General features: G+C 45.9%; 3 protein-coding genes across 5 annotated transcripts; 2 read left to right on the top strand and 1 right to left on the bottom strand.

The window, feature by feature from the left end:
• Window positions 1-36290: 36290 nt before the first annotated feature.
• On the bottom strand, window positions 36291-51957 carry RPL9 (ribosomal protein L9). Its single transcript, XM_068251556.1, has 7 exons — window positions 51850-51957; window positions 51650-51765; window positions 49947-50042; window positions 46818-46950; window positions 40899-40979; window positions 38062-38171; window positions 36291-36350 (listed from the first exon to the last, which is right to left on the bottom strand). Exons 1-6 carry the CDS (start codon window positions 51893-51895, stop codon window positions 38065-38067), a joined length of 579 nt encoding a protein of 192 aa, XP_068107657.1. The 5' UTR covers window positions 51896-51957; the 3' UTR covers window positions 36291-36350; window positions 38062-38064.
• An 18209-nt stretch (window positions 51958-70166) lies between these two features.
• Window positions 70167-117612, top strand: RBM5 (RNA binding motif protein 5). 3 transcript variants are annotated; one of them, XM_068252936.1, is made up of 25 exons: window positions 70167-70273; window positions 86383-86449; window positions 86613-86778; window positions 87733-87897; window positions 88691-88760; window positions 89347-89420; window positions 91973-92056; window positions 92155-92215; window positions 92562-92627; window positions 93282-93442; window positions 93526-93623; window positions 93769-93856; window positions 94604-94669; window positions 100199-100253; window positions 100487-100566; window positions 100686-100779; window positions 104982-105073; window positions 105167-105346; window positions 105426-105572; window positions 105662-105739; window positions 105839-106021; window positions 106845-106919; window positions 115221-115318; window positions 116995-117124; window positions 117208-117612. In XM_068252936.1, the coding sequence occupies exons 2-25, from the start codon at window positions 86433-86435 to the stop codon at window positions 117331-117333; spliced, it is 2454 nt and encodes an 817-aa protein (XP_068109037.1). In that variant the 5' UTR covers window positions 70167-70273; window positions 86383-86432; the 3' UTR covers window positions 117334-117612. The 3 variants fall into 3 exon arrangements, with proteins under 3 accessions (XP_068109037.1, XP_068109036.1, XP_068109038.1); XM_068252935.1 differs by having other exon boundaries at window positions 93264-93442; XM_068252937.1 differs by lacking the exons at window positions 70167-70273; window positions 86383-86449; window positions 86613-86778; window positions 87733-87897; window positions 88691-88760 and having other exon boundaries at window positions 88827-89420; window positions 93264-93442.
• Window positions 117613-135736: 18124 nt separating this feature from the next.
• INKA1 (inka box actin regulator 1) lies at window positions 135737-142212 on the top strand. Its single transcript, XM_068251554.1, has 2 exons — window positions 135737-135867; window positions 141237-142212. The coding sequence occupies exon 2, from the start codon at window positions 141240-141242 to the stop codon at window positions 142107-142109; it is 870 nt and encodes a 289-aa protein (XP_068107655.1). The 5' UTR covers window positions 135737-135867; window positions 141237-141239; the 3' UTR covers window positions 142110-142212.
• The last annotated feature ends 1967 nt before the right edge of the window (window positions 142213-144179 follow it).

Raw genomic sequence — 144179 nt, 5'->3', positions numbered from 1 at the left:
ACAGGGGTGCTCAAAATTTAGCACCCCGCCCACTTGCCAGGACAGTTAACAAACCCCACAAATGACCCCATTTTGGAAAGAATACACGCTAAGGTATTCCATGAGGGCCATGGTGAGTTCATAGAAAATTTTATTTTTTGTCACAAGTTAGCGGAAAATGACATTTTGTGAAAAAAAACAAAAACACAAAACCACAATTTCTGCTAACTTGTGACAAAAAATAAAACATTCTATGAACTCACCATGCACCTCACGGAATACTTTGGGGTGTCCTCTTTCCAAAATGGCATCATTCGTGGGGTCTGTCCTGGCATTTTAGGGTCTCTGCAATCATTACATGTATGGCCAGTATTAGGAGTTTCTGCTATACTCCTTATATTGGGCATAAGGGTAATGCACTGTGGGCTGAAAGGAAAAATGAACGTCAAACAATCAATCAATGTGGATGCCAAAAAATTTTGAAAAAAAAAAAAGAGGAGGAAGGCGTCTGCCAGGACATAGGAGCTGCCCATATGCCTCGGCAAACATATCTTTTTGACTGCGGAGGAGAAATCTCGTCCTGCAGCGCTACATGCACCGACTTGTGTGTAAGCTGACAGACGCGCAATGTTCTGTCAGGATGCACCATCAGTGCTGCAGCTGATTGGTCGGTCTGGATAGAAAAAAAGACAAAACAATACAAAAAGGAGGGGAAGGCGTCTGCCAGGACATAGGAGCTGCCGCCCCAAAAATCCAAACCAACCAGCTCGTATGCCCTGGCAAACCTGATTTATCCATTCACACCGATCGATGTGGATGAACAAATCATTGCCAGAGTTCTTTTTTGATACAAAGTGTTTGCCAAAGCATATGAATCCCCAACACCACTCCTCGGCCCATATGCCTCGGCAAACGTATCTTTTTGACTGCGGAGGAGAAATCTCGTCCTGCAGCGCTGCATGCACCGACTTGTGTGTAAGCTGACAGACGCGCAACGTTCTGTCAGGATGCACCATCAGTACTGCAGCTGGTTAGTCGTTCGCTCGGTCCACCTGGAAGGTTATTGGATGGAAAAAGAGAAAAAAAACCCCCAAAAAACAAGCAAGCAGCAAAGCAATTACTTCATTAACATTAATAACCTTTGAACTTTTTTAATAAAAAACTTAACATTGCAAACCAAACATTAACTTCTTTGCTTACCTGTTTTTTGTTTTTTTTTAACTTACCTCCCGAGGACAAACCTCTCCTCCCCCATGGAACAATGTGCGAAGTGCAAATCGCACAGAGTTGTGGCGAAATACATTACGCAATTTGTCCCAAGTGAAAGGAGAGGTTTCTGGCAGCCCTGTGTATTAGGGTCTCTGGAAACCCGATGTTTGGTTTCACACTGCATATTGACATATCCGGTGGGTCGAGCCCGCCGCACCGTATCGTCCAAAACAGACCTTCAGGCAATACCACAAGAGTAGCATTCGGCCTAGTAATGAACTGCGTCGCCATAGACTAACATGACTTCCGCGCCGATCGATATTGCCACAGAAGCCACGCAGTAACGTAGGCATGCACTAGCGTTAAGTCAAGCACTTCCGGCGTAGGGGGGGACCGCAAAGTGTGACTTTTGCTAGGCATTTTGCCCTAACGCATCGCAGCAGTGTGAAATAGCACTGAGAGACCCTTGTGTGCCTACCGCTGTGTGTGGAGTTCCCTACTCTCTAATAGTGTACCTGCTCGTGGTACCTCTCAAAACACTCCCCTAGGCATAGGCCAGGCTGGTCAGGACAGGTGGGACAATAAACAGTGGTGTCATGCCTTATTCCAGCCCTGCTGCAGACACGACAGCGTTTTCTTCGGATTAGTTGACCTGGGGTAGTCGGAATTGGATAGGCGTAATGCCTTCCATGCAGCCGGCTAGTTGCATCTTGGGGTTGGGCCACGGCACCTCCTGGATACAGGAGTTCCATCACGATCTGTTTATTAAATTGAATAAACGAGCCAGTTCTCCCAGCCTTACTGTAGAGAACAAAGCTGTTGTAAATTGCCAATTGAATGAGGTAAAAAGACACATTTTTATACCAGCGTCTTGTTTTTCGGGCAACTAAATAGGGCGCTAACCTCTGGTCATTGAAGTCCACCCCTCCCATGTTAGTATTATACTCGTGGACGACAAGGGGTTTTTCAATGACCTTAGTTCGCCGTTGAATTTCAACTGTCGTGTCTGCGTGAATGGTGGACAGGAAGTAAACCTCCCTCTTGTCCTTCCATTTCACCGCGAGCAGGTCGTCAGCACACAAGGCGGCCCTCTGCCCCCGTTGAAGTCTGGTGGTAATGAGCCGTTGGGGGAAGCCCCGGCGACTAGGCCGCATGGTGCCACAGCATCTGATTTTTTCTATTTTTAAGTGCTGAAAGAGGGCCACACTTGTGTAATAATTGTCCACAAAAAGATGGTACCCCTTCTGGAACAAGGGTGACACCAAGTCCCACACAACCTTTCCACTGCTCCCCAGGTAGTCAGGGCATCCGACCGGCTCCAATTTTGAGTCTTTTCCCTCATAGACCCTAAAATAAGATGTATAGCCTGTGGCCCTTTCACAGAGCTTATACAGTTTCACCCCATACCGGGCGCGCTTGTTTGGGATGTACTGTTTGATGCGAAGGCGCCCGGTAAAGCGTATGAGGGACTCGTCTACGCAGATGTCCTGGTCAGGGGTATAAGCATCTGCAAATCTGGATGACAGGTGGTCTATGAGGGGTCGAATTTTGTGGAGTCGGTCAAAAGCAGGGTGGTCACTTCGATGACAGGTTTCGTTGTCATTGAAGTGCAGGAAGCGCAGGATGTTCTCAAATCGTGTCCTGGACATGGCAGCAGAGTACAGGGGAACATGATGTGCTGGGTCCGTAGACCAATAAGACCGCAACACATTCTGCTTTACTAGTCCCGTGTGAAGGAGAAGGCCCAAAAAAATTTTCATTTCGGAAACTTGGACTGGTTTCCACCGAAAAGGCTGGGCAAGGAACTTTTCCGGATTGGCGGTTATATATTGTGTGGCCTTACGGTTGGTCTCTGCCACAATTAAGTCCAAGAGATCCTGGGTGAAGAACAGATAGAAAAAGTCTAGGGCCGATCCTGGATTATCTGTCTCCACCTGGACTCCAGACTGGGCGGTGAAAGGGGGAAGTACGGGTGCGGCGGAATCAGGGGATTGCCAATTTGGGTTTGCCAGCACCTCTGGTAAATTAGGGGTAGTACGGGCCCGTCTTCTTGGTGGCTGCGACTGGGATCTTACTGCACGTGCCACCGAACCAGTTTCAACTTCCATGCTGGTGCTCGCCACTTCACCAGGGTTTACGGAAGTACTGGTGCTAGGTCCAGGAGATGTTGTGCTGCTGGTGCCTGCCCCACCATGAAATCTCAGACCAGCACGAACACCACTCTGCTGCCCTTGAGGCTGATCCTGCGCCACCTGCGGTCCAACAACATGGGGTGTGGTACGCCTGGCTTTAGCCAGGACCTCAACCTCGTCATCACTATCGGTCAGTGAGCCACTGCTCAATTCAGGTTCAAACTCTGACCCGGAAGATTCGTCGAATGAGGCGTCCCAATCGTCCTCATCCGACTGGGCCATGTACCTGAGAACCTCATCATCGGAATACCCCTTTCTTGCCATGGTGGGCTGCTAAATTTAGGGAGTATTTGAGAGGTAGAAAGCTGTGGTCACTGAGTTTTGATAAAAAAAATAAATCAAAACTGAGGTTTACAGTGCCACAGCTATTGTACAGTGTTTTTTGCAGTGATCAGAAAAAAAATTCTGTCACTGCGGTGGGGCGGGCTGAACGCAAGTGCAGGCGAGCGATCAGGCCTGATCGGGCAAACACTGCGTTTTTTTGTGTGGATCCTAGTGACCCTAATAGATCTGACTGCGATCAATAATGATCACTTACAGATACTATATAGTACCAATGTTGATTAGCGACAGTGATGACGCTAATTAGTGACTGTGGTGCAGTGGGCTGAGCACTAACTGACACTTACAAAGGGGCCTAGCTAACTGGCCTAACTGCTAACACTAGTGATACTAAAAAAGTGACAGTTTTCACTGATCACTGTTTTTAGATCACTAGTATAGTGACAGGGGTGTGGTGGTGAGTGGGGAATCAGAGGCAATCAGAAACAATCACAGGACAATCAAAGGCAATCGCAGGCCAATCACAGGGCACTCAATTCACGGGACAATCAAAGCCAATCACGGGACAATCAAAGCCAATCACAGGCCAATCAAACCAATCACGGCACAATCAAAGCCAATCGCGGGACAAAGCCGATCACGGGACAATCAAAGCCAATCACGAGACAATCAAAGCCAATCACAGGCCAATCAAAGGCCAATCAAAGCCAATCACAGGCCAATCAAAGCCAATCACGGGACAATCAAATACAATGTCAGCACAATGAAATTGAATGTCAGCACAATCAAATGCAATTACCGCACAATTAATTACAATGCACTGGGAAGGTGATTGGGGGGGGGAGGGCGGGGGGGGGGGGGGCTGAGGGCGATCAGAGGGTGTGGGGGGTTGACTAGGTGTCCGCACGGGGCAGACTGGGTCCTGATCTGGGGGTGACGATAGATCAGTGAGGGATTACAGGGGAGAATAGATGTAAACAATGCACTGGGGAGGTTATCAGCAGGGGGGGGCTGAGGGCAATCTGAGGGTCTGGGTGGGTGATCAGGTGCCCCCAAGGGACAGTTTAGGGTCTGCTCTGATGGGTGGTGGTGACAAGGGGTGATAAGCAGGTGATAGACAGGTGATCAGTGGGTAAGGCAGCTGTATACAAACGTATACAGTATACTGGGGGGTGGTCTGGGGGGGATCTGAGGGTAGCGAGGGTGATCAGGGTACCCTAGGGGGCAGTTAGGGACCTACCCTAGGGGATAGCGTCCCTAGATAGTGACAGGGAGTGATTGATGGGTTTTTAGGTGGGTGGTGGGGTGCTAGCAGTGGTGTGCTGGGGTGGTCAGGGGGGGTTCTGAGGGCTGGGGTGGGCGATCGGGGGGTCTGGGTGGGCTAAAGTGTGTGTTGCTGTGCTTACTGTCAGGGCTGCCGTCCTCTCTGATGGTCGCACGACGAGTGACCATCAGCGGAGGAGGCAGCCAGTATAATACACTTTGTTACAATAACAAAGTGTATTATACACTCTGATTGGCCAGATCGCGCAAGTTTGAAACCCGCCGGCGCTGCTGATTGGCCGGCGGGTTTCCAAGTAGGGTGGGCGGAGCCTATTGCCGCTGATGCCGCCCCCGGCGATGGGCGTATTGCGGTCGTTTGGGCCCGGACTTTGCCGCCGCCCATCGGCTGGGGGCGGTCCTTAAGTGGTTAAGCAGCAATCATTCACTAAAGTTGGGTAAAAAAAAAAACCAACAACAAAGAAAAAAACGGGTTTAATTTAAAGTTAAAGTGACAAGGTCACAATATAGTAAAGTGAGACTTATTTTTTATTCAGAAAAGTTTTAACACCATTTTAACCTCTGTAATAACTATACTTATTAATACACCTTTAATAATTGCTGCCTGTAGCAATTGGTTGTAATTTTCTAGGGTGACAGTTCTGGGATCCAGTGCTCTACAGATGCATTGCTTTGCCATTGCCTAGTGATTTATACAGCACTCAGGCTCCCAAACTGTCACCCTGCAGTTGCATCTGATCCCTACAGAAGCGCAGGATGGGGACAATGGTTCACCATGTCATGTGAAGATTAGGAAGGGTGAAACCTTAATACTGTGCGGGGCAAAGGGGAAAAAAGAATTGAACTTACCTGGGGCTTCTAATGTTCCCCCGCAGACATCCTGTGCCCGCGTAGCCTCTCACCGATGCTCCGGTACCCACCGCCGGTTACGTCCGGAAATTGCGACTTTAAAGTCGCAAAACCACTGTGTCTTACTGCGCCCTTCTCTTCACTCCCGCTGACGTCCCCGGGAGAGTAATGCACAGGTGCATGCCGCACTGCGCCTGCTCAGCACGCTCCCGTGACATCAGCGGGAGCGAGGAGAATGCCGCGCAGGCGCAGTGGCAAATTTTGCAAGTGAGCCGGCGGCGGAGAGTGGAGCATCGACGAGTGGCTGCGCGGGCACAGGACGTCTGCGGGGTACCATTGGAAGCCCCATGCAAGGGCCCCCTACAGTACTGCCTTAAAGTGGACCCAAATTAAAAATACAAGATTTCAGAAATAAAATCTATTTTCTAAATTATAATAAATAGCAGCCTTTTTTCAGCTGCATGATGACAAATATAAAATATTTTACATTTATTGGAGGAACCCCTCCCTTCCTTTCAAATTGCCGGAATTTTTCCGGCAAACTGGTGGAGTAGATGGTGTCTGGCAATGGAGGAATTGCTAATGGCTGCCACCTGTATAACCCTAGCTATGAAAAGAGAAGGGTGAAAAGCATGCACTGAAATGCTCATAGGCTTGAAGGAGTGTTTATTTATCTTTGTATGTGTCAAAGTGGTGCAACTAAATATTTTTAATTAAAAAAATGTTTGGTTTGGGTCCGCTTTAATTCACCTTTTCCAGTATGGCAGAGTGGAGGCCTCAGTGACCACCCTTTTGGTTAAAATGGATTTACAAGTCATGAAATAAGTGTTTCTACAGAATAGGTCCCTTCCTTAGGCGCAAATTTACCATCCTGAAAAGTAGCAAACAGACAAGATTTTGGCTAGTCTGGTAACGGACCTTCAAGAACAAAAGGCAAGATAGTATTTCCTAGAATTGAGCAATTGTGGAATAATCCCAGGACATCTTGCACGTTGGTCATTCTCCCAAGTCGGAAACCTGGATCTTCTGCAATCTTTTCAGAGAAAGTTATGTCTGATGTATAAAGTATAATTGAATGAGGTTATTGTTTACTGAGAGAGATACGTTTTAATGAGAAGATAGCAACTTGATGAGCTTATGATAAAGAATTTTTAAAGCAGAGACCTGATTATTGGAATTCAACCTGGCATTTATTGCGGATACCAGCAATAGTTCTTACCAAGCTTCTCCTTTTCCTTACCTTCTCAGTTTGGCTCCTCCTCATATGATTATGCCTACAGGATGGTGCCTAATGAGGTGCATGGTGGGATATTTACATCAGCAGAGGCTGCAGTTAGCCCCGTTTCTCTCCCTCTTTGTAGCACTGCAGTAGAAGATGCTGGCTAAGCACTTTGATAGTGCCCTTCAGTCAATACAGAAGAATGCCTTCATAAACTACATTGCTATGGTTATGACTTATGATAGAAACCTGATATACTCAAAACTCTGTTACTTAGTTGGGCCTTAGATTTGTCAAAACTGGTTCCATTTTGAAGCTTTGGTTGAGACAGTTTCAATTTATATGAATTTAATATATTGACGGCATGCTCATGTGACCTAAGGGAGGTGTATTTCAGACTAGTTGGGTGTGAGCAGGCTGTCGTCAGTCATGATGATCTACTATTGAGTGCATCAGGTATTTTACACTTCTATTTTGCAAAAAGCTGAAGTTTTCATTTTTTTTATTTTTTTCATGTGATCAATATGGACAAACCAAAACCTGCACTGCAGTGCTGAAAAATGGTGATGCCATCTTCCCAATTACCTAATTCAGCATCCGCTATGTCTTAAAGCGGGATTGTCACTATAAAAATCAAATTTCAACAGCAACTGGTCTGAGTGTATTAACCACTTTACCCCCACGCATACGGATTTCTCCGTCCCTTTTTCCATTTTTTCACCCCCAGGGACGGAGAAATCCGTACTTTCCACGCTCCCGCCGCTGCCCGCGCTCCCGCTCGCTCTAGCGCGCACTCCCGCTGGTAAACACGCCGCCGGCCGCTCGCCCGGAGGTCAATGAACGGGAAAATCCATTCCCTTCTCCGATAAGCAGCGCGATCATTGTGAAAAAAAAAAACTTTCTCAGCCTCCTAGTACTTCCTGCAAGCGTCCGGAAGGACGCTTGCAGGTCGCATTAAACAAAAAGTTACTGTTGCCATCTTGTGGCCAAATAGTAAAACTACACCCTAAAGCATTTTTTACATACAAAATAAATTAGTTTTACACAAAAAATTAACTCCTTACCTCCCACACTCCCCAATTTTTTTTTTTTGTAATTAAATAGTTACCTTAGGGACTGAACTTTTTAAATATTTATGTCAAGAGGGTATAACACTGTTACTTTATAAACTATGGGCTTGTAATTAGGGATGGACGCAAAACTGAAAAAAATGCACCTTTATTTCCAATTAAAATTTTGGCACCAAACATTGTGATAGGGACATAATTTAAACGGTTGTATAACCGGGACAAATGGGCAAATGCATTTCATGGGTTTTAATTACAGTAGCATGCATTATTTAAAAACTATAAAGGCCGAAAACTGAAAAATAAATTTTTTCCCACATTTTCCCAATAAAACACATTTGAAATAAAATAATTCTTGGCATAATGTCCCACCTAAAGAAAGCTTAATTGGTGGTGAAAAAAACAAGATATAGTTTATTTCATTGTGATAAGTAATGATAAAGTTATAGACGAATGAATGGAAGGAGCGCTGAAAGGTGAACATTGCTCAGGTGGTCAAGGGGTAAAACCCCTCAGTTGGGAAGTGGTTAAGTGATAAAGATGCAAATCATGCATTCAAAACTTTTCTGCTGTTATGATTTGGAGTTATCACATACTTAAGGAGCACTGGCCCTTAAGTAGTCAGTGCTAAACAGTTGCATGCTGGGGGTTATTTTTATCTATAATATATTCCTCCTCTTCTATTTATTTCTCTGCCTAGCTGCTTATCTGACACACGATCCCCTGCTCACTTGTGTTTGCAAGCAAGGCTAAGGTGACTGGAGGAGAAAAGAAAAGTAAAGGGCAGAAGTGACATTAGGATTTAGCCTAAACTGTGGGCAAAAGACATGGTCCCCAACAGGAACAGAATTATTTTCATTTAGCATATATAGAATTCACTGAAATCAAAATGTGGAAAGTACAATACATGTGTTATGTAAGTAGATCAAGTGTTTATATATACTTATATATGTGTTTTTTTCCCTGGCATAGTATGGCTACTAATACTGCTTTAATGTGAAACCAAGAGAGTGATATGGAGGCTGACATATTTATTTCCTTTTAAACATTACCAGCTACCTGGCAGCCCTGCTGAACTATTTGGCTGCAGTAGTGTCTGAATCACACCAGAAACAAGAATGAGGCTAATCTTATCAGTTCTGACAATATTGTCAGAAACACCTTATATGCTGCATGCTTGTTCAGGGTCTAGGGCTATAAGTTTTAGAGGCAGAGGATCAGCAAGACAGCCAGGCAACTGGTATTGCTTAACAGAAAATAAACAAGACGGCCTCCATATCATTCTCACCTCAGGGTCAGTTTAAGCTTCTGTTGCTTCTCCCCATGACACCGGCCCATATGCAATTCACTTTTATTCCTGAGTTTTCTACTAGGAGATAAGTTCCCGTCTTCTCTTTAAAATAACTTTTCAGTATGTTGTTGTTGAAAAAAATATCAAAAAGTAGTTTAAAAAGTACTAACAAAACTATTTGGAGTATTTTCATGCTTGCTGGGGGGTTTAAGGGGCATTTTATTGACAAATGTGGAAATAGCACCTAGGAGACAACTTAGGTGAAAAAGTGAATTGCATATGTGCCCATGTTGTGTATCCTGCGCCCTTCCCTATTCTCCGCCTCTCGGCATCCGCCATGATGAGGGTGCTGACATACCCGCTGCATTACATGTTGCTCCGCCCCCACCAACATCTTCTCTCCCCCCTCAGGACATACTATAGTTTCATACTGCTTCCTTGCTCAACTATTTGCCCCTAACTGAAGGCTCCCTAAATAAATGCAGCTCATCGTTAGGGATGATCAATGAGATGCAAATTGCTCCAAAATTATGCAAATTTTTATGCAAATGTATGCAGTTTGAAAATGGACCAATCCATTTAAACTCAGGTTTAAATTGATTGGTTCATTTTCAAGCTGCATACATTTGCATAAAAATGTACATACATTTTCATCAACTCGGAGCAATTTGCATATCTGTGATCATCCCTACTCACCGTCATTTTCACTGGCCACCTCCCACACCCTCCCCAAACGTCACCCCACAGTTATACAGCTCCCCTACCCGCTCACTGGCCTAGTGACACCTCTGCCATGTCCAACACACATTTACTAGTCTCAGGTAATAGAGGCATCATGTATAATGACTAAATATATCATCCTCTTATTAGTAGCTATATTGTAGAAGACATAAACAGGCAGTGAAATGAAGGCAAGTAGTACTTTATTGAAGGTTTTAAATGAAGCAGAGTTTTTGGAGACATGACTGGGGAGGATAAATGATGGTAGTGGACTCAGCACGCAGGAGAGGAAAAACCCCCTGTGGAGGAAACCTCTTAGAGAGAACCATGGCTGAGTCCGGCCTCTCTCGTGGCACTCCCCTTGTAAAAGTACTCTGGCTATAGAAGATGATCCAGCGGTACTCTTCTGCTTCTGTCCTTCAGTCACAGTTAATAGAAGCCTTCAGTGGGGAATGAACCCCAGAATAAGTCTGCCACGGGGCAAGCCAGCCGTGACCATCGGTAAGATGCACAGAGTGCAAAGACAAGTCCAGGTATGTCACATCCGGTAGTTAAAGGGGGACTCAGGCATGCTCGATATGAACGGGTGTTACGCCATCTGCCCTAAACCAGGAAGCGTCATACGTCCTCGCACACCGGTCACGCCCAATAGAAAGTCCGGTAAATATGTCTAATTCGGTAGGAGAATTGGGGACTCAGGTGTGCGCGATGTTAATGGATGTTACACCATCTGCCCTAATCCAGGGAGTGTCCTACATCATCGCACACCGGTCACGCCAATTAGAAAGTCCGGTAAATAGGTCTAATTTGGTAGGAGAATTGGGGACTCAGGTGTGCGAGATATTAATGGATGTTACACCATCTGCCCTTATCCAGGGAGTGTCCCTACATCATCACACACCGGTCACGCCAATTAGAAAGTCCGGTAAAAAAAAGTCTAAAGGTGTCCGTACATCTAGCGATAATGGGCAGATCGACCAAGAGACACATCTCTCTCTGATCGAATCTGATCAGAGAGAGATCATTCGGCTGCCTATACACTGGAGATCCATTCCCGATCGATTTCAGGGTGTAATCTATCGGAAATCGGCCTCATGACGCCGCATCTGCCGCATTACCGACTTCCCCCCAAATGTTAATGTGCCCCCTCTTCTGTTGCTCATTAAAATCTCTCACCTGTCCATTCGACACAAGTGTCCAGACACAAGTGTTCCTTCTTCCCCACTGGCGTCTCACATGGGTGACGCGTGTGTGACCTCAAACGCCAGAGCTATATGTGGCGGCCATGTGGGACGCCAATGGAGGAAGCAGAAACAGCTGGACACTCGTGGTGGCCGGACAGGTGAGAGATATTCATTAACATTTGGGGGGGAACGCCCAGGGGTTCCGTTGCGTTCGATGCTCGTCCCGATATTGCACATTGTTACTGCAGCGCACCTGATTGACCACAACGGCCTGAGATTTTCCAGCTTGCTCGATCGATAGATTTGACTGATTGCGGCCCAAAATCAGTTAAATCGTCGATCGGGTATGCTTGTTGAGGTAACTATTTTTTGCTGTTTTTTATCTAATTCACTAAAATGATCGAATCTGATGGTCGAGAGGACCGCAAAATCGCTAGATGTATAGACACCTTAAGACTATTCTGATGAGGTATTTACATACCTAGTCCAGGGTCCTGCGGCTGGAGCAGGAAAAGAAGCTCCTCACTCTCTCGCAGGCTCTTCTGAATCTGGGGAAAAATACAAACGTTTGAGTCACATAAAGGTACAAATGGCTACAGATGGTCACTGAGATGCAAATCATTTCATGCTGATAGGAATTTTTAAAATTAATTTACACAGCCTGGAATTGGACTGCGGTAGCTGATGATTTTGACTGGTCAGGTTCAAAACTATATGCTTGTGTGTAAAATTATCATAATTTGCATCAGCTTGAAATAAGCATCACCCGACCATCTCTACTAGAGACAGGAAAAACCTGCAGAATAAACGCTTCTAATTCCAGCAGCTCTGATAGTGTAGTAGAAATATATCAGCTGCTAGTGAGGACACAGAGTGCAGGATAATGTGCATATGGAAGGATAAAGTGCACCTGTCTTCATGTAACTCTGTACACATGCTCCACCGCCATTGCCTGAAATGAACGACAATTGATGCTTTCGCTGATAATTGTTTGAAAAAAGTGTCCTAATGACGGCAAGAGATTTTTTTCACAATGCACTGCTATGGAGGAAAAAAACCCCACAATGCACACTGACGCATACCAATGCATCAAGTGTAAAGGGGCCCTTAGGGTTTGCTTGCTAAGCAGTTTTGTTTAATATTAGGCCTTTATAATTACTTTTCGGTGTGTTTGTAAGTCTTGTTTCTCACATTATGCAGATATACTTATTGTCCCTTTTTCAGAGAGACAGTCCCTCTTTAGTAACTAAATCCCTCTGTCCCTCTTTCTTCCTCATTTGTCCCTCTTTCATGACTCATGTAGAGGCCTATGGGTAAATATATGTATTTTTCTACTACAAAATGTGTTTAATAGACTATAAATGTTATTTATATTATTTAAATTGATATATTATTTATTATTAAAATGCAGAATGCATGATGATAGAGAGGACCAGAGTGTTCTGAATGATAAAACTGGGTCTTTTGCTCCCAAATTCTTTGTTATCAGTTACTAGAGGTGTGACTGGAATGTGATTAGGGGGGTGGCAGGGGTGTGTCTTATGGTGACCCTGTAAAGCAGGGGTAGGGAACCTATGGCTCGGGAGCCAGATGTGGCTCTTTTGATGGCTGCACCTGGCTCACAAACAAATCAGTAGGGGTTGATTCACTAAGTTAACACGGCTCAAGCAGCACAGCTTAGTGTGGCAGCGCAAGTAACATTTTCAAAGTAGGCACGCTACTGCTGTAGTATGCACCACTAACTTACTCACACTAACCCAAAACTAACAGCTGCTCCAATTGTCCCACTCTGGACCCTGTCAGGTCCAGTCACTTTGTAGGACGAGATCCCTACACTTTGATTGGCCCAATAGGCTGTCTGTTACTTGACAGGCAGCCTATTGGATCAAAGTGCGGGGATCTCGTCCTACCAAGTGAATAAACCCCCAAGTCAGCTAGCTAATTGTACAAGCTGTTAGTCGGTATTTCTCCTGTCTGGCTCTCTGGGAAATTGCTGATGTTGCTGAAACCCAAGAGAAGCTGAAGAGGATCAACTGTGTACAAATCACAGGGATGTGAGCCCTCTGCTGCGCATGCGCACTGCGCCAGTTTGAAACATATTGTATGGCTCTCACAGAATTACATTTTTAAAATATGTGGCGTTTATGGCTCTCTCGGCCAACAAGGTTCCTGACCCCTGCTCTAAAGTGACCCTGTTTCTTTGTCTCATAAAGTTGGGAGGTATGTACATGAGAAGTATGAGAGGTCATTATTATAAATAGCAATGGAGGAAGTATTGCTGAAAACATACTTACCTGGACCTCAGCGGCGCTCCAGCAGTCGGCGGGGCTGGGATGGACCTAGATAAGGAAAACAGAAATAAATGAATATTGTAAAATGTAACCCAGCAGTTATATTATAAGCACAAGTCACACCGTGTAAGTAAGGAGAATTCATATTCACACACTCTTACCAGCTAACACTAGCAACAAACTACAACAAGCCAGAGCTGCAGGATCCTGTATGTTCCCCAGTGTTCTCTAACCCTGGAGGATCCTAGTGACTATCCCCCATTAAGGTGACCATACATTACACGATGGCCACCAGATCGACCATCAGATCCATCTCTTATCTGATCTCATCAGAGAGGGGTCTGTTGCTTGCCCACACAATGCAGACAGATTTCCAATAGATTTAAGCATGAACTCTATTGGAAATCATCCCAGTGCCACCATCTCCCCCTGCCAGGCCACCACATGCCAGGCTGCCTCCCCCAAGAAATGACTCCCCCTCAGGCCCGTGCGGAGTGGCAGAGTGTTGCAGGCTCACCTGTCACTCCAGTGCAACTCCTGGTCTTCTCCTGTGTCCAGCATCTTTTTGCATTGCCAGAGCGAGCAATAGTGCAGTGTACTGATGTCAGATCATGCGGTGGTGTCACTCATGGTGGCAATTCAAAAAGATGCTGAACACAGGTGGAGGCGAGGAGTTGTGCTGGTGTGATATGTGAGCCTGCAACACTCACCACAGGCCCGGGCGGTACACATACACCTGGGAGACCGGCCGGGCGTCTATCGGGTCCATCGGAAATGGAACGATGTTACCGCAGTGCACAAAATCAAGCCCTTTCGACTGAGATTTTTCCAGCATGCCGGATCGATCAAAACAATTGATCGGGTGGCCATGTCTCTGCCAGATTCGGTTTCACTGCGGTTGGCGCACGCACCCGTTCGGTCTGAAGCAGATCAAAGCCCAGCAGAAGCATAGGACACCCCACTGGTTTCCAAAAATCAATGGGAATCTTCTTGTTGGTTCATGGTGGACCAATGTGAATACTCCCTTTTGCTAGGTAGGTCTCCTGTTGATTTTTTACAATCCAACAGGGAGCCCCATGCAGCAGCAGATGATACAGCGGATGAACGAAGCGGATGGGTGGCGACACGAACGCATTAGATGCAAAATGGCAGGTATGTAAAGTTCATGGTGTGGACACCAGCACCTCCTGAGCGGAGGCGCTTACTGCACCATTTCAGGAATCGTTTGTGTCATTGATTTCTGGCAGATTCGATCAAATGTTTGAATCAAATAGATATTGATGAAAAAAAATAATTGCATTTATGGCCACCTTTATTTCATACATTCACATTTGCTTTAGTATATAGTAAAGGTCAAGGGTGATTCTATTCATTATTATTATGTTTTTGGATTATACTTACTGCTCCTGTGAAGAGAGAAAGGATGTCTCATACATCACCTTCCAGGGCGCGGCAGGTCTGGCTGGAACAGGCCTAGAATAGAAAATAAACATAAATCAGGAATTGCCCCCCTCCCTACAGTGTTCCTATTATTACGTCTTTAGATTGTACTCACTGCTCCTGTGAAGACAAAAAGGAAGTCTCATACATCACCTTCCAACTCATGGTAAGTTTGGCTGGAACAGGCCTAGAAAGGAAAATATAGATAAATTAGGAATTGCTTCCAGATGCCCCCCCCCCCCCCCCTCCCTACAGTGCTGCACCTTATAGTGGCGCCACACCAGTCAAGCTAGAGAGAGATGAGAAGAAATAGTCACAAAACACACTGTAAACTACCTACATGAAGATTACAGGAGGGTTCCTGCACAATGCATGCACATACTTACAGGTCTTCCAAGACATCTCCCCGCTCTTCCCTGATGGTTACAGCAATCACTTACAAGGATATAAAACATGACAAAGAGCTATAGAAACCAACTGCAAAAGTAGAAACATTGTCTTTAACATTAATTTTCAAAATGTTGTAAAAAAAAAAAAAAAAAATCAATAGCGTCTTCAATAAATTCTCGGGTTTGATAACCCTTCTTCAGGCCTTATAAATACAATTTATATCTGAATAATGCAAAAGAACTAGAGCAGCCTTCCTCAGCCAGGGTTCCCTGGAGCCCCGGGGTTCCTTGGCGACTTTGCGGCGGTTTCCTGGCATTTTTCCCCTTCGAGGTGAATTGCCTCAGCTGACAGGTTGAGAAAGTTTCAAAATAACATCCCGAACTTCTCAATGTCCTCTTCACTCATTTCCTGCCCACCCTGAATTCTACCTGCCCTACTTGCTCTTCACTGGTGCAATGGCCTTGACCCAATGACACATTACATTGGTGATGAATAAAATGTGGCATGTGGGATGCCAGAAGTAAGGATGTGTGTGCAGCAGATGAAGAGGAAGGAGAGAAAACCCGGAAACCAGGCAACTGTAATGGGGTGTGCAATAATGGTGGGCATGAAATGGGTGTCCTGGAAATGTGAAACATGGAATGGGGACTATTACAATAATAAAGTGTTTGACCTCACCCACTTTTAGTGACAAATCAAAATTTAAAATACATTGCCTCTCCCTCCAGTAATTCAGGGTTACCCGAGATAAGAAAATGATTTGAAGGGTTCCTCCAGGGTAAAAAGTCTGAGAAAGGCTGAACTAGAGAAATACATCTGGACACAATAAGCCAGGGAAGGCCACCCCTAAAGACGCCAGTACACAGATCCGCTATGAAGCTGAATGGACATTGTGCTTCATAGCGGCGGATCCATGTGCTGGCATCTTTAGGGGTGGCCTTCCCCGGCTTTATTTTGTCCAGATGTATCCTTTAGTTCCCTAATAGTGGCCACTAATGATCCAATATTTTTCATCCAATCTTACCAAATCGATGTAGTAGAAGAGTAAATTGAGTGAATATACTGAATGGATACTTCAGGCAGTTACCTTATATTACATAGAAATGATAAGATTGGATGAAAAAGATTGGATCATTAGTGGCCACCTTAGGCAGCCTTCAGAAGTACCGATGTCCCTGAGTACTTCTGAAGACAAGCGCATCCGTACTGCACATGCACAAGCCCAGCTCGCTGTATGGATGCACCCGTCTTCAGAAGCACTCAGGGATGTAACTGCCCAAGGAGTACTGAAGTCACAGCCGCTCACATAACTTCAACGGATGGCGCTGGAACGACAGGACAGAGTGAGGACTGGGAAGCTCTATGGGCTCCAGAGCCTTCCCTCTACATAGGTATAGATCTAACCTGAAGTGAGTTTCCAGACTTCTCACAGTAACACTGGTCTATAATATCAGGGGCGTAACTAGAAATCACTGGGCCCCCCTGCAAAACTAACACCCCTTCCCTCCGAAATCCCCGACCCCCGCTGTCTGCACAGGTAAACTGAGAACCAATGTTATACAATTTCTAGTGCAGTTTTGAATGTGTTTTTCCAATGTGGCTCTGCAGACTCTTCCAGCATCACTACAGTACAGAGCACTTGGGGAGGGGGGGGGGGCAAAGCGCAGCTGTACACAAGAGCCTGCTGCACACTGAAAAGGGACCGTCTACAAATCTTTCTCAACAAAACTTTGTATGATTTGTTATCACTGGCTGAGCAGATGCAGAACAATTGTGCAGAGAGCAGAAATATTTTTTTCTCTCTGTGCCTTAGCCGTCAGTCTCTCAGGACAGGGATAAGAAACATCTCCCTCCATAGGGCCCCCTGCGGCTTCTGGGCCACCTGCAGCTGCATCCCTTGCAGGGTCTATTGTTACGCCCCTGTTTAATATGTGATTGTCCCGCTTTAATGATGTTGCAGCTCATGCCAGACCTGAATAGATCAGGCCACAATTCTCAATGTATTCTGGTCAATGTAGGATGTTAGAAGTGCTGGTGGAAATGTACATTGGGCTGGTTCACACCAGGATGCTCTTCAGCAGTGTTTCAGAGTTTTGTGGATCGCTGGCAAACAGCTCAGCTGTAACAATCTATCCCTATGGGAACATTCTCACTGCAGCATTTGCCATTGTATAACTCACATGTGCTGCATACAGGATTCTGCAACTGATTACAATGCAATTCACATTCCCCAAACCAAGAATCGTAAAGCGCAATTACAGGAAGAGGGTCCCGGGCAGCAGTGGGGGGTCAAGGACTAACTGGGGAGCCTCTGGAGCACTACTTAGGTGAGTATCTATTCATTTTTACATGTTTTTATGTCACAGGCTTGCTTTATTATCACTGTCCCTTTATAAATAGGCTCCTTAGTGATGATGTCTGTAAGCATCTTCCACGCAGCTTTCCTCTCCCACATCACACCTGGCATAAAGGAAGAGATGGTAATACTCACTGACAGATGAAGGAACTGCAAAGTCGCTGAACAACTGCTTCTGGCTCAGGAATGAACAGTCTGTAAATGGAAAGAAGAATGTTATTATTATGTATTGGATTTATATAGCACCAACATATCACGCAGCACTGGGCAATAAATGAGGTTACAGCCAATGATAATAGGGGTGACAGACTACACAATACAGGTAATGAGCAGTAAGGCACACAATGCCAGATCATGCACTGGAGTATTAGTCCCAATAATACAAGTTCACACTATAGGTTTACAGTGTAATGGTAGAGGGTAGTGACACGATAGAGGGGGCTGCACCCAGAGGCAGAGAGAGGTAGGGCATAGGGGAGGTGGGGTAGGATCTTGAAGAGGTGAGTTTTGAGGGCTTGTTTGAAGGTGGGGGAAAGCCTTTTGGGCAGAGAACTGAAAGGACAACTAAAGTGAGAGGCATATGGAGGCTGCCATGTTTATTTCCTTTTGAGCAGTGCCATTTGCCTGGCAGCCCTGCTGATCCTCTGCCTCTAATACTTTTAGCCATAGACCCTGAACAAGCATGCAGCAGATCAGCTGTTTCTGACATTATTGTCAGGTCTGACAAGATTAGCTGCATGCTTATTTCTGGTGTGATTTGGACACTACTGTAGCCAAATAGACCAACAGGGCTGCCAGGCAACTGGTATTGGTTAAAAGGAAATAAATATGGCAGCTTCCATATTCCTCTCACTTCAGTTCCCTTTTAATTGCCTGAAACTAAAAATTCCTCATCTGGTTTATACGGACATTCCCGAGAGACAGAAATGACATGAGTAGTGATTTGTAGTGACAAAACAAAATAAAAGTTAGTGGCTTTCAAGGGGGCATTTCCAGTAAACTCAGAGGAACACTTCGCTGTGTGTGTGAAAAACAAACAAAAAAACAGCATTTTTTTCTCATGGGAATTTCGCATGTGTAAGCGATTTTTTTTTCAATTTTTGTGTTGCCATTCATTACTATTGACATCCGCACGTGAAAACGTCTAAACCACGTGGATAATTGTTACAAAGGCAGACGTGGTTGTTTTTTTCTGCCTACAGGGGGAAGCAAATTTCCCATGTAATGGAAACAGGCCCATTGAAATACATTCATGTATGCGGATTTGCATACACAATTAACCTCCTTGCCGGTTATCCCGAACTCAGTTCGGGGTAACCTGCGCAAGAGGATTTCTCAGGCCCCGGGCTGGGCCGATTTGCATAATTTTTTTTTTTGTTACAAGCAGCTAGCACTTTGCTAGCTGATTGTAACTTCCAATCCGCCGCGCCGAGTCGCTCCCCCCCGCCCCAGACCCCTGCGCTGCCTGGCCAATCAGTGCCAGGCAGCGTTGAGGGGCGAATCGGGATTCCCTATGACGTCGGTGACATCATCCCACCCCGTCGCCATGGCAACCGGGGAAGCCCTGCAGGAAATCCCGTTCTGAACAGGATTTCCTGCTTACTCTGATCGCCGAAGGCGATCGGAGTGGGTGGGGGGATGCTGCCGCTCAGCGGCTATCATGTAGCTAGCCCTAGGCTCGCTACATGATTTAAAAAAAAAAAAACTCCTGCGCTGCCTCCTTGCCGGAGGAATTGAACCGGCAAGGAGGTTAAAGGAGTTATCAGCCAAAATAGCTCAAATGAACTTTACTCACCTGGGGCTCTCTCCAGCCCCTTGCAGCCGACTGTCCCACGCCAACCGCTCCGATCCCCGCCGCTCGTTATTCAGGCCGACTGCGGGGTCGGCCTTACTGCGGCTGCGCGAAGCACCTCTGTCAATCATGGCCGCATGGGCTGCGGCAAACTCGCGCAGCCGCAGTAACAACGAGCGGCGAGACCGGGACAGCGGCGGGGAGCGGAGTGGTCGGCGTGGGAAAGTCGGCTGCAAGGGGCTGGAGAGAGCACCAGGTGAGTAAAGCTCATTTTAGCTATTTTGGCTGATAACTCAAAAAAAAAGAAAACCCTCTGGGGAACACTCAGGTCAGGGGGGGGGGGGGGGGGGCCTCAGGGTCCCAATAAGGCTTCCCCGACCTCTGAAGCTTAGAGGAATCCAGCGCTGGCTCCCCCGACAAGCTTGAAAATGGTGATATATTTACCTGCAGCGATCCCGCGCAGGCGCACTAGCGGCTCTTCGTTCTGGCTAGGTGTAGATAGCCGAGCCCGATCATATCCACTCTACTGCGCAGGCGCAAAGGACTCGCAGTAGAGCGGATATGATCAGGTTTGGCTATTTTTCCGCCTTACCCGAAGGAAGAGCTGCTAGTGCGCCTGCGCAGAATCGCGGTAGGCAAATATTTACCTTTCCGCACTTTGGGGGGTCCCGGCGCTTGAATGGAGGGATGGAAAAGGATGGGGAATCCTTGTTAGGATCCCCCTCCCGAGGTAAGTATCCCCCAGAGGGGTTTTTCAGTTACAGACTCTCTGTTTGGGGAACAGCGGTATATACATACAGGGGGCCCCACACACAAAGATGGTTGCAAGGCTTGGCCAGAGATAGGTTGAGGCTGGGAGCTTCTGTCAGGTTCTTATTGATATTGGAAGAAATGTCATGTCACTTTGGGAACAGTCACTGATAAGAGAAAGTGGTGAATCTTTGCAGCCGGGACACAGACAAGCAATGTGTCATCTGTGTTACTGGAAGATGACGCGCTGCGCAGCTAGTGGGCAAGGGCCCTTAGGGTATTGTAGTGATTAGATTTACAGTGCAAGCTTCTCTGAGGGACAGATAATGATATCATTTCATCTTTGTACTATGTAAAGCTCTGTGGTAAATGTCTGCAGTCCATAAAATAATAATAATTATAAATATTACCACAACTATTTGCTATAAAACATAAGCTTCACTTCCCAGTACTGCCAGCAGGGGGAGGCAGCTAACCAGAACAGATCCAAGTATACAGCAGCATTACTATACAATAGCCAACCATTAGTATTATTATTACCATTTTGTATTGATGAAGCACTGAAATATTCTGTAGCACTTTATAGAGAATATGATTATGCCAGAAACTGTCCCTCAAAGAAGCTCACAATCAAATCCCTGCCATATTTACAATCATCAGATTTCACTACTAAAAAGTAAAAACGAAACCTGATCAATGTTGTGGGGTGCTGGAGGAACCACACTGGCTGGAGGAAACCCATGCTGCAATAGGCAGAACATACAAACCCCATGCACACTGGCATAATTACAAGGGGCTGCGAGAGGACCCGGCAGCACGGGGGTGGGGGGATCTGGTGGTCAATAGTGGTCCTTGAGGACAGGGTTGGGAGACACTGCTTTAAAGGATACCAAAGGCCAAAAAGTTTGGAGAAATATGGGGAGCAGGCATATACTACCACATGTCCTGATGCCCACCACTCTCCCCCTTCTCCTCTCTACACCTTCATACTGCATTGGGTATGAAGTCATACACTTGCGCAGTACGGGCTACTCCCAACCACACGCTGTACTACGTGGGATGCCTAGCCGGCGCCTGCACAGTAAGTCCCGACCGGAAGAGGATCCCCGGGGTTTAGGTGAGTTAGCGGGGGCAGAGAGAAGGGGGGAGCGGTGGGCATAAGGACAGGTGATATTATATGCCTGCTCCCATTTCTCCAAACTTTTTGGCCTCTGGTATCAGTTTGGTGTTGGAAATAACTGTTAATTCCCTTAAGTCTGTAATATAGATGCAGCCTCTGTGGAACCAGAAGGCTCAGCATGTCCTACATTTCAGGTCATGCTGAGGAGTTTGCAGGTTTATTGCTCACACATACAGCCTGGTCTGAGAGGACATACTGGCCCTTGTGATTCCAGGGGCTTGGTGAATCCATAGCAAGGGTTATTAAAGAAGGAGGAAGATATCTGCAGGGGGGAGCGTGCTGTGCAGACAGACTGAGGTCACGGCTGGGCCGGACTGATAGAAGCTGCCGGCTGGCTGTGCACGAGCCTCCCAGCAGCATCTCCCGGCAGCTTCCCCCTATCTCTGCAGATAATAGCCTATTAACCAGGCGATAATAATCATCAGCCGGTCACTGGCCGCTTCACTCGCCTAGCCTAGCCTATTAGTGTTGTCCGGATCATGAACGATTCGGATCTTTGATCCGAATCTATTTTATGAGTGGATCATCCGAATCATCAAAATGAACGATTCGGATCGCAAAAGGGGCGGGGCAAGGAGCGACACGCCCCCTCTCAGCGGGCAGCGGGGTCCTGGAAGCAGGGATCGCTCTGTTGGATGGGAGGCAGCCTTGCAGGGACAGGTAGATGAGAGAGAGGGGACATGGGTGCCACTGCCAGATATGTGTAGAGCACACATACTGGCTGCAATGTGCTGCTCATTACAGGCTGTCTGTTCCGTAGTGCTGCACAGTGATCACATTGGAAGCTTTTGGCTCAGCACAGCTCAGTAACTTTGCAGGCACTGTGATTGAAAGGCAATATAATCCTCCTGCACTCGGCACAGCTGCACTTATCTTCTGGGAATACTTTCTTTCACTGTGCGACCTTTTCTTTCAAAGTGTACAGATGAACATATAGGTGAAATATATGTAAAGCATATGACTTCAGCATGTGGGTATTACGTGCAAACATTTCTGCTCTCTGCTCGTCCCTCCTCCCTTCTCTGTCCACTCCCTGCCCTCTGTCCATCTTCTCCCCTTCTCTGTGTGCCCACCCCCCTCTCCTTCTCCTGTCCACAGACCTGTCCTGCTGTTCATTTCACCCCCGAATGCTTCCGGTAGTAAAATGATCCGAGATTCGGATCACAGATCCGGATCTCTTCAATGATCCGATTCGAATCATCCGGATCATTGAAAAGATCCGAACTTCCCATCTCTATAGCCTATTGCTGGCTGCTAGTAGCCGCAGCCTGCTACACTTCCGAGTCAGACTGAGGCAGGGGAGGGACGCGGGGCGGGACTCAGCCGGGTCTCAACACTCACATTGGTGTCGGGGAAAAGGGGTGGAGGTGGAGAATCTCGCTCGGCTACACTGCTCTGTATACAAATACACTACATTTGGGAGACACTGCTGTAGGAATGTAGGCGGGGAAACATAGAGGCGGGATCACATACCAGAAACGACCGTCGTCTTCGAGGCTCGGAAGCGAAGTGCCTAGTGGGCGGGGTTAAGTTCTGCACGCGGAGCTGTACAGCGAGCGAGGTAGTAGTGACACCAGACTATAGACTGGGCCATGCGGGAGTTCTGCAGGGGTAGAGCGAGCTGTGCGAACAGACTGAGGTAACGGCTGGGCCGGACTGATAGAAGCTCCCGGCTGGCTGTGCACGAGCCTCCCAGCAGCATCTCCCGGCAGCTCTGCCTCTATCTGCAGATAATAGCCTATTTGCCAGGCGATAGTGATTATCAGCCGGTCACTGGCCGCTTCACTCGCCTAGCCTATTGCTGCTGCTACACTTCAAAGGCAGGGGAGGGACTCAGCCGTAGTGTTGTCCGGATCATGAACGATTCGGATCTTTGATCCGAATCTATTTTATGAGTCGATCATCCGAATCATCAAAATGAGTGATTCGGATCGCAAAAAGGGCGGGGCCAGGAGCGACACGCCCCCTCTCAGCGGGTAGCAGCGGGGTCCTGGAAGCAGAGCAGAGATGGATGCTCTGTTGGAGGGGACTCAGGGGAGGCAGCCTTGCAGGGAGACAGGTAGATGAGAGAGAGGGGACATGGGTGCCACTGCCAGATATGTGTAGAGCACACATACTGGCTATAAGGTGCTGCCCATTATAGGCTGTCTGTTCCGTAGTTGTGCACAGTGATCACATTGGAAACTTTTGGCACAGCTCAGTAACTTTGCAGACAGTGTGATTGAAAGGCAATATAATCCTCCTGCACTCGGCACTAAACAGCTGCACTTATCTTCTGGGAATGCTTTCTTTCACTGTGCGACCTTTTCTTTCAAAGTGTACAGATGAACATATAGGTGAAATATATGTAAAGCATATGATTGCAGCATGTGGGTATTGTGTGCAAACATTTCTGCTCTCTGCTCGTCCCTCCTCCCATCTCTGTCCACTCCCTGCCCTCTGTCCATCTTTTCCCCTTCTCTGTGTGTCCGCCCCCCTCCCCTTCTCCTGTCCACAGACCTGTCCTGCTGTTCATTTCACCCCGAATGCTTCCGGTAGTAAAATGATCCGAGATTCGGATCAAAGATCCGGATCTCTTCAATGATCCGATTCGAATCATCCGGATCATTGAAAAGATCCGAACTTCCCATCTCTACTCAGCCGGGTCTCAACACTCGCATTGGTGTCGGGGGAAAAGGGGCGGGCCTGGAGGTAGAGAGTCTCGCTCGGCTACACTGCTCAGTACAGTTGGGAGACGCACTGCTGTAGAATGTAGGCGGGGAAACATAGAGGCGGGATCACATACCAGAAACGACCGTCGTCTTCGAGGTTCGGAAGCGAAGTGCCTAGTGGGCGGGGTTAAGTCCTGCACGCGGAGCTGTAGAGCGAGATAGTGAGTGTGACGCCAGACTACAGAGTGGGGCACGCTGGGAGTTGTAGTCCTGATCCCGGCAGACAGTGGGCGGGGTTAAGTCTTACACGCGGAGCTGTAGAGCAAGGTAGTGACACCAGACTACAGAGTGGGGCATGCTGGGAGTTGTAATCCAGATCCCGGCAGGCAGTGCTACACGGTGACAGCTGCTTCCACAGGCGCGCTCTGAGGGGCCCCAATACCAGGGGTGAGTGCAGAGGAGGTGGTGTGCGGGGGAAGCATCTGGAAGAGGGCAGGAGAGGCTCTGTGTTGCTAGCAGGTGACCGCTGTGCAGGGACGGATTTAGGGGGGGGCAAGCGGGTCTCTTGCCCCAGGCGCAGTTTGTTGAATTCTTAAAAAGGCGGCAAAACTTGGATGGGGAATGGCAGTTTAGGCACCAAAACCTGACCTTGCCCCAGGCGCAACTTGGGGCAACTTGGTCTAGATCCGTCCCTGCCGCTGTGTTCCCATATGAACCGGTGACCCAATGCTGCAAGATGAGAGTGCCGCCCACCTTTAAAGGTCCCCTAAATTGGTTGTCAACAGCTTCAATCACCTGAGTGGAGAAAGAGCTTGTTTCCACTACAAGAAAGCAAATTTGCATGCAAATGCTAATTTGCATGCATTTGCAGACTTTTTTTTTTTTCATGTGAATCCGAATGTGTAAGTGAATTGTATTATTTTCCTGTCTTAATTAACATACACATGCAAAAACGCATTAAAAGCATGAAAATGAGTAAACCCTGAGTAATTGTTAGGGCCCATTGAAACTACAGCGTTTTGCCAGCGATTTCAGCAAAATGCACAAACGCTAGCGCTTTTAAAAGTGCTCGTGTAATAAAACCCTATGGGCGTTCTTACTTGGGCGATTTGCGCTAATCACCCAAAATCGCAAAACTGAAATGCGTAGCCTACACCATTTTCATGCACTTTCCCAGTGATCGCGTTTCAGTGCTATAGAAGCACTAAAACTGATTGCGGGAAAATCACCGCAGTGTCCACTGATTTTTTCGCGGGAAAATCACTCCCGTAAAACGCTGGCGTTTTGCACTTCTAAGTGTGAATGGGCCCTAAGAGGTGGGTTTTTTTTTTCTGCCTGTGGGGGGAAAGCCAGGTACTTTTCCGTTAGCCAATAGCCGATAGGCTGCATCTAATGTATCCTAAAGGTGCTTGTGGCCAGCAGCCAAAAAGGTGCAGTTCAGCCTCCTACGGAAAAGAGGTCTTTGGGCTTGTTTTCATCTGTGCGATTTTAGCTGCACTTTTGAAAACAGCGCAATGCACACTCGCAGGGACATCAGAAGTACAAACACTGCACTGTCTGATGTCTCCATACATGCGTTTCTATTCACCACGTAATCACCACATAGGGTTGCATGTATTTTGGTGCGTTTGTGCAACTATCCCATTCATTTCAAATGAATGGGATCGCAAGTGCATCTGGGAGAGCCGTGATGCAATGCAGAACTGTGCATCACCACGCCCACCTGCGTTGAGTGAAAATAAGGGCCTAACAGATTGCCAGCCACGCTGTTACTGCAAACTAGAAGAAGTAGCAGTGTATTGACCTTCATAGCGGCCATGCGGTCACCACTGCTCCACGTGCGAAGTAGAGAATACTATTTCATGATCAGATCAGCATAATTACCACATTAAAGTATAATGATCAGAGATTTAGATTGTGGATTTCTGCTGAAACGGGTGATGAAATTAGAAGTCAGACTGATCGGCGGTAAACTTTTTAGCTTGTCGTTCCTTTTATAAACATGGAATTCTGAATAGTGGTGGTGAACAGGCTGACTGCCCCCTTTATAACTAGTCCCCAGCCATGAGAAGAGCTTACAACCTAAAGTCCCTACCAAAGTGGTAAAGCCAGTTAAGGCTCCCTGCACACTGCAAATCCGTTTTGCGATTCCGTTTCCAATTTTCCCTGAATACATTCAACAGAAAAACAGATAAAAAAATGCAGCATGCAATCAAGATTAAAAATCGGAATCGGATGTAAAATCCGATTAAAAAGCGGAATCGGAATCGTGTGTAGGGAGCCTAACCCCTCAGTATGTGTTTGGAATATGGGAGGAAATTGGATTGCTCATTGATTACACGTGCCATCATGGGAAGCTTGTACAAACTCCATGCAGATACTGTCCTTGCTTAAGGCTTCTTTCACACTAAGACGTTGCGTTAGGTGCTACGTTAAGGTCGCATAAGGTACACGTAACACAACGCATGGTGGTTGTGGCAGAGGACGTTAGCAAAGAGCCGCGTTAAGCGGCTCTTTGATGTGTCCGTGATGCGTACTATAGTACGCATGCGCTGGTGGAAACCATATGAGCGGAACACTCCGCATCACGTGGTCCCGCCAGTGACGTCAGCACAGTGCAGTGAATATTAATCAGCAATGTGGCTAATCACTGCGCCTGTGCAAGCAGGCTAACGCGGCAAAGCCGCTCTAACGCCGTAGCATGCTGCACTTTAGATTGACGTGCAGTGTTACAATGTAACACAACATGGGCACTGTGAACAGCCCATTGCAGTTACATTGCTGTGCGTTGGGGAGCGTTACAGGCTGCACTAACGTGCGCCTGTAACGTCCCACTGTGAAAGCAGCCTAAAGCCATATATGTATGTTGTCTCTGTGGGTTTTCTCCCACACCCCAAAAACATACGGATAAGTTAATTGGCTTCCCCCTAAACTGGCCCTAGACCACGATGGACATGTGACACTATGGAGGGGATTAGATTGTGAGCTCGGATGACAGTTTGAGGCCTAATTCTGTGTGTTGCTATGGTGGGGGGGTGCAAAGTACTACATGTGGGCAGGGCCTTGGAGTCGGAATCTGGGAGATGAAGTCAGAGTATTTTTTGGGTACCTAGAGTCTGAAAAAATTCACCAACTCCTAATGAACATAAACTGTAATTACAGGAGAAATTATGATGAAATGTTCTATTTCTCATATAATAAGCATCATAAATAACTTGTGTATATATAGTAATAGCAGTGCTTAGTCCACAAAAATGAAATAAACCAATTAAAATAGTTACTTGTGCTGCTGCAATAAAGTATTCGCTGTATTTTTAAAGTCAGATAAACATATCTGATAGTGACTGTATATCTGATGTGTACACAAGAATCTTTTATGCTGGGAATACACGATGAGACTTTTCAGTCGATTAACTGTCCAATCTTATTTTCGATCGATTTTCTTAGCAATTTCCATTCACTTCTATGAGAAATCTATCAGAAAAAACAACCGAAAATAAGACCAGACGTGTCGGAAATTATCTATCGAACCATCTATCTGCTGAAAAAAACGATGCTTAAGGTCCGTACACACGCCGGACTGGAGGCAACGACGGGTCCGTCGTCACCTCCCGCTGGGTGGGTGTTCCAACGACAGTCCGGCGTGTGTACGCACTGTCGGCGGACTGATACAGCTGCTTCTGAGCGATCCACCTGGCGGATCGCTCAGAAACAGCCGCATTTAAAACTGCCAATTAGGCATTGTTTAAATGCCACGGGCTACCTGAGCATTGTTTCTGACCAAGTCCAGCCCTTCATGACCACCATGTACCCATCCTCTGATGGCTACTTCCAGCAGGATAATGCACCATGTCACGAAGCTCGAATCATTTCAGATTGATTTCAGATATAATGTCCAAACCTGCACCTCTACAATTCGGAGTGCCACAAGGATCAATCCTATCCCCTCTGCTGTTTGCAATCTACATGTTGCCAATCGGTACACTTATCCAACGACATGGCCTGACGTACCACTGCTACGCCGATGACACACAGCTATACCTGTCCTTCAAACCTGGTGGAACAGACCCTACCCCAAAAATAAACTCTTGCTTAGCTGAGCTTCAGGCATGGATGAATGATAACTGGTTGAAACTGAATGCTGACAAAACTGAGGTCCTGTTTGTCCAAAGCCAGTGCTCGCCATCAAAACAGCTCTATCCCAAAGCAACACCAATCAGGATTGGGAATTCAGACATAAACAGCTCCAACCTTGTGCGCAGCCTTGGCGTACTAATCGATGGGGAATTGAGTTTCAGAAACCAAATTTCATCTGTAGTTAAATCTTCCTTCTTTCATCTGAAGAACATTGCAAAGATTAAACATCTGATTCCCCCAGAGGATCTTCAAACCCTAGTCCACGCCTTCATCACATCACGGCTGGACTACTGCAATGCCCTTTATGCTGGCCTCCCCAAAAAGGACCTGCGTCGCCTGCAATTAGTGCAGAATGCTGCTGCCAGATTGCTAACAAACCAGCCTCGCCACTGTCACATTACACCGATCCTTCGCTCACTGCACTGGCTACCAATAGAATGGAGAATACTCTTCAAGATTGGACTGCTGACATTCAAATCCCTGCACAATCTGGGCCCTGGATACATGAAGGACTTGCTGAAGCTGCACCACACCTCTCACAACCTCAGATCAGCAAGTTCTATAAACTTGGTCACTCCCAGAGTGCACCTCAAAAAATCTGGAGACAGAGCCTTCTGTCATGCTGCCCCTACTCTTTGGAACTCCCTAACACACCCAGTAAAGACAGCACCATCCCTGGAGCTATTCAAATCCAGACTGAAAAGCCACCTGTTTAGCCTGGCATTTCCAGATTTATAAAATTCTTCCTCTGTACCACGATGGTCGGAGCCATGCTTATGCGCTTTGAGTCCCACGGGAGAAAAGCGCTTTACAAATGTTATTTGTTGTTGTTGTTGTTGTTGGTTTTTTGAACATGACAATGAGTTCACTGTACTAAAATGGCCTCCACAGTCACCAGATCTCAACCCAATAGAGCATCTTTGGGATATGATGGAACAGGAGCTTCGTGCCCTGGATGTGCATCCCACAGATCTCCATCAACTGCAAGATGCTATCCTATCAATATGGGCCAACATTTCTAAAGAATGCTTTCAGCACCTTGTTGAATCAATGCCACATAGAATTAAGGCAGTTCTGAAGGCGAAAGGGAGTCAAACCCCGTATTAGTATGGTTTTCCTAATAATCCTTTAGGTGAGTGTACAGCAGCATTACTATACAATAGTCAACCATTATTACCATTTTGTATTAATAAAGTACTGAAATATTCTGTAGCACTTTATAGAGAATATGATTATACCAGAAACTGTCCCTCAATGAAGCTCACAATCTAATCCCTGACATATTTACAATCAGATTTCACTACTCAGAAAAAAACCCTGATCAGTGTTGTGGGATGTTGGAGGAACCAGACTGGTTGGAGGAAACTCATGCTACAATAGGCAGAACATACAAACTCCATGCACACTGGCATAATTACGAGGGGCTGCGAGAGGACCCGGCAGCTGGGGTGGGGGGGGAGGGACAATAACGACTAGGGAAGATCAGTGAGATGCAAATAATTCTGAGTTGATGCAGGATTATGCAAATGATGTTTGAAAATGCAGGCAGTTTGTAAATGGACCAACTCTTGAGGGTAGGAACACACTAGGGCAAATTTTGTGAGCATTTAGGGAGGTTTTCAAAATACCAGCAATTTCCTTAAAGAGACTCTGTAACATTAAAAAACGCCCCTGGGGGGTACTCACCTCGGGTGGGGGAAGCCTCGGGATCCTAATGAGGCTTCCCACGCCGTCCTCTGTCCCACGAGGGTCTCGCTGCAGCCCTCCGAACAGCCGGCGACAGACCAGACTGTGACTTCAATATTTACCTTTGCAGGCTCCAGCGGGGGCGCTGTGGGTGCTGTCGGCTCCGAAGTAGACGGAAATACCCAATCTCAGCCGGGTCCGCTCTACTGCGCAGGCGCCGGAGACTTGCGCCTGCGCAGTAGAGCAGACCCGACGGCGATCAGGTATTTCCACCTACTTCGGAGCCGACAGCCGTCAGAGCGCCTGCGCTGGAGCCGGGAAGGTAAATAATGACGTCACCGCTGTACGGAGGGCTGCAGCGAGACCCCCGAGGGACGGAGGACGGCGTGGGAAGCCTCATTAGGATCCTGAGGCTTCCCCAACCCGAGGTGAGTACCCCCAGTGGAAGTTTTCACGTTACAGTTCCTCTTTAAACGCTCAGCTAATGTTAATGGATGGGCCAAATTCCACTGGAGCAATTGCAGTTACCAAAATCACAAACGCAGGACATGCAGCAATTTTAGCGTTTCTGCACCTAAAGTAAAAGGTATATAAACGCTGGCGTAATCGCTTTTCAAAAACTACACATCGATTTTTCTAGTGTTTTTAAATTACTGCACACTGTAAAAAATTGTAAAATGTAAATAAAGTTAATTGAAAGGACCAATCAGAATTAAAAACGCTAATCGCAAATTGCTACACAATCGCTGGCAAACCGCTTACACTTTTTAAAATCGCTCATGAAATCGCTTACAAAATGCTCATTAAAAACACTAGCAATTGCAATCAACGATAGCGCTTTGTAGTGGGTTCCAGGCCTTAGGCTAAGTTCCCACTTGTGCCGGACCAGCGGGAGCAGACAGTGTAATGTCCACTCCGGTGGTCTTGCTGCAGCCCGTGGTAGATGCGTTACCCCCATAGGCTATATGGTGGATGGCGTCCCCCTGCCTGGGATTATCGCGGACTGCAAAGAAGTGCAGCCCGCTTACTGCCACGGATCCCGTGGATCCATTGCAGCGTGACAAGTGTGACCGGCTCCTAATTATAAAATAGGAGCTGTTCACTCGATGAGCTGAGGACAGACAACAAATGTCCGCTCTCCGCTCTAGTGGGAACACAGCCTCGGGGTCAATAAACATTGAGTACTAGGAGCAGATTTGTGTAGGTAAACCCTCACACTACATGGAGGTGGTAAGATTGATCAGCGATTGGCCAATCAAAATTTAAAGTGTTTTACCAGGGTTAAGCATCAAAGCATTTTAAAAAAAGGAAGTAAATAATAAGCCTGGTACACACTCAATTATGATTGGTCAATTACTGACCAATTTTACCACCTCCATGTAGTATGAGGGTCAAAAGATATTGAATACAATGAGCAGATTTTGTAGGTAAGCACTAATACTACACCGAGATGGTAAAATTGGTCAGTGATTGGCCAATCATAATTGAAAGTTTGTACCAGGCTTTAGGGATTGGCATCAGGAAAGTGACATAGCATTCAGGGGAGGATAAGGTTATTTCACATTTGGTGGAATGGTTTGGGATAGATGGCAGAAAGGATTAAAGGTCTGCAGTGTACATTTTGGGTTGTAAGCTAGGGGTTAACATACAGGTGCATAGTTCGGCGCCGCTCAGTTCGGCGAAGGAGGCAGGGAGCCACCAGAGCTGTGCCGAGGGCACAGGACGGCTGCCAGGGGCTGGAGGTAGCCCCAGGTAAGTGAATTTTAATTTTTGCTTGGATGTTTCCTTTAAAGGAACATTTAAGTCACCTCCCAAAAAAATGAGTTTTACTCACCTGGGGCTTCCCTCAGCCCCCCTGCAGCTGTCCGGTGCCCTCGCAGCCTTGCTCCGATCCTCCTGTCCCCGCCGGCGGCTACTTCCGATTTCGGCGACAGGCTGGGAACGCGAGTGATTCTTCGCGTTCTTGGCCACAATAGCACCCTCTATACTGCTATTTCGGCCTTCCGTGCCGCAATTACGATTTATCCAGCTTGTAAAAGATAATAGAGCAGAGAGAAGCTGCCCTAATCTAAATAACACAGGCAGTGTGCATAGAGAGGCCTGGAGGGGGGAGTGCATAGCAGAACCAACACTGAAGAACTTGGCAGCCTTCCAGACACAGGGTGACAAGACCGACAGGAGATATAAGCTGATTTATTACAGAGATGGTGATAGTAGAAAGTGCTGCAGTAAGCCAGAGCACATTAGAATAGGTTTTGAAACTTGTAGTATGATAAAAAAAACAGGATACAATTTTTGTTACAGAGTCTCTTTAACACTCGCATTGGTGTCGGGGAAAAAGGGGCGGGCGTGGAGGTATAGAATCTCGCTCTGCTACACTGCTCTGTATACACTACAGTTGGGAGACACACTGCTGTAGAATGTAGGGGGGGGGGGGGGGGGGGGACACAGAGGCGGGATCACATACCAGAAACGACTGTTGTCTTCGGGGCTCGGAAGCGAAGTGCCTAGTGGGCAGGGTTAAGTCCTGCACGCTGAGCTGTAGAGCGAGGTAGCGACACGAGACTAGAGTGGGGTTGCGGGAGTTGTAGTCCAGATCCCAGCAGACATACAGTGGGCGGGGTTAAGTCCTGGCTGCAAGGCTTGCACGCGGAGCTGTACAGCGAGGTAGTGACACTAGACTACAGAGTGGGGAATGCTGGGAATTGTAGTCCAAATCGCAGCAGGCAGTGCTGCACGGTGACAGCTTCTTCCACAGGCGCGCTGTGGGGGGCCCCAATACCAGGGGTGAGTGCAGAGGAGGTGGTGTGCGGGGGAAGCATCTGGAGAGGCTCTGGTTTGGTCTCCATATGCTGCCGTGTCCTCCATGCTGATTGTATCCTGATAGGGCAGACTGACCATTGGGGCACTCACCGAGAGCCCGTGGTCAGGGGGGCCCACCAAAACACCCTGAGCAGGAGGGGAGGAGCGCAGTGAAAGGGAGCAGTATGTACAGCGGTGGAGAAGGGGGGGGGGTGTTCCCTTCCCTCACCTTGGAGCCCCCCTTCCTGGCTCTCCCCTCCAGTAACTCAGCGGCTGGCAGCGGGCGGAGACTTACCGCCGTTCCTGCCTCCAACCGCAAGGGACGCTCTCCTCTGTGCGCGGCTAGTCTGGTCTTCAGTAGACCAGACTAGCTGCGCACAGAGCAGAGCGTCCCTTGCGGCAGGAACGGCGGTAAGTCTCCGCCCGCTGCCAGCCGCCGAGTTACTGGAGGCCCGGAGGGGAGAGCCAGGAAGGGGGCCCCAAGGTGAGGGAAGGGGGGAGACTTCCCCCCACTGTTCACTTCCTTTCACTGCGCTCCTCCCCTCCTGAGGGAGACACTTGGGACCACCTATACACCTGGCTACTTATACTGGGGACCACCTATACACCTGGCTACTTATACTGGGGACCACCTATACACCTGGCTACTTATACTGGGGACCACCTATACACCTGGCTACTTATACTGGGGACCACCTATACACCTGGCTACTTATACTGGGGACCACCTATACACCTGGCTACTTATACTGGGGACCACCTATACACCTGGCAACTTATACTGGGGAACACCTATACACCTGGCAACTTATACTGGGGAACACCTATACACCGGGCTGCATATACTGGGGACACCTATTCACATTGCTACATATACTGGTAATACCTATAGACCTGGCTACATATGCTGGGAACACCTACAGACCTGGCTACATATGCTGGGAACACCTACAGACCTGGCTACATATGCTGGGAACACCTACAGACCTGGCTACATATGCTGGGAACACCTACAGACCTGGCTATCTATACTGGAGACACCTATATACCTCGATACATATGCTGGGAACACCTATAGACCTGGCTATCAATACTGGGGACACCTATAGACCTGGCTACCTATTCTGGAGACACCTGTAGACCTGGTTATCTATTCTGGGGGACACCTATAGACCTGACTACTTATACTGGGGACACCTATAGACCTGGATACCTGTGCTGGGAACCCCAATACACCTGGCTACTTCCACTGGGGATACCTTTAGACCTGTTACCACCTCTCCCCGCCCATCTCTGTGAAGGCAGATGAGAGGGGCGGGGGAGAGGCAGCGATCAGCAGGGATTGACACGCTTGAGGCAGAGCTTATGGCTGTAGCTCTGCCTCAAGCAGGAAGCACTCCCCGAAGAGGGGATTTGGGGGGTATTAACACCTCATTTTGCCACAGGATAGCGGCGGTTTAGCTGTGCTTATGGGGCTTAAAGTGAACCTCCAGACTAAATCGACTCAGCAGCACTGAAAAGGCCTGGTGTTTCTTTAACAATTTCACAGCATCAGAACTTTGTTTCTCTTATACAAACCTCATTTTTAGCTGCACAGAAGAAAACTGCCCGGGCATTTTTCCCCTGATGCTGTGCAAAGCATGATGGGATTTCTAATGTTGTTCCGGTTCTGCTGTTTTGGTGCAATTTTTTTTTTTTACATTTTGATCAGGACACAGGACAGTTGGAACTGTGTCTCCTGCTCCGTCACCTCCTTTCAACCAAAAAAGATGGCTGCCCCCATGAATCACAAACATTTGTCTGTTCTTTTAAAACAGGGTTGGTAAGAGATTATATTACCTATCTATTCTAATTAACATAACTAATGTAACTTAATGACAGTATGTTTGTTTAGGCTTAAGTTCCCCTTTAACATTAATATAGGTTAAAAAAAGAGAATTGAGACTCGCTTAAGAGTCTTTAAAGGGAAGGTTCAGGGACTAACGAAAAAAAAAAAAAAAAATCCATATCCACTTACCTGGGGCTTCCTCCAGCCCGTGGCAGGCAGGAGGTGCCCTCGGCGCCGCTCCCGGTGGTCTCCAGTGGCCGACACGACCTGGCCAGGCTTCTTCTTCACTCCATTGTGCGTTTCACGCCGGCGCGCTGACATCGGACGTCCTCCGGGCTGTACTGCGCAGGCTCAGTAGTTCTGAGCCTGCGCAGTACAGCCCGGAGGACGTCCGATGAAGTCAGCGCGCCAGCATGAAACGCACAATGGAGCGCAGAAGAAGCCCGACCTGGCCAGGTCGGCCACCAGGAGCCTGCGGAGCGGCACCGAGGGCATCTCCTGTCTGCTACGGGCTGGAGGAAGCCCCAGGTAAGTGGATATGGATTTTTATTTTTTTTCGTTAGTCCCTGAACCTTCCCTTTAAGAAGGAAGTCCTACTTTACTTTTCTTACGGGACTCCCCAGTCTCTTACAATGTACAGTATGTAAAGTCCTTGGCAGGTTCTCCCCCCCCCCCCCCCTTTATTTTGCCCACTCATTTCTTAAAATACTCTCCTTTAGGGCTGGTACACAAGGGCATCTGCCCCGCGTTTACGACTGCGTTTGTACTAGGCTTTTACGGGCGTTAGTGCCAACTTCATATCCCAATTTTCCCTGGCGTTGAAGGCAACCCGCTACATGTAGCGTCCTGGGACGGTTAACTGCTGCGGCTAATGCCCCCTGTGGGGGAGAAAAACTGACTGCAAATGAATGCCACTGAATGCTCAAGCGTAACGCTGCCGCAACGCCTCCAAAAGCCGGGCAGGCGCCCGTGTGAACCAGACTTTAATGGCAGAATGTTTCACCCCGCCTTGTTAGGTTAAGGTAAAGTGGACCTGACCTGACAGAAGGAAAACTCAGAAATGCACCCTGTATATATTTAGTTTAGCTTGTCTAATATCCCCCCTCATCTGTGTAAGCACAAGTTGTAATTAAATACCTCAGTTGTCAGCTGGCTGCCTCAGTAGAGAGCTAATTGGTAAACAGGATGTTAATGTCTGCTTCCATGAAAGCAGGAAGTAGACACTGCAGATGTATTGCAGGATTTGTATCAGCTGTAACAATTTTTTTTATTATGTTGTGTATCTTTTAGAGCAGAGAGGAATTTCTGAGTTCAGGTCCACTTTAGAGTGTATACTCCACCCTTGGTTGATTAGCAGGGAATATGAACACTGAATGTCCAGATAGTTGGGACCGCATACTCTGAGAAGTGGCCCCTTGAAATAGAGAGTCTCATTTCATAGCTTGGCCTTATAGTGTTGGTATAGAGCTACTGGTACTCTAGTTGTGTAAGTGTCATCTACTCTCTGCAGGGGCTGTAACATCTTATATTTCTGCATAATATGCCATTTTGCTATGCATTCTATATTCTTCTCATATGTATGATGCAAATCAATAAAAATGTTATGAAGACAACTCCATATGGCTCCTGTAATCACTCAGTATGCTAATGCTTTATATACTGTGTGCTGTGTAGTTTATAAAAACCTCAACAAAAAGCAAACTACACAAAACAGTTACATAGATAAGTGGACTTTATTGAATGCAGCTCTGGGTTCGGGACTTCCAAATTCAACCTGAAAAAAAAGTGATAAATGTTAGTAAAGGAACAGTCTGACCAAAGGTACAAAACTTGTGTTCTCATGCATTCTACTTACACATCCTACTGACCTACAGATAATCACCACATCACACATACTAACTTATAGCCCAAGGGGTTTAGTTTTATACGTGAAATCATTACAACAAGCTACGGTTTAGGAAATTCTACAGACTGAATACATTTATAATTTCTCAAAATCTGAAGAGTATTTGGAAACCGTTAATACACCTCTGTGTATTAACGGTTTCCAAATACTCTTCAGATTTTGAGTAATACAGCAGAATCCCTTTATAGTGAACGCCAAGGGACCAGGAAAAGTAGTTTATTGTATCAGAATTGGTTATACGTTGTATATTTATATTTGCTGGGACCGGAGGACTGAGTTTACTACATAAAAGTAAGTTTGTACTGAGACGTCAAGGAGGGGCAGCGATCGCGTTAACCCTACAGGGCTGGCTTTTATTAGGAGTACACATGGTGTGGCGATGTCAAAAGACAGTTAACCCACTCGGCATGTAGCAGGTATAGTTGCGTTGGTTACAGGACAACCTAAATGGACTAATCTAAACAAAATATCCATTAAACAGATGTAATTAGAGCAAGTCAACTGAAAAACATACAGAATTTGACCTAAAGTGGACCTGAACTCTTGCACAGGACAGAAAGGTAAAAGAAATGCACCCTGTATGCATTTAGAGATTAGCAGTCTAATTCCACCACCTCAGTGAATAATCACAAATTGTAATTTGATCCCTCAGCAGTGCCTCAGCAGTGCCTCAGCAGAGAGCTAATTGGTTAACACAGGATGTTAATGACTGCCTCCATGAAAGCAGGAAGTAGACAAACTAATTTATTGCAGGATTTGCATCAGCTGGCTCCCTGATACTGCACAGGCATGGCCACACTTAGAGGAGCGCAGCCCCGATCAGATTACAGACAAGCCCTTGTCTAATCTTTGGAGAGACCACAAGCATCAACAGGGACCAAAGGCCTCTACAGAAGGCCCGGACTGCATTGCTGTCTCTCTTCCCTCCCCGCAGAGTGGCAACTCACCTAATCGCAGCTTCTATACAGTGTGCCTCCTGTACATGGCAGCATGCGAGCGAACCCTCTCCGTAATGCCTGCCCCTCCGGGGGGGGGGGGGGGGGGGGGGGCAGGAGGAGAGGAATCCGGACTTCCGCAGCAGGCTGGATTGCCAGCATGTTAGCCTGGTATGGCACGTGTGATTTTGTGCCTGACCTTCAGCTCGAGTATACTTTAAGCGGTTTATTACCACCGTGAGATCAAATATGTTGATAAAGGGCACGATTCCCAAAGTTTATTTCACCTGTTTTTCTCCTTTTCACCTTATCGATATTTCTCCTTTTCACCTTATCGATGTTACTTTAAGCTTCCAAAGAGCAAAATATAATCGTAATAGAAAAGGAATATTGAAATGAAGATAATCAGGAGCAACTTACTTTGAGTGATTATTTTGTTTGTAAATATGCTGAAAGGTTATTTTTATCTATTAGTTGATTAATAAGTCATTGATGAGAAGTTTTGTGAATAGAGCTCAATATATAAAATGCTACTACATACACCCCAGGAATCACTCAGCACAAATGCAGTGCAACTCTATTTAGCCAGAGACAGATGTAAATGGGAGTCATTTTTTTATTCTGAGATGTATTTTTCAGCCAACCTTTTATTCATCAGCTGTCTGGACTGTTCCCTTCTCTGAGACGTAGATACCGTCCAGGAATTTTCTGATATCTTTGTTCTTCACTGTGGTGGCTTGCTGGATCAATGCGGCTAAGATCAAAAGATGGAAATCAGAAAGTTAAATGTGGAACAGAAGACAACGTTCCTGTGCAACGTGATACTAACTAGTGCAGCTTCCTCAGGGGCTTAGGAGGATGCATAGGCCTGGAGAATGAGCCACCTCAAAGCATTGCGAGACCATACCATGCTGGCCTAACTGCCAATAATCACAACTGCATGCAACTGCATGTATCATGGAGAAAAATCAAGTGCAGTAACAAGATTTACTCTTCATACAGCTGATTGAGGTTGACAAAATATTTTCTTTTAAGCAATGCACATTGCCTGGCTGTTCTGCTGATCCACCCTGCATGTAATAGTTTTATCCATAGACCCTGAACAAGCATGCATATCAGATGTTTTACAAAAATCTGACTAGATTAGCTGCATGCTTGTTTTAGGTGTGTGATTCAGACACTACTGTAGCCAAAGAGATGAGCACTGCCAGGCATCTGTTATTTAACCACTTCACCCAAATGTAGTTTTTACCCTTACGGACAAGAGCGATTTTCACCTTTCACTGCTCATCCCTTTCATTTGCCAATAGCTTAATCACTACTAATCACAATGAAATGGTCTATATCTTGTTTTTTCACCACCAATTAAGCTTTTGGGGGTTGATATTTGTTTTCAGTAATTCTTTTCTATGCATTTCAAAGGGAAAATCAAGGGGGGAAAAATGAATACACTTTCTCCAATTTCATCCCCTATAGTTTCAATATAAACACTGCTACTGTACACAAATCCCACACATTTTATCTGCCTATTTGTCCTGGTTATCACAAGATTTTAATTATGTCCCTAGTACAAAGTATGGTGACGATATATTTGGAAATAAAGGTGTATTTTCTCACTAATCTCACGTGCACAATGGCAGCAGCGCTGTGACTTATAAAAACACCGTTAAGAGGCTCTAGCAGGACGTCTTTATAAGTCTTCTTGTAATTAAGTGGTTTAGGGGAAATAAATTGCCGGGGGGGGGGGGGCTTTGGAGTGTCAGGATCTTAAAGAGGCTTTCACCGTCCTATATCAAGCCACTGCAGCACTGGGACCCTTTACAGTGGCCTCACTGCGGCCCTAAGGAGGACAGGAAGGCCTCTTTAAAGGGAATCTGAAGTGAAAGTAAAACTTATATAATTGTATGTGTAGCACAGCTAAAAATAGAACAGTAGTAGCACAGAAATGAGTCCTATTGTTTCCAGCACAGAAAGAGTTAAACTTCAGTTATCTATGTAAAAAAGCTTCTCTGAGCTCTGACTAATTTAGTCGGCTTCAGTGCTGTTTTCTGAAGCACTTATACAAAGAAACGGTGAAAGACAACTTCAGATGAGATTTTACTGCAGGAGTTCAAAGGATCATTCACTCTGTTCTGTTTCATAGTTTAAAATGCTGGTTGTAGTTTGTAAACTGCAAGTATTAGAGAATGACGTAGCGTTATTTAAAAAAAAAAAAAAAAAAAAAAAGCTATATTAGGGCCCATTTCCACTAGTTCTGCATCAGTTTTTCTGCATCCAGATTTCTGGATGTGGCCATTTAGAGCCCGTTTCCACTACATGCGGATTCTGGATGCAGAAAAACTGACTTCAATGAATGCCTATGGGCCGGTTTCCACTAAACGCAGTTTGCAGATTTCACATGCACTGTTTCCCATACAATAAAAAAAAAGATAGTGGAAACAGGCCCATAGGCATTCATATAAGTCAGTTTTTCTGTATCCAGATTACGCGTGTAGTGGAAATAGGCCCTAACTGAAAATAAAAAAAATAAGACTTCTTTGCCGTTAATGTTCTATTAATTATTCATACTACACATACAATTCATTATACTGTAACCATATGAGTGTTTCGCTTCAGTGTCTAATAAAGGTGAACAAATACTAAAACTTTGGAAAAGCACATCTCTTCCTAAAACAATGGCAAATCGATCACACTACCAATCGAATACCAATCGGACATGTCGGATTTAATTGATCAAATTCGATACGATCAAATCACACAAAAAAAATTGTATTGTGTAGATGAGGCTTTAGGGCCGGTACACATGGGCGGCAGGCAGTGTTGGGGCGGCCAGGAAGTCGCGTTGTCCTGTGGCGTCTCGTTCGGTGGCAGCAGTACGGAGATCGTCGCGATCAGCGTTTCTCGCCCCTGCAGGGGGGACATGAATCCGCGCCGGCTAGCCGTCCCTGGATGTCGCATGCGGCTTCTAGGGACGGCCGAAACGACGAGTTAAATTGGGATCAGAACGCCGCATTTATGAAATCGACGGTAACCGCGCAATTCTAAACGTTCCCATTCACTTGGAGGGGGGAGGGGATAGGGTTGAGTATGTATCATGTATGCCACTGGAACATTCTCATTAGGCGATTATTTTAGATTATGACAAGACAGAATGTATATTGCGCTTTTCTCCTGGTGGACTCAATGTGCGTCAGGGCTGCAGCCACTTAGTGCAGGCTCCATGGGCAACCAGGATCAGTAGGGATCCTTGCACAAAGACTCCTTACTGTTTTATGTACTGCTTGAGCCAGGATTCAAACCCGAGTCAACTGCTCAAATCCTACATCAAAGACAACAGGTAAGTACACTATCCTAATAGGTCTTAGTCACTCTGCACAGTTGTCAATGGTCAATTACAGACAACCGCTTACAAGCTTAGACATTTGGTATGGATGCCGACTGCTCCAGATAAAAGCTAATTCAGCAAACATGGGTAACATACCTGAGTTTGAAACCAGCTCAATATCATTGCCTTCAAGAATCAGCTCATCCTTCTGGGCTTGAGACAAGGAACAGACAACACCTGGAAACAAGACAATACAACAGAAACTGATTTAACTGGAATCCACATGAATTGCCTAAATACAGCAAAAGCCACTTCTCATCAACTTCAAGAGACCTGGCCAAGTATTTTACTCTATCGGAGTGTCATACCTTGTAAATTCATAGTCAGGACTGAGTTTACTGTAGTGACATTCTAACGTACTGAGAAGATGAAGTTGGCTGCAGTTTAATAGTAATGTTTCCAAACACAGGTGTTGGCGATTGGCATTCTGTGGTCACCAGGCAGTACAAAACCAACTCATGCCATGTCTGAGTGGAGCAGTGCTCCAATGTGTCCCCATAAGACCGGGGCATCTCCATGGAGAATTACCAGTACCGAGGTGCTTCCCAGTGCCCGGGAATGCCAGGTGGTGCACACACTGCCTGCAGCTGCACATGTGAAACTGGCCTTACTGTTACATTTAAATACAGCACATGGCTGTGTGAAGAAAAAAAAAAAAAAGAAAAAGCCGTTTAACTTACCTGAGGCTTTTTACATTCCACTGCAGTCATCCTGCTCCTGCACTGACTTTCCATGAGCAGCAATGACCCCCTCAGAGCTGGCCAGTCACAGATAACTGCATGCATGGCTCCGAGCCACAAGCACCCTAATCGCACTCCTGCTGCTGGAAGGGCTCTGCACATGTGCAGGAGCGATTTTCCCATACTGCAGATAAAGCTTCCATGCACAGGAATGCGATGAGGCGCATGGTCGGATAGTTTAGAGGAAGTCGCCACTGCTGCCTGATGGTCTTGAAAGGATTGCACGGGCACAAGATGACTGCAGGGGGCTACAAGAAGCCCCAGGTAAGTTGACCTTTTTTAAAGAACAACTGTAGCAAGAGTGGTATGGAGGCTGCCATATTTACTTCCTTTTAAACATTACTGGGTTTCCTGGCAGCCCTACTGATCAATTTGGCTGCAGCAGTGTCTGAATCACACCAGAAACAAGCATGCAGCTAATCGTCAGATCTGACAATGTCAGAAACACCTGATCTGCTGCATGCTTGTTCAGGGTCTATGGTTAAAAGTATTAGAGGTAGAGGATCAGCAGGAAACTGGTATTGCATAAAAACTAACTATGGCAGCCTCCACATCCCCTCATTACAGTTGTCCTTTACAGCATCAATTTTCCTCACAACAAATATGCCAAAATTGGACAAACTGACAAGTATTTACTAGGTAGGGGTGAAAGATGAGTTCAATATAAAATTCTAACTTTAATATGACTGTTGCCCCCTGCCGGGCAGCGATTCTAACTTCCTGGTGCCAACCACGATACATAATTGTTTCAAGGGGGAATGCAAAAGTTTTCTAACCACTCCAACTATTATTAAGGGGAACCTTAATGGAGAGGGATATGGATGTTTCCTTATAAACAATACCAGTTGCCTGGCAGTCCTGCTGATCTCATTGACCAAAGTAGTGGCTGAATCACAGACCTGAAACAAGCATGCAGCTAATCCAGTCTGACTTCAGTCAGAGCACCTGATCTGCATGCTTGTTATGGGGCTGTGGCAAAGGATCAGCAGGAGAGTCAGGCAACTAGTATTTTAAAAGGAAAAATCCATATCCTTCTCAATTTAGGTTCCCTTTAAAATCTAAGGGCAAACCAGGGGGTCGCAAGAAGCAGCATTCACAAGGAGTCTGGAGACTCGCTCCACACATCAGTTTCACCCACCAGTCTGCCTAATAAGCCCCCACAACTAGGGATGAGCTCCGTAGAAATACTGCATTTGGATTACAAATAGAGTTGCAATCCATGGCAGTTACCTTACCCTTCTCACTCCCTATAGCCGATGCGCTCCATCATATTTTATCTCCAATGCTTCCTCCTTAAAACCCAGAAGGTGAAAGTATTGGAGGGACATGGAGCGTTTTGGTTACAGGCGGCGACAAGGGTACGTTAACTGCCCCAGTCATGGCCCAAAACTTTACCGCAATTCAGAATCGGACCACACTAGAGCTCATCCAGACCTACAAAATATTCCAGAGCACCCACCAGCAATAAACTGTGCCATACTACACTGAAGATGAGCACCATGCTAGACGAGTGACAATTCTGAAGGGAGGCGTGTGCAGGAAGTAATGTGTCATCACAAGCACTGAAATGCTGAAGGCATTAATTACCATGTCAATAAGCATATTCACTGCCATGGCAATAGTGGCAATTCCACTGACATTGACCAGAAGCACACCCAGAGACATTCAGCCAGCAGACATGGCCAGGCTCATTTACCACTCAGCCATCAGAACCTCTAGTAATGTTCACAAACATCAGGCAAGGCCCATTTACCATTATGCAGATGAAGGCATTTCCAGTCATGAACCAGCTACCCCCAGGAATATTTCCAGGAGTGTTAACACTATCAAGGACAATAGCCAGTACACCATCCAAGGAAACCATTCAAGTGTTCATGACAGGATTGCCATATACATTTCCTATAAAATGTACTTTCATGTCATGAATAGAAAACCATTACTTGTGCTTTCAATTTCCAGCTTTAAATTTGTATGGTGTTCATCAGAAACTGCAAGCAGAATATATGAGATGAGACACAAACTTAAAGAGAACCCGAGGTGTGTTTAAAGAACGTTATCTGCATACAGAGGCTGGATCTGCCTATACAGCCCAGCCTCTGTTGCTATCCCAAACCCCACTAAGGTCCCCCTGTACTCTGCAATCCCTCAAACAGCAGCCGTGCTGTGAGGCTGTGTTTACATCTGTAGTGTCAGTCTCGGCTGCTCCCCCGCCTCCTGCATAGCTCCGGTCTCTGCCCCCATCCCTTCCCTCCAATCAGCAGGGAGGGAAGGGATGCAGACGGGGACTGGAGTTCTGCAGGAGGCGGGGAGAGCAGCAGACGGACACTATAGAGATAAACACAGCCAGCTCTGACAAGCTGTTTGTCAGCAGCGTGGCTGTGATTTATGAGGGATTGCAGAGTGCAGGGGGACCTTAGGGGGGTTTGGGATAGCAACAGAGGCTGGGCTGTATAGGCAGATCCAGCCTCTGTATGCAGATAATATTCTTCAAACCCACCTCAGGTTCTCTTTAATGAGTGCATTTTTGTTCAATCAGCCTGTGTGGCTGCCGATGCTCTGAGAGGCGCCATAAAAAAAACCAACTGATTTTAGTGTATTTTAGAAGTATATTATTCAATTCATATAAAATAAAAGAACTGACACTATTGAACTTCCAGATATTTGGATATGCCATTCAGACACCCAGAGGGATAAGATCATCCTCAATGCCTCCAATATAAACTTCCATACAAATTTAAAGAGGAACTGAAGACTGCTAATACGCGGGGCCACGTGTATCTTTCTTTGCGTTAACTTGCATTGAAGGTAACATGAAGGATACGAGTGGCCCAGGGTGAGCAGGTGCAGTTGACTTACAAGTCGGCAGTAAACTGCACCGCGGGGGGAGAACGGAGGATCATGCAGGACCGGCGTGGGACAGAACAGGTGCAGGGGGCTTGGTGAAGCCCCAGGTAAGTGAAACAGGTAAGTGAAACTTTTTAAAGCAATCTTCAGTTCTGCTTTAACCTGCTGAGCGGTCTGGACGAGCTCAGCTCGTCCAACACCGCCAGAGGCTGCCGCTCAGGCCCTGCTGGGCCGATTTTCGTCAAATAAAAAGCAGCACACGCAGCCGGCACTTTGCCAGCCGCGTGTGCTGCCTGATCGCCACCGCTCTGCGGCGATCCGCCGCGAGCAGCGGCGAAAGAGGGTCCCCCCAGCCACCTGAGCCCAGCGTAGCCGGAACAAAAAGTTCCGGCCAGTGCTAAGGGCTGGATCGGAGGCGGCTGACGTCAGGACGTCGGCTGACGTCGATGACGTCACTCCGCTCGTCGCTATGGCGACGATGTAAGCAAAACAAGGAAGGCCGCTCATTGCGGCCTTCCTTGTTTATTCTGGGCGCCGGAGGCGATCGGAAGAACGCCTCCGGAGCGCCCTCTAGTGGGCTTTCATGCAGCCAACTTTCAGTTGGCTGCATGAAATAGTTTTTTTTTAATTTAAAAAAACCCTCCCGCAGCCACCCTGGCGATTTAATCAGAACGCCAGGGTGGTTAAAAAAAAACCCAAAACACGTTCTTTAGTTTTTTTTCCGTCAAGAAAACTGAGGATATGACTATGGAAGTGCAGTGAACTGAACTTGTTGTGCCCACTTCTATCATCCAATCATGCACGGGAATAAAAGTGTGACAAAGACTGCTTCATTTCACATTCAGAATGGTATTTTTTTTGCAGAGAAATATGTTAACTTTGGGAGTGCAACACAATATAAGCTTCTGTTCTGTTTGGAAAACAGGTACAACAAAGAACTTCAGGCAAAATTATTTAACCAACAATAGGAACGGAACTGAAATCTATATAGGTTCCAGAGGCAAGTGTACTTTAACCACTTGCCGACTGCTCCACGCCAATTGGCGTGAGCAGTGCGGCAGCCCCAGGACCACTCCACGGCCATTGGCGTGAACTGTCCTCTATGGGGCTAGCAGGAGATCGCGCGCATCCCCGCCCTTCAGTCTCTCGCCGCTCGGGAGACTATTTGCCGTCTAACTGCTTTGTACAGCGCTGCAATCAGCAGCAGCGCTGTACTGGGGACAGCTGTGTGACACGGCTGTCCCCCTGGATGACAAGAGAGTGATCGGCTCTCAGGCAGAAGCCTATGACAGCCGATCGCGTGATTGGCCAGCAGGGGAGAGGAAGGGAGGGAAAGTAAAAAAAAATAAAATATTAAAGTTTATGGAAAAATAAATATGTATTAAAAAAAACCAAACAAACAATGTGGGGACGATCAGACCCCACCAACAGAGAGATCTGTTGGTGGGGAGAAAAGAAGGGGGGAATCACTTGTGAGCTGAGTTGTACGGGCCTGCAGCTTTGCCTTAAAGTTGCAGTGGCCCAATTAAGTAAAAATAGCCTGGTCACTAGGGGGGGGTTAACACCGCAGTCCTCAAGTGGTTAAGCCCCAGGTATGTATATTTTATTGGTAATCCACCATCTCAGGTTCCCTTTAAAGAGTACCAAAAGCAGACAGTGTATAGATTGTAGGACACTGAGGCATGTTCTCTACCCAATGACATGCATCTGTGTCCTTCTGGTGCCGCTGTCAGGCCCTGCTGTCCCCCCTCAAAGCTAGTGACAATCTGATTGTTGTCCTTTTGCCCTTCCAGACATCAACCTGCTTCCCCTGCCTGTCACCTCACTCCCTCGCCTCCTCCAGTCAGCAGCTAAGATGTGACCCAGGAAGTACTTCCAGGGTGCGGTTATCTTGGATTTCTTGTGCCGGTTGCGGAGGATGAACGGGGCCACAGAGAACTGCATGGAGCAGCACAGATTCATCCGGGAGGCGGCGTGGAGCAGTTTTTTTTTACTTTTTCGATGCAGCCTCAGGTTCTCTAAATATTTGTGTGCCAGAGGTTCATCTCAGTTTAAGACAAAAACAACCTGGCATCATCACTGCGGTAATCTGTATACTCCAGAAGCCACTACAAGGGTGATACAGATTATATGGACTTTAAAAAGAATAGGGAAGCTTTACTGCACATCTTTTATAAATCAGTCTTCAAATAGCTGCTACAGCAAAGACACCACATGCAGCTCAGGTAAACAAAAAGGATAACAAAATCTGTACTTTCTGCAATTACGCATGGAAAATCTTGTGCCAAAGACCACCCTACAAAGCTGTGACGAGCACAGGCAGCAGTGCCACCTTTGTCAAGAATTATATTGAGCAGTTTGTATTGCATAGAAGTTAGCAACTGAGCTTTGCTCTGTATAGGTGCATAGCTACAAATGCCACTTTACATACCTGGTCTCATGCGTACCCTGCGGATGTACTTTTCACCCAAGAAGTTTCTGATTTCTACCAGTGACCCAGTTTCCTGAATAACTACATTAATGGGAAAGTGGGCATACACGGATCTCATCTTGTAACGAAAACCCTGGAAAATAAGTCAAAAACAGTTTTACTGAGTGCACCACAGGCTACCAAACACATACAAACAGCCCAGAAAGACTTAGCATAAAGGTGCGTACACACGCCGGACTGGAGGCAACGACTGCTCCGTCGTTACCTCCCGCTGGGTGGGCGTGCCAACGACAGTCCAGCGTGTGTACGCACCTTTAGTCAAGACAGTTTTTTATTTTTTAAAGGCTTTGCAAAAATCATTTAACGTAAACCAGAGATCTGAAAAGAAGATTTGATACTCACCCGTGGCTCTCTCCTGCAGCATAAACACATCAGAGTCCCACGCCGTCCTCCCACAGACTGCCTTTCAGCCCGGTAACTAACTCTGTTGGGTCCAGTGCAAGTCTACTGTGTATGCGCGGGAGGTCCCCGCATGTGCAGAAGACCCAGACTGCACCAGTTACCGGGGCCGCCTGGCAGACCACGGGAGGACGGTGTGGGACTCAGATGTGTTTATGCTGCTGGCGGAAGCCCCAGGTAACTGCAGGCAGGCCGTTCCAATTGCATGATTATTGCACTGCCACACACCATATCAAGCATGTCAGGCTGAGATTTTCCAGCATGTTTGCTATCGAAACATGCAACTCACGATTGGGCATGCTCTTGGCAGCACCAATTTTCATCAGATTGGATGGTCCATCGGCTGCCAAGTCAAATGATGTATGGCTACCTTTACCAACTGTCCCTCAGAAGAGCGCACAAACTCATTTTACAGTCTAATAGCCGTGACTTAGTTTAAAGATCAGTATGACGGTGAGACCACTGATTGTGGTTGGGCCAGAGGTTAACTGCACTGTTTGGTCCATTTCAAGTGAACCAGAGGTAAAAAAAAAAAACAACAACATTGATGACAAACGATTGGATCTGTCCTCTTAAAAATAACTTTTAGATACCCCATAAATTATTTTAACATGTACAAAGTACAGTGAATGTTGTATTCTGCCAGGAAAACTTATGGTGGTAATTTGCCAGTGATGTTTCCTATATTCGACAATACGGAAGCTGTCACTTGCATGCCTGAAAATTAACTTTTTCAAGCAGCAAAATAAATGAAACAGTCTGGCTATTATATATGTTTTGCACTGTACATACACGTTTCTCTCAAGTCGATTTGGGAACACTTTAAGAGCCACGTGTCAGCTGTCCCAGCAGGGACACCTCACTGGAAGGAAGGAGACTGGGGAGGAGTACAGGCATGTCAGGCTGCCTGGCACCTTCCACTTGCTAGGCCCTAAGAGCAGGATCATGCAGGTAATAATATAAACAGCTAAGAGAAATGTTTTTATTTGTATTGAGTACATGTTTTCTAGCAGGAGTTTTATCCCAGTAACAAAGGTATAAGCAGACCATACATGCATCGATTTATTTCCATTTGGCTTTCAGCAGATTCCACGAGCTGCAAAATGGGCTCTATTCACAAAGCTTCTCATACTTGACTTATCACCTAATATAATAAAACTAACCTCTCAGCACATTGACAAGCAAAAGAATCAAAGCAATTTGTTCCCAATTGCCTTCAATTCAATATTACTTTTATTTCCTTAAAGAGGAACTGTAACATAAAAATATCCCCTGGGGGGTACTCACCTCGGGTGGGGGAAGCCTCCGGATCCTAATGAGGCTTCCCACGCCGTCCTCCATCCGTCAGGGGTCTCGCTGCAGCCCTCCGTGGAGTCCGGGCAGCGGTGACGTCATTATTTACCTTCCTGGCTCCTGCGCAGGCGCTCTGACGGCTGTCGGCTCCGAACTACACGGAAATACCCGATCGCCGTCGGGTCCGCTCTACTGCGCAGGCGCAAGTTTCCTGCGCCTGCGCAGTAGAGCGGACCCGAATGAGATCGGGTATTTCCGTGTAGTTCGGAATGGAAAGCCGCCACAGCGCCCCCGCTGGAGCCAGCAAAGGTAAATATTGAAATGACAGTCGGCACAGTCGCCGGCTGTTCGGAGGGCTGCGGAGAGACCCCCGTGGGACAGAGGACGGCGTGGGAAGCCTCATTAGGATCCGGAGGCTTCCCCCACCCGAGGTGAGTACCCCCCAGGGGATGTTTTGAATGTTACAGAGTCTCTTTAAAGAAAACCTGTAACATCAAAAGTTCCCCTGGGGGTACTCCCCTCGGGAGGGGGAAGCCTCAGGGTCCCAATGAGGCTTCCCACTCCGTCCTCCGTCCCTCGGGGGTCTCGCTGCAGCCCTCCGAACAGCGGAGATGTAAATATTTACCTTCTCGGCTCCTGCGCAGGCGCTGTGGCGACTCTCTGCTCCAAAATAGGCAGAAATACCAGATCGCCGTCGGGGCTGCTCTACTGCGCAAGTCTCCGGCACCTGCGCAGTAGAGCGGACCTAACTGAGATCGGGTATTTCCGTCTACTTCGGAGCCAAAAGCCGCAACAGCACCTGTGCAGGAGCCTGGAAAGGTAAATATTGAACAAGCTGTCGAATCTGTCGGGCCGCTGTTCGGAGGGCTGCAGCGAGACCCCCGAGGGACGGAGGACGGCGTGGGAAGCCTCATTGGGACCCTGAAGCTTCTCCCTCCCAAGGAGAGTACCCCCCAAGGGAACTTTTTGATGTTACAGTGTCTCTAATATTTTTGGTCTTTCGGAGCTTAAAAATAGAGCAGGTGAAAGTAGAAACCAGATGAAAAAAGCTTTGTTAATCATGCCCAATATGTCTTGATTTTAGACAAAATATCAAATGATTAGGAGTTCACCAGGAGCAGCAGTACATTGATGGCCCATACATTACACCACCCAAAGCACCCTCTATAGCGTGTGACCAAATTTCCCCTTATAACCAGAATTTGTATGGGCGCCCTCCAGACTTTCGCAGTGTCTACATTTCCTGCTTTACCATCTGAAAAGCCCTTAATTTTTTTGAACCTACATTTAGAAGGCTGGGCTTGTGACAGGAGTACATGCCATTAAAGCTTACTTTGTAAATTAGCTCAATTACATCTTTAACATTGACAAACTTACCATTGTGACTCCCTTGATCATGTTTTGCACATGGCTGCAGATTGTGCGTACTGTGGCCAGCTCTTTTCTGTTGCCCCACCATTTGTCAACTCGGAGCTGCAATACAGACAGAAGACAGCCAATAAGCATCTCAAATATTTCCTCCATAAATCTTTGAAAATGAGGAGAAGCTAAACCAGCAGATATTAACAGGGCTTAAAGACTTGAGCTCAAACCCCTGGATCTGGGTGTTTTGTACAACAAACCCTTGGCCTGTATCCTGTAGAAACCACCTGCTTGAATGGTCGAAGGAAAAAGCATTGTGCCTGCGCAAGTAACAGTAATCCGAAGCAGCTCGGCAGCTCCATTGCTACTGCACAGATGTGTTTGCACGAGAAGAAGAGCGTGGCCCAAATGTTAAGGAAGGTCCCAGTGAGCGGCAAGAAGTGTCAGGAGGGCCTGGGAAGCCTCAACCAGGATCAAGAGGTTTCCCTCTTATACAAGTATGTCTGCTCCTAACCCTTTTTCGCATTATGTTATTTTTAACCTCCCTAGCATTAAGGACGAGCCTGACTAGTCCTAATAAAAAGAAAGAAAAAAAAACAACTAATATTGGTAAGGACGAGTCAGGCTTATCCAGTTGTTACACTTAATCTCGTCCCCCGGCGTGTCCCTCTGATGACGCTGTCTGAGCCCCCTTGCACACCAATTCAGATTCATTTTTTTGTATTGAATCCAATGAATTTCAGTGGAGGGGGGGGGAAGCAGCAAACAAAGCTAAAAAAAAAAAAGTGCATTTTTTTAAATTGTAGGCAATGCTTGCAAGCAGTCTGCAAATATGCTTACAATATAAGGAGAATGAAAAAAAAATGATTTTGGCACAATTTCAGGGAAATCAGGGAATGCCGGGGGAGGTTATTACATGACCAATGACATCACACACCAAAGTCACATTCAGATGCTGCTGGAAGTTTAGGCAGCATGGCTGAGCAGGGAGGAGCGTGTGCCGTTGTGGTACCGCAATGGCAGTGGAGAATAGAGCAGCAACAGAGCCGGAATGGTGAATATACCAGTCGGCCCAGTGCTTTTCAGCGCAGGTAGATTTGGGCGCAGCCGGCGCCACCATAGGCCATAATAGGAATTACAGCTATAGCGGCACTCAGAGTAACGTCAGCACCGTCAGAAGACGGAGCTGAAAGTTGCTTTTAAAACAATAATTTGGCCTCCAGCAATCACTGGAAGCCGAATTATATCATTCCCCACTATCCATGGTGGCCTGGAGGGGGAATAGTAATGAACACAGCCAGGAATTGTGCAGGATCAGCCATATACTGGCTGTATCCTGTGCCGATTTCAAACCAGTAAGCATACCACGTCACTGGCCTAGTCTACAAGCAGACTCAAAAACCCAGCGGCAGCCCTGGGGACACCAGCCTAGTGAGGGAAATAAAAAAAAAAAAGTATTGGAGCTGACTTTTGAAAGGTTTATCCAGGACAGGGGGGGGGGGGGTCGCTGGGAGAGGGTGGAGGCTATTTAGCATGTTTGTGCTCCTTTCGTCAGGTGTTTCCAATGGAGATGGTCCTGCCCATTTCCCTATTGTCCCTTATAATGGCTAGAGAAATAAGGAATTTAAAGCCATTAAAAAAAAAGAGAAAAGAGCATGCTTGTTAAAAGAAAAAAAAAATGAATGCCAGGAAATACTGCCAACAATTGAAACACTCACCCTCTTCTTCTGTCTGCCCAGTAAGCTCAGCTCTACATTGATGTGGTTGAAGTTCTTCCGCAGGGTTCCTCGGGGCCCCTTCACAGTTACTGTGCGGCCCTTCAAGGAAATACTGACTGTTAAGAGAACACAGATAAGTGGTCAGAAGCATTGTCATGGCAAACAATGATAAATACAGTTCCACAATGATAAACACCCACCCTTGGAAGGGATGTCAACAGTCTGGTTGCTGAGAATGGTCTTCATTCTAGGGAAATAAAACAGTTTAATTAGGAAATAAACATTTCCCTGAAGAAGCAATATAGAAGCCCTTAAAATACTGATGCTAGTCTACTTTAGGGGGCCCAGCAGGAAACCTCATAGAGAAACTCCTCTAACCTGATTGGGTGGACAGCACACTCATACTGGTAGATTTCAGATGGGGTGCCCACACTATTCAACCAACCACAGCGCTTTGTGCTGTAATTGGAGAACTGTTCCCTGCTGGGTCCCTAAAGTTCTATACACACCTCTCGACTTATTTCACCTGTCGGGGATTGAGGGACCCGATCTCCTAGGTCAACATTGCTGGCCAGCCCGTACAGACATGTGTCAGCTATATGGCAGAGCGGTGCATGCATGACATCACGCGGAAGGCAGGCAAGCGGCGCAGACAATGCGACTGGCCATCACAATAGGGGAGTTGACACGCCGGGAGGATCGCTAACGGGTTGGGGGCCACTGTATCCACACCTACTGTATCCACACCTGACTATCGGCTGAGGCGGTCATTATCGGCTGCCTTAGTCAGGCATGTGTACGGGCTAGCACAGGCATGGGCAAACTTGGCCCTCCAGCTGTTAAGGAACGACAAGTCCCACAATGCACTGCAGGACTCTGACAGCCATAGTCATGACTCAAAGGCAAATGCATTGTGGGACTTGTAGTTCAGTAACAGCTGGAGGGCCGAGTTTGCCCATGCCTGGGCTAGCACCAGAATACCACCATACTACATAGCCTATGGATGAAGTCGAACTGCAGTAAGCATTGACTAAATCCTAAGCTCAAATCAGAATCTATCCTGGTCAGACCAACAATGTCACCTCTATAGCACTTGTGTTTTGAATTACACATTCTTCCAAGTGACCATTGGCTGTACAGTAAAAACAAACATTTTGCTCTGAAAGAGTTGATATATTTTAATTTAGTAGACAAATTGGTTATTCAGTCACAATTAAACTAGGAAAGACTAATCAGATGGTTACTAAGCACAAGATACAACGCACTTCACAGCACAGTTGCTGAAGATTGATTACGTTCTACGCAAAATATGCCATCAGTCATTAGCAACAGGCAAGCTAACAGATCACAAAATGATAACTGAAGATGACCATATCCTATATACAGAATTGTTTACATTTCCTCTAAACAAGCCTTTCCTTGCATCAGAGCACATCTTTCAACCTGCAAAACCATATCAATACTCCACAACACTAACTTAAGGAAATACCAATAACTTCAGCTAAAGTCTGAATCCACCCAAACTGAGTATCCCGGTATTTCTGATGGTGAAAAACAACCCAATATGGATTTGTGTGTTAAAGGATACCTGTAGTCACCTAATAAAAAAATAAAAATAAAATGATGAGCCTTCCCAGTCCTGTCCTTGCTTCCCCATTCACATTTCTCGCTGATCGTCTCTTCGGGGCTCCTCAGAAAGCTGCGAAAAAATTGGGTCTCCGAGTGCCGTTCGCACAGTACGGAGCCGCTAGTCTTCGAAAGTACTCAGATACCCGAAGCCTTCTTTGACATTAAAATTAGATCAATGCAATTTAGGCCCTGTGTTAGAATTAGGGGAGGCAGAGAGGGACCAGGAAGGCACCTAGGAGATCTAGACCTTTCCCTCCTCTAAGGCAAGTATGCAAGTTTTTTTTTTAGTTGCCTTCAGGTATCATAAGAAAAGAGACCCACAATGCCTGACAACTGTGTATTATTTATTGTATTTATAAAGCGCCAACATATTACACAGCGCTGAACTCTGTGTATTAGACACTATGGGAGGCACAGCGTTTGGCTAAACCTGTTGAGGTCTCTTAGCTTTGTAAGTTCACAAAATGTATATAATATGCCTGGAGAAAATGTATGCAGGTGCATTAACCAAACTTTCCTACAGAGTGTATTAATCCCAGCTTTCAAGTGCACTGTGACAATGGGACATATGTAACAGGAATTCTAAGTCTTTTCTAAAACGACAGCAAGAAGCCAATCCACTGGGAAAGGGCTATAAGTTTGTCTTACAAAGTTACTGCGGACCACCAGCCAGGGTAATATCCAAGAGTTTGGGATAATCTGACAACAAACCAATGGAAAAAGCATCGGACAGCTATTACACGGGGCTGGGCCATCTTTCTTCCATTAGAGTTAGCCCAGGCTGGGCAGAGATTTTACTATCCGGTAACACAGAGTACAGAGACTCCTTCCTTGTCATACACTCCCTATATGCATCCAGACTCCCCACAGACCCGGCCACACTCCTTAGTGGGCTACTGAAGGGCTCCAAACAGCAGGATGAAGCCGGATCGTTCCATCTAACATTCCGTCTGCCGCCATTCCTTACCTCGCCGCTGACAGAGGAAAGGGCCTGCGCGTGACGTCACCACGCTTTTATATCGCCGGCCACGCAACTTGCCTCAGCGATACGCACAGCGCAGCCATGATCAGTCGAAGCCCGATGATAAATACGGAAATAATAACATAGATCATATAGGGAATAGATGCTGTAAATTACGAGATGACTGTACGGATGATACAAAATCTATTTACAAGGATTAAGCGCAGGGTGCAATTATAATTCATATGAACAGTAGAACACTGAACGTGGCTGCTGGGCATTCAGCTATTAGGGCTTAGGGCTACGGTAACCCGAATGTCCCAATCTCATTGACCAGTGACCACTGTGGCTAAATGCTAATGGGCTCTATTCTCAAAGACTTCATGCATGTAAAGTGCATGCTGGAAGTTACCGACCAAAACACCGCCACATTGAAATTCTCAAAAGGTTCCGCATGTTTTTTCCACATGCGGAAAAAGTGTGGTAAAAGTGCGGGATTCATGCGGAAAAATTTCCGCAACAGTCGGTATTTTCCGCAATAAAAGATCAATTCTCAAAAATGTTCAGGCGCATCATTTCGACGTTAATTACCGAATTTTTATCACCTACAAATAGTAGGTGATATATTCCGCATTCCATTGACTTTAATGAAGTGTGGAGGCTTAAGGGCTGTGCTTGCTGGACTTTAACTTTTTTTTTTTTAAACACTTTTTCATGCGACCTTTTTACCGCATGATTCCCGCATGAATAATGGCTGTTTCTGCATCTTTTTCCCCGCATGCGGAAAACATGCGGAAAATATTAGTGAATGTGGAAAAAATGCGGAGTTTACCGCTGGCGGGAATATAGCGGTAACATTTTGCGGGAAATTTGGCTCTTTGAGAATAGAGCCCAATGTGAGGTGTCCCTGTGTCTGGTTAGCAGCCACGATTGGTCGCTTGCCGACTGCCGAGGTCCTGTGATTTTTCAGGTACCTGACGTTCGGTGGTTTGTGAGGTAATGAAGGGCTGAGAAGATGTTATATTTCTGTTGGTTGTACTCACCATATATCACAGTATAATGCAGGGCATGCTCACACCAGCTTATGGTCTACTGTCCTTGTCATAGACATACGTTCACCCATATCCTGTGGTAGAAGTCAGTTCTATTATGATGGTGTGGAATTTGCAGCCTTGGTCATAAGGATGCGTACATATCCAAAATTGATTGGCCAATTTTACCACTTCCATGTAGTTTTAGAGCTTACCTACACAGCCTGTTCATAGTTTTCAGAATCTGTTGTTTCTTATAATTCATGGAGGTGGTAGAATTGGCCAAACAATGGCCAATCAAAATTAGATTTGTGTACCTAAGGGTGATTTTCAGTGTATACAAATCATGTCTGTCAGGTCTCAGCAGGATGGAAGCTGCCATTTAATCTGCATCGTGTCACTGCACTGACATGTATGCTGTGAATTATTTCCATATATATATACATGTTTTTGCCCTTCAAGGGAACTCTGACATTGTCAGAAGTGTGCCAAAACAACAGTCCACTGAGAAGTACATTTCTGTACGAAACATAATAAATGTCTGGTTTCTCAGATGTGTCTTCTGTGTGTGCTCCAGGTTTTCTAGGTTTCTCTGCAGAACCTTAAATGCAATTTCCCACACGCAAATGTTCATATTTTAAATTGTTGCAAACTGAATTCCGATATTGTATCCACATTTTTGTTTAGTTTTAAAAATCTCATTGTGCCTTTAAGATCACCATATCTAATAAGGCACAATTTAAGGTGTTTGCATTTCTGATCCAACGGTTGGACGCTCATAGCATTGCTACGTACAGTCCGCTGTGTACAACTGTATATTGGGTTTCAGCAAAATATCTCCAATATCAGATGACTAGAGATTGTAGGATTAAGAATAATGGTAGGGACAGGCAGTTTTTTGAATTTCCCATACATTCATACGCGCATACATGTAAAAAGTGCACCAGAGAAATTTGGACACCGAATTAAGCTGCTAGTAGAATATAGGCAATACTGCTGATATAATACTAAGGCTTCTACCTACTCCTAATACTAATCCTCCCCCAGCTACTTCAAACACTATCCCTACTGCTCAATTACCCCTAACGCAACTTGTCCCTTCTTTAACGTAACCTTGGGCTTTGGCTATCCCTGGCACCCAAATTATGCACTGGGCGCTGCTGTAGATGAAGTTAACATTTTAGATTACCTGCCTTAATTACCTGCCTTAATTTCAGAGCCCAGAAAATAACATTGAAACCAGATGAGGAGGACATAGTATGTATGTTTCCACAGTGGCCACAGGGACAGACAGCTGGCAGTAAAACTGACAACTATTACTGACACCTCCACCCCTATTGCAGTTTTTGACTTTAATACTGATTATGGAATCTTAAAAAACAACCTGAACACCTTTTATTTTAAAATATTTAAACCGGGTTTAAATGATGTGTGCTTTGTTGGGTGGCAGCATTCAATTAACCTACCTACAGGGCTGCTCCATAGCCCCTACCTCTACAAGGGCATCCATCTTGCAGCTGGCAATAACGCGGTACAAAGTGTCCATATTGTCCTTCTCATCCCCAGTTCCTACTGCATGCCGGGAGATGTAGCATCCCCGGCCATTTCTGCATGCTGGGAGATGAGCATTATCGGCCGCTAGTGCATGCCGGGAGATGACTGTTCTAGGCTGCTAGTGCATGCAGGGAGATGTAGCCTCCCCGGCCGCTAGTGCATGCTGGGAGATGACCCTTCCAGGCCGCTAGTGCATGCAGGGAGAGGACTGTTCTAGGCTGCTAGTGCATGCAGGGAGATGTAGCCTCCCCGGCTGCTAGTGCATGCTAGGAGATGACCCTTCCAGGCCGCTAGTGCATGCAGGGAGATGTAGCCTCCCCGGCCGCTAGTGCATGCTGGGAGATGAGCGTTTCCTGCCGCTAATGCATGACAGGAGATGTAGCATCCCTGGCCGTTAGTGCTTGCTGGCAGATGTAGTGTCTCTGGCCGCTAGTGCATGCCAGGAGACAAGCCTTCCCAGATGCTAATGCATGGTGGGAGATGTAGTGTCCCTGGCTGCTAATGCATGAAGGGAGATGTGGCGTCCATGGCCACTAGTGCATGCCGAGAGATGTAGTGTCCCTGGCCGCTAATGCATAACAGGAGAAGTTGCGCCCCGGCCCTTTTTAAATTTAGTGTGAATCGAGCCAAATGCTGTGCACATGATCAAAAAAAGAACCAATCATTTATTGAATCTACTGGGACTCAAAAAAATTTTTAAAAAATTATATTTGATTCAATGTATGTTTTCATCTTTTCCCAAAACACAAACATAAAATGTTTCAATCACTTTTGATTAAATGACCACACATGTACTTGGGTTTTGTCTGAGGGGCAGTTCAATTACTTTAAGGTCCTTTTTACGTAAACCGCATTACATTGCCGTGCAGTATGCGCCCCTGTTGCAAGGGCAATGAAGGTCTATCGAGACATTCTTATGCAGTGCATTGCACCAGAAGTAGTCAAAACACTACAATCCCATTGCAAAGTCATCCGTGCGATTCCTGCGACGAGGTGATCCCATGGCAGAGTACCATGCCATGGGATCATTGCACAAGTATAAAAGCAGCCTAAAACATACATTGAAAATTGTGAAATCACCATTTCTCTTGTCACCATAAAAGAGGCAACCTACACGAGAGATCTCTGTATCAAGTGGCTGTTGCAGCCTGTAAGTTTAGAAGACTCCTCAGAAACCAGGACTGAAATAGAGTTTTGCCGAATTGCTAGGCCTAGGACTATTTGACCATAGAGCATGGCTGTAGTAAGGTCTATTGAATTTAGGTACCCCTTTAAAGGAAACCTGAGATAAAGGATTTATACTTACCTGGGGTTTCGTCCAGCTCCTGTAGCCCGCCTGCTCTTTTGCCATTCTCCCAATCCCCTCCATTTTCCCGCAGTGCAGTCAGCGATCCAGCCCAGCCGCGCTACAATGCGCGGTTCTGGCCAAGCCCTCGATCACACTTCCGTGGATAGGGGCATTCTGTGCAAGCACAGTTACAGTCTTAGCGAACTGTACATTTGTAGAATGCTCTCTGCCATGGGATTGGCCTGTACATGCGTACAAGCTGCCAAGCCAGCCAGGTTGACGAGTCTTACGGGGCTGACAGCACGCCTGAAGGAAGAAGGAACTGCAGCATGGGACCAGAGAGACTTCTAGGGGCTGGAAGGAGCTCCAGGTAAGTAAAGCTTGGTATGGCTTACTTCACTCCGGATGTCCTTAATTTATTTCCAGTACACACAAAAACAAACAAGTTTAAACAACACTAACAGCATTATCCAAAATATGCAGTAGATGAGACCGCTCGACCCCTAGTACCTGTAGCAAGGTGCTGGAAACCAATGCGGCAGATCAGGATACAAACAGAACGAAATCCGCACACCCGCAGGTAAAGTCCAAGGGTTTTTATTGAGTCCAACTTACAAAGGCAGAAAAATTGGCTGACATGTTTCGGATTACATCCTTACTCATAGCCTAAACATACTGACATCTAGGTGGACCATATATACTTAAACAGCCCCGCCCCCAGAGTGTATTCACCTGGGAGCAAAGGGGATTTAAAGGCGCAGAAATAAAAACCTGCAGAAATGAATATATGGAAAAAAACACCATCATACTAATATTACTATGTATAAAGACACAGAATACAATATTTAAAATGCAGAAATACAAAAATACAAAAATACAGAAATACAAAACTGCACAGTACAAAAATAAGACGATATCAATATATAAAATTAATGTCCCACCTGGCATTTAAACCATGAGGTTCCCTAGTCCCCATCTGCAGAATCCAATATGCCTCCCTCATTCGCAATTTCTTGTATAGGTCACCACGTCTAAAGGAAACAGTCACCCTCTCAATCCCTTGAAATAGAAAACCAGCCATATTCCCATCATGTTTCTCCCTGTAGTGTCTCGCAACATTGCTAATGTTGTCCGTCTTCCAGGAGGCCCCATTAACCCCCCTGGCGGTTTGCAAAAAATCCGCCAGGGGGCAGCAAATCTTTTTTTTTAATTTTTTTTTTTTTTTTTCATGTAGCGAGACAAAGTCTCGCTACATGATAGCCGCTGCTCAGCGGCATCCCCCCAGCCCCTCCGATCGCCTCCGGCGATCGGAGATCAGGAGATCCCGTTCAAAGAACGGGATCTCCTGGAGGGCTTCCCCCGTCGCCATGGCGACGGGCGGGATGACGTCACCGACGTCATCGACGTCGTGACGTCAGAGGGGACTCCGATCTGCCCCATAGCGCTGCCTGGCACTGATTGGCCAGGCAGCGCACGGGGTCTGGGGGGGGGGGGGCGGCCGCGGCGAGAGGAATTGCGGCGGATCGGCGGGTAGCGGCGGCGATCAGATGCTACACGCAGCTAGCAAAGTGCTAGCTGCGTGTAGCAAAAAAAAAATTATGCAAATCGGCCCAGCGGGGCCTGAGCGGTGCCTCCCGGCGGCATAGCCCGTGCTCAGCACGGGCTTACCGCCAGGGAGGTTAAAATGCTCAGAGATCCTTTGCCTCAAGCAGCGCGTGGTGCAGCCCACATACTGAAGGCTGCAAATCGCGCAAGTGACCACATAGACTACGGATTTCGTATTGCAATTAATAAATTGACGTATAGAAAAGGTTTTTTGGTTAGCAATGGAGGAGACGCTGCGTGAGGAGCGGTGGTAAGTGCAATAATTACATGAAGAAAATCCACATTTGTGCGATCCCACAAAGGACAACCATGTAGGACGTCGGGGTGCACTGGTAGACTGATACAAACTGGGAGAGAGGGTAGATGACAGAGAGGGAGCTTTTTTATAAGCAAATCTACACCCAGGCTCAAGCACTTGTAATAGCTTATCATCAGCATACAACACAGGGATATATTTCTTGATTATCGCTGTGACCTGATTATATTGTTGGCTATAGGTAGTTATAAAATTTAAAGGAGCAGCATTAGGATTCTGTACCTGTGCAGTGTCAGAACTATTGCTTAATAATTTACTCCTCTCCCTGGAAATGGCAATTCTCTGAGCCCTATCCAGATCAGAATCAGAATAACCCCTAGACCTAAACCGTGACCTAAGGGCAGCAAATTCTTGTACTGTAAATTCGTCTGTAGAACAGTTCCTCCTGGCTCTAATATACTCTCCAACAGGGACCCCTCTAAGCGTATGCCGTGGGTGACAGCTAGTGGCTTGCAATAAGGAATTCCCAGCGCACGGCTTCCTATAGGTCCTGGTTTCTATCCTGCCGAGTTCCCCAGAGCCAAAAAGGGTAATGTCGAGGAAATCTATTTGCGTATCACTAGAGGTGCACGTAAAAAAAAGGTTAAAGTTGTTCAAATTAAGATACATCAGAAACTGTTGCTGTACTGTGCAGTTTTGTATTTCTGTATTTTTGTATTTTTGTATTTTTGTATTTCTGCATTTTAAATATTGTATTCTGTGTCTTTATACATAGTAATATTAGTATGATGGTGGTTTTTTCCATATATTCATTTCTGCAGGTTTTTATTCCTGCGCCTTTAAATCCCCTTTGCTCCCAGGTGAATACACCCTGGGGGCGGGGCTGTTTAAGTATATATGGTCCACCTAGATGTCAGTATGTTTAGGCTATGAGTAAGGATGTAATCCGAAACATGTCAGCCAATTTTTCTGCCTTTGTAAGTTGGACTCAATAAAAACCCTTGGACTTTACCTGCGGGTGTGCGGATTCGTTCTGTTTGTATCATTATCCAAAATATACAATACAAATGCAATGCTTGGTGAGGATAGACCTGAAGATTATGTGCAGATTCGACAAAGAGACAAATTTATCTCTAATCGAATCTGATTAGAGATATATTTGTCTCTTGTCAAAGTTGCCCGTAAACTACAGGCTGATTCCTGTCCGATTTCAACATGAAATCTTCAGGGAATCGGCTGAGACCGCCGCGTCAGCACCGCCGCTGCACTCCAATGTATAAATGTGCCCCCCCCTCCAGTGTGTGTATTTATACATTACCTGTCTTGTAGCAGCTCGGTGACCGTCCATCTTGCCGTGTTCTAACAGCCGCATACACACTAGCAGCGCACAGCGTCTGAGGTCAGACACTATGCGCCGCTACAGTGTATGCGGAACCTGGCGAGATGGACGAACACCGCGTGGAGGCCGACACCGGACAGGTAATGTATAAATACACACACGAGGAGGCACATTCATACATTGCGGCGGCAGCAGTGGGGGTTCAGTCACTCGTTCAAAAATCAGCTGCCGTACACCAACCTTGGCCCAACATCTTGCAGCATGCGCGACCGAAAATGCGACCAATTTTAGTCCCGAAATTGGTTGCTTTGTCGGTCAGGCATGCACGTGGCGGTATCGATTTTCATCCAATTCGATTATAATAATCGAATTTGATGGTTGATCGTCCGCCAAGTCACCTGATGTATGGGCACCTTAACAGTTATAGGTAAAAGGTAATTGAGAAGAAAAGAAAAGGGTTTCAATCAATAGTACAGTATGTAGGGCTATGTAAATTAGGGCATAGAGAGAACACCCATACTTTAAAGGTATCCGATTGCAGGAAAGGCTTCTTACGCACTGTATCCATTGCGTGGCAATGAACAGTATCATCACAACGCGATGCAAAGATATTCCTATGGGACTATTGCGGTGCTGCGGGTCCCATTGCCAGCAGGCAGTGCATTTACAAGTCAACGTGTGTTTGCAGTGGCAGTGAGGCATATTTTCATTGTACTATATGCCTCACTATAAGGTCATACTATGCAAAGCGACTTTTTGGCTGTTCTGCGAATGCAATGCAATTTGCATGGTGAGCAAAAAGCCAAAAGCATGAAGAAGTACATTGCCAATTGAACAAGGAAGGAAGGAAATAACAGAAATAGAAAGTCAGCAACAAAGGAAAGATAGTGACAGAAATAAGAATGGGGGGGCGGGGGTTTGCGATGTAGGAGAAGCCTTATCACAGGCCACCAAGGAAACACTCAGGGTAGGAACACACTAGGCAGTGCAGGAAAGGTAACGTTTTGCTGCATACGGGTTTGTGTGTTTTTAGTGCGTTTTCTGTGCGTCTGTGTTCCGCACATGCGTTTTTCTTGCGTTTTGCATGCATTTTAATGCCTTTGCAGTTTGGATATATAAAATGCATGCAAAAAAATTTATGCGTTTTATGCAAATCACTAGGAAGTCAACAGGAAGCGGAAATACATCATCAAACTTGTTTTTTTTTATTGTATAAAAAAAACATACAAAAGCACTAAAAAGCAATACCTCTGCATCACCATTGACTTTCATTATGTGCGTTTTAGATGCGCTTTGGAAAAAATATGCAGCAAGACCAGCGTTTTTAAAAACGCACATTGCAGAACGCAAACGTACGCGTTTTTTTCATGCAGCCCATTGACATGCATTATTTGCATTTTTGTTGCATTTTTCGCAATGCTAGCGTTTCTGCCTAGTTCCTACCCTCTGGCTGGGTTCACACTTCTCTAATCACAGAACCAATGTTACTCATTGGGCTAGTTGGCACTTGAATGCGTTTTTCACATGCAGAAAAGCAACTGGAAGCAATGCAGCCCTGCCAGAAAACCCATGAAAAAAACTGAGGTGAATCCAGCCTTATAGTTCTGTTGGATGCAACATGGGTTAGAAAAAAAAGGAAAGCATCATTCTCTGTTATCCTTATTGAGAACCCTAACAGCAGCATTGTATTCCTCTGACTCAAGAAACACCAGCCATTGCATCCAAGTCTATGTACATTGCTTCTCTCTATGTTCCAGTGGATTTACAGTGTTTTGCAATAAGAATACAAGCAGCTTGGATAAGATATTTCATGAGGGAGCGTTTGAATTCTTGATGGTGTTGTGGAGGAGGTATATTTATACATAAATACATACAATGGTACAAACAGAGGCATATCTGGGTAATATGACATTGAAATTGCACCCCCACTCTTTTTTCCCCCGCCCTCCCTGTCTATTGGTTGAAAGGTCACTTAAGGTGAGTAACTTGGCCGCCGATTGACCATCCGACTCAATTATTATTATTAAATTGAATGAAAATTGATGCCGCCAAGTGCATGCCTGGCTGACAATGCGACCAATTTTGGGCCAAGAATGTCGATTGGACATGATGCAAGATGGTTACATAAATTCAGAAGCCATGGTCCCCTAGATCGTATTAGAATTAATTTGCCATGTGCCTCAAATTTAGTCACATGCATCCACATAAGAGAATCAAATAGTTCCATGCCGCCAGATAAAAGAATGAAGTAGTCACATGCCATCAGATAATTCATCAAGTAGTCACATGCCTCCCAATAAAAATAAAGTTGTCACAATCATCCAGATAAAATAATTAAAGAGAACCCGAAGTGTGTTTAAAGAATGTTATCTGCATACAGAGGCTGGATCTGCCTATACAGCCCAGCCTCTGTTGCTATCCCAAACCCCACTAAGGTCCCCCTGCACTCTGCAATCCCTCATAAATCACAGCCGTGCTGTGAGGCTGTGTTTACAACTGTAGTGTCAGTCTCAGCTGCTCCCCCGCCTCCTGCATAGTTCCGGTCCCTGCCCCCATCCCTTCCCTCCAATCAGCAGGGAGGGAAGGGATGCAGGCGGGGACCGGAGTTCTGCAGGAGGCGGGGAGAGCAGCAGACTGACACTATAGAGATAAACACAGCCAGCTTTGACAAGCTGTTTGTCAGCAGCGTGGCTGTGATTTATGAGGGATTGCAGAGTGCAGGGGGACCTTAGGGGGGTTTGGGATAGCAACAGAGGCTGGGCAGTATAGGCAGATCCAGCCTCTGTATGCAGATAATATTCTTCAAATCCACCTCGGGTTCTCTTTAAAGAGACTCCGTAACAAAAATTGCATCCTGTTTTTTATCATCCTACATGTTCCAAAAGCTATTCTAATGTGTTCTGGCTAACTGCAGCACTTTCTACTATGACAGTCTCTGTAATAAATCAATGTATCTTTCCCCTGTCAGACTTGTCGGCCTGTGTCTGGAAGGCTGCCAAGTTCTTCAGTGTTGTGGTTCTGCTATGAACTCACCCTTTCTGGCCCCTCTATGCACACTGCCTGTGTGTTATTTAGATAAGAGAGAAGCTGCTCTAATCACCTGGATAAATCGTCCTCTGAGCTGGCTGGGCTGTCACATACTGAGGAATTACAAACAAGGGCAAAGCTGTTTGCAAGAAGAAAAGAGCAGCCTGAAACTTCAGTGCATGGGGGAAAGAAACACACAAATGATCTCTTGAGATTCAAAAGGAATGCTGTATACAGCCTGCTTATGTATGGATGTATTTTCTATGTGTGGACATACTGTACATCAACCTACTTCCTGTTTTGGTGGCCATTTTGTTTGTTTACAAACAAACTTTTTAAAACTGTTTTTAACCACTTTTAATGCGGCGAGGAGCGGCGAAATTGTGACAGATGGTAATAGGAGATGTCCCCTAACGCACTGGTATGTTTACTTTTGAGCGATTTTAACAATACACATTCTCTTTAAGCAGTCACACACCTCCAGATAAAATAATTATTAGCTAGGTGCCTCACAATAAACAAGTTAAATAGGCAGGTGCGTCAAGATAAAATTATTAAAGTGAATCTGAACTCTTGCACAGGACATAAGGACAGAGAAATGCACCCTGTGTGCATTTTGAGAGTTTAGCCTGTCTAAAGGTGCCCATATACTTACTCAATTTCCCGCGGATAGACAGCAGACTCGATCGCTGTGATCGAATCTGCTGTGAAATCGATGCGCAAACGCTAACCGACCGACCGATTTCCGTCCAAAATCGATTGATCCCATTGATCTGTCCATGCAGAAAATTTCGATCGATGGCGGGTCGGGTTGTGCGTCGATAGTGGCATTCGAATGTCCGACGACCGATGCTAGCGGCAATACATTACCTGTTCCACCGGCGCGTGTCCCCGCGTTCCCTTCTCCGCGCTGGGCTCCGGCTGGCTTCACTTACTTCCTGTCCGGGGAAGTTTAAACAGTAGCGCACCCTCTACTGTTTAAACCTCCCCTGACAGGAAGTAAAGTGAAGCTGGAGCCCAGAGCAGAGAAGAGACAGCGGAGACCAGGGGACTCGCACCGGCCGGATCAGGTAATGTATGCAGGGGCAGCGGCAGCTCCTCAGATTTACAAAGCGGTGCTAACTGTTAGCACGCTGGTGAAAAGCCCATTATCACGCCTAAACTCACTTTAGGCGTGATAAAATAAACTTGCGTGCAAAATTTTGCACGCGTAAACTGTTACTTTGCGCGCAAGTTTTTCCCTCAAAGCGGTGCCAACCTACTTAGTGTAATGCTTATCACGCCCAAAAGTCTTTAGGCGTGCTAACTAGGTTAGCCCCGCTTTGTGAATCAAGCCCAAAATCTGTTTACAGTGTAGGCAGCCAATAGGCTTACGAGAGATAACGGCGCTGGAGACTTGGGCGCAGGATTCAGCCGGTATATGGCTTCTCCTGCTGCCACACAAGCCCCGGCCGTATTAAGTACTATTCCCCCTCCAGGCTGACATGGATGGTGGGGAATGAAATAATTCGGCTTCCAGCGATTGCTGGAAGCCGAATTATTATGTTTTAAAGGGGAACTGAAGAGAGAGGTATATGGAGGCTGTCATGTTTATTTCCTTTTAGACAATACCAGTTGCCTGGCAGCCCTGCTGATCCTCTGCCTCTAATACTATTAGCCATAGCCCCTGAACAAGCATGCAGCAGACCAGGTGTTTCAGTGGTTCAGACTTATAAGTCTGATCTGACAAGACTAGCTGCATGCTTGTTTCTGGTTTTAATCAGATACTACTGCAGAGAAATAGACCAGCAGGGCTGCCAGGCAACTGGTATTGATTAAAAGGAAATAAACATGATAGCCTCCATATACCTCTCTCTTCAGTTCCCCTTTAAAAGTAACTTCAGCCTCGTCTTCTGACGGCGTTGAAGTTACTCCCTGTGCCTGCTATAGCCGTAATTCCTATTACGCCTATAGTGGCGCCGGCTGCGCCCAAATCTCCTGCGCTGGTTTAAGCGTGTTCGGCCAATAGATCCCTCTTTGATCAGATTCAATCACAGAGGGATCTATCTGCTGGTCAATCTGGTGGCAATCGACCAGTGTATGGCTGCCTTAATCCCCCCTCATCTGTGACTGATCGCCACCGTAATTTGATCTCTTAGCTGTGTCAGCTCAGGAATCTCCTCTGCCACTGCAGAGCAGATAATTTGTAAACACAGGATGTTAACAATGTGTCTGATTCCATGAAAGCAGGAAGTAGACACACTGCAGATTTATTGCAGGATTTGTATCAGCTGTAACAAATAAGTTTTTCTTTAAATGTTATTATGCTTTTGCCTATCTTTTAGAGCAGAGAGGAAGTTCTGAGTTAGTGTCCGCTTTAAGTAGGAAACTCCGCCCTGCATACATAAATTAAGTAGCCATGTGCCCATGTATATCAATATTAGGTAGCAAGATGTGCCCCTGGATACTAGGTAGCCATGGCTGTCCCTCAATTGCTGACTGGGTGCAGGGTGCTTGCTTGTGGCTGGGTGAATGGTGCTGGCTGGGGCAGGGTGCTGGCTGGGTGCCATTACAGACCTCAGATCAACAGCGACCAGTCCTCATGATTGCTGTACCTGTGCTGCCTATATCCTGATGTAGCCACTGCCTGAGTCTTGTATTCGCCCGGCGTCACAGTAACAAACCTCAGAGCAGGGCGAGAGCACAGTCAGAGTAGCACACACTACTTGCCCCCAGTGTACTCCAAATGCAGGAAGTGACCAATGACGTTACTTACGCATTTGGAGAACACTGGGCGCGGGTAGTATGTACGCTCTCTTTGTCTCTGCTGTCGCCGCTGGATGAGGCAGGGTGCTGGCTTAGTTCACAGACCTCATATCATTGGCAACCGGTTCTCATCACTGCTGTGCAATAGGGGATGCAGCCCTTGCCCCCGCGGGGGGGCTTGGGGCCCCTCCAGAGCCAGCTCAGGTCCGTTTTGTGGAGTTGGAGTGGTTGCAGCATGAGGAAAGCATGGCCGCACATCGGTGGGGAGGGGTGACAGTCCGTACCCCCCCCCCCCCCTCACCTCGGGCTCTACTCTCTGCGCTCCCCTCCAGCATCTATTATCAGTGGCAACAGGCGGGCAGCTGCAACACATACCTCCATCGCGGAGGTCTCCGATCTCTCAGTGCTTCATGCTACTTCCTGTTTAAACAGAAAGTAGCGTCAGAGATCGGAGACCTCCGCAATGGAGGTATGTGCTGCTGCTGCCCGCCTGTTGCCACTGATAATAGATGCTGGAACACTAGGCGCAGGTAGCGTGTGCTGCTGTCTCTGCTGTGGAAAAAAAAAAACAGAAAAAAATAGTTCCCCGTAATGTATGAATCAAAAAGCTAACACTCTGCGGTTGCCTCTGATCTGAGGCCTGCTTCTGTGATGTGGTGGCATAGGGGCAGACATGGTGCGATGGTGCCCATGGCACGAGCCATTTCTGTACCACTCTACATACGCCACTGGGTACAAAGGATGGCAGACAATGTTATACAACATAGGGCTAAGTTATATAAGGCAAACGGGACAAAATGTACAGTGCATCCGTAAGGTATTCAAAGCGCATCACTTTTTCCACATTTTGTTATGTTACAGCAATATTCAGAATGGATTAAATTCATTTTTCCATCAGAATTGTACACACAACACCCCATAATGACAACGTGAAAAAAGTTTACTTGAGGTTCAGGCAAATTTATAAAAAAAAAAAAAAAAAAGAAAAATCTCATGTACATAAGTATTCACAGCCTTTGTTCAAGACTTACAATTACAGCCTCAAGTCTTTTTAAATATGATGCCACAAGCTTGGCACACTTATCCTTGACCAGTTTTGCACATTCCTCTTTGCAGCACCTCTCAAGCTCCATCAGGTTGGTCGGTGCACACTGCACAGGCATTTTAAGATCTGTCCAAAGATCTTCAATTGGATTCAAGTCTGGGCTCTAACTTTGCCACTCAAAAATATTCACCGAAGCCACTCTTTTGATATATTTGCTGTGTTCTTAGGGTTGTTGTTGCTGAAGGATGAAGTAACGCCCCATCTGAGTTTAAGAGCACTCTGGACCAGGATTTCATCCAGGATATCTCTGTACATTGCTGTAGTCAACTTTCCATTTATTCTGACTAGTCTCCCAGTTTCTGCCGCTGAAAAACATCCTCACAGCATGATGCTGCCATCACCATGCTTCACTATAGGAATGGTATTGGCCTGGTGATGAGCAGTATCTGGTTTTCCTCCAAATGTGCCTCCAGAGTTTAATCTTTGTCTAACCAGACGAAAGAATTTTGTTTCTCATGGTCTGAGAGTCCTTCAATCTGTGCAATTTTATGCACAGATTTTTTTGAACATGCGCATTTTGTGGCCAAAAAATTGCAGACTAAGGCCTGGGGCACACCAAAACCGCTAGCAGATCCACAAAACGCTAGCGGTTTTTGGGAGCAGAGAGCCGATATTTGGCCGGTGCACACAGAGCGGATTTTGTATGCGATCCGCCGGCCGCATCAGCATCCGCGTGGCTAATGTATCTCTATGGGCTGGTGCACACCGGTGGTTTGAGGTTTTAAGCAAACCGCAAACGTACAGCAAGAGGCACGTTTGCGGCTTGCTAAAAATCTCAAACCGCCGGTGTGCACCAGCCCATAGAGATACATTAGCCACGCGGATTTTAATGCGGATGCGGACGGCGGATCCGCCCAGTGTGCACTGGGCCCGTTTCTACTGGCCACATGACCGCTGTGCAATTGCCGCACCGCAGTGCACACCCATTTGTACTTCCAGTCGCTCTGTGGCTCAATACAATCGCTATGTGACCCGGATGAGAACTGCGGAAAAATGCAGCATGCTATTCATTAATTTAGCTGCACCGCACCTTATCGCGACCGGAAATTTACATCAATGGAAACGGTTTCTTTGATTAACATTGACTGCAGTAAAAGTCAATAAAATCGTTTTTAAGGGCTCGTTTCCACTATAGCGAATCCGCATGCGGGCACTGCATGCGGATTCGCATACTTAATGTTAGTGGATAGGGCTGTTTCCACGTGTGCGGCGGCGGCGGCGTTTTTCTGTGCGTGGAAAATCTGCACGACAGGGTCGTGCAGATTCGCGTGTGGCTGGAATGCGTGCGATTCGCCGCTAATGTATTCAATAAGGAAAAAGCATGCGGCTTTGTCATGCGGATTTCCCCGCGATTTCGCATGCGATTTCGCATGAAAGCCAATGGAACTTAACACAGGCAGTGACATGGTTAAATTCGCATGGCTCCTTGCCATGCGAAATCGCATGCGAAATCGTGGGTAAATCTGCATGCGGAAACGCAGCCGCATGCGATTTCTTCAGCGGTGGAATCCAGGCGATTCCGCACCGCTACAGTGGAAACAAGCCCTCAAACACTGCAGTTCGCGTGCGGTATGCGCCCCGCGTGTAGTGGAAATCGGCATGCACACGCCGCTATCAAAAAGCATAACGTGCGATTATTGCGCAAATCGCATTGATTTTTCAACAGGCGTGGCCCCAGCCTATAATTTTGATGATGATGCTAGATTTTTTTTTTCAGTTATGCACAGGAAAGTTCTAGGAATGTCTTTAAATTATAAGAATTTATTTATAGGGTCTAGGTTGAACATCCCCAGTGTTAAAAGCCGTGTTATATCTTGACACGCTGCACACTCTATAGAAACGCATTCTCCGCAGCCCCCAAAGTTCTCGCTGGCCGCCGCCCGCACTACACTTCCCAGCACACCCCGCTTCTGCGCTGCACTGCCATTGGCTGGTAGGCTGAGCTGTAAGGGAGCACATGCGTAGTGTGCAGTGGAAGCTTCCAGCAGGCGCAGTGCATTGTGGAGAGGAGAAGACGGAGCGGCGCCATTTCGTACATTTTCTTCTGAGAGACGAGGCTGCGCCCACGGGTGCGGCAACCACAGGTGAGAACCGGCTGCGGGGGTCTCCAAATGCCCCCTAAACGCACGTATGACTTTTGTGAATGCCAGGGGGGTCCTGATATAACCCGTACGTCGTGCCTACGCGTGACACGTCCCTTCCCCCCCCACCAGCTATCCTGCATACGCTGCGTATGGTGGGCTGCTATATCTCCTGTGTGCTCTCTATTGACCTCCATGCGTTGTATATGGGGGGCGGGGGCCCAGTCCCCAGAGCCATACCTGGGTACACAGATTCACATAAGTTGGGGGAGGACTCTCCTTTTCCCTCTTATTACCCTCCTATAACCCTCCTATATGCAGCATCTTTGTGCTTCTTGTAAAGCGCTGCGGAATATGTTGGCGCTATATAAATAAATAAAAAAAAAAATCTCTGCTCTATATTTGTACGTATCACTCTATACTCGTCATGTACCCAACCCTGATTTTTTTTTTTCTTTTAAATTCTGCATATGGGGATCTAGAATTGCTGGACTTCTATATGCTCTTATTTATTGTTTATTTAGCACCGACATCTCCTGTAGTGCAGTACATCGTATAAAACAATTGGTAGGGCATGTAAACATATACAATTAGGACATCTAGTAATACAGATACATAAATTAACCACTTAAGGACCACGTGAATTTCTTCTGATCGGTGCTGCGTGGACTCTCCAGCCCGCAGCACCGATCAGGAAATAGCAAGGGCGATCAGACTTCCCCCCCTCCCCACCCCCTTTTTTCCCCACTAGGGGGATGTCCTGCTGGGGGAGTCTGATCGGCGCCGGCTGCCCGCACTTTCCGGGGGGGGGGGCTCTTCAAAGCCCCCCTCCGCAGCGCTTTCCGCCCTCCCCGGCTTTCCCTCCCTCTCCCTTACCCTGTGAGTGGTGCAGGACGGAGTTCCGTCCTGCGCCGGATAGGATAGGCTTCTGCCTATCAGATGCCGGCGATCCCCGGCCAATCAGAGGCCGGGGATCGCTGATCTACGTCACGGCGCTGCTGCGCAGCAGCGCCGTGTGATGTAAACAGCGGGGATTTCTTCCCTGGATGTTTACATTATGCGTGCGAGCCGCGATCGGCGGCTCGCACACTGTTCACGGAGACAGTCTCCGTGAACTAGCATGGAAAGGCCGCTATGGGCGTTAGGCGGTCGTTAAGTGGTTAATGGGTGGTTTGAGACATCACCGGTACTGGTGCATTTTCACATCAGAAACACTAGGAGGAGGTCCAGGAGATCCCTGCCCTAGTGAGCTTACAATCTAGAGCAGTGATGGCTAACCTTGGCAATCCAGCTGTGGTGGAACTACAAGTCCCATGAGGCATTGTAATACTCTTGACAGCTCTAAGCATAACTCTGGGAAGCAGAGGCATGATGGGATTTGAAGTTTTGTAACAGCTGGAGTGCAAAGGTTAGCCATCACTGATCTAGAGGGTGTATTAGGGTCATCCCCGGTGTTCCAACTAACTAGCATACATTGACAAAACAGCATACATTTAAAGTGATATACCCCTTGTTAGTAGAATCAGTGTCCCCTTGCCCGCTCGCTGGGCTGCGGGCTCGGTCCTCGCTTCGCTCGGACAACTTTTTATTCTAACTCTATGTCCACTTGGATAGTGGAGATTGCACATCAGCACATAGGCAGGTAACTGGGATTGAAAAGGTTAATGCTGCTGATGGGTATTATGGGGTTAATGTATGCCCTGCATGACTTTGCACATGCTCAGTAGCATTTGTATGCTATTCTGTCGGGTATGCTAAAATGTTGGAACACCGGCACCTCCTCATTTGCCCCATTATCCTATGCTGCTACAGGTAATTCATCTATTTCCATGATGCTTACATATTCATTCATTCTTATTGCCCATCTCTGGCTCCAGTTATATTTGGTATGAAATTGACACTATCTGCGTTTCCTCACATATACCATGATCCTGTGTATTCTGTATATGACTACACATGATCCTGTGTATTTTGAATATGACTACACATGATCCTGTGTATTCTGTATGAGACCTCATGACTGCTACTACTATCCTATGTAGCCTTTATATGAGTGTCCCCATCTCTGCATCCTATGCATATCTTTTCCCACTGCCTGCTGAATTTTGTATATGTTGCCTGTATCCTTCTCATTTATCCTATCACCATTTTCTGTCTATGGGGGGCCCCATCCCTGCACACACATACATTTGAAATCAGCGCAGGAAGACTTGGGCACAGGATACAGCTGGTATATGGCTGATCCTGCTGCTGCACAAGTCCCGGCTGTGTTAATTACTATTCCCCCTCCAGGCTGCCATGGATGGTGGGGAACGAAATAATTTGGCTTTCAATTGCTACACACTACACACAATTAGCCCACATTTTCCTCTCTATGCTGCAAATGGGAAAGCCCATGCCTCCACCCTTATGTACAGTGGAGGAAATAATTATTTGACCCCTCACTGATTTTGTAAGTTTGACCAATGACAAAGAAATGAAAAGTCTCAGAACAGTATCATTTCAATGGTAGGTTTATTTTAACAGTGGCAGATAGCACATCAAAAGGAAAATCGAAAAAATAACCTTAAATAAAAGATAGCAACTGATTTTCATTTCATTGAGTGAAATAAGTTTTTGAACCCCTACCAACCATTAAGAGTTCCGGCTCCCACAGAGTGGTTAGACACTTCTACTCAATTAGTCAATTAAGGACACCTGTCTTAACTAGTCACCTGTATAAAAGACACCTGTCCACAGAATCAATCAATCAGGCAGACTCCAAACTCTCCAACATGGGAAAGACCAAAGAGCTGTCCAAGGATGTCAGAGACAAAATTGTACACCTGCACAAGGCTGGGATGGGCTACAAAACCATGAGCAAGAAGCTGGGAGAGAAGGTGACAACTCTTGGTGCGATTGTTCGAAAATGGAAGGAGCACAAAATGACCATCAATCGACCTCGCTCTGGGGCTCCACGCAAGATCTCACCTCGTGGGGTGTCAATGGTTCTGAGAAAGGTGAAAAAGCATCCTAGAACTACATGGGAGGAGTTAGTGAATGACCTCAAATTAGCAGGGACCACAGTCACCAAGAAAACCATTGGAAACACATCACACCGCAATGGATTAAAATCCTGCAGGGCTCGCAAGGTCCCCCTGCTCAAGAAGGCACATGTGCAGGCCCGTCTGAAGTTTGCCAATGAACACCTGAATGATTCTGTGAGTGACTGGGAGAAGGTGCTGTGGTCTGAGACCAAAATAGAGCTCTTTGGCATTAACTCAACTCGCTGTGTTTGGAGGAAGAAAAATGCTGCCTATGACCCCCAAAACACCGTCCCCACCGTCAAGCATGGGGGTGGAAACATTTTGCTTTGAGGATGTTTTTCTGCTAAGGGCACAGGACAACTTAATCGCATTAACGGGAAAATGGACGGAGCCATGTATTGTGAAATCCTGAACGACAACCTCCTTCCCTCTGCCAGGAAACTGAAAATGGGTCATGGATGGGTGTTCCAGCACGACAATGACCCAAAACATACAGCAAAGGCAACAAAGGAGTGGCTCAAGAAAAAGCACATTAAGGTCATGGAGTGGCCTAGTCAGTCTCCGGACCTTAATCCATTAGAAAACCTATGGAGGGAGCTCAAGCTCAGAGTTGTACAGAGACAGCCTCGAAACCTTAGGGATTTAGAGATGATCTGCAAAGAGGAGTGGACCAACATTCCTCCTAAAATGTGTGCAAACTTGGTCATCAATTACAAGAAACCTGTGCTTGCAAACCAGGGTTTTTCCACTAAGTATAAGTCTTTTATTGTTAGAGGGTTCAAAAACTTATTTCACTCAATGAAATGCAAATCAGTTGCTATCTTTTATTTAAGGTTATTTTTTCGATTTTCCTTTTGATGTGCTATCTGCCACTGTTAAAATAAACCTACCATTGAAATGATACTGTTCTGAGACTTTTCATTTCTTTGTCATTGGACAAACTTACAAAATCAGTGAGGGGTCAAATAATTATTTCCTCCACTGTATATTCTATATTTTATATTTCAATTTGTGTTTATATAGAGCTGATGGAGTCCATAGTCAAGTTTTTTAAAGAACAAAACACCCATGCTAACCTAGAAATAAAATAGAAACCACATATATAAGTAGATGAATTCTACTTATGTAACAGATGTATTGTGCTATCCACGTAATGATTCCTGTGAATTTTATAAAGGAAAAGCAGAAAATCCTATTCTAGGTAGTGGCCATCTTGCCAAGCTAATGCTGACATCATATCCTCCCTGACAATTTTTTTCTCCCCCTCCCTTCTCTTGCTCATTGTGTATTCATTAGCTGTCCTCTTCCCAGAGTCTTCAGACACTCCCACTGAGGTGTATACTAACAACTGCACTGTCTTTTTTTCATTTACACATCCGATCACTGAGTCACTTCAGCCTTGCTTGTAAACACAAGTGATCAGAGGGTGTTTCTGATAAGCAGCAAGGCAGGGAAATAAATGGAAGTGGAGGAATATATAATAGATAAAAAGAACTTCCAGGATTCAAGTCTGTGGCACTGTTTGGCACTAGGGCCAGTGCTCCTAAAGTACGGTATGTGATAACTACAAACCATAACAGCAGAAAAAGTTTTGCTTGCAGGATTAGCATCTTTATCACTTAATACACTCAGACCAGTTGCTGTTGAAATTTGATTTTTATGGTGATACCGCTTTAAATGACCTTAAAGCTGGCCATACACTGGCCCGATTTGCCGCCGTTTCGACAGCAGATTCGATCACTGGGATTCAATCTGCTGCCAATCGTTAACGCTAAACGCACCCACTGATCCAATTTCCTCCTGAAATCGGATCGGTCCGTCGATTGCGCCGTGCGGGAAATTACCGTCGATCGCCCGCGGGTAGGGAGCGCGTCGCTAGCGGCGGCCGATCCGATACAAGTATACATTACCTGACACTGGCTCCCGGGCATCTTCTCCGCGCTGCACCGCTCTGTTCCTGCTTTCATCCTAGCGTACATTAACTTCCTGTGTCACTCCAGTGACCAGGAAGTTCAAATAGAGGGCGCTCTAGTGACACAGTGTACCCTGGGATGCGGTGCAGCACGGAGAAGAGGACCCGGAGCCAGCTTCAGGTAATGTATACGGGGGGGGACAGGCGGCAGGAGCAGCTCAACAGATTGTGATCGGTTTCAGGCTGAAATCGATTCACAATCTGTTTGCAGTAAAGGCAGCCATACGATCCCTCTCTGATCAGATTCGATCAGATAGGGATCTGTCAGTTGGTCGATCTAATGGCAAATCGACCAGTGTATGGCTACCTTTAGAGGAGCTCACAATCTAAAACTTAAAAGAACCAACAACAAAAGATGTTAAGGTGAATAACTGTAGACCATTTCTTTGCAAGCTTTTGAAACTTGTTTCTTCTTCAGGCATTGCACAGAACTGGATCAGAACCATACAAAAGAAATGTCCGTGTACTGTTCTGATCCATTTCTGTATCATGCCTGAAGAAGAAACATTTAGAAAGCTTACAAAGGAATCTTGTACAAGTAGTCATCAAATGTATCACCTAAACCTCTTTTGTTATATCTTCAGATTGTCTCCATGACTAACACTGGACCCCACACACACAACAATCTAAGCCTTGTTAGTCTAGTGTCCTTGTCATAATGTAATGCCATTTGGGGAGGGGGGACCTAAGTTAAATATCAGTATGTCTTAGGAATGTTAAGCTTTTCTGGAAGTAGTAGAGTAGAAAAGCGTTAGGTATCAGTTCCCATTGCATATTGAGCCCCATGGGGACATGGAACCGCTGAACGCAATCACTGCGGGATGCTACACTCAGTGTTTTAGGAATTTTGACCGAAACGTTCGCAGAATCAATGGGAAAATGTATTGAGATGAACAATACCATTCATCTCATTGCAGAGCATGTTTGATCCTGGTGTTTGAAGGATACCAGAGCTGAAATCAATATTAGAAACGGGAGGAGCAGGCATGTATGGTGAGTTCTTCTGATGCTCACCGCCCCCCTGTTCTCCATTCTGCCACTCCGCTGACTAAGTGGCCTCCAGCACCCTTTTCTGTGTCGCCTTCGTCAGGCATGCCTGTGCTAGTCTGACTGTGAGTCTTATGCTGGGGATACACGGTACGTTTCTGTACCGTGTATCGTCCAGTTGATCCGGCCAGCTGATAATATTCAGCTGGCCCGATCATACCGCTCGACCCGTGCCCCCTTGACTCCCGCCGGCGGACAATGGCAGGGAATCGAGCAGTGATAAGGAAGCGGAGACGAGCGGCAATCGATCCGCGCGGACAAGCGGGCATGCGCCGGCAGAAAACGAGCCGCGTATGCATGGCATTACAAGTCTGGGGGCCCTTTATGCATACACATGACTTAATGCACAGAGCACTGCGGCCGCGCACTGAACTCGAGCATTTAGAGGTGGGGGGGGGATGGAGAACGGGGGGGGGGGGAGCGGTGAGCATCAGGACAGCTCACCAATGCCTGCTCCCACCGTTTCTCATTGATTTTGGCTCTGGTATCCTTTAACTAGGATGGACGACTGCAGAAGCTGGTGTGAACCAGCCTTTAGGCTATCATTAGTCTCTTGAATCACATTAGTTACGTGCAAAGTTCTGGTTCAGTCCATGATGATTCTTGTTAATGTAGAGCAAAATTAAGAATCGTGTTTAAGTTTTAAGCTCGAATCTGCTAAATGTGATTTTTAAAGGGACTCCGAGCACCTCTCATGGGCATGCCTGTAAGACTCCGACCAGTACTGCAAAGTACTTAAAGATTTTCATTTGATGCCTGCATCACCATTCTACACCAAATAGTTTTTTCAATTTTAATTTAAAAATCGTGGCTGCCATCTTGGCTATGTTATAACTTCCAGGTCACCCCTGTCTTCTGTTAATTAAAGAAGTGCATCACTGAATGAAGCAGGAAGAGGAAGTGACACACATGGCCAGCTCCTCCAGAGGGGTCATAGCACACGTTTGTTGGAAGTCGTCTGTCTTACAGGCATGCCCATGAGAAGTGAGCGGGGTCCCTTTAAATGAATTTTGAGTTGATGCAGAATTATGCAAATACAGTAGAATCCCTTTATATGGGCATAGTGGTTAGCGCTCTCGCCTTGCAGCGCTGGGTCCCCAGTTCAAATCCTGGCCAGGGCAAGATCTACACGGAGTTTATGTTCTCCCTGTGTCTCTGAGTTTATTCTGGGCACTCCACTTTCCTTGCACAACTAAATTATACAGATAAGTTAGTTGGCTTCCCCCTAAATTAGCCTACACTATGATACATACAGTAAATGATACATACGTATATTTATGGCTATGGTAGGGATTATGACTATGGTAGGTTGCGAGCCCCTTTGAGGGACAGTAAGTGGCAAGACAGTATACTCTTTAGTGTTGCGGAAGATGTTTGTGCTATATAAATACATTATAATGACTCCAAGGGACCAGGAAAAGTAGTTTACTATATTAGAATTGGTCATATATTGTATATTTATACAGGTGTGTTTGCTGGGACCTGAGCACGGAGTTATCTATATCCAGAGGTTTACTATACAGTATCATAGTTTACTAGAACAAGATTGACTGTATATGCAGATTGTAATTTGGCCAATCTAATGATACCTGGGCAGTATTGATCCCTTTTCAAGCTGCATAATTCTGTATCAATTTGAAATTGTTTGCATCTCGTTGACAATCAGGAACTGGGATTAGTGGCTTCTGAAATGAGATTTTGCAGAAGGCTAATACAGTAATTGACAATTGATTGATCAAGCTCAGTGTTCTCCCCAGGCTCTTTTAGCCGGGTCCTGCACCTGGCTAGTTTTGGTGACCACCCGGCTGTCATCAGCTCACCTCCTCCTATACTATAAGCAGAGTTGTGCGGAGGAGTACCGGCTCTACATTCTATCATCTTGCCCCACCCGGCTACTTTTTCATGCCACCCGGCTGGAAAAAATTTCTGGGGAGAACACTGAAGCTGTCATTTCATAATCTTTCCCGTTCTGAATCTGTCCTACTTTCCAGTTGAGTCCCTACTAATTTTGGTTCCCTAGTTATGTGCACACGCTGGACTAAAGACACAGAACATTTATATCGCACTTTTCTCCTGGTGGATTCAAAGCGCCAGAGCTGCAGCCACTTGGGGCATGCTGTATATGCAGTAGCAGTGTTATGCTGGGCATACACGGCTCGATGCCCCCTTATCAATCGAGCCGCTGATAGCTTGATTGATAATATCTGACGTGTCCAATCACCGCGGGGATCGATTCTGTGCTCGACACCCGCGGCCGGACAATAGCGGCGAATCGAGCGGGAGATAAGAAGCGCCGGCGGGGACGAGCGGGAATAGATTCGGGTGCACGCAGGGACGCGGCGGCGGGAGTCGATCCGGCTGCTAATCGCCCACTGGATCGACCCGTGTATGCCCAGCATTAGGAAGTCTTGCCCAAGGTCTCCTACTGAATAGGTGCTGGCATACTGAACAGAAAGAGCCGAGATTCGAACCCTGGTCTCCTGTGTCAGAGGCAGAGCCGTTAACACGTACACTATCCTGCCAGTTTCTAAAGGATAAAGCAAGGCTGTGGAGTCGGAGTCGAAGAGTTGGGGAAAAAATGCACCGACTCCTAATAAATTTAAACTGTAATTAAAATAGGGAATATGATAATGTTCTATTTTTCATATTATAGTTATACATTTATATCGGCCTTTCTCAACCTTTTTATTTTGGAGGAACCCTGTAAATAACTTTTGGATCTCAAGGAACCCCTGCAAACAATTTTTTGGTGTCGAGGAACCCCTACATTTATTTTTCAGGAGGCATGGTCTTTAAATAGGTTAGGCTGCTAATCTCACTATTTCCTATTACACTGCCACACATTTTACTGTCTCCTGACCCACCAATTTAGTGCTTCTTGTTACAGTACCACCTATTATAGTGTGCTCTCTATTATACTTCCCCCACGATGGGGTAAAATGCCGAGGAACCCCTGCGGAGTCCTCAAGGAACCCTGGTTGAGAGCCTGATTTATATCTATAGTAATAGCTGTGCTTAATCCACAAAAATGAAATAAACCAATCAAAAAATACTTGTGCTGCTTCAATAAAGCAGTCCCCGTATTTTTAAAGTCAGATATACCGTGTTTCCCCGAAAATAAGACATTGTCTTAAATTAATTTTCCTTCCAAAATATGTGCTAGGGCTTATTTTCAGGGAGGTCTTATATTTTGTGGGGGTAGCCAGATCCCCCCTTCAGTATTTAGCCAGATTCCCCCTGTATATATGGCCAGATTCCCCCAAGTGTATATAGGCAGATTTCCTCCCTGTGTATATAGGCAGATTCCCCCCCCCCCACGCCTGCTCACTTTACCTCCTTTGTGCTGGCTCCTTGTCTTCCCCCCCCCCCCCCCCCCCCCCCAAGAGATGGGATCCCCGTGCGGTTTATGCCAGGCATGATACAAACTGCAGATCAGCGGCGAAGGCAGCTAATGTAGTCCAGTAAGCGCTGCCATATACAGGAAGTGATCTGTGTTTACTTCCTGTACAGGGCGGCGCTGTTACTGGGCTATAGAAGCTGACGTCACCGCTGATCTGCGGTTTGAATGATGCCTGGGAGTAACCGTAGGGGATCAGACTTTTGAAAAGGAGGGGGACAGGAGCCGGCACAGAGGAGGTAAAGCGGGTGGGGGGGGGGGGGGGTCAGTGGGGGTATGTGGAGCAGGACCCTAGCGCCCATTCTGACTAGGGCTTATTTTAGGAGGATGCCTTATATTTTGAGTATACTCGAAATATGGGCTAGGGCTTACTTTAGGAGGATGTCTTAAATTCGGGAAAACACGGTACATCTATGATTGTGACTGTATATATGATGTGTACACAGAAATCTCTTATATATGTTACGGCCAGAACCCGAAGTGTGGCCACTTCGGGTTCTGGCCGGCCAATGTGCGAAGTGGCCGCAGCGGCGCGGCCAATGTCAGAAATGTAATTACTACACTAAGCTACAATGTGTTTTACGGCCGTCTCGCTGCGGCCAAATGTATAACAACTTGCTTAATTTCATTAAATATAGCCGGCGGCAATGTAATAGATGAAGCCACCGGCTTTCGCACTGCCTCCTCCTCCTCTCCCTGCCTCCTATACGATACGGAGCAGCCGGCGGGGACACGCGTGTCCCCGAGAGTCGTTCGTCGCGGCAGGGGAAGCAAGAGCACCCGCTCTGCAAGAACGGCAGGATACCCCTGCCGCGACTAACAACTCTCTTATGGGAGGCGGAGAGGCGGGGGGGGGGGGAGGAGGAGGAGGGGGAGGAGGAGGCAGGCTTCATCTATTACATTGCCGCCGGCTATATTTAATGAAATTAAGCAAGTTGTTATACATTTGGCCGCAGCGAGACGGCCGTCAAATACATTGTAGCTTAGTGTAGTAATTACATTTCTGACATTGGCCGCTCCGCTGCGGCCACTTCGCACATTGGCCGGCCAGAACCCGAAGTGGCTGGCCAGAACGCGAAGTGGCCACACTTCGGGTTCTAGCCGTAACATATATACTAAATAACCTTATGCTGTAAGTATAAAGCCTGATGTGTAGCTGTGTCACTAATACAGATGGTCAATGATATGGAAATAATTCTGCGCTGCTGCTGGTTTATGCAAATTTATGCACTCCCTTTGCTCATGAAATCAAATAATTTGATATGTTAAAATTTGGTTTTATGACTACAAATTAAAGGGTACATGAGATGGATGAAAAAAGTTTTATACATACCTGGGGCTTCCTCCAGCCCTCTTCAGGCTAATCAGTCCCTTGCTGTCTTCCTCCGCCACCTGGATCTTCTGCTATGAGTCCCGGTAATTGAGCCAGTTCAGCACAGTCCGGCCGCATGCCACTCCCACAGCCAGGAGCATTCTGCACCTGCGCAATAGTGCTACGCAGGTGTAGTACGCTCTCGCAGCTGGCTCAAGTACCTGGACCCATAGCAAAAGATCCAGGTGGTGGAGGAGGACAGCAAGGGACTGATTCACTTGAAGAGGGCTGGAGGAAGCCCCGGGTATGTATAAAACTTTAATTTCATCTGTCTCAGGTTTACTTTGTTACACAGTAGTACTATACTCTACATATGCACTCCCCACAGAGCTGCAGGGAATGTTGTGCACATTGAACAAAGAGGTGTTGTCTATCGCCCATAAACCCGGTTCAGATTGTACATGAAGAATGTGTAATAGGGCTCGTTTCCACTTGTGCTGTGCAAATCGCCGCGGTAAAAATTTGCATGCGGATGCGAATTTTTATGCAAATTCGCACGAAAATTCGAATGAATGACGCTGTATGCAAATTTAACCATGGCAGTGCCGATGTGCATTTCCATTGATTTCCATGCGAATTCGCATAAAAATTCGCATACCAAAGCCGCATGCGATTTCCCTATTAAATACATTAGTGGCGATTCGCATGCATTCCACTCGCAGGCGAATTCTGCGGCTCTTTTGTGCGTTTTTCACCGCTGAAAAAAACCGCACCTCAACAACGCTACAGTGGAAACAGGCCCATCCACTTGCATTACATGTGCGAATCCGCATGCGTTGGACGCATGCGGATTCGCGATAGTGGAAACGAGCCCATAGAGGAAGAATCGCCTCATTCTCCTGCAGAGTACCTGCATATTACTCTTACATGTACCCACACTCACATTGCCTAGGGCCTGGTCCATGTTCAGATTGTGCATGAAGAATGTGTAATAGAGGAGGAGTCTCCTCATTCTCCTGCAGAGTACCTGCATATTACTCTTACATGTACCCACACTCACATTGCCTAGGGCCTGGTCCATGTTCAGATTGTGCATGAAGAATGTGTAATAGAGGAGTCTCCTCATTCTCCTGCAGAGTACCTGCATATTACTCTTACATGTACCCACACTCACATTGCCTAGGGCCTGGTCCATGTTCAGATTGTGCATGAAGAATGTGTAATAGAAGAGGAATCCCCTCATTCCCTTACAGAGTACCGGCACATCACTCTTACATTTACCCACAGTTACATTGCCTAGGGCCTGATAGATGTTCTTTATTCCTGTCTGTACCTTCTACAAGTACTCTTACCAAGTCCTAGTTTAATGCTACATACACACTTGAGATAAAAGTCTTTGGAAAAGGCAAGATCACAGACCAATTTTACCCCCTTCCATGTAGTATGAGATCCACACTCTACACAGTCTATTCTATTGAGCTGAACTCCCCATCAGATAAACATCTTTGCAAGATGCTGGACACGAAGATGCTGGACACATGCAACACATCAGTATCTGTAAAAGATCCGTTCCTGCAAAATGCATTTATAGTCTGATATCTGCAGATCCTTATACACACCTTGTTTAACAGACATTCATCTGCAGATCTGACAATCCATCTGCAGATCTGAAGATCCATCCTGGTGTCTGTTAAACAAGGTGTGTATGAGGATCTGCAGATATCATAGACTATGAATGCATTTTGCAGGAACAGATTTTTTGCAGATACTGATCTTTTGAATGTGTGCAGCATCTTGCAAAGATTTTATCTGATGGGGAGTTCAGCTCAATAGAATAGACTGTAGAGCAGAGTTCCCCAACCCTGTCCTCAGGGCCCACCAACAGTGCATGTTTTGCAGAAATCCACAGAGGTAGTTAATCAGCTCTGCTGAGACACTAATTACCCCACCTGTGAATGTTTGTGGTTTTCTGCAAAACATGTACTGTTGGTGGGCCCTGAGGACAGGATTGAGGAGCTCTGGTGTAGAGTATGGCTCTCATACTACATGGAAGGGGGTAAAATTGGTCTGTGATCTTGCCTTTTCCAAAGACTTTTATCTCAAGTGTGTATGTAGCATTAGTCTGTGACTAAAAGTATTAGAGGCAGAAGATCCTCCGGATAGCCAGGTAACTGGTATTGTTTAAAAGGGAATACATATGGCAGCCTCCATATCCTTCTCACTTTAGTTGTCTTTTTTTTTTAAATTCCTAAGTGTTGGCAGTTAAGAGATGCATTTCATGTTACATACTTTCAATTAACAAGATTGTAATATGCAGATTAGAGGAGGCGGTGGATTTTTGCACCGACTCCACAGCCCTGGGATAAAGGACCATTTCAGTCGAGAATCTAGCTTGTGTACAGGAGTCCCTGATGATAATGCCCAAAGCTAGGACAGACCTATAGTGGTGTGTGACTGTTCCCTGAGCGCATTGTTTTCCTTCTCTCCCCAGCCGTAGCACATTGTTCTCTCGCCACCCCTCCTTGGTAACAGGCGCATCACTAGCCTCTAGGCTGATGCCATTCGTACATTGATTGTATCGGCTCCAACCCTCCTTAGTAACAGGCCCATCACTAGCTTCTAGAGATGCTAATTACCCTACCTGTGCACAAGTGAGGTTGCCATTGAGGAGTCACAAGAACAGGTTTGAGAAAACCTGATCTAGGCGACCATCACATCATTTGCCGGTGTTTTGTGAATGGATGCTGTAGATCAGTTAAAGGAATCCCTAGATGGGAAAAAAAATATCCATTCCGACCTGGGGCTTCCTCCAGTCCCCTTCAAGCCATTGGCTCTCTCGTCATCCTCCCGGGTCGTCTCGATCCTTCTCTGGCCTTCCAGGTATATCTATCAGTCACTGCTTACAGCACATGCGCAGCCTGGCCATGCATGCTCCATAACACTCCCCGCGACTGACAGATTTACCAGGACAGGCAGCAGAGGATTTAGGCGGACCGGGAGGATGGCGAGGTTGCCAACGGCTTGAATGTGGCTGGAGGAAGCCCCAGAAAAGTGTGCGTATTTTATTTATTTTTACTTTGTGTCTCGAGTACACTTAATGCTAGGTACACATATATAGATGTAAATGGAAAACGCTTGGAAATCGATCAGAAAACGATTGGAAATCAGATATGTTATAAATAATCAATATGACAGAAAATCTCAGTGTGTATCTAGCATTAATTTAGTTGCACATTGCATGCAGCTTGAAATTAGGCCAGATACAGATGCTGCTGGTTTGGATTGTCCCAATTCCAAGCTGCATACAAATTACAACAAAACACGGAAAGTTATCTCTAGTGATGTCATGTTCTGACCCTACTTTATGACCTCTTCTTAGGTTTGAATGGAGATTGCTATTTTACATTTTGTTACAAGTATTTAACTGCCAATGTTTGCATTTATTGTGATTTTTCTTTCTATTTTGGGAACGATATACTTGATTGGATGCAATTAATATACAATTGTCACTTCCTGTACCCTAAGGGCCCTTTCACACGGGCAGCTGACAAGCTGTGAAGTCACCACCTGTCAGCTGCTCTCCTGCATCGGCCAGACACTTGGTACCGACGCTGTACAAACTGAGTAGGATCTGATCTCAGCCACAGTCGTGCTCACACGCCACATGTCGCGTTCCAACTGCTGCAATAATTTCAATTGCACCCGAATTGCACTGTTGGGCACCAAGTGTGAGACTGAACTGCTCGACAAATGCGCAGTTCAGCCATCCGTCTGAAAGGGGCCTAACACCCATAGCTGAAACACCTTCTGGCGTGGGTTTTATCTTGTTTTTTCAGTTATACTGCATACACTTTAGATTTTTCATGGTCAAAGCAATCCTTATCCGCCCCAGCTGGAAATGTAAAAGGTACAGAGTTTCCCCAACATCGCTGGCAGGGGAGACAGTGCAGATGTTTTGTTCCAATTTCCATCAAAGGAAGTTGCTTCAGCAGAGTGCCTCTTGCATCTTCTTTCCTCTCCATAGAACAAAGCATGCTGCTCACCTGGGAGCAGACTGGTGTCTATACAGCTCTTGTTCATAAACTGGTGCCTGAAACAATCATTACTGCGGCAGTTATAGCAAGTTTATGTAGCTTGCCTGTATGCTATCTGCTAGCAGAGGAACCTATTCACTTATGTGGAGGTGTGACGCCATGTATAGCAGCCACTAGGTTTCTGCATGTTCACTGGCATGTTGTGCTCACTTGTTCTGCATTTCTCCCTGAGGGCTCCCCACAGAGCTCTGCAGATGAGTGTGAAATCCTGAAAGCGATGTGTCTTGGGAGCTTGAAATAAGTCAGAATATCCCCAGTAGTAATAAGATGGCTGCATAACAGGCACTCCTGATACTTGAGCTGTGAAATTGCAGTGGTGATTTGGAAACTTGAAAATTGCTGGTCATTTTCAGCTACTGGATTAGTGAACTAATAGTTCTACAGAGGTCAGGCAGACAGTAAAGCCTGGACACCTGTATGAGGCAAGTTGCCCAGCAAAGATCAGGACTGGATCTCTGGGGCATAAGTGCAGGGCCAGAGCTGTACAGATGTCACTAGCCTCCATTCAGTAATTTGATGGGCAGGGTTAGTAGAAAGAACAATGCTCTCGACCGAGTCGATCCACTGGGCTCTTCACTGGTCAAGTCTTCAGGCGCTACTGTACTCGTGCTAGAGCCTTGGCAGGGACGGTCCTTATCAGCCGATTTACATCTAGCATGCGTATGAGGCGAGTGGAAAAACAAATACCGGCGTTACTGCTTTTTTCACAGTACAGCTAATAAAAATCCTAAAATAAATCTGCAGTTTCTACTTCCTGATTCATGGAAGCAGACATATTGTTAACAGCCTGTTTCAAATGAGCTTATCTGTTATTGGCAGTCATGTGACACGGAGATCAAATTACAACTTGTGATTAGACACAAATGAGGGGGAATTAGACCAGTTAAACCCTCTAAATGCATACAAGGTGGATTTCTCTGTGTTCTCCTTCTGTTCTGTCCAAGAGTTCAGGTCCACTTTAACAAACTAGGGTACCTCCTGTTCATCCTCCTCCCTTTCCTCTCCATAGAACAGTACAGGTTACTTGGCTGAACAGTGTGTTTGTACAGCAACCATTATTCAGCTGTCACCCAAATTTTTTAGCAACAATAATCTAGTGTCTCTGTAGTTTATACACTGTGAAATGTGTTTTGGGTGTTTGTAGTTTTCATGGGATCATCATGTAAGTGCGTAGCTGGGAATAACACATCGCCCACTCCTCATAGGTACAGTATCTGCAGGACTGCACAGACAATACTGATGATCACTGTATCATGTTTTGCAGAATAACCAACCATTCCGGCCACACGGGGATCCCGACCTTGGAGGAGGAGCATGGGCTCGGACAAGCGGTAAGTGCGTTATAGGGTCTATATTATACATAGAATGGCCTTAGATGGCAGGGGAAAACATTCTCTTTTGAAATATGAACTGATAACCACATTACTAAATATTACAAAACTAATCTTGAAGCCATCTTGTAAAATGGGTAAGTAACTCTTCTTTGTTTTGCAGAGTTAGTCGCAGCGAGCGAAGTGGGAGATACGGGTCTGCGTTTGAGCGAGAGGAGCGTGAAGACAGGATGCCTAGAAGCAGACGCAGAGAATCCAATGAGTATAAGCGATACAGAGAAGAGCGTGATGACCGATATGATGATTATAGAGATTATGACAGCCCAGATGTGAGTAACCTTAGTTCTTTGACAGCCGAGACCTTTAAATGGTCCCTCCACTTTCTAGGTTGAATTACAATAAGTGCTTTACTTTGTGCTTTGCTACCATTTGAAACTGGAAATTGTATTGAGAGGAGAAAAAAAAAAACTACTTCAAAGTAATATAAATTTCAACGTGACAAGTGGCGGCAGTGATGCAGATGGTGGAAGGATCACTTTGCCTGTAATGTCCAGAAAGGCTGTGCTTCCTAATGTCCTCTTTCCTCTTCACCCCTGCCATACCTTGAACTTGTACTCGGAATCAAACGTATAGTTAAAGCATACCACTGCTGAATAAACCTAACATAGTGACGTCTTGCACAGAGCTGGCCAGGGGCACGTGCAGGAGGGGCAGTAGGGGGGCCCAGACGGACATCATCAGGATGGGTGACAGTATATGCCTGCTTCCCTCTCCCCATTTTTCTTGATTTTTTTTAAAGCTCTGGTATCCTTTAAGATCATCAGTTTAGGTATGAGCAGCAGAAGCACAGTTTTTATAGGTGGCACTGATCCATCTATAGATCTGTCCCAATGAGTGAAGTCTGACTGATGTGCTAATCGGGCAGCTGGCAATCTGAGAACAAACAAGGCTAATCAGCTCCACAAGTAGCATCTTCTTGTCAGTTCCATAGCAAATATGGGGGTCTTGTGAAGACCTTGTCAGTATGGGGAGAGAGTAGGCATGGTTTCCCTGCCTCGGTTTGCTCTGTTGACCACTATTCTTGTCACAACTCAGGAGCTTTGGGCTGTGAGATTATTAGACAAACACCAAAAATGTGTCTGACTAAAATGTGTGAAAATTAATACAAATTGACATACATTTTAATGAAAGGTTAATATGGGTGATCTATAGCGCTCCCTTCATTTGGTGTGGGAAGCCATCAATTTTAGAGTAATCTTTTGAAAGCAATGTTTGTCTTGCAGCGAGACAGAGACCGTGAGAGGAGAAATAGTGATCGATCTGAAGATGGCTACCACTCCGATGGTGAATATGTAGATCATGACTACCGCAATGATTACTATGCCGATGAGAAGGAGAGCAAGACCATAATGCTGAGAGGCCTTCCCATTAACATTACTGAGAATGATGTAAGTACAGACAATGCTCAAGTATGGCTATTTTTTTTTCTTCCCCCTCCTCTTGGATAGAACTGTTTTTGTACTTTGGAGTAGGGATGGATTCCAATTTTCACTGAAGTTATTTTCTTATTGTAATTTGCATTTTTGCCTGACTCAGTAGTTTTGTTGAAAATATATTTTTGCAATATACTCCTTTTCGGGAAAAATTAGAATTTTCTTTGAAGGGTGTTTTTTTTTTTTTTGTTTTTTGTTTTGTTTTTTTTCTTTTATCATGCCTATAGACTTCAGTGCATTTGTGCAGTAAAATGTTTTGCCATGCCCATTTATTTTTGGTAATACCCTTGTAAGTCTGAAAATTAAACTTATTTATGTGTTTTTTTATTTTTTGTGCAAAACGAAAATGGACACATTCGCTACCTGTGAGCGGGATTTATGTGTGGTGGGTCAGGATGACTACAGATCTCTAAAACCTTTAAATGGGGGGGAAAGAAGTTAAACTTTATCTGAGGCTTCTTTCAGCCCTTTGTAGTCTTGCAGGTTTCTTGGTTTCCTCCCAGTCCCCTCCACTGATCTGCTATGAACCCATGCGCTATCCCTGCTGAGTGCACCTCCTCTAGCAAGCAGTAGGCACAGGGCTGTGCATGTGCAGTGGCCCTTGACTGGTCCAGTCAGTAAGCTTGCGGAAGGGCACATTAGAGAGACCTGGGAGGAAACGGGGACTAGCAAGACTTTGTGGGGCTTGAAGAAACCCCAGGTAATTAAAACTTCAAGGTTCAGTTCTCACTTCTCTTCTCCTTTCCAGATCCGAGAGGTGGTGGAGACCTTTGAAGGGCCCCAGCCTGTTGATGTGAGGCTGATGAAGCGTAAAACAGGTGAGGTTCTTTCCGCCGTGATGTGGTGCACTCCCACCCGCTCTGAAATTCTTCCCCCTTGGGAATAGCCCACTCTTTATTTCCATACACCGGCAGGGTTTTAATGGTTTTGCCATTGCTTAGGAGCCTTTTTAGTTACAGCTTCATCATTTTATTGTGTATTTCAGTAGTTTTCAGTGTTGTTGGTAAGTAGGTTTGTGTAATTGTTATGTCACCTGAGCAGTCAGCATTTTGTACCATGGCAGCCTATGCACAGTATACAGTATGTGGGGTGCTACACCCCTTAGAGTGAGATGCTGGGTGGGTTGCGGCTTCTGCCCCAGCACCATATTTCCATGCATGCCAGGGGCTAATGCCTTTAGACTCCTCAGGCACAGGGGTTATTCAGGGGGTGGTTTATTATGTTCTGCTCCAAGGTTCCTTTTCATGGCAACCCACATATGTCAGGCCAGAGCAGCCATGGAGGTCATGCCATAAAACAGTGCTAGATCCATGGGCTTTGTCAGATGGAGAGATGGAGCTGTATTTTCTGTAAAAGGAACTGACTAACACTAGTATCCCGTCTATATCTGAATGCTGTCTCTAGGTTTAAGCCGCGGTTTCGCCTTCGTGGAGTTTTATCACTTGCAAGATGCTACCAGCTGGATGGAAGCCAATCAGGTTGCTTCACTCGCCAAATCTAGAATACTGCTGAGAAATGGCACATATGTCTGTAACCGAGATCGAGAAATCAGAAAAAGGATGGGGGGAGGGGGTGAAGGGAGTGGCTCACAGGTTCCAAGGGATCTTGATAAAGGGGACGCAGTCTGTGTACATTCCAGGTACCTGCCCCTACATTGACTTCTATACAAACAGGAAGTTCATGTATGTTCTAGTTGAAATGCCCTTAATTTATTAAGTCACGGTCTGAGTGTCTGAAAGAGTGGTTATTCTCAATAATCATGATGTACAAAGCTTCTCTTGTGAGATTTCATCTCCAGTTACGTGAGCTGTGCAGCAGTTCTGTCAAAGAACAGCAAGCAACGTACGCTTTGAGATTCAAAGGTACCTGAAGTGAGATGAATATGGAGGCTGCCATCTTTGTTCTCAAACAATGCCAGTTGCTAGTGCTTCTAATACTTGATGACCCTGGCCCAGAATGAGCATATTGATCATAAGCTTTGACTCTGGTGTGACTCCACTGGGCTGCATGCTTGTTTCAGGTGTGTTTCAAAAACCATTAAAGCCAAAACTTTAGCATGACCAGGCAACAGGCATTGTTTATAAGGGAATGAAGATGGCAGCATCCATACACCTCTCGCATCAAATTCTCATCTTATTTTTGTAAATGTTATTGCTTACTGGGTGCCGATGAGATATTGCATAGATAAGGTGAGAAAAACACAATATCCCTTGAAGTTTAGTCCATCAAGACCCCATAGTAATGTCTGTCTTCAGATGTATGAAGAGAGCAGCTGATCATTACGTGAGTCTAATGCCTAGTTCTTTCAGACACTTTGATTACCGTGGCCCTTATTGTCCAGTGCCTTCAGTAGAATATAACATGCCTTTCCCGCCCTTTTCTTTAATGTCCACAGAGGCCTGGCATAATTCCCTTCTATCCCCCTAGCTTACTGCTGACAATATATACATGTAGTTCTCTCCATTTCCTTATGGGCACCGCAACCTGTGTGTGCAGGAGAGATACTGATGAGGAGAAGCCACCAGCCTCTCCTGGGAAGCCAGGCTGACTGGTTAATAAGAGAAAGTATTGTATGTGCCCAAGCCTGCTTATCTCTATTTAAGAATTCCAAGAAGCATTGTGACAGTATCTCCCAAGTTTTGTCATTTATGGAAAATTATCAAACCTAATATTCCCTCGCTTCAGCTTAGAAAGCACTTCAATATATTTTCCGCCTAGTTATTATAGTTTAGTGTGGCGGAATGTGTGTTTTCTTACTGTGCTAACAAAGTCCTCTCAGGTAGTCTGTCCTGTAATTTGATCTGTTGTTAAAGATGTCTGTCTTTCTCAGACTTTAGTCCAATTTTGTTTTACTTGAGTCTTAGGACTAGAAGTTTTACTGCTGATTTAAAATTGTCATGCCTATGGAATCCCCAGCCCAGTGACACTTCATGGAATTCTTGTTTAAAGAGAAGCTGTTGTCTGCTGTTCCTTGGTACAGATGAGGCTCCCCAACACCAGAATGTGGTATTGTAGGGATGAGCTAGAACAGCCTGCTGTGTGCGGGAGGGGAGCGAGATCTGCAGCGGTTAACTCAACCTGGCCCTGCCTGCATTCTGATGTGATCTATGGTCCCCCAAAGTTCTGGTTCTGAATGCAGAAGTGTTAGCCGGTGGTATGCACCATACACTGCATTAAAATGCAGGTGGGGTCAGGTGAGTTAACCCCTGCAGATCTGGCTCTCCCCTCCTGCATACTGCAGGACGTTTTCCGCTCACCCCTGCCATATTAGTCACACGACAGATCTCCCTCTGCACTGTGATCCCTTCCTCTGGATAGGAGCCTCAACTGTGACATGACAGCAGTCTGAACTGACCCAAGATGATAAAATCCCCCTTGCATTATAGTCAGGGGGTGCCTGGTACTCTAGTAAAATGTAATTGTGAAATAGTTCTGCCTGGTGTCACACATTATTCAGGTTCCTCCTGAATGAAAGTGTCTACTGGCACTCCTTCCCCAGCCCAGTGTGAACCTGTGACATGAATCCCATCCTCCCCCCGGGCTTTTCCCTCGTGGGAGGGACCACATATCAGATACTACACAAAGGGGACTGTGATTATTGTGCACACATCCTGTATTTATGTACCCATGTCAGCCCTCTGCTTTAAACGGGGCCACACATTAATGTAACATGAAGTGATCGGACCATATGGGTGGGGGCCTTATTTCTTATCATTTTCCAGGGTATTTACAGAGACTTTTTACACAGAAGCCACATTGGAAATACTGCGTGCAGTATTAAGACTTTCATCTCTATCTGGAGCCCCATTGCCCTTGTCTATACAAGCACCCCACTTCCTGTGTCTTCCATCAGCAGCTCTGAACCCCTTTCCTCTATCCCACGCCCTGTGCTGGGGTCTGGCCGAGCAGTGGGTGGTCCTTCCCCACGTTGCTGTCCATATTATTGTCGGGAGCTCCTCCCCTCCGCCGGGGCTAAAAATTTGTGTGCCATGAGGCTGGAATAACGTTTCTTGTTTTTATGTTCTTGCAGAAAAAGTTGGTGATCCAGGGGAAGTCGATTGCCATGCATTACAGCAATCCCCGCCCTAAGTTTGAAGACTGGCTGTGCAACAAGGTGAGTGTAAAGAGTGCTTTCACAGACTTTCATCAGAAGGAATTTAAAAGAAAATGTTGAACAATCCATTCTAAGGGCAAAGCTATCTTCTGTTGTAGTGTGGCCTGTACAATTTTCGACGAAGACTGAAATGCTTTCGTTGTGGGGCAGCCAAGACTGGTGAGTACTTTTAAAGAGAGACTTTTGACTTTACCATAGCAGGAAGACATTTCTCCAATTCTAGCCAAACCATTTTCGTAACGCTATATATTTGGATTAAATGCATTCAGTCTTTATCATTGTATCATAGTGTGACTGTTAACCCCCCACAGTGTACAGATCTTTGTCTGGGACAGTTATGTCTTGTGACATTATCAATGATGACAGTCTAATTCTCAGAACTTCTCTAACCTTAGTAGAAACCATTTTGGTTGAGCTTGGGCTCCCCAGGTGCAGGCTTTGCATATAGAGTCATGTAGGGCTGATTCTTATGTGTCTCCAGCTCATATATCATTGTGTCTCACAGAGTCTGATATGGAAGCCCCACCAGGAGCCTCAGATGTTCCCCCCTCTGCAGATTACTACAGCGACAGTAAGTGTTTCTAAAGCTTCAAATCATTTATTCTGCAGCTCTCTTGTGTTATGGTATTCATGCACCATTAGGTCACTTAAAAAATAAGAGATCTGATATGGATGATGTACTGACCACCACCTCAAGTTGACCATGCATCGTGCGATATTGCAACGTCAGACAAATGCAATGGACCCCCCCCCCCATGTTGTTAGATGTATGGACACCTTTGCATCACTTAACATTAGATCAGATAGCAGCAGAAATCTAATATTGATAGTGCTGCTCCTGCAACTAGCTTTGTAGAAGGCTCATAAAGATGCCTATAGCATACTGCTCTTGTCAGTTGAGGTGGAGAATGGCTCTGTCCTTTTCAATAAGCAATCAGTTGGGAGGGCCTTTATTTTTTCATGGTCTTTTTGATTGGTTTCTTTAACTCAACATCTGATCTGTTGAAAATGTCTGTTTAATAGCCTTTTATGTTTAATAGCTGTTTAGTTTGTTCTTGTTCAGAGAAATGGCAGTCTTGGCCTCAGTAGCTTATTGAAGCAGGCATATTTATTTGTTACTGAGTTAGGAGAGAGGGGGTGCACTCAGGGTATGGGGAGATAAGCTGTGAAAGTGACGTTACTAGACAGCTTGGTGTAACCTTATTAGGTGGCTATGTATCCTCAGCCATAATCCTACGGAACATCGGGCCACACACCGTGGTGGAGTCCATCTTGGCTGCCCTGGCCCCATACGTATCCCTCGTGGTGAGCAACATCCGGCTGATCAAAGACAAGCAAACACAGCAAAACCGAGGCTTTGCCTTTGTCCAGCTGCCGTCTGCACTTGTAAGTATAATATCCAGTATTGTCTTCAAGCATACTGTCTACATCTCAAGAAACTGATGACCTCAATTCTCTACCCCCCTCAGGAAGCTTCTCAGTTGTTGCAGATACTTCAGACGCTTCATCCACCTCTGAAAATCGATGGCAAGACGATTGGTGTGGATTTTGCTAAAAGTGCCAGAAAGTAAGTGGAAGCTGCATCAGCAAGCAGTCTGGTATTTTCTCATTAGTAACATAACAGATTTCTTCTATGATCAAGATATCTGGATAATCTTCGGTTGTCTGGTATTCATCGTGAGCATTTGATATTTTATTCCTTCTCCACACAGAGATCTTATTCTGCCAGATGGGAACAGGGTCAGTGCTTTCTCCGTAGCCAGCACAGCCATTGCTGCTGCTCAGTGGTCATCTACACAGGTGAGGACCTGACATGCTTCTGCACTGCAATGAAGTGGGGTGGGGGTGTGCATGTGCAGAATGCACCCATGTTTCCTTGTGAGCTCTCGAAAGGGCAAGACTCTACCTGGGCTCTTTCACATTAGGGCAGATTTTCTGCGTTTCAACGCAGCGGGTAAAGTTTGCGTTACCCAAGGTAAAATGAAAGTCCATAGACTTTCATTTTAGCTTTCATATATAACGCTGCGTTTTTGTGCGTTGCGTTACACTGCACCCTGGCGCAGTTTTTCGGCCGACTCTAGCTCTATGCATTACAATGTTAGTCAATGTAAAACGCACACTATGCGCGTTTTTAAACCGTTAACGCAGGCAATCAGTCCCAGAATGCAACAGAGGAACAATGTACAAAGTTAAAAACTAAAAGAAAAAAAATTACCTGCGTTTTCCTATGTGCTGTAACGCATTGAAAACGCATTAAAAAACGCACACTCATATCAAAACGCATTAAAACGCATACAACAAAATGTATGCTTTAGCGTTCTCCAACGCAAACTCTGATGTGAAAGAGCCCTTACAGACAGTGTATAGGTTGCCACTAATGATAGAATGCCTTGCATTCACAGTGCTGTAGGCATTTTTGGGATATGTTGCCAACCTAGCTGGGTCTGTAGTAAAGTGAATTAAGACAACACATTGTACAAGTATGTGACATGCCTGAGTGCGTGATAATGTCTTGCTGTAGAGCTAAAATATTTCTGCTTTGCTTAGGCTCAACAAAGTGGGGATGGTGCTGATTATGCATTCGCACAAGGTCAAGAAGGACAATATGGACAGGTTAGTGAATCTTCTGTGAAGGGTTGTGTCCTCATAAGGAAGAGAGACCCCTTACTACTTTCCATGTGCCACACAGTGTTGTAGTGTGAGCCCAGGGTGTCATTGGGAAAGGCAGTGTGAAAGGAAATCTACCTAGGAATATGATATTCCCCTCTTATGTAAAATATTACCAAAACCACCACCACTCCCCTCCAGTCTAGTAGTTTGAAAAAGTTTCTCCCACCACTCAGCTGTGAACCGTGCCAGCCCTACTCGCCTCTTTTCCTTGCTCACATGCCTACCAACCTTTTTCAAATAACTCGGGGGGGGGGGGGGGGGGTTGTGCTTAATAATTATTTTAAAATATGAACTGTTAAAGCTTGTAAAGTTTGAAAGCATTTCATGAAGTTTCCACTAGTTTCTCAGTTGCTTCATGACAAATAGCTGCTGAATTTAGTGTGTCATGCTTGCTGTTGCATTGAAAAGTATCTGTAGAGTAGTGGATTCTTTTTAAGGAGACACTGAAGCGAAAAAAAAAATATATATATATATATATATATATATATATATATATATATATATATATATATATATATATATATATATATATATATATATATATATATATATATATATATATATATATATATATATATATATATATATATAATGAATTGGTTGTGTACTATGAATAATTACTAGAAGTTTAGCAGCAAAGAAAATATTCTCATATTTTTATTTTCAAGTATATAGTGTTTTTTCTAACATTGCATCATTCTCTAATATGTGCAGATTACACAACACTCAGCATTCAAAATGATTATTTCAGAGCAGTCTGTGAACTAATGACCTCTCCTCTGGCAGAGAAAAAGTAAATAGTTCAATAACACTTGAGATAATAAAAGTCAGATAACACCCCTCTCCACGACTTTGAGAGCTTAACCTCCTTAGCGGTAACCCCGTGCTACACACGGGGTAGCCGCCGCGGAGGATCACATGGCCCCAGGACTTTAAAAAAAAAAACAAAGAAACTGGTGCAATACGCTTTAGCTAGCGGTTCGCTAGCTAAGCGTATGCACAAAGTTGCTCCGGTCCCCCGCGATCGCCCGCAGTTACTTCCGGGATACGTACCCCCCCCCCAGCGTTCCGACGCAGCCGCCCAATCGGCTCCAGGCATCGCAATGGCGGCGATCGGGATTGCGGATGACGTCAACTCCGATCGTCGCCACAGCAACGCCGGAAGACGATCGGGAAACGCTCTTCGTGGGATCGTGGCGAGGTACGTATAGCCGGGAGCGAATGGGGGGGGGGGGGACTGGAGCAACCTAAAGCATACGCTTAGCTAGCTTAAGCGCCCCCAAAAAATTTGGGGTAAAAAAACCTCCCGGCGGACGCAGAGTCAGAAACTGCGTACCGCCAAGGAGGTTAATTGCTTTTTTGCATAGAGATAACTGGAGTTTCTTAACTCTTCCTGTACTGGAAACAATTAGACTGATGTATTTGATCATAATGTTTTATTTCTTAGCTGTACTACACATACAAATCATATCATACATTTTTTTTCGATTCAGTGTCTCTTTAAAGTGACTCTGAAGCGTAATTTAAAAGAAAAAAACAGATACTCGCCTAAAAGAGAGGGAAGGCTCTGGGTCCTATAAAGCCTACCCGGTCTCCTGACTGTATCCGTGTTCCCCAGTTTGAATGTCCCTCCGTGGGAGACTATGGAAACATTCAGGCTCCTGAAGACCAGCAGCTCTGTACTGCACACGTGCGTGAGAGGGCGCTCGCATGTGCGTGGTACTGCTGAAGTCTCCCCAACCCAGAAGATAGCAATCCACAACTAATTGGTTGTGGATTGCTAACGGAAGAGCCTGCAGGGACTGTAAGGATAGTGGGAAGGCTCTATAGAACCCAGAGCCTTCCCTCTACTTAGGTGAGTATCTGTTTTTTATTTTTTAGTAGGTCAATTAAACTGTAGCTTTTATTAAGGAATGGCTGCTCTATTTGTAATCTTAGATGTAGTACTAACCACAATAGGTGCAAAGAGAACAGAGATCAGTGCGGGTTTGTGGTATGAAGTATCAGACGGCTCTGCCTGTCTTTTCTTATTTAATCGGAAAGGCTACACTTACAACTACTCAAGTCCAAGATAAGGCAGTACAAATAGGACTACAACAGATGATGTGATCAAACTGCTTAAAGGGAACCCTGAGTAGAAGCCATGGGTATGCATATAAGCTGCTATTAGTAGAGGGGACACTCACCGGCCCCTTTAGTAAGCGCTCCTGCTCCCCGGGTGGATGCTATAAATTGACACAAGCGATTCTGAACTAAAGTAACCCTGTGCTCCTTAACAGGAAGCCTGCGGGTCCTCTCTGTGCATGTGCTGGCTTCTTCCCCCTCCCTCTGCCTGCATCATTATGCGGTTCATGAGCGGAGGGGCGGAGGAAGTTTGCGCAGTGAGGACCTGCAGGATGCCTGTTCTGGAGCACAGCACGACTGTCGCTTTTTTCACTGTAATTTATAGCGGCCACCCGGGGAGCAGGAGCAACTTACTGAAGGGGATGGTGAGTGTCCTATTTAAAATAGCTGTGGGTATGCTTGTATGCATACCCATGGCTTCTGCTCTGGGTCCTGTACAAGGTGCTGTACAGGTACTAATTAACAAGTGCACAAACTAATCGCTATACGTTTCACCCTAAATGGGCTTCCTCAGGGGAACTTGGAATGCCGTGCTTAAATAACCATACATGCCCCCCACCAAACACAATTATATACAGATCACAGCATAGTATGAAGCAGCAGCCTGTCGGATCACTATATAAATGGGTGCTAATAATAGTAATTAGGCAAATCGACAAGGTATGTAAATATGACTAGATTAACCTCCTTGACGGTATGGACGAGTATATCCGTCCATTACCGCCGGAGGTCGCCGCTCAGGCCCTGCTGGGCCGATTTTTATGAAATAAAAAGCAGCACACGCAGCCGGCACTTTGCCAGCCGCGTGTGCTGCCTGATCGCCGCCGCGAGTAGCGGCGAAAGAGGGTCCCCCCAGCCGCCCGAGCCCTGCGCAGCCGGAACATATAGTTCCGGCCAGCGCTAAGGGCTGGATCGGAGGCGGCTGACGTCCATGACGTCACTCCGCTCGTCGCTATGGCGACGATATAAGCAAAACAAGGAAGGCTGCTCATTGCAGCCTTCCTTGTTTATTCTGGGCGCCGGAGGCGATCGAAAGAACGCCTCCGGAGCGCCCTCTAGTGGGCTTTCATGCAGCCAACTTTCAGTTGGCTGCATGAAATAGTTTTTTTTTTTTTTTTAATAAAAAAAAAACCCTCCCGCAGCCTCCCTGGCGATTTTAATAGAACGCCAGGGAGGTTAATGTTACATACACACTTGAGATAAAAGTCTTTGGAAAAGTCAAGATCACAGACCAATTTTACTCCCTTCCATGTAGTATGAGAGCCACACTCTACACAGTCTATTCTATTGTGCTGAACTCCTCATCAGATAAAAAACTTTGCAAGATGCTGCACACATTCAAAAGATCAGTATCTGCAAAAGATCTGTTCCGGCAAAAGATCCGTTACTGCAAAATGCATTCATAGTCTGAGATCTGAAGATCCTCATACATGCCTTGTTTAACATCTGCATATCTGACAATCCATCCTGGTAGATCTGATCTGCAGATGAATATCTGTTAAACAAGGTGTGTGAGGATCTGCAGATATCATGGACTATGAATGCATTTTGCAGTAACAGATCTTTTACATGAACAGATCTTTTGCAGATACTGATGTTTTGCATGTGTACAGCATCTTTGTGTTCAGCACCTTGCAAAGATTTTAATCTGATGGGGGAGTTCAGCTGAATAGAATAGACTGTGTAGAGTAGTAGCAGTGGCTGAATGGAGTAATGCAGTGGCTGAATGGAGTAATGCAGTGGCTGAATGGAGTAATGCAGTGGCTGAATGGAGTAATGCAGTGGCTGAATGGAGTAATGCAGTGGCTGAATGGAGTAATGCAGTGGCTGAATGGAGTAATGCAGTGGCTGAATGGAGTAATGCAGTGGCTGAATGGAGTAATGCAGTGGCTGAATGGAGTAATGCAGTGGCTGAATGGAGTAATGCAGTGGCTGAATGGAGTAATGCAGTGGCTGAATGGAGTAATGCAGTGGCTGAATGGAGTAATGCAGTGGCTGAATGGAGTAATGCAGTGGCTGAATAGAGTAATGCAGTGGCTGAATAGAGTAATGCAGTGGCTGAATAGAGTAATGCAGTGGCTGAATAGAGTAATGCAGTGGCTGAATAGAGTAATGCAGTGGCTGAATAGAGTAATGCAGTGGCTGAATAGAGTAATGCAGTGGCTGAATAGAGTAATGCAGTGGCTGAATAGAGTAATGCAGTGGCTGAATAGAGTAATGCAGTGGCTGAATAGAGTAATGCAGTGGCTGAATAGAGTAATGCAGTGGCTGAATAGAGTAATGCAGTGGCTGAATAGAGTAATGCAGTGGCTGAATAGAGTAATGCAGTGGCTGAATAGAGTAATGCAGTGGCTGAATAGAGTAATGCAGTGGCTGAATAGAGTAATGCAGTGGCTGAATAGAGTAATGCAGTGGCTGAATAGAGTAATGCAGTGGCTGAATAGAGTAATGCAGTGGCTGAATAGAGTAATGCAGTGGCTGAATAGAGTAATGCAGTGGCTGAATAGAGTAATGCAGTGGCTGAATAGAGTAATGCAGTGGCTGAATAGAGTAATGCAGTGGCTGAATAGAGTAATGCAGTGGCTGAATAGAGTAATGCAGTGGCTGAATAGAGTAATGGTTAAGGGCTGCCTCTGACACAGGAGACCAGGGTTCGAATCTTGGCTCTGCCTGTTCAGTAAGCAAGCACCTATTCAGTAGGAGACCTTGGGCCAGTCTCCCTAACACTGCTACTGCCTATAGAGCGCGTCCTAGTGGCTGCAGCTCTGACGCTTTGAGTCCGCCAGGAGAAAAGCGCGATATAAGTGTTCTGTGTTTGTTTAGAGTATGGCTCTCATACTACATGGAAGGGGGTAAAATTGATCTGTGAGCTTTCATTTTCCAAAGCCTTTTTATCTCAAGTGTGTATGTAGCATAAGGCTATCTTTCCTCCGGGCACTCCGGTTTCCACCCACATCCCAAAAACCTACAGATAGGTTAATTGGCTCCCCCCTAAATTAGCCCTAGACTGCAACACATACACTACACAATATAGATATAGGACTATGGTAGGGATTAGATTGTGAGCTCCTCCGAGGGACAGTTAGTGACAAGACTATATATACTCTGTACAGCACTGCGGAAGATGTCGGCGCTATATAAATACTAAATAATAATAATCTTCCCCAGTCTGCAGAGATATTTTTTTTTTTTTTTATTCCTGTATTACTTGTGCAGTATTGATCCCAAAAGGTACAGATGACAAGTCTGAACAAGGTTTTAACCCTCCCCTTATTTATCTGACATTCTGGTAAATATTTTTCTAGAGTTATACCTTGCTAATGTGTTTTTTTTTTTTTTCCCCTGCAGGATTACCAGCAGTATTACCAGGCGGGAGGAGCAGATCCAGGTGCAGCAGCAACAGGTTAGTTTCCAGTGCTTCTAATGTAGGGGGGAATTCGGGCAGGAACTTCTACTCGCGGTCGCAAATAGAACTGTTCCCTTCTGCTGAGATGTCGGTAATCATGCTGTCAGTTTATGCAAATGTCTTGATGGCTTGTAGTCCTTCAGGTTTAGTGATGATACATAATAATTATAGTATGCACTTTTTTTTTTTTTTTATTATTCCTCTTATGTTTGTGCTGTCTTGTTCTTTAGAGGGTGCTCCTGCAGCCACCACCACAAGTGCAGCTGTTGTGTGCCAGAGTGCTCAACTCTACCAGCAGCCTAGATCTCCAGTAAGTGGAACATGGCATTTAGTTGTCCCCTTTTTTTTTTCTCCTGGTTTGCTGTAACCCTTCCTCAGCTACAGACTGTGTGGAGCTTATGCAACTTTTCCCCCCCCCCTCCTTTATAGACACAGGCCAGCAACATTTCCACAACAGGTGCAGCGGCCCCCACTGGCTCACAAGAGGGCACTTCCTGCAGTATCATACCGGGCGTCAAATATGGTAGGTACACCAATGTTAACATGTTAGTTGTCGGCCTCCTCATCAGTAAAAGAGACTCTGTAACAAAAATTTTAGCAGTATTTCTCCTATCCTACAAGTTCCTAAGGCTGTTCCATTGTGCTCTGGCTTACTGCAGCGCTTTCTACTTGCACCATCTCTGTAATAAATCAACTTATCTTTCCCCTGTCGGATTTTGGCTGTGTCTGGAATGCTGCCAACTTTTCAGTAATGTGAACAAGTTAACTCCTTACAAGCCCCTCCAGTGCTCCTGTGATGATTATTCCTCACAGACAATGGCTTCAATTCATCAAAGGGTGTTTGATAACAAAATCCCAGTCCTTAAAATACCGCATTCGGTATTTTACACTTCACTGTGCTAATTCATCAATATTTTCCCATGTGTGGTAGAGGTTCGTTAAGTTACCGAAGTACTACGGCTTCAGTTCATCAAAGGCTGTCAGATAACAGCAGAGTGGTGCAGAGCAGCTTGGAATGTCTGTGTTGTTACAAGCTGATAACAATAGAAGGCATCCAGACATCCCTTTACATGTAAGCGTGTTATATTTACTGTTACTTATACTGCCTCTGCTGCTCTGAATCTGTCCATCAGTGTTTCTTAACATTTTACTTATTCGCCACAACGTAGATAAACTTCCTGGAGACATTACAAATGCCATGCTTGGTGATTTCACCACTTGCATCTTTGCATATTCAAACAGGGACTCAAAGGGTTAAACCACCGAAGGACATCTGGGGATATCTTTTGTCCCGTTCTCTCTGCTCACTGCCTGGGGGGTCTGGAAGCTTGTGTGGAGAAGCCTGTGTGACCTATCAGCGGCACTTGCAGGAGAACAGGGGCTGTTTCTATTGGCTGCCTGCTCCTGTTAATCATGAAAACATTCACACAGAAGGCTTTCAAAGCCTGTAACGACAGGGGAGAGCTGGAGATAAACACCGAATGTGGTAACCTTGATGAATTAACATTTACTGACATTTGCTGACATGTGTTGAGCACAAGTCGGTAATTTATCTCATTGCTCTGTCATTTCAGCTTCTCATTCGGTAACAACTTTGATGAATTAACATTTTCTTAAGTGCTCCGTTAACTCAGCTGTTTTCAGCATTACCGAATGCGGTAATGCTTGATGAATTGAAGCCAATGTCCCTGCTTTCACTGTCAGCTTGTCTGCTATCTGTGAGGCTGATAAACACAGACTGATAAACTGAACAAAGAATAGCTGGCTGAGGAGGAAGCTGCCTGTCAGGCTGACACGAGGGCAGAGCCAAGACGCAGCTTGTCATGCTTCATTGACACAGAGCTCTTTCAAAACTTGCACATAACCTCAGGAGACTGAATTCAATGTGTAACTCACTGAATTCTCTGTGTATTAACTGAGTTCACTGCTCTGCTGATGTACTTCCTGTTTTGGTGGCCATCTTTTCTGTTTATAAAACAGTTTTTTTTACCCTCTTTATTGCAGCGGAGAGCAGCAAAAATATTACAGAGGGGGCTAGGAGATGACCCCAAACAGACAGGGATGTTTGTTTATACTTCATTATGTGAATACAGATTCTCTTTAACCTTCCTGGCGGTAAGCCCGAGCTGAGCTCGTGCTATGCCGCGCAGGAAGATATCTCAGCCCATGGTGGGGCAATTTGCCCCATTTAAAGTGCTGTGCGTGCAGCTAGCACTTCGCTAGCCGCGCGCACAGCTTGATCGCCGCCGCTCTGCGGCAATCGCCCGGACGCAGCGGCGGAAGAAGGCCCCTCGCCAGAGCCCTGCGCTGCCCGGACCAATGAGTTCCAGGCAGCGCTATTGGCTGGATCTGAGGCGTCTGACGTCAGGACGTCAATTCCGATCATCGCCATGGCGACAGAAGCCAAACGGGAACGCGTTATATACGCGTTCCCCTGTTTGCTATAGATGCTGGCGACGATCGCAGTAGAGGGACACATGCGCCCTCTAGTGGTGTTTCATGTAGCTACCACTCTGGTAGCTTTACATGAAACAAAAAAAAACAAACAGATTTCTGCCCATTTGGCATAAAAATCAACCGCCAGGTGGGTTAAAGGGAGGAATGGTTACCTGCAGTAAAATGAAATTCTGTCAGCAGTTTGAAATCTAAAAAATAAATAAATCTGTTGGAGTTGCCTTTAAAGAGACACTGAAGCGAAAAAAAATATGATATAATGAATTGGTTGTGTACTATGAATAATTACTAGAAGATTAGCAGCAAAGAAAATATTCTCATATTTTTATTTTCAGGTATATAGTGTTTTTTCTAACATTGCATCATTCTCTAATATGTGCAGATTACACAACACTCAGCATTCAAAATGATTCTTTCAGAGCAGTCTGTGAACTAATGACCTCTCCTCTGGCAGAGGAAAAGTAAAAAATTAACTAACAGTTGAGATAATAAAAGTCAGAAAACAGCCCTCTCCACGACTTTGAAAGTCGTAGAGCTTAATGGCTTTTTTGTATAGAGATAACTGGAGTTTCTTAAATCTTCCTGAACTGGGAACAATTAGACTGATGTATCTGATCTTAATGTTTTATTTCTTAGCTGTACTACACATACAAATCATAATATCATAATTTTTTTTTCGCTTCAGTGTCTCTTTAAAGCCCTAGTTAAATCTCACATTTGTGCGTATTATAGGAAAGTTGCTTTTATTACCGTTTCAGGTTTTATTTTTGCTTTTAAATTACTTGTTCGACTGGCTCCTTTAGGTTCATTTTGACAGCAGAATTGGAGTCTCTTCCACATTGCATAGCAGATCGCCTATCTTCACCCACCGCCTCCCTTCGCTAAAAGATGAATTGTTTGTGGCCAGCACAGCAGTTCCTCTCTGCAGTGTGTAAACAAGAAAAGGAAAGCGTTTATCCCTTTCCATACTCACACCTGTGTGTGTGTTTATAGAACCTGTGTACTTTGCGTTACCCTGCACTGTTTTGTTTTGTTGTTTTGTTTTTTTTTCAAATGGGGTATATTATAGTAATCGTCTTGATTATGGAACTGGATCTTTTTGAATTCAAAACCCATTGTGCAGCTGTTAACCTGCAGTGTGCACCGGGCCACATAGACACAGGACCTTCAGTGCATGGCTAGTTTTCCGTTAGCAAATTGAGGTTTCACGCCTTCTGGCCCCCTGCTTCCTGTGAACCAAGTCTGCTTCATCACAAGCAGGATGCAGATCATTTCTACTGTAAATGTTGTTTTGGCATCTATTGTTTTGGGGACATCTGATTAAACTACCCACCAGTTGATGCCATAGAGAACAGGAAGTAAGCGGTAGTTGAGCTTCCCGAACACGTTTGGTCCATGAAACAGGAATTTAGTCCACCGCATAGTGTCTATGCTCAATTTGCATGTCTATACTCCATTTGCATTTACCAGTCTTATTGCTGTTAGAAAGAGCCCTGTTAATTTATTGGGTGAAGTTGATCTGATGTAGTTGATCTTTAAATGCTCTTTGTTCATTGGCTTGAAGGACAAATATCAAAAAGAAACTCATTCTGTTAACCCCTCATACCTATAGAGCTTGTTAGCCAGTAACCATAGAAGGCTTTTCAGAAGTCTCTTATCACAGCCTGTGTGAAGTAAATGCATTGTGTATTGGAGCCCTATCTCTTTAGATAGGTGCCACTTCCCTGTCATTCACAGAGATGATTTAGGTTTGTTTTTGTTTTTGCCCTGCCCCCACACACTGCTTTCTCACAGATCAAATGAGAACTGAGATTTATTTATTTTTTTAACAGGATCTAAAGAGCAGGACCCTTACTACTTGGATGCTTACACCCACAATTCATAATGATCTCTTCCTGGCTGTAATCTTCTGTTTACTTTAGAACTGTGTGAAGCAGAGATAAAGGAACAAGGCACAAATGGCTGCATCTGATGAATTATTTACACACTATTTTGATGCCATAGCTCTGCTTTCTGTTGTTCTGGAGACATTTCAGTCACATGATTACAGCCAGTAAGGACTGTTTCTGTATGCTGGCTGTGCTGGATACAGTCTTCCATAGTATTGCCCACAGTGAAAACTGTTCTGTGAATTTTCTTCACATAAGAAATGAAAAAAGCCTTTGTATTGCTATTTGCTAGTAATTACTAGTAATATGTCACATTTAGAATTTTCATTAGCTTTTGATAGTTGTCCTTTAAGGCCTATTCATTAATGTGTTGTTCTCACAGCTGTCCCAGACACTTCAACATATCAGTACGATGAGTCTTCTGGGTACTATTATGATCCTCAGACTGGTCTCTACTATGACCCCAACTCTCAGGTGAGCTGTGCTGATATGGACATCTTTGCCAGGCTGTTTGTTCCGTGGGCTGTTGTATCAATTAAAATATATATATATACTTTTTGCCTACAGTATTACTTCAACTCAGTAACCCAGCAATACCTATACTGGGACGGTGAGAAACAGACATACTTTCCAGCTGCAGACTCAGCTCAGGTTGGAGCTCAGGCCAATGGACCACCTTCTGGACCCCCCAATAGCAAAGATGGCAAAGAGAAGAAGGAGAAACCAAAAAGCAAGACAGCACAGCAGGTAGATAACATGCACTGCCAGCTTACTGGGTTTAACCTTTCCTTTCTGGCTCAACTGACAGTTTCACATTTTTGCTCAGATTGCCAAAGATATGGAGCGGTGGGCAAAGAGTTTAAACAAACAGAAGGAGAACTTCAAGAACAGCTTCCAGCCCCTAAATTCCCGCGATGAAGAGAGAAGAGAGTCTGCGGCAGCCGATGCTGGATTTGCTTTGTTTGAGAAGAAGGTGAGATGATGGTGTTTGACTGCTGAAGGGAACACTTACTGATGCGGCAAAGTGAGTGTAAACTAAACACTCCTCTTCTGTCTCTACAGCAGGGAATGCTACTCGAGAGACAAATCATCCCAGACATCATGATGATGATTGCCACTGAGGAGGAGAAGCCACCCAAGGTCAGCTCAGTTTTCAGCAGTATTTACCTTTCTAGTCCGTTTTTTTTTTTTTTTTCTTCTTCTTTTACTTAGAGCTAATAGTTATTTTGGTGTTTATAGAGAGCACTAGTTGCAGCCTACAGCGGTGACAGTGACAATGAGGAGGAGCCAGAGCGACCACCGATACCAAGCGATGAAGACAAATTAACAGACTGGAAGAAGTTAGCTTGCTTGCTTTGCCGTCGACAATTCCCCAACAAAGACGCTTTAACGAGACACCAGCAGCTGTCAGACCTGCACAAGGTAAGTCTTGTACGCCACCATACTCTAAAAACCAACAGATCTTTAGCCATAGGATGTACTTAATTGCCTGAGAAAAGGATCAAAGTGGGTGCTTGTGTAGAGAAGGGGGTAATTGATGGTAGGCTGTGTGCAGGCAGAGAGGAGGTGATCTTGTGCTTGTTTATATGCAAGTGAACAAAGCTTAGTGTACTTGCTAAGTGCCAGTACAGTATGGGGGGGGGGGGGGGGGGTGCTGGCAGAGGAAGAGTGAAGAGACCGTGTGCTGGCAGAGAAGTGGAGAGTGGCTGTGTTTCACTAGAGAAAGGTTGATGTGGATGGTTATTCTGCCAGTAAATATAGGGGTGAAGTGGGTGAGTGTTTTCTAATTGGGGGAGAGGGGTGGCGAATGAGTGGCTGTTAACCAACAGAAAAGGTGGTGAAGATGGAGCCGGGGTTCCTCTCCAATCTAGACCCGGTTATTCAGGATGCATTCTGTGATGATAAACCTTTTTACTATCCGCTGACTTAAAGGGAGAAACTAGCACCACAGCAAGTAAAAACGTAGTATGCCATTAATTTCTTGCCTAGAGGGTGCAGTGCCATATGTGGAATGTGCTATTTTCTCCTTGGACTTACCACAGCAACCAGAGTTTGCATCACCTGGCTGGCTTGTGTGCAGCAATGCTTGCAGGGAGATGTGATCCATGGATGCGAGTAAATCTGCATTATTTGAAAAAATTCTATTATTGATAATCTATTACTAATAGCTATGTCTGAACTGTTTTTGGCTGTGAGGTAATATGATCCGCTTGTATTTCATAACTACTGCTTTCTTTTGCTGTAGCAAAACCTGGATGTGCACAGAAGGTCCAGACTGTCAGAACAAGATCTGGAGGCTCTAGAGCTGCGGGAGAGGGATGTGAGTAAACAGTCTTTTTGTTTCTGGCACTCTGCAGTGCAACCATACATTATGGTGAAATGAAAAACATGTACCCTGTCTGTGCTCTAAAAGTTACTCAAGTTCGAGAGCTACAAAATGTTGTTTATTGGACAATTGAGTACACAGTCAATGCAAACTGTTACATGAGTCATAAACTACAGTAGATCTATACCCTTGCAAACTATGGCGGACTACTGAATTCACACTAGAAATCCTATAAGAATGTAGTCTCTATCTGATTATAATAGTTGGGGTTACTTAGGCCTGGTTCACATCTGCGTGTTTTTGTTTGTCTTTTTAGCAGAACCGACCGTACGGATCCGGCCATATGGCTCCAGGAAAACGGTCCGGTTTTTTACAGCCAGTGTGCTGTAAAACGTCAGTTTTCATGGGCTCCTATTGTGCCGCAAATGCTTCCGTTTTCCGTTCTGCTGAACGGAACGGTCCGGGAAAATTGGGTCCTGCAGCCTTTTTTCTTTCTTTTTTTTTTTTTTTTTTTTTTTTGGTCCGTTCAGCAGAACGATTCTGTTGGCAAAAGCTAATGTAAACCGGGCCAATAAGAGAGTTTGAAACTATTTAGAATACCTGTTTTTATTCAGCATGCAGCTAAAGCATTATAATCTAAACTGATTCGCCGAATTCCCCCGGCAGAGCAAGGTCTTAATCCCCCAGAAATTTCTGGGGCAAAGGGGCAAAGTTCTGTTAGCGGCAGAGCTTTGTGTAGTAGCTCTGCTTCTGCCAATCTCCGCCTCTCCTTGCCCCTCAGTCTTCTTTCACTGAGAGGGGTGGGGAGAGGCGGAGATTGACTGACTACAGACTACAGCGCAAAGCTCTGCCTCCCGCGGGCAGCAAAATCAGTTTGGATTGTAATGCTCAAGCTGCCTGCTGAATTAAAACAGGTATAGGTATTCTATCAGTCTCTCTTTAAAGGCTGGGAGCACACTTGCCTGTTTGTTTTTTGTATGTTTTCTGCACAGGAAAACTGAGAACCAATGTTGATCAATGGGCTAGTGCACACAAAAAAAAATAGTGCATCACTGTGTGAATCTCTTCTATTAACCATTTCAGCCCCCACTCACTTTTCACCTTACGCATCTGAGCAATTTTCCCATTCATTCGCCAATAACTTAATCACTATTTATCGGTCTTGTTTTTTCCGCCACTATTTAGGCTTTTTTTTTTTTTTTTGGTGGTACATTTTGTCTAAATTTTTTTTTTCTTAAAGCGGAACTGTAAACTTGTTTAAACCAGTTTCCTGCAGCTTCCCCAAGCCCCCAGCAGCCATCCTGTGCCCTCGCCGGTCCTGCCCGAGCCTCCGTTCTCCCGCACGAGCTACTTTCATTACCGCTGACTTACAAGTCGACGGCAACTGTGCCTGCGTGCCCCAGGCATTGCGACGCTTTCTTCGTGTTCCCACCCGCTAGAGCAGCTATAGCGGGCGGGAACGCGAAGAAAGCATAGCATTGCCCGGGATGTGCAGGCCCAGTTGCAAGTCGGCGGTAATGAAAGTAGCTCCCACGGGAGAACGGAAGCTCAGGCAGGACCGGCGAGGGCACAGGACTGCTGGGGGCTTGGGCAAGCCCCAGGTAAATGAAACTGTTTGGTTTACACGAATTTACAGTTCCGCTTTAATGCATTTTAACAGGAATATTAACTACTTTGGCCTCCTGGACGTACTAGCTACGCCCAGGAGGCCATGTGCGTGTCCGCGCTCGCCCGGCCGCGGTTCGTTAGCCTGGCAATCAGTGAATCGGGCTATGGTGAAAAAGCGACAGCTTCTCTCGGAAGCTTCGCTTTTTCTGGCTGTAACGTACCCCATGCGTCGCTCTAAGCGTGTGTTACGCTTAGAGTGACGTCATGTAAACAAACTCATGGCCGCCATCTTGTGGCCAAAAAGTAAAACTACAACTAAAAGTGGGAAAAATAACTCAAGACACATTTATATTATAAAACTATGGTTTACATCCCACCCTCCTAAAAATACCCAAATAAAATGTTTAACCACTTGCCGACCGCCCACAGCCCATGGGCGGCGGCAAAGTGGACGCCTAAAGGACCGCAATACGCCTTCAGGCGGCGCGTCCTGTAGGCATGCCGGGGGAGCGATCGCGTCATTGATGACGCGCGCTTCCCCCGGCAACTGGCTCCGCCCACCCGCCGTAACATCCCGCCGGCCATACGGAAGCGCCGGCGGGATGTTAACCCGGCGATCGCCGCATACAAAGTGTATAATACACTTTGTAATGTATACAAAGTGTATTATACAGGCTGCCTCCTGCCCTGGTGGTCCCAGTGTCCGAGGGACCACCAGGGCAGGCTGCAGCCACCCTAGTCTGCACCCAAACACACTGATCTGCCCCCGCCCACTGATCGCCCACAGCACCCCTCAGACCCCCCCCCCTGCCCACCCCCCAGACCCCTGTTTGCACCCAATCACCCCCCTAATAACCCATCAATCACTCCCTGTCACTATCTGTCAACGCTATTTTTTTTTTTTATATCCCCCCCCCTGCCCCCTCCTGATCACCCCCCCACCCCTCAGATTCTCCCCAGACCCCCCCCCCCCTGTGTACTGTATGCATCTATCTTCCCTGATAACCTGTCAATCACCCGTCAATCACCCATCAATCACCCCCTGTCACTGCCACCCAACAATCAGCCCCTAACCTGCCCCTTGCGGGCAATCTGATCACCCACCCACACCAATAGATCGCCCGCAGATCCGACATCAGATCACCTCCCAAATCCATTGTTTACATCTATTCTCTCCTCTAAACACCCACTAATTACCCATCAATCACCCATCAATCACCCCCTATCACAACCTGTCACTTTTACCTATCAGATCAGACCCTAATCTGCCCCTTGCGGGCACCCAATCACCCGCCAACACGCTCAGATTGCCCTCTGACCCCCCCTTATCAATTCGCCAGTGCATTAATTACATTCTGTTCTTCCCTGTAATAACCCACTGATCACCTGTCAATCACCTGCCAATCACCTATCACCCATCAATCACCCCCTGTCACTGCCACCCATCAATCAGCCCCTAACCTGCCCCTTGCGGGCAATCTGATCTCCCACCCACACCAATAGATCGCCCGCAGATCCGACATCAGATCACCACCCAAGCGCAGTGTTTCCATCTATTCTCTCCTCTAAACACTCACTAATTACCCATCAATCACCCCCTATCGCCACCTGTCACTGTTACCCATCAGATCAGACCCTAATCTGCCCCTTGCGGGCACCCAATCACCCGCCTACACGCTCAGATTGCCCTCTGACCCCCCCTTATCAATTCGCCAGGGCATTATTTACATCTGTCCTTCCCTGTAATAACCCACTGATCACCTGTCAATCACCTGTCAATCACCCATCAATCACCCCCTGTCACTGCCACCCATCAATCACCCCCTGTCACTGCCACCCATCAATCAGCCCCTAACCTGCCCCTTGCGGGCAAACTGATCACCCACCCACACCAATAGATCGCCCGCAGATCCGACGTCCGATCACCTCCCAAGTGCAGTGTTCACATCTGTTCTCTACCCTAAACACCCACTAATTACCCATCAATCACCCCCTGTCACTGCTACCTATCAGATTAGACCCCTATCTGCCCCTAGGGCACTCAATCACCGCCCACACCCTCAGAATGCCCTCAGACCCCAGCCCTGATCACCTCGCCAGTGCATTGCTTGCATCTATTCCCCCCTCTAATCACACCTTGAGACACCCATCAATCACCTCCTGTCACCCCCTAGCACACCTACCCATCAGATCAGGCCCTAATTTGCCCCGTGTGGGCTCCTGATCACTCGGCCAAACCCTCAGATCCCCCTCAGACCCCCTTCCGATCACCTCCCCAGTGCATTGATTGCATCTATTTTCCCCTCTAACCACCCCCTGAGACACCCATCAATCACCTCCTGTCACCCCCCTAGCACTCCTATCCATCAGATCAGGCCCAATACAACCTGTCATCTAAAAGGCCACCCTGCTTATGACCGGTTCCACAAAATTCGCCCCCTCATAGACCACCTGTCATCAAAATTTGCAGATGCTTATACCCCTGAACAGTCATTTTGAGACATTTGGTTTCCAGACTACTCACGGTTTTGGGCCCGTAAAATGCCAGGGCGGTATAGGAACCCCACAAGTGACCCCATTTTAGAAAAAAAGACACCCCAAGGTATTCTGATAGGTGTATGACGAGTTCATAGAAGATTTTATTTTTTGTCAAAAGTTAGCGGAAATTGATTTATTGGTTTTTTTTCACAAAGTGTCATTTTTCACTAACTTGTGACAAAAAATAAAATCTTCTATGAACTCGCCATACACCTAACGGAATACCTTGGGGTGTCTTCTTTCTAAAATGGGGTCACTTGTGGGGTTCCTATACTGCCCTGGCATTTTAGGGGCCCTAAACCGCGAGGAGTAGTCTAGAAAACAAATGCCTCAAAATGACCCGTGAATAGGACGTTGGGCCCCTTAGCGCACCTAGGCTGCAAAAAAGTGTCACATGTGGTACCGCCGTACTCAGGAAAAGTAGTATAATGTGTTTTGGGGTGTATTTTTACACATACCCATGCTGGGTGGGAGAAATTTCTATGTAAATGGTCAATTGTGTGTAAAACAAATCAAACAATTGTCATTTACAGAGATATTTCTCCCACTTAGCATGGGTATGTGTAAAAATACACCCCAAAACACATTATACTACTTCTGAGTACGGCGGTACCACATGTGTGGCACTTTTTTACACCCTAAGTACGCTAAGGGGCCCAAAGTCCAATGAGTACCTTTAGGATTTCACAGGTCATTTTGCGACATTTGGTTTCAAGACTACTCCTCACGGTTTAGGGCCCCTAAAATGCCAGGGCAGTATAGTAACCCCACAAATGACCCCATTCTAGAAAGAAGACACCCAAAGGTATTCCGTTAGGAGTATGGTGAGTTCATAGAAGATTTTATTTTTTGTCAAAAGTTAGCGGAAAATTGATTTTTATTGTTTTTTTCACAAAGTGTCATTTTCCACTAACTTGTGACAAAAAATAAAATCTTCTATGAACTCACCATACTCCTAACGGAATACCTTGGGGTGTCTTCTTTCTAAAATGGGGTCATTTGTGGGGTTCCTATACTGAACTGGCATTTTAGGGGCCCTAAACCGTGAGGAGTAGTCTGGAAATCAAATTTCGCAAAATGACCTGTGAAATCCTAAAGGTACTCATTGGACTTTGGGCCCTTTAGCGCAGTTAGGGTGCAAAAAAGTGCCACACATGTGGTATTGCCATACTCGGGAGAAGTAGTACAATGTGTTTTGGGGTGTATTTTTACACATACCCATGCTGGGTGGGAGAAATAACTCTGTAAATGGACAATTGTGTGTAAAAAAAAATTAAAAAATTGTCATTTACAGAGATATTTCTCCCACCCAGCATGGGTATGTGTAAAAATACACCCCAAAACACATTCTACTACTTCTCTTGAGTACGGCAATACCACATGTGTGGCACTTTTTTGCAGCCTAACTGCGCTAAGGGGCCCAAAGTCCAATGAGCACTTTTAGGCTTTACAGGGGTGCTTACAAATTAGCACCCCCCAAAATGCGAGGACAGTAAACACACCCCACAAATGACCCCATTTTGGAAAGTAGACACTTCAAGGTATTCAGAGAGGGGCATGGTGAGTCCGTGGCAGATTTCATTTTTTTTTGTCGCAAGTTAGAAGAAATGGATTCTTTTTTTTTTTTTCTTTTTTTTTGTCACAAAGTGTCATTTTCCGCTTACTTGTGACAAAAAATATCTTCTATGAACTCACTATGCCTCTCAGTGAATACTTTGGGATGTCTTCTTTCCAAAATGGGGTCATTTGGGGGGTATTTATACTATCCTGGAATTCTAGCCCCTCATGAAACATGACAGGGGGTCAGAAAAGTCAGAGATGCTTGAAAATGGGAAAATTCACTTTTTGCACCATAGTTTGTAAACGCTATAACTTTTACCCAAACCAATAAATATACACTGAATGGGGTTTTTTTTATGAAAAACATGTTTGTCCACATTTTTCGCGCTGCATGTATACAGAAATTTTACTTTATTTGAAAATTGTCAGCACAGAAAGTTAAAAACATTTTTTTGCCAAAATTCATGTCTTTTTTGATGAATATAATAAAAAGTAAAAATCGCAGGAGCAATCAATTAGCACCAAAAGAAAGCTTTATTAGTGACAAGAAAAGGAGCCAAAATTCATTTAGGTGGTAGGTTGTATGAGCGAGCAATAAACCGTGAAAGCTGCAGTGGTCTGAGTGGAAAAAAAGTGCCTGGTCCTTAAGGGTTAGAAACACTGTAGTCCTCAAGTGGTTAATACAAAAAAAAAATTACAATAAAAAAAAACATGTAAATATTTACCTAAGGGTCTAAACTTTTTAAATATCAATGTAAAGATGAAATCTATTTTTTTTTTTTTTTTTTTAACTTGTAAATAGTGATAGATGCAAAACGGAAAAAATGCACCTTTATTTCCAAATAAAATATTGTCGCCATACATTGTGATAGGGACATAATTTTAACGGTGTAATAACTGGGACATATGGGCAAATACAATACGTGAGTTTTAATTATGGAGGCATGTATTTTAAAACTATAATGGCTGAAAACTGAGAAATGATTTTTTTTTCCGTTTTGTTTCTTATTCTTCCTGTTAAAATGCATTTACAGTAAAGTGGCTCTTAGCAAAATGTACCCCCCAAAGAAATCCTAATTGGTGGCGGGAAAAAACAAGATATAGATCAGTTCATTGTGATAAGTAGTGATAAAGTTATAGGCTAATGAATGGGAGGTGAAAATTGCTCAGATGCATAAAGTGAAAACGACTGAAGGCTGAAGTGGTTAAGAAAAAAATTGAAATTCATTTTCTCAGTTTTTTGGCCATTATAGCTTTAAAATAATACATGCTACAATAATTAAAACCCATGTATTTCATTTGCCCATTTGTCCCGGTTAGTACACCATTTAAATTATGTCCCTATCACAATGTATGGCGTCAATATTTTGTTTGGAAATAAAGGTGCATATTTTTCAGTTTTGCGTCCATTATTTACAAACTTATAATTTAAAAAATATCAGTAATACACTTTCACATGCATATGAAAAAAGTTCAGACCCTTATTTAACCATTTCTGGGTTGTTGTTGTGTTTTTTTTTTGTTTTGTTTTTTTTTTAGTCCAGGAAGCGAGCGCTCTCGCTTTCCGGAAGTATAGGGAGGATGGGAAATTTTTTCCATCATAAAGCTTGGCTTCTCAAAGAGGCAGTCTGTCTTTCTGTCAGGGACTTAGATCAATGAATGGGAACTAACGGGAGCATGCAGCAGCCGAATGGACAAGACTGTCTTGTCCATTCAGTTAAAATGGTTAATTTCATTAGCTTCTGAAAAAAATGCACGTTTTCCCACAGACACACATTGTGTGCAGAAACCGCATACAGGAACCGTTCAGTGTACTGAGTATCTAGGTGTTTCCCTAATGGTGGCCACTAATGATCCAATCTTTTCCATCCAATCTTACCATTTCTATGTAAAATAAGGGCCTAAATTATCCTTTCAATATATTCACTCAGTTTACCCTTATACTACATAGGTTTGGTAAAATTGGATAAAAAAGATTGAATTATTAGTGGCCAACTTAAGACAACTGGGGTGAGAGGTATATGGAGGCTGCCATATGCATTTCCTTATCCTGTTGATCCTCTGCTTCTAATACTTTTAGCCATAGACCCTGAACAAGCATATGCAGATCAGGTGTTTCTGACATTGTCAGATCTCAGAAGATTAACTGCATGCTGGTTTCTGGTGCTATTCAGACACAACTGCAGCCAAATAGATCAGCAGAGCTGCCAGGAAACTGGTAAATGAATATGGCAGCCTTCATATATACCTGTCACTACAGTTGTCCTTTAAGGCAATTCAGGTAGGGAACTGGAAGTTTAGTTTGATCAAAACAGTGAATGAAAAGAAAACCTGTTAACTAGTTGCACATGCAAATATTAATGTATTTTGATCAATAGGGCAATCAAACATTGATAACACAATGTTCATTCTTTTTAGCAGTTGAGTGAAAATGGGAGAGAAAGATAGGTGCACATTTGTAAACTGTTTTTGACTGGTACCAGGTTTGCCTTGAATCTTTGTATTTTCCAAATCTGTATGCCACCATTTCAGCAGCTATGCTAGAAAGGAAACCTTACCATTATTGTAACTCTTCTCTTTCTTGTACAGGCTAAGTACAGAGACCGAGCAGCAGAAAGGCGGGAAAAATACGGGATTCCTGAACCCCCAGAACCTAAACGCAAAAAGGTCTACGAGAATGCAGTAGTGTAAGTGTCTGAGCTGTGTTTGCAGTATGTAGCTATGGTGATAGGTGGTTTGTGCTGTGTAATGGTAAGCTATGGGTGTGCCATGCAGTATAATGGATAGCTGTGTCTTGTTGGTGATATGTTAGGTTTTTATTTGTGTACGTGTTGTAAATATTCTAACAATCATGCGAAGGTACGTGGCTATCTAAAATGTCTAAACTCAATTATTAGCATTTATTGACTTATCCATTAACTATCGTGGTGTGCAGGTAGCTATGCCGTGGTGTCGTTATGGTGCAGGGATGGCCACTGGAATGTAAATAAGGCTTCGAATTTAAAGGAGTTAACAGGCAATTACAGTTAAAATAAGGGCTACTTACCCGGGGCTTTGTCCAGCCCCAAGCTCCCAGCACGTCCCTCGCGGCAGCTCTCTCCACAGCCGGTCACCGCAGCTCGCTCCCGGTCCGCGGTGATGACGTTGTACTGTGCCTGCGTGAGCGGCGCTGTCAATCACCGCCTCGTGGACGGAGCGTACTGCGCAGCCGCAGTAGTTCTACGCAATACGCTCCGGTCCTTGTGGCGGTGATTGACAGCGCGGCTCGCGCAGTACACATCACCGCAGACCGGGAGGCAGAGGCGGCGAACGACTGCAGGGAGAGCTGCAGCGCGGGACATGCTGGGAGCTTGGGGCTGGACAAAGCCCCGGGTAAGTAGCCCTTATTTTAACTGTAATTGCCTGATAACTCCTTTAACCCAATACATGCAGTTCCTGTATTATTCCTTCAATTCTAAGCTGCATGCCATTTATATCATCTTGATCATCTGCAGTGTTGGATTGCTGTGAAGGCAGAATGTTGTCATACTGTTGGATTTCTATCTTGTAGTTACTGTGATGGGTGGTCATGCTGGAATACAAGCAGAGCTGTGGAGGAGTCGTCGGAGCAATTTTGGGTACCTGGAGTCTTAATCGGATGTGGATTTTTGTACAAACTCCACAGTCCTGATAAGGATTAGACTAAAGGTGCCCATACACCGTACAATAAAGTTAAAATTTCCTGTTTATTCGACCAAAACAATCGAAAGTTTAAAAGACTCCTTTTTTCAATCAAGAAAATCGATTATGCCAATTTTTGTTTTTTTCCCCCAATAAAAATCTGATTGGACATGTTAGCAAAATCTTTATTCGCTCTAAAAGAATAATCAAACAAAATTATTTAATCGGAAAAAAATGAAAAAATTGTACTATGTATGAGCACATTAAGGAGTCGGAGAAATTTTGGGTAGTCTGAGTTGGTGGTTTTATAAACTGAGGAGGCGGATGATTTCTGTACCGACTCCACAGCCCTGAATACAAGTCCAAAAAGGATCGGCACCACGATTAGCAAGAGTAGAATTTATTGAATAAATACTGGCATACAACTGCTGTTTTGGGCTAGCAGTGCTAATGTAGGAGAAGCTATGCTGGGATTTTGGTATGAGCTCGATGTGGCTAAGGTGGAATGCCATTATGGTAACGAGTGGATGTACTGTGCTGGTGGTTATTGTGATGGGTAGATGCTGTTCTGATAGTACAAGGTTATGGTTGGCTGAGTTGTGATGACTATGTAATTATAGTGAGAAGTAGTCATCTTGTACTGGGTGTATTATTGCTGTTTAGTGCATATAGCTTCACACTTATTTTCCCATTTGTAATGCAGGAACTATGAGCAGCCTACCAAAGATGGGATTGACACCAGTAACATTGGGAACAAAATGCTACAAGCGATGGGTTGGAAGGAGGGCTCTGGGCTTGGCCGGAAAAGTCAAGGGATCACCGCTCCCATTCAGGTGAGTCCGATTTACTATATTCTTACCTCATGTGGCTCTGGTCTGTTTACATCCAGTACTTAATCCATTGTCTCCCATTTTAGGCTCAGGTGCGGATGAAAGGTGCGGGTCTGGGAGCAAAAGGAAGTTCATACGGAGTCAACACAGCAGATTCTTACAAAGATGCTGTCAGGAAAGCAATGTTTGCACGGTTTACAGAAATGGACTGAATGGCCTGTTTAATTTATGAAATTATCCTCCAGGGGCAGCAGTCCATCCGCTGTGAATGTGCTGAGAGGATATTAAGCCCCTTTCACCGCCAGCCTCACTTGTAAATATGTAAAAAGTGTACAGTGTAAATATACGAAGTTTCTATGTTGTCAGGAATGGAGTGTGAGAGAATGTGAGAGTGTTACTACCCTCTATAATAGAGGGACTGTTGGCTGTGGTCCATTTCTACCTGATCAGCTTTGTACATTTTTTCCCCTAATAAAGTTTTCAAAGCAAAACCAGTTGTGCATAATGAGATGTAGCTATTGTACAGCACAAGGCTTCATAAGGCCTGTAAGCTGCATTTATGGACAGTGAAACATTACTTCCCATAAATAAAAATGCAGTGCAGTTGAATGTCATGCATAATTATCTTCCATTTCAGTATAGAGCCAGATATTGCATTTCCTAAACTCATCTGGAATTTTGGAGTACTGTTGCCACGAGACTGTCCAGAAACTCACACCTCCTGCAGGAGTGAATAACTATAAAAGTCAGGTGGCTTTATGTTCAACACTGGCCACAATACATTGGCTGGCAGTAAACTATCAGCATACAAGAGTAGTCTGCAGACTAGTGTTGCTTTTACGGAGTAGCTACTCTGAATCAAAATTTAAATGAGACTGTGGTGGTGGGGTTATTCTACCCATGTGGCCACCTGATTCGTCGCATCCTGCTGAACGTCACTCCCATGCTACCTCCTTCTGGGGGTTAAAGGAGCAAATGTTGTGAACGCGATGTGGGACGCGGATCAGACAGCCGCATGGGTTAAGGTAACACCCCCTCCCCACGGTCACAGCTGCCTCATTTACATTTAATTTCGAGTAGCTACTAGTATAGCAACACTTAGTCTCCAGGCCTTGGGAATGACACGTGGAGTTCCAATGAGGTCAGAGGTTCATTTAGCCTCTATAGTACATCCAAACAGCATAAAAGTCCAAATGGAACTCAATGCTTTAAAGATAGTTATCCAATAATCATAATTGAATGCAGTTGTGGTTAGACAACATATAGAACCAGCACAACGTGGGCGAACGGCCTGTAAATTTAGTGCTGGTTCTGTTTGCTGTCTAACCCATAACTATCTTAGAAGGGTCGCGTTCCATTTGGACTTTTTTATGCTGGCTGCCCAGTTTTTGAAACACTCTGTACCTCCTGTGTTTTAACATCAAGAAAAGTGGGCTTTACAATAAAGGAATTATTTGGACAGAGCTATTCCTTTTTTATATGTGGATAATTTTAGATTGTAATACTAGTGCTACACTACAAATTGCTTAATTTTTTTTGCTGTGATTCTTTTTAAAGAAAATCTGAAACGGCCCCTGGGGAGCCTCTGGGTCTTATTGAGGCTTCCCCCATCCAATTTCACCCTTAAGGATCCAGCGCTGGCGGCTCTCAAACGCCGCCGAGTTAAATGTTTACCTACTGTGATCCTGCACAGTAGCAGTTTTCTGATCAAGCTCAGGTGGAAATGCCAAGCCTGATCTAGTGTGCTCTACTGCGCAGGCTCATTAGGATCCAGAGGCTTCCCTCTCCCGAGGTAAATCACCCCCAAGGGGCTGTTTTTGGTTTGATTCCCTTTTATAATTTAATAATGTACTATTTATGTCCTTTTAACCACTTGAGGACCGCAGTATTAGAGAGTCTGAAGCGAGAATAAATCTCGCTTCAGACCTCATAGCAGGGGCACATGCCCCTGCTAAAACGCCGCTATCCCGCGGCTTAAAGTGAACCGAGCACCTTTTTTTCACTCAGGACATTTCTATAGCACATGAAAAATGCATGCCGGCTATCTGTTTCATTATTAAAATAAACTTTAATTTTACCTTGTATTTTACATTCAAAGTTGTTAAATTGCCCTGTTTGAGCAGGCCTGCCCACCGTCCCCATCCGCAGAGAGTTCAGGAACCTCTAATTGTTTTATTGAGCTAATTACCAAGAGGTAAACAATGCCTTTCATCAGCAAAGGGGGTAAATAATTAGGAGTGTGTCTTCAGAGCCATGGTGTGTGCCAATGTGTCAAAATAGCATCTCTGACTTCTGTAAATAAGGAATGTGAGAAGGGGAGGGGGGGACATGGCAGCTTCTATGTCAGGAGAGATTCCAGTGAAAGAGAATGTGGTCAGTTCCCTTTAACGGGGGTCCCTTCACCCCCAAATCCCCTCGGTGCAGCGGGGGATCTCTTCCTGGTTGGGGCAGGGCTAACCGCCGCAGCCCTGCCCCACGCGCGTCTGTCAGCGCATATCTCCGCCTCTCCCACGCCCCTCTGTCTTCCTTCACTGAGAGGGGTGGGGGAGAGGCGGCGATGCGCCTCTGATAGACGCGACTGGAGGCAGGGCTGCAGCCGTTAGCCCTGCCTCCAGGAAGAGCAAACTCACGACCAAGTTTGCGACCAACGCTTGCGGGGGTGGGTTTGGGGGTGAAGGGATCCCCGTTTAGCCGCGCGATAGCGGCGTTTTAGCAGGGGCACACATGCCCCTGCTAACTATGAGCTCTGAAGTGAGAATTATTCCCGCTTCAGAGTCTCTTTAAACCGCCCTAAAGTCCAGGCCATTATTTTTTTTGTTAAATTAGCCACTGCAGCTAGCTTTAAAGGGATACTCTAGGGGGGTCGGGGGAAAATTAGTTGAACTTATCCGAGGCTTCTAATGGTCCCCCGCAGATGTCCTGTGCCCGCGCAGCCACTCACCGATGCTCCGGCCCCGTCTCCAGTTCACTTCTGGAATTTCCGATTTTAAAGTCGGAAAACCACTGCGCCTGCGTTGCCGTGTCCTCGCTCCCGCTGATGTCACCAGGAGCGTACTGCGCAGGCATAGACCATACTGGGCTTGGAGTTAAACAGACCTTAGATTACACCCTTTATGGGACCTAATGCACTCCCTTTTAAACTCAACACTCCTTACTGTTGTGAATGACAATGGTAAGTAGGCAGCTGTAAAAAAAAAACAAAAAACATCAAATCCTGAATTAGAAGCACATTATTATTAGAGAACCTGAGCCTAATAGTAAAAGCGAACAGGAGTTACTCCTTTAAGAAACAGGATTCCACTTCCCAAAGCCAATTACTGGTTGTTCTTAGTTTAGAGAACACACTAGGCTCACACACTATAAGCGGTTTTTTTTAATGCAAGTGAATGGAAGCATTTTTTTTCCTTTTTTTTTTTTTTTTTTTTTTTAAGAAAACCACTTATAGTGTATGAGCCCTAGTTTTTTTTTTTTTTTTCCACACGTGGCAGTGCAGTTCAGCCACCCGCCTGTTGGCCACAAGTGCTGTTTGTCTGCAATTACATGCAGCTGAACGTCGGCAATCAGTAACACCGTATATGCAACATTTTACACGTGGCATTACCCAGCAGCAAAAAAAAGTCTTGTGTCGCGCCTGAGTACGACAACCACTGTACTCGTATGCAACTGTTTAGGGGGCACCTGTGCAGAGCGCTAGAAAGCACCTGACCGGTGGATGGGAGCAGCTGACAGGCGCCAAACTCCCCACCTTCAGTTGTCTGTGGAAAAGAGGCCTAACTACTCAACTGCAACTATAATTAGGAATCGTTTTGGTGTGACACTAGGAAGGAGCATTGTACAGACAAGTTGCTCAACTTCCAAACAAGCATGTTCTGCTCTGTGGTGAGGTAAGGGGGGCAAACCCTATTGCTTTGAAGATGCCACAATTCCTATTCCAAAAATATCTTCTGACTTCCATAGGTCCCACAAATGTCATTCACGGCTCACACGAAAGAACATGTTTTTGTTCTGTCCACTAGGTGGCAGCATCAACATGCAGTTTTGAGGCTTCTCCTCATACTGATCAATATGATGCAGAACAACTAGTCGGCTTTGGCAGCGGTTGCCAATCGGAAAAAAGCACTTTGCTAGTGGATCATGATGGGCGTGGTCCCACAAGCAACGCCGCTTTCTTAGTGACATCAGTATAAGCCAAATTGCGATTGCTTCTTGGAAATTGTGGCACTTTCCCAATTTAGAAAATCGCAGGCGCTTGGCGATTAGTCAAAGCGGCCGTAGTGGGTCCTTGTCCTTAAAGCGGACATGAACTCATAACTTCCTCTCTGCTCCAAAAGATAAGCAGCAACAATAACCTGTTACAGCTGATACAAATCCTGCAATACATCTGCAGAGTGCCTATTTCCTGCTTTCATGGAAGAAGACATAGGGTTAACATCCTGTGTTTACAAATTATAATAGCATAACTTGTGAAGCATGAGAGGCAGGAAGGAAGTGGAAAACGTTGAAATACATTAACCATATAACCATAAATTAATGCAAAATGTAGTACTAATGAATCAATTTTCGTGCACCGTCAAATTAAGTAAAAAAAAATAAAATAAGGCAAGGATTGGCTCTTGGGTGCACAAGAATTTGGAAAGCTTTATTAGATCAAATACAAACGATTAAAAAACCTTGTACCAAAAATTATGCACACATGGTAAAAAACACCAAAAGCACGCAATCGCCAGGGTCAGGACAAGGCAGAGTCGAGAGAGGCTTCAGCCTCAGGGCGCAGTGTAGTAGGGGGAGCACAACTCACTCAGCTATCATTCCCCTCCTGAGTTTGCAGCAGAGAAAAATAAGAAAAGGGGATATATGGCAGTGACTGCAAGCAGGGGACGTAGCAATAGGGGGTGCAGAAGTTGAGGCCGCATCGGGGCCCTTGGGCCAGAGGGGCCCCTCCCCCTTCTGCAGTATTTGCTCTCTTCTGGTCCTGTGCTCATAATAATCACTTTTATAGATACATTGAATAGTGGTAATCATTAACAAGCTGTTCTTCATCCTCTTCTTGCACCTCTGACACTGTGGCTACCATTGGCAGGTTTTGGTGCCCTGTATCAATTGTTATGCATATAGTGCTGGGGGGAAGGGGGGGGCCACAGCTTAGCTACGCCACTGACTGCAAGACAGATAACTAAAGATTAAGGTGCTAGGGGGGTTGGGGGCCCTGGAGTGCCTCTTAGTCTCATAGTAATCAGTGTGTGATGGGGGGGGCGTACTTTGGTGTCTCAGCCTTGGTTGTTGGAGGACCTTGTCCCGGCTCTGGCAATCGCAGATCGACTGCTCTGCCGAGGCAGCCAGCTGACACAGCTAAGAGATTAAATTTCAGTTGTGAGTAGTCACAGATGAGGGGGAATTAGGCTAAACTCTCTAAGTACATACAAGGTGCCAGGGCCGGATATACCATACGGCACTGTAGGCATGTGTCTACAGGCGCCTGATGATGAAAAGGCGGCTCACTCCCCTTCCCTAGTACCTCCCTTCCTCCTTCCCTATGCAGAGTTCCAAGCAGAGCGTAAATTAGGTTACTCACCCAGCTCTCAGCATTTCAGTAATGAGTTCTCCCTTCAGTTTGGGGCACCACTAGCTACTTAGGATTAGGTAGCCAAAAGTACCCTCAGTATTAAGGGGCACTTGTAGCTACCTATGATGGGTAAGGTAAGTAAGGGAGAAGTGACAGCTGGACCAGCAAACACACTCGTGGTGCAGTTTGGTGGTGTTTGTAGGTTCATGGAGGGTGAAGTCTAGGGTTCCAGAACATCCATGCCTATAGGCTCCTGTGATGTAAATCCGGGCCTGCGCGGTGCATTTCTCTCTGTGTTGCGTCTGTCCTGTGCAAGAGTTCAGGTCCAATTTAACCTAAATTCACCTCTTTCAGCTGCCCTGGAAAGAACATTGTACAAACAAGCTGCATGTCCTGTTCTGTGGTGAGGGGGGGGGGGTGAGCGAGTGGAACGCTATTGTTTTAAAGATGCCACAGCAACAATTCCTATTCTAAATTATCTACAGTTTCATAGGTCCCACAAATGTCATGCAAAGCTCAGAGTAAGAAAAATAGATTCCTGGCCACTGGGTGGCAGCATATGTCACCCAACCTGCAATTCTGAGGCCCTTACCCCCCATACTGATCAATATCATGCACAACGTTTAAGGAAACCTGAGAGGAATGGGGGAAGAGAAAGCATTTGAACTTACCTGGGACTTCCTTGCCGTCTCTCTGGGCTGATCCAGTTGTCCGCTAGCTGCACGGGTACAGTACTTCTGTGAGTCGCGCATGGGTGGACCAGTCAAGCACATGTGCCCATCGTGCTCCTGTGGCATGCAAGCATGTGCAATGGAGGGCGACTCACAGAAGTACTGTACTGGGGCGGATGACGGGAGCGGCCTGGAGAGATGGCGAGAGAGCCAATGGCGTGGAGGGGGTTGGAGGGAAGTCCTGGGTAAGTATAAATGTTTTCCCTTCATTCATCCCAGGCAATCCTCAAGGTACCCATACATCAGGCGATGATTGGGTAGATCAATCATGATCACAAACTATGTCCCAACAAAGGACCTAACCTATATGTACAAAATAAGTGACATAAGGAGTCACTGGTCAATCAGCTGGATTGTAGTCTTGTAAACCAGTGATCAACAGGTCTCCAAATAACATATATACAAGTATGGGGAGAGACTTGACACAAGTATCATAACTGTCAGTCTCACTTTAGTACTGATACACATATATATGCAAGAAAGAGATAAAAGTACGTTGCTGTAAGGTGCGAGGTCTTTGCTGAGCTCTGTCTTGGGCTATATTGCTGTGGGATTTGTTGTGGTAGGGGGATACTTCTTATGATTTTTACACTGTGTTCTATTTCCTGACGAAGCTCTTGTTTTATAGAGTGAAACTAGTCCTAGTCGAATGACACTAGCACTGTAAATTGTATATATCACCCATTTCTACCCCAGCTCTATACCTTCTGTGAAGGCATTTTTTTCATGGCTATAATACTACTATGTAGGAGCATACAGGTCTCTCTGTGATTGATGGCAGTCTCACACTTAGGCCACATACACACATCAGACCATAATCTTTTGAAAATCAAAGATCACAGACCAATTTTACCCCCTTCCATGTAGTACTGTATGAGAGCCATACCTACACAGTCTTTTCTAAGGAGCTGAACTCCCCATCAGATAAAATCTTTGCAAGACGCTGCACACAAAGATGCTGCACACATAGATGCTGTACAGACACAAAAGATCAGTATCTGCAAAAGATCTGTTCCTGCCAAAAATCCATTCCTGCAAATTGCATTCATAGTCTATGAGATCTGCAGATCATCATACACACCTTGTTTAACTGACATTCATCTGCAGATCTGAAAATCCATCCTGGTGGATCTGATCTGCAGATGAATGTCAGTTAAATCATGTGTGTATGATGATCTGCAGATCTCATAGACTATCATTGCAATTTGCAGGAACGGATCTTTTGCAGGAACAGATCTTTTGCAGATACTGATCTTTTGAATGTGTACAACATCTTTGTGTTCAGCATCTTGCAAAGATTTCTGTCTGATGTGGAGTTCAGCTCCATAGAATAGACTGTGAAGGTATGACTCTCTTACTACATGGAAGGGGGTAAAATTGGTCTGTGATCTTTCATTTTCCAAAGACTGTGGTCTGTGTGTATGAGCCTTTAGCCTCCACCACAGTTATGTTACCATACTCCTATTTTGCCATGTGCTTTTGCAATCACTTTTAACAGTACTTTGCCGTGGTGGGACTAGCTACACCCCAGTATCCTCTGACTGATTGCCAGCACTGGGGGGATCAGCAAAGACCTTGCACCTTACAGCAACGTACTTCTATCTCTTTCTTGCATATATATGTGTATCAGTACTAAAGTGAGACTGACAGTTATGATACTTGTGTCAAGTCTCTCCCCATACTTGTATATATGTTATTTGGAGACCTGTTGATCACTGGTTTACAAGACTACAATCCAGCTGATTGACCAGTGACTCCTTATGTCACTTATTTTGTACATACAGGATCTTCTCAAAAAATTAGCATATTGTGATAAAGTTCATTATTTTCTATAATGTACTGATAAACATTAGACTTTCATATATTTTAGATTCAAATACACACAACTGAAGTAGTTCAAGCCTTTTATTGTTTTAATATTGATGTTTTTGGCATACAGCTCATGAAAACCGAAATTTCCTATCTCAAAAAAATTAGCATATTTCATCCGACCAATAAAAGACAAGTGTTTTTAAAACAAAAAAAGTCAACCATCAAATAATTATGTTCAGTTATGCACTCAATACTTGGTCGGGAATCCTTTTGCAGAAATGACTGCTTCAATGCGGCGTGGCATGGAGGCAATCAGCCTGTGGCACTGCTCAGGTGTTAGAGAGGCCCAGGATGCTTCGATAGCGACCTTAAGCTCATCCAGAGTGTTGGGTCTTGCGTCTCTCAACTTTCTCTTCACAATATCCCACAGATTCTCTATGGGGTTCAGGTCAGGAGAGTTGGCAGGCCAATTGAGCACAGTAATACCATGGTCAGTAAACCATTTACCAGTGGTTTTGGCACTGTGAGCAGGTGCCAGGTTGTGCTGAAAAATGAAATCTTCATCTCCATAAAGCTTTTCAGCAGATGGAAGCATGAACCCACTTTTGAACCAGAAACAGCGGCAGAAGCGCCTGACCTGGGCTACAGAGAAGCAGCACTGGACTGTTGCTCAGTGGTCCAAAGTACTTTTTTCCGATGAAAGCAACTTTTACATGTCATTCAGAAATCAAGGTGCCAGAGTCTGGAGAAAGACTGGGGAGAGAGAAATGCCAAAATGCCTGAAGTCCAGTGTCAAGTACCCACAGTCAGTGATGGTCTGGGGTGCCATGTCAGCTGCTGGTGTTGGTCCACTGTGTTTTATCGAGGGCAGGGTCAATGCAGCTAGCTATCAGGAGATTTTGGAGCACTTCATGCTTCCATCTGATGAAAAGCTTTATGGAGATGAAGATTTCATTTTTCAGCATGACCTGGCACTTGCTCACAGTGCCAAAACCACTGATAAATGATTTACTGACCATGGTATTACTGTTATCAATTGGCCTGCCAACTCTCCTGACCTGAACTCCATAGAGAATCTGGGATATTGTGAAGAGAAAGTTGAGAGACGCAAGACCCAACACTCTGGATGAGCTTAAAGAGAACCAGAGATGAAGCAACCTCATGTATTTTACCTTATAAATCAGTGGGAACATGACAGTAAACACCTAATCTGCTCTTTGTTACATTGTTATCTGTTTAATTTGCCTGTTATCACCTCTAAGATAAGAATCCCGACTAAGCAGTCGGTCTGGCTTTGCTACAGAATAATTATAGCTGAGACTGTGTTCTTTGCTGTCTTCAAGTCCAAGCCTGCCCCCTGCTGGCTTTGCTCAGGAATCATTATAGCTGAGTCATTATAGCAAAGCCAGAATCAATGCTCAGTCCGGGATTCTTATCTCAGCTAGATAACAGACACTTTTAGCAGTGAGGATGGAACAGAGAGCATGGTAAATGTTTTCTCTAATGTTCCCACTGATTTCTATGGTAAAATACACAAGGGTGCTTCGTCTCTGGTTCACTTTAAGGCCGCTATCGAAGCATCCTGGGCCTTCATAACACCTGAGCAGTGCCACAGGCTGATTGCCTCCATGCCACGCCGCATTGAAGCAGTCATTTCTGCAAAAGGATTCCTAACCAAGTATTGAGTGCATAACTGAACATAATTATTTGAAGGTTGACTTTTTTGTTTTAAAAACACTTTTCTTTTATTGGTCAGATGAAATATGCTAATTTTTTGAGATAGTAATTTTGGGTTTTCATGAGCTGTATGCCAAAATCATCAATTTTAAAACAATAAAAGGCTTGAACTACTTCAGTTGTGTGTATTTGAATCTAAAATATATGAAAGTCTAATGTTTATCAGTACATTACAGAAAATAATGAACTTTATCACAGTATGCTATTTTTTTGAGAAGATCCTGTATAGGTTAGGTCCTTTGTTGGGACATAGTTTGTGAACAAATATTACCTGTACTCCCATTCGGTTTGTTTATGCTAGATCAATCATGAGGCAGATCTCTCTGTGATCGAATAGAGATCTCAGTGGCATCGCTGAGGAGCTTGAGGCCCCAGTGTAAGTTTTACATGGGGCCCCACGCACTCTTTTGATATGAAGCCCCAAATCCTACCAAGGACAGTTTCAGTGTCAGAGAGGTGTAATCCGAGTAGAAAACATATAAAGCGGTTCATTACCAGCATAGCACCAATGAAAAGATAAGGTGGATGAAGGAGGGCCCCACTGGCCCAGGGGTCCCGGTGCGGTCTTTACCTCTGCATTGCCTATTGCTACGCCACTGAGAGATCTGTTGCCTGCTCATAGACCGCATGTGTTCGATTAGACCACAAAATAGGTAGATGTATGGCAACCTTTATGCCAGAAAGAAAACCTGTTAATCTCCATATAGGTGAACTCTGGTACATGCTAATCAACCAAAGTATTAAAACCACCCACATAATATCATGTAGGCCCCGCTTGTGCTGTCCAAACAGCTGTGACCTACCATGGCATGGACATCATACGCCCTCTGATGGTGCCTTGGCATCTGGCACAGAGACATTAGCAGCAGATTGTTTCATTCCTGTAGTTTTGAGGTGGGGCATTGATGGATCAAACTTGTTTTTCCAGCACATCCACAGATGCGCTATCAAACTGAGATCTGGGGAATTAGGAGACCATAGAAAGCGTGACTCATCAGATCAGGCCTCCTTCTTTCTCTGACATTCACATGCCCACTGTAGGCACTTTGGGTGCTGGGCAGGGTCACATGGGCACTCTGGTCTGCAGCTACACAGTCCCATGTCCGGCAATGCATTTGTGTGTTATTGCAACTCTCACATGGCCAGCTTTACTGGCTACGTTGTGGGATTGGACAGGCTGGCCGTCACTTCAGTTCCAGTTGAACTTTTAGTGGGAACTAACCACTGCAGCATGCTGGGAAAACCCCACAAGCTCACAGAGCATCTCCTAAATAGCACATCTAGCCATCACCATTTGGCCCTTGTCACAGTCACTCAGATCATTATGCGTGGACATTTTTCATGCTTCAAACACAACAGCTTCAAGAACTGACTCTTCTTCATGTTGCCTTTTTATCATTTCCAACTGTATGACAGTAAAACCACTGTACTCAAAAAAGCAATGTAATCCAGTTCACCTGTCAGTAGTTTTAAAGTGTACCCGAGGTGAACCTTAGGTCAATCGTCAAATACATACCTAAAGGTCCGTACACACACCGGACTGCAGGCAACAACCGGTCTGTCGTCACCTCCCGCTGGGCGGGTTTTCAGCAGACAGTCCGTCGTGTGTACAGTCTGTCGGCGGACTGATACGGCTGCGGCGGATCGCTCAGAAACAGCCGTATCAGTCTGCAGACAGACTGTACACACGCCGGACTGTCGCTGAAACGCCCGCCCAGCGGAAGGTGACGACAGACCCTGTCGTTGCCTGCAGTCCGGCGTGTGTATGGACCTTTAGAAGAGGGAAGCCTCCAGATCCTGTAGAGGCTTCCCATGCCATCCTCTGGTCCACTGTTGCCGAGTGCAGACCCCACAAAAGAAATCTGACGAACTCTCGCGATGGAGCCCATGACCATGCTTGCACGGTAAGCCAGAGTCGCTTATGCACGAGCAGCTCCATGCTAGGCACAGCATTTGTAGACGTGTCCTGCTGCTGCTCGTTGTTCGCAGGGTCCTCCCTGTTCCCAACCCCCTTCATATTCGATGGAATCCTCTGATCGAATATGAAAACCAGGACGCTTCCCATAGCGATGGCTAGTGCATTGGATCTGCGCAAATGCCAACTTCCAAACCGCACGAGCACAGAAAGCAAGAGCTTGGACGCAAGCACTTTCACTGTGCAGGAATAGCTTAAACCTTGCGCCTTCAGAATAGCTCTGCACTGCTCTGAGGAACTTCCGGGAGGCACTGGAGCTATGAGGGCTGGGGAACAGGGGTGAACCGAGGACCAGGAGTAGTGTTAGGACACTTCTAAAATTGTAATCTAGCCCACCATGGGCTTCATTTAAAGAAAACCTTTAATGAAAAAAAGCCCCTGAGAGTACTTACCTCGAGAGGGGGAAGCCTCAGAATCCTAAAGAGGCTTCCCCGATCTCTCGATCCTGTGCTGGGATCCCAAATCATCCTAGACCAGAAGAATCTTCTGAGAGCGTTGCGCAGGCGCAGCTGCTGCTTTTGCTTGGGCTCAGTCAGAATTAGCTCTATAGAGCCCGATCTGCTCTACTGCCTTGGCACCACGCGCCTGCGGAGTAAGTAGAGTGGATCCTATCAGGCTCAGCTATTTCCGCCTGAGCCCGAATGAAAGCTGCCAGTGCACCTGCGCAAGGCTCTCACGTGATTCTTATGGTCCAGGAGCCTGTACCCCCAATAAGCTTGTTTTCGGGGGCTGCCCGTTAGAGATGGGAAGTCCAGATCTTTTCAATGATTCGGATGAATCGGATCGGATCATTGAAAAGATCTGGATCTTTGAACCAAATCTTCGAATCATTTTACTAGGGAAGCATTCTGGGGGTGAAATGACTAGCAGGACTTTCCCTGCAGTGGACAGAGAAGGGGAGGGGGGGTGGACAGACAGAGAAGGGGAGAAGATGGACAGGGAGTGGACAGAGAAGTTAGGAGGTGGACGAAGAGGGGTGAGCAGAGAGCAGAAATGTTTTTTTGCACACATTACCCACATACTGCAATCATATGATTTAAATATATTTCACATATATGTTCATCTGTATACTTTGAATGCAAACGTCTCACAGTGAAAGAAAGCATTCCCCAATGTGTCCTTTTCTCACCTCGAACACTCATCATAAATTTAGGGAGAAGTGCAGCTGTTTAGAGCAGAGTGCAGCAGGATCATATTGCACTGCAATCACAGTGCCTGCCCTGTCATTCTAGCCCAGCACGCTGTCTGCAAAGTTACTGAGCTGTGCTTCTGAGCCAAAACTTTCCCATTTGTTCACTGTGCACAACTACGGAACAGAAAGCCTACAATCAGCAGCACGTTATAGCCAGTATGTGTGCTCTACACATATCTGGCAGTGGCACCCATGTCCCCTCTCTCTCATCTACCTGTCCCTGCAAGGCTGGCTCCCCTCCAACTGAGCGACCCATCTCTGCTCTGCTTCCAGGACCACGCTGCCCGCTGAGAGAGGGGTGTGCCGCTCCTGGCTCCACCCCCTTTGTGAACCGAATCGTTCATTTTGATGATCCGGATCGTTCATGATCCAGACAACACTACTGCCAGTGCTGGATGGGGATTATAAGGATCTAGAGGCTTCCCCCTCCCGAGGTTAGTACCACCAGGGGGCTCGTTTTTTTCATTACAGGTTCACGTTAATAGATTTTATCCTGGTTCCATGCAATTTCCCATCAGATCAACGGGTCGAATCAGGGCCGGCTCTCTCATGAAGCCAGGTGAAACATTTGCATCAGGCTCAGAGATTACAGGGGCAGCATGTTTGTACTGTGTTTACACTAACAGCATGCAGTCAGAGTAGGAGGAGAAGCGAGAGGAGAGCGAGGTGAATCGGTCATCATTGGGGAAAAGCAGCTTGTTGTGCTCTGTGAGGAGTCTGACAGTGAGTGAGGAGGTGGGAGAGCAGCAGTGTTTCATTTGACTTGCACAGCAGAAGGGAGGAGATGGCACTGCTGTCCTGACTGAGGAGGAATGGAGTGGCTGAGAGTGAGCAGTTTCACAGCCGGCCAGTATGCTATTGTGTTGAGCTGCAGCATGTCATGTGAGAACATGAAATGAAGCAGAGTAAATTGTGGGGTGCTGTGCGATCATTCCCAATCGGGGGGAGGGGGGGATTCGCATCCTCACAAGTTTGCCTCAGGAAGCAAAAAGTGTAGAACTGGCCCTGGGCCGGATCAATCATTCCTGACAGGTCTGCTCTGATTTCCAATTGTTTTTCTGATCAATTTTGTAGAGAAGTGATTAGAAAATCGATCGTTTTTAGAAAACAGATTGGAACAGTCGGAAATTATCAATTAGACCCGTCGATCTGATGGGAAATTTCATGTTGTGTACCAGGCATAAGGTTTAACCACTTGCCGACCGCACACTCATAACGTGCGTCGGCAAAGTGGCAGCTGCAGGACCAGCGACGCAGTACTGCGTCGCCAGCTGCAGCCTAATTAATCAGGAAGCAGCCGCTCGTACGAGCGGCTGCTTCCTGTCAAATCACGGCGGGGGGCTCCGTGAATAGCCTGCGGGCCGCCGATGGCGGCTCGCAGGCTAGATGTAAACACAAGCGGAAATAATCCGCTTTGTTTACATTTGTACGGCGCTGCTGCGCAGCAGCGCCGTAAGGCAGATCGGCGATCCCCGGCCAATCAGCGGCCGGGGATCGCCGCCATGTGACAGACCACATCCTGTCACTGGCTGCACAGGACGGATAGCGTCCTGTGCAGCCCGGAACACCAGGGGGAGGCAGCAGGTAGGAGAGGGAGGGGGAATTTCGCCGCGGAGGGGGGCTTTGAGGTGCCCCCCCCCCCCCCGCCACCCACAGCAGGCAGGAGAGATCAGACCCCCCCAGCACATCATCCCCATAGGGGGGAAAAAAGGGGGGCAATCTGATCTCCCTGCCTGCACCCTGATCTGTGCTGGGGGCTGCAGAGCCCACCCAGCACAGATCAATCAAACCAGCGCTGGTCCTTAAAGGGATACTGTAGGGGGGTCGGGGGAAAATGAGCTGAACTTACCCGGGGCTTCTAATGGTCCCCCACAGACATCCTGTGCCCGCGCAGCCACTCCCCAATGCTCCGGCCCCGCCTCCGGTTCACTTCTGGAATCTCTGACTTTAAAGTCAGAAAACCACTGCGCCTGCGTTGCCGTGTCCTCGATCCCGCTGATGTCATCAAGAGCGCACAGCGCAGGCCCAGTATGGTCTGTGTCTGCGCAGTACACTCCTGGTGACATCAGCGGGAGCGAGGACACGGCAACGCAGGCGCAGTGGTTTTCTGACTTTAAAGTCAGAAATTCCAGAAGTGAACCGGAGGCGGGGCCGGAGCATTGGGGAGTGGCTGCGCCAACACAGGATGTCTGCGGGGGACCATTAAAAGCCCCGGGTAAGTTCAGCTCATTTTCCCCCGACCCCCCTACAGTATCCCTTTAAGGGGGGGTAAAGGGTGGGTCATCAAGTGGTTAATACAATAGTTTTAAGCAATCGCTTCTGTGGACAGAAAGATCTTTCTGAAGTTGAACAGCACCAGCAGATGGCAGCATCACACGTGGCATTATCAGTCACAGCAGTAGCTCTGTTTCCTGTGTATAAAGAACAGCTACATGTACGTGCACTACAGTTTTGATGCCAGAGATGATTGTAATGTAAGTGGAGAGTCCGCTGATGTTTAGGCCCCGTTCACATCTAAAAGTGCTTAGTGCTAGCGTTTTGCTCTAGTGATTTTACCACGATTAGAGCGGTAAAGATCACTGAACACTTCCGCGATTTCAGAGCGATCGTGGTCAGCGCTCTATAAGCACTGTACCGCAATCGCTCCAGAATTGCTCTAAAAATGCTGCAGGTAAAGTATTTGTGATTGGCTCACCCACGATCGGCGACAATCGTGACAGTGAGAACACTGCCATAGGGTAGAATAGCGCTAGCGCTTTGGCCTTTAGCGGGAATCTGTACAGCAATTATCCCTAAACTTTACCCCAGCTCAATCACATATGATTGTTTTTCGCCAACATTAATCCAATCTCTGTATGTACCATGAAGTGCCATCTGCACTCTCCTAAAGAAATAAAACAATCCTTGTCAGTTCATCATGATACACTTCAAATATTTTAGCAAACTACACAAATGTACCCATGGTGATTTCCCTGTCACATTGCACACAGTATACAGCCAGTATACCTCTGGATTTGTAAGAGAACCCCTTCCTGTGGAATGAATGCGTCATTGCACCCACTGAAGTACTGAAATTTAAATATGCTATAAATGCAATACTTCCTGCTTTGTGCAGATCTATAAATCTGAACCAATAAAACAAATAGGGAGAAGTCCAGTTATCTTTAACAACCAAGACGTATTCTGTTGCCCAGTTATTTACCTGGGACTTCTTCTAGCCCCCTAAGGTTATCCTGGTCCCTTGTTGTCTTTCCACGGTGCTCCATTCCTTCGCCACCCCCCTTTTAACGCTGCATGTATGGCCCCATGCCTTGCGCCTCCTCCATTGCGTTCCAGTTGCCGGGAGAGTTCAGCGCTTGTGCAGCAAGAGAAAAAAATGCTATTGTGCATGCACAAAAGGCTTCTGGCTACGGGAGCGTGATCGAGGAGGCTCAGGGCGATTGAGGAGGTGTATACGCAGTGGCTGGCGACTCACTGAATTCCCCAGCTTTCACCACTGTTACAGGTATTCAACCACCTAGTTGAATATGCCTTCGAGAATCCTCCAGAGGCTTCAGAAGCACTCGTGTACCTGAGAGCTTCCGAAGACTGGTGGCTATATACCGTGCATGCACGAGCTTCCCCAAAATATTGTCCTTAGATGATGATAGACATATGACTATGGTAAAGTTAGATTGAGAGCCCCTCTGAGGGACAGACGGTGACAAGACCATATACTGTGTTAAAGTGTACCAGAGATGACTTAAAGGACTACTATCATGAAAAATTGTAAAATTTAAAATATATGTAGGCATATACAGTACATCTAAGAAGTATGTTTCTTCCAGAGTAAAATGAGCCATATATTGCTTTTCTCCTATGTTGCTGTCACTTACAGTAGGTAGTAGAAATCGGACAGAAGCGACAGGCTTTGGACTAGTCCATCTCTTCATGGGGGATTCTCAGCAAGGCTTTTATTCTTTATAAATAATTCCCTGAAAAGGATTTGTACAATGATGCTGGCCAGTCTCCTGCAACCTTTTTTGGCAGTTTGATGGAGCAACTACCATTCACTAAGTGCTTTTAAAAATAAACAAAACTCTGCAGATCCCCCATGTGGAGATGGGCTAGTCCAAAACCTGTCGGTCCTGTTCGATTCTACTACCTACTTAAGTGACAGCAACATAGAAGAAAAGTAATTTATTGCTCATTTTACTCTGAGAGAAACATACTTCCTATTTATATGTGGTTTACATATATTTTAAATTTTACAATTTTCGCGATAGTGGTCCTTTAAGTTCAACGTTTTACACACACCTGGGGCTTCCTCCAGCCCCATACGCACTGCACGGATAGCTCCCACGCAGCCATCCTCAGGCAGGGAACACACTTGACTGTTTTCGTACGCGTTTTCTGCACAGAAAAACTGAGAACTCATGTTAATCAATGGGCTAGTACACACTTACTGTGTTGTTCGCACGCAGGAAAAAAAATGACATTCTGCATCCTGATTCTGCACATTTTGGCAGTTTCCTCTATCATTTACATCAGCTGCTGTGAAAAAAACGTGCGCGTTTTCCTGCATGGAAACACACTTTAGGCCCTGTTCACACTGCACGCGTTTCCAGCCGCGTTTTGGAAACGCGTGCAGGTGGCCGACACGCAACGACATCCGACATTGCATAGAGTGCAATGTCTGATGTTCACACTGCATGCGTTCCGGACCTGTGCAGTCCGGGAACGCATGCTGCAATGCATTTTTTGTAAAAACGCATGGCTGTCCCATTCACTTTCAGTGATGGGATCAGCCACGCAACGCACACAAACGCGGATGGCGTGCATTCGTACGCGTTGCGGTCCGCACGCGTTCCGCACGCATGGCCATCCGCGTTTGTGATGTGAACGGGGCCTTAGTGTGCAGAAAAGTATGCAAAAAAACGCGCGCAGAAAACTGAAAGTCAAGTGTGTTCCCTTGATCTTCTGTATTGCCGGTACCGGTCCCGTAACTTCGGCCAATCTGCGCAAGAGGAGAGCGGCCCTCTACCTATCTCTCTGGTGGCTGGGGAAGTTGTAACAAAGCGCTATACAAAATACAGTGGACCTCCCCACACATTGAGTCTCTTGACAATCAGGCTGGCTAGATGGAGGGAATCTCAGCTGGTAGCAGTGGGGGGTGTGACAGATTACAGTACAAATAGGCTCTTCATGCATTAACGTGTGCCAGAGGCAACTGCCCCCTTCACCCCCCCCCCCCCCCCCCCCCCCCCCCCCCCCCCCCCCCCCCCCCCCCCCCCCCCCCCCTTCTAATTACTGGAAAATCTGCCCCTCAGGCCAGCAGTCTCCTATCCTCCCCCACTACTGCCCTCCACCCCGGGGGTACCACTCTACACAGACAGACCCCTCCATATATCTCCCTGCTCTCTCTCTCTCTCTCTCTCTCTGTTGATGTGATGTTCCAGCTACAATACGCACTATTCATATTCCACTTCTACTTATTATCATCACACGTCTCTCTAGATTGGACACAGAACTTCCCTCAGCGCAGAGAACTCTCTGCACACTGCGCTCTTCTGATTGGCTGATGCCCGGCCAGAGGGATGGGGGCGTGGTCAGGTACAACCTAAAAGCAAATTTGGGATTTGCGAGAAGCAGAAAGTGGGAAAGAGGAAGAGCTGATCTGCCATAAGAGGACCTGTGCAGGCAGCGGGGTCCGGAGCATGCAGACACCTCTCTGTACCCATCATCATCAACCAGCTGGTGAGTCAGGGGCAACGTGGGCCTCATTCTCATCCACTATGGGGGCCCAAACACACCCATGTCTGCGCCTGCTGAGCCAAATCTGCCCTCCTGCAGGGGGGGCAACACAGACCCAATGTGCTCATCAATGGGGGGCAACTGCAGCCAAAATGTACCACTGTGGGAGAAGTGGGCATATATCCAACTCTACTGCTCTGCTTGAGCATCATAGACCCAAATCTGCCCTTCTATAGAGGGCAAGATAAACATGCAAGGAAATGTGGACCCGGATCTGCCACTGTACTGTGGATGGGCAACATTCATCTTATCTACCCTTCTGTCTGGGCATCTTAGAACCACATCTGCCCTTCTGTAGGGCGCTACATACATGTGGGAAGGGGTTTATATGTATATTAACCGCATGGATAGAAATAGGAGACCTCTGCCCCTGATGTGAGAAACAAAGTGGTAGTTCTGCTGGGAGCTGTAGTTCCTCCACCAAGTGTGGCTTTCTTTCTTTTTTTTGGGGGGGGGGGGGGGGGGGCGACATTCTTGTTGTCACATGTGGCTGGCTGCTGTGTCTGAAAATAATCCTCAGAGTTTCCTGCCTAGAGAGAGAAGAGATCTGTGTGGCTACAAGCAGTCCCTTTATTACAGATGTGTTCTCTGCTGTGCATGCAGTCAGTCTCTGCAGTGCAAACTGTATATTAGTAGTCAGTATAGGGGGATTCACTGTATGAAATGCAGTCTCTGCAGTTGAATAAATATATTCGTAAGCCGTCACTGTATTAGGGGATGTCTCTGTTTTAGGAGATGTGGATGTATTGGGAATGGGAGCTGCCTGAGAGCGTTACAAGCAGTCTCTGGGTCTGAGGAGCGGTCTCTTTGTTACAGTCTCTGGGTCTGAGGACTCTGTAGGGCTGGGACTCTGTGTCTGAGCGCAGCCTCAGTGTTACAAGCATTCTCTGTACAAGAAGCAGTCTGTGTCTGATGAGCAGTCTCTGTGTTACAAACAGTCTCTGTGTTACAAGCAGTCTCTGTACAAGGAGCGGTCTCTGTGTTACAAGCAGTCTGTGTCTGATGAGCAGTCTCTGTGTTACAAGCAGTCTCTGTACAAGGAGCGGTCTCTGTGTTACAAGCAGTCTGTGTCTGATGAGCAGTCTCTGTGTTACAAACAGTCTCTGTGTTACAAGCAGTCTCTGTACAAGGAGCGGTCTCTGTGTTACAAGCCAATGTCTCTGTTTTAGGAGATGTGGATGTATTGGGAATGGGAGCTGTCTGAGAGCGTTACAAGCAGTCTCTGGGTCTGAGGAGCGGTCTCTGTGTTACAGTCTCTGTGTCTGAGGAGCAGTCTCGGTGTTACAAGTAGTGTCTGTACAAGGAGAAGTGTGTGTGTGTGTGTGTGTGTGTGTGTGTGTGGCTGGCTGGAAGTGAATTCTGACTACAAGTTGGGACAGGCAGGAGGCTTGTTGTGCAGAGGTGTCACATGGGGCTCAGGTTTGGTTGTAGCATTGCGCAGGCGGCACACAGACAGTCACTCAGGCAGCTGACAGAAGGGAATAGATGGGGGGAGGTGGTAGCAGTTCTGGGCTCAGCTGGCCACATCTGCATCCACTTCTCTTCCTGTGGCAATCCTGCTTTCATTACATTAGTTGTATTATATTAATCATATTTATAAAGCCAAGACTAAAGTTGCCCACTAATGATACAATCTTGATTGTACAATCTTACCAAGTCTATGTAGTTGAAGAACAAATGGAAAAATATACTTTAGGTAGACCCTTATATTACATATAAGTGGTAAGATTGTACAATTAGAATTGTATCATTAGTGGGCACCTTAAGACAGTGGGAAAAAATTCCACTGATTTCCTAGTAGATTTCCCTTCCTTCCAGTGGTTGCCTAGATCTAGTGGAATGATTCTCATATTTAGAATTCTGCATTTTCTGTGCATGTTGCATCGACTAGCCGCAGTGTCATATATGGCAGCGAATGCAGCGCATGCAGGATGGGGAGTTTACTGGGATCTGTCAGGCTGCAGGAATCTGCAGAACTGACAGTGTGCAGGGATCAGACCCAAAGGAAACTGCCCAGAGCAAGCAATCAGAATGCTCGTTTCATTGACCAGCTAAAATAAGACAGGTTGCCCTGGGCAACTACTCCAGTGGCAGTGGACTGGATAAATCTGCCCCACTGTGTATAAAGAAAACACTGCATTCCTTCTGAGGGGCTTCACTGGAAATACATATCTATTTGTGATCAGTGGAAGATATTTTGACTGTGATGCACTATCACCATCTCATAACTTGTCTTGCCTAATATGAAAAATTAATCAGTTTGAAATACCTGCTCTTAAAATGTACTTTTCTCCAATAGTAAAATGTACTATAAATTACTTTTCTCCTATGTTGCTATCACAAGAGGCAGTAAAAGAGTGACAGAACTGACAGATTTTGGACTAGTCCATCTCCTCATGGGGGATTCTCAGTATTACCTTAATTATTTACAAAGGCAATCCCTGGAAAAGATATATACAGATATCCAGACCAGCCTCCCTACTCATTTGCATACTATTTTACCAGTTGGACCGAGTAAATGCCTTTCAGGAAGTGCATTTGAAAAATATCCTTAAGAATCCCCCATGAGGAGACAGACTAGTCAGATCTATCAGATATTTGCTACCTAATGTAAGTTACAGCAACATAAGAAAAAAGTAGTTTATAGTGCTTCCTACTCTGGAAGAAATCTACGTTTTATACGTATGTATTTTGCATTTTTCGTGATAATTGTCATTTAAGTTAATTAGGGACACATTTCTGACTGTAATGTTTTATAGCTGAAGAAATGATAAGGACTGATAAGTCGTGGAATAAGTTTTGTGCAGCAGGGTCCATGGTGTGATGACAAGGTGACACAGCACAGGATGACAAGTGTCACCTCTAGGTTTCCCACTGTAGCTGTTGGCACAGTCTGTGGTGGGGACAGGAAGAGGGGTGCAGCCTGTGCTGGGGACAGGAAGCCATGGTGGACATGACAGAGATGTGACTAACACAAAATAGAATAGTTTCCCCCCAGGGGACGAGAGTCATCACACACCACGAATATAAACGATACTTACTGACACTAATCGTCAGTTACACACCGCATGGCGCAATCGCATATAAGGATTCATCATAGATCATCAGTAGGTCAGATCATGTGTGCCAGCAAAGAAGACACATCCCCTGTCCCAGGAAGACAATGCATGGTTTACTGTAGAATGGGTATATTTATTGGTGCCATAGAGAACACAACATGTATGAGGGTGTCAGGCATTTGTATCAGTAGGATACGGAGTACTTAACATGTATACAAGGCAGACAGGTGCAGAATGGGTAGTATAGTATGACAGTATTGGTAGAATAGAAAGGTCACAAAATGTACGGGTTTCCTATGTTATTCATAGGATACAGAGAGCACAAGACATATTAGTAGTATATAGTGGTCACAGCATGTATGAAGGTGTTAAGAGTGTCTGCTGGTAGTATGCAGAGAACAAATCTTACAGTAGGCACTGTTAGGAAACCTGAAATCCGATTGGTTAAAGTTCACAAGTTCAGGTGTATTTGCCCCAGAGCAGGATTATGCACAAGGCACCCTAGGCAGATACCTGGTATCAAGTGTGTGGCAAGGGCCCCAACTGTCACCTTCTCTTACTCCACACCTTACCAAAAAGTTTATTTAGTGAAACAATGGTTATTAGTCTGCCTTGGGCTTTATTTCATCTTGAGCCTTCGCTTTATCAAAGCCATATTATTCACTAGGCAACCTAGACAGATGTCTAGGGCCTCTTGCATATTTAGGGGCCCGGTTGCCCCTCCTCACTCTGCTATTTACCATAAAGGTCATATGGCAAGCAGTGGCAGCTCAAGCCTAGTACCTAGGGCCCAAGTTCCTCTTAAACCATCTCTGAAAGTTATTACTGAACTGCAAATCCCAGCAAGGTAAAGCAAGGCCTACTGAGACCTGTAGCTCAACAGCAGACCATACAGGGGAAAAAATAGTTATCATAATACTGGGTGTAGAGATGAGTCAATGAGATGCACATTATTCTTTGTAAATGCTAATATTATGCAAATGTATTTGCCAAAGTGAAATCCTGTATTTGAGCGATGAGTCAGGCCTGGGGGCGGGTCACAGATCCCATTCCCAGCAGTTATCACATCACATGATCACTTTATATGCAGGACCGATGATGATTTGGGTGGATGCAGGCGCAGATTGTCATTGGATGAGACTGTGTGCAGTATAATGCATTACTTAAAGTGGACCTATACGCTTGCACGGGACTGAAGGAAAACTTACAGAAGTGCACGCTGTATGCATTCAGAGAGTTTAGCCCAGGCATGGGCAAATTTGGCCCTCCAGCTGTTAAGGTACTACAAGTCCCACAATGCATTGCAGGAGTCTGACAGCCACAGTCATGACTCATAAAGGCAAATTCATTGTGGCACTTGTAGTTCCGTAACAGCTGGAGGGCCGAGTTTGCCCATGCCTGGTTTGGCCTGCTTAATTCCCCATCATCTGTGACTAATCACAACTGTAATTTGATCTCTAAACTGTGTCAGATGGCTGTCTTGGGAGAGCTGTTAATTTGTAAACACAGGATGTTAACTCTACGTCTGCTTCTATGAAAGCAGTAAGTAGACACACTGCAGATTTATTGCAGAGTTTGTATCAGTTGTAACAAATGTTTTTTTGTTAACGTTTATTATGCTGTTGCTTATCTTTTAGAGCAGAGAGGAAGTTCTGAGTTTAGGTCCGCTGTAAGCAGGCTGCATGGAGAGCTGTGCATTACATAGGCTCAGAACAAAGCCTCACAGCCACAGATGTTAAGCAGATGGGGAGAGAAATGTCCAGAGTCAGCAGGCAAGTGACACACAAGGCAGCAGGGAGAGGGTTAATCCGCTGGAGGAGTCTTGTAGTGTTGTAGCCCCAGGCTGTGTGTTGTGTGCAGGCTCCTGTATGTCAAAGCCTGCTCCCTGTGGGGGGATGTGGAATATAAATGAGTCTGCCCTTCTTTCTTTGCCTCGTGCCTCAGGGTATGTATTCTGTAGGCTGCACCCCCTCCCTGTGCTGTGGAGCGTGTGCCAAGGATTTAGGGCGTGCAGCTAGCCCCCTCACCCACTGCCTGAACCAGCTCCGGCACGTCATGTTGCAGCTCGTCAACCACCTGAGCGAAACCGCGCCGAGCGTCTTGCAGGGAGCGTAGGAGGGCAGGATGATAATCACAGATTGTCTCTATAGTGTAAGCGATGAAGCAAGGATATCAGAGCTGTCTGTAAAGTCACTGCCTTGTTATGTGCTGAATACATTGTAATGCTGACATATTGTCTCTTTTCTCTTGCAGTCTATGAAGAAATCTACAACACAAATGGAGTGCATGTTTCGCGTTCTGCATGACCTGAAACGCTCTGCACCTCCGCCGTCTCCTCCCGCTATGGAATCTGCAGCTCCTCCCCCTCGCAGGCCAGTCAAACGCGACCTCCGCGCTTCCCATCGCACCTCGGACTTGTCAGAAGCTGACTCCGCCTGCTGTGTTGATCTGCCCAATGATGTGTCGCCAGTGAGCTGTGGCCAGCGCGGCCTGGAATGGGATTCTGGGTACTCAGAGGTGTCGGGAAGTTCTCTACGAGGAGAGGAAGAGGAGGATGAGGTAGAGGAGGAAGATCAGAGTCCGGCTCCTCCGGTGTTGCGCAGACATAACGTGCCACCTTGTTCGCGTTTGTCTTCTGGTGGACTACTACGTAGCCGACAAACCAGGGTCCGCCCTAAATCCACATCGGATGTTTGCCTGGAACAGTGGGGGGGCATCGGGTTAGGGGTCGACTCTCAGGACTGGACGGGCTGTCTGCTCTCCCAGAGCCGCAGCCGACAACCTTTGGTTTTGGGCGACAACAGTTTTGCCGACCTGGTCAAGCAGTGGATGGACCTTCCTGAGAACGGCGAGGAAGAAGACCGGCGGACGCGCTGGCTGAACAAGCCACAAGGCTTTCTCGTCAGCCTGTCCGGTAACGTAAAGAAGCGACTAGGCAATATTTCACGGACTCGGCGGTCGGAACAAGAGGCCGCAAAGCGCTTATCCTGTCCTCAACTGGGCTGCCGGCCACTCTCCCCTTTTTACCACCAATCCCTCTCGGACATTGCTGAGGCCTCGACTGGCCTGATACACTGCCGCAGCCGGCAGCCAATCATATGCAATGAGAGTGCCGGATTCTTCTGAGTCTTGCCAGGAAGTGTGTTTTGTATATGTATATAGCTTTTATATTATTGTATTTTTTATAATTATTATTATTTTATTTTACAATAAACCCTTTTTTTCAGAATGTCAAGCCTGGCTGTCTGTAGTTTGGTGACATGGGGGGAGCTAATTAGTCAGTGTCACAGCAGGAATCCTCATTGCTGTCAGTACACAACCCCCCCAGCCTCTGTTGTCATGTAAATGCAGACAGGGATTGTAGACCTGTTTCTTCATATGCTAACAGTCTCCTGGTGATCCCAGATGGTGTGTGCTCCATCCACACCTACCCTCATAGCTGCTCATTGCCTTATAACTGAACTTATTCCAATTCAGACCTTTGTGTATTGAGCTTCTTACTGAGCAATGAGCAACGCTCTCATTGCCATGGTAACCATAGTAATATGGACGGTATACACGTTGTGCTAATTGCGGAACACCAGTGTCATGAACAGGGCTGTGGTGTCGGTACAAAAATCATCTGACTTCTCAGTTTATGAAACTACAGACTCCGACTCCTAGACTCCCAACTCCTTAGTCTAATTTTTACAAAGGCTCAAAAATGGTTCAAAAATCATCCGACTCCCACTCCAGTTTATTGAAACCACCGACTCCAGGTGCCCAAAATATGGTTGACTCCACAACTCCGACTCCACGGCCCTGGTTGTAAATAATCTGCGCAATTCAGTTTTACCATAGGATATTAAATCCACCCCAAGGAGAGCTAAATCATGAGTTCAGTTAAATGAGGAGAGATAAATCATGAGCTAAAACAGATAAAGGGGTGTGTGCACTAAACTGCATTAAAGGATACATCTGGGAAAGTGATAAATTCAAATATACTTACCTGGTGCTTCCTCCAGCCCCTGGAAGCCTGTGTGTCCCTTGACGCAGCTCTGCTCCAAGCCGGTCTCCCGGGGTCCCTGCCATGCGCATGCAGGTCGGTGGCTGCAACGGAAGGGACCCCAGGACACCGGATTGGAGAAGAGCTGCGGCAAGGGGCACATAGGCTTCCAGGGGCTGGAAGAAGCACCAGGTAAGTAAATCTGATTCTTATTGCTTTCCCAGATGTATCCTTTAAGCAGAATAACATGCGTATTCTGCTTAACGATGAGCAGAGCAGAATGCAATTACATGCAATGCATTACGCTCTACTCATTGTGCGTAAGACTTTATGCACTTTTTTCTGCTTCACGCAGTTTAGTAAATCTACCCCAATGAGAGAGGAATACAGCAGAGTCCCAGTTATCCGGAACTCAACTAACCAACCCGCACAAATTGCCGGCAGCACCCATAGTCCAAATGTATAGGCTATTTGTTGGCTCTGCTGTGCTTAAAGACTGGGTTCCCCAAGGTTAATATACTTTCAATTTAATAGAGTTCATGGTATGTATATATAGATAGATAGATAGCTAGATAGAGTGTGGTATAGTACTGTACTAGCTAAGCCTATTTCAAACATTGAGGCTGTGTTCCCACTTGAGCTGAACATTTTTTGTCTGTTCTCTGCTCATCACTAAACTGACAGTGAGCGAATTCTATTTTATAAATGGGAGCCGTTCACACTTGTCACTCTGCAGTCTTTATTCTAGAGCAAAATGCTTTAACCTCCCTGGCGGTACGCAGTTTCTGAGGCTGCGTCCGCGGGAGGGATTTTTTGAATTAAACTTTTTGTAAAGCTTGTAGCTAGCACTAGGCTAGCCACCATTGTGCCCCAAGTCCCCCGCACCCTTCTGATCTCCCCCAATCGCCGCCACTATATGTTACCTAACCGCGATCCCACGAGAGTCGCAGCCTCCCCAATGAGCTTCAGTCGTCGCTATGGCGACGATCAGACATGACGTCTGACATCATGCTCAATCCCGATCCTCCCCATAGCGACGCCTGGAGCTGATTGGAGAGGCTGCGCCATCGCAGGATCCCTGGGGGGTACGTATAATGGCGGCGATCGGGGGGATTGGAGCAGAGAGGAAGGACTTGGAGGGGGGGGGGCAATGGTAGCTAGAGCGCTAGCTAAAAGCTTTACAAAAGTTTTATCCAAAAAATCCCTCCCGG

Source organism: Hyperolius riggenbachi, chromosome 9, assembly GCF_040937935.1.
Source record: "Hyperolius riggenbachi isolate aHypRig1 chromosome 9, aHypRig1.pri, whole genome shotgun sequence".
Taxonomy (NCBI): domain Eukaryota; kingdom Metazoa; phylum Chordata; class Amphibia; order Anura; family Hyperoliidae; genus Hyperolius; species Hyperolius riggenbachi.
This window is presented reverse-complemented; position numbering and strand designations above follow the sequence as displayed.

Bases quoted from the DNA above. Each gene is read 5' to 3' on its own strand.
- INKA1 (XM_068251554.1), top strand. From the start codon at position 141,240: ATGAAGAAATCTACAACACAAATGGAGTGCATGTTTCGCGTTCTGCAT.
- RPL9 (XM_068251556.1), bottom strand. From the start codon at position 51,895: ATGAAGACCATTCTCAGCAACCAGACTGTTGACATCCCTTCCAAGG. The intron at 46,951-49,946 runs GTAAGTTTGTCA...CTTATTTTCCAG, and splicing joins TGATCAAGGGAGTCACAATG to GGTTTTCGTTACAAGATGAG. The intron at 40,980-46,817 runs GTATGTAAAGTG...TCTTGTTTCCAG, and splicing joins CAGGGTACGCATGAGACCAG to GTGTTGTCTGTTCCTTGTCT.
- RBM5 (XM_068252935.1), top strand. The intron at 92,057-92,154 runs GTGAGTGTAAAG...CTTCTGTTGTAG, and splicing joins AAGACTGGCTGTGCAACAAG to TGTGGCCTGTACAATTTTCG. The intron at 105,740-105,838 runs GTCAGCTCAGTT...TGGTGTTTATAG, and splicing joins AGGAGGAGAAGCCACCCAAG to AGAGCACTAGTTGCAGCCTA.